Source organism: Argopecten irradians, chromosome 8 (genome assembly GCF_041381155.1).
Source record: "Argopecten irradians isolate NY chromosome 8, Ai_NY, whole genome shotgun sequence".
Lineage (NCBI taxonomy): Eukaryota > Metazoa > Mollusca > Bivalvia > Pectinida > Pectinidae > Argopecten > Argopecten irradians.
Window position 1 is genome coordinate 22,459,155 of NC_091141.1, and position 135,388 is coordinate 22,594,542.

Here is a 135,388-nt window from a genome sequence, read left to right on the forward strand (position 1 = left end):
ATTTCGTAGGAAAAGTCTCAAAATAACTTTCTCGAATACGTTTAGTTTGCGATCAAAGTTTCTTACTGTCAACCGTGCATGAACAATTAATCGCGAATTTTTTTTTCTTGCTCGAAAGTATATGTGTTTTTATTATTATTATTATTTTTATTTTTATTTTAAAGTTATTGAACTCATCGGATATTTCAAACACCATCTAGTGAGAACAAGAAAACAAAATTATAGGGAAGGAAATTTTATGCTGGTATGTGTCTTGTAAGTAATAAAAGTTTCTAACAATTTTTTTAAACATTACTTTGACAAGTGTTAACTTACCGGTTTGATACAGGTAAAATAGAAGACTGCGAAAAGCACTACAAAGGATAGACAGGTGAGGTGAGGGGTTGATATTGTTCTCGTATTAAAAATAATGACATCACATGGCTGTATATGTATTCCCTATGCAAGAATAGCTTCATCCTCCATACTCAAGGTATTACTTGCACTGTCCTTAAATTCACCCCTGGGCTATCAGATTGAAAGGCAGTTTAGGAGAAAATTACTGATCAATCACAGGCCTGCAGAGACTTTATTTGAAAATTACAGAGAGAGCGGCGTCCAACTTAACAGCCACACAGTCAACCACAGTGTACTGTTATTTGATTCTTTTTCTATACGCCAAAGAACCAAACCGAACACAGTCAGTTTAGCTATGACATATCCCAGGAGTGGATTTGAAGACAATGATAGTAACCACGGGAATATCGAGGATGATATAACCTTTAAGTAATCAAAATTGTGTCAGCTGTCTTCATCCGTTTTATCGAAATATCGAAAAATATAAGAAACTTTATTTAAAAAACCGGTAAAATCTAAAATCCTTCTCTCCAATATCATTTTTTTCTTTTCTAGCTGGTCACTATCAACATCAAATGACTAAATTACCTATTCTATTCTGTTGCCTCCAGTTTTACTATGATATAGTCCAGGGGTGTCGAGATCGTAAGTGATCGGAACCCCTGGAATATCGAGAATGGGAAAATCTTAAAATCCTTCATTGCAATATCTTTTTTTTTATTTCTTTTTCTTTTCTAGTTGGTCACTATCTTAAAGTGACAAATGACTGTAAAGGGACCTTGGCATAAATCGAATTTATCTCATTAACACTTAACTGTTAATATTTCTATGACAATTAATAATTATCTTTGAAGTCAATGTTGTATAGCAGTGTCATATCGCATATCAATGTCAATTTTTAATAGATAACAGTAATGAATCCATAGGCAATATCGAAATACTCAACAATATCAATGTTTAGAAATACATTCCAAATATCAAAAACTTTATTTCCTCATCAGCGTCTATGTGATACATTTATAAAACTCCCTCAAATTTTCCTATTTTCATTTTACATGCATCTAACACTGGTATTTCCGCTGTATCGTGTCGAGACGTTTCCTTTGAACTTTGAACTGGAATGTGGCTCGCTACACTAGAATTCCTTTATAGCATTTTCGGTTTCAGGAATGGTTCGGTTTTAAGAAGGTTTCTTTTCGAGAAGGTCTATTGTATTTCAATTTATTCACGTACTTTATATATATAATTGCATAACCTACACACGTCGTACAAATAAAGTATCAAATGACTCACAAAACTGTGTTTATATCGATAATAACAGCGTTTACAGGACCAATTACAATATTTTAACCTATTTCAAGTTTTTATAGATTCTGAAATTGCTTTAGACTGAAGCAGACAACCCGAAAGGGCACTGAGTCGTGAGAACTGCTGTAAGCTTGTGAAACTTCCGCATCGGTCCAGTAATGGGAAAATAAACGGGTGGATAGGTTTTTAAAAAGGGAGAAATAAATTTCATATCTTTATATCTTATAGATGAAAGTATATGATATGATGTTTCATTTACATCGATGTATAAATAAGTTATAAGTTTAGAAAGTTATGAAGTATTTATGACTTGACTATTCAATGAACAGACATAGAAGACAATAAATATAGGAATCTTTCTATCTAACCCGGACAACTATATTGATAACCTACTAGTCGGTTTATATTTGTAGTCGAATATGACTTAAAGACACTCTACCTTTTCGAAACAGCTTTTAATTATATTTTTTATTTGTAAAACGAGATTGATTTTTTTGCAGAGTCGCAAAAGCTATTTTCTTACCTTCAATACTATACGTAGTTAATTAATCTAACCATCTAATTTAATTTTCATATTCGTATTCGTATTATGTTTCCCACTGTCGTTTTATAATTACCGCGCTTTAGTTCATTATCATTCCTACGCCAGACGGCAATTCAGCGAAATGAATCTTCTTTGTTCACATAGATTATGCAAGAAATATTGCATTTGTTAGGTGTTGTAACTTCATCTTAGGCCATCGATATATTTTTTTCTTTTGTTATAATTATTTTTAAGAAATTTATATTTTGTTTCGGAAAGATAGAGGAATTCCAACTAATTAATATTTTGCAGTTGGTCTTAATTAATACATGATAATAATTGTATAATACGTGTGCCGTGAAATTTTGAAAAACAAATATCGGCTTTACGGTTTGAAATGATCAATGGGTAGAAACACAGTATATGCTTCCTTTGTTGCTTTGGAACCACAGATATAAACAATATGTTTTCAATATTACTGGAATCATGTATCTACCACAAAACTTCGAGCTACACCACAATGATCCCTCGAGTTTTAAAGGATATGAGGATAACCCCATAAAAAGACATTCAAATCTTCGACCCCTCGAACCCAGGTCAAAAGTCATTTTGGAATCTGGGCAGTTATGCTAGGTTTACACTATATTCCCGGCGGCCACGGCAGCACCGTGGACAAAACGTGGTGACCGCGAGACAACTTGAGACAACGCAGAAGGACGTGATAGACAAACGTGAGCGGTCGTGATTACCGTGGATGCCGTGCCAGATTTTTAAACTGTCAAAAAATTTGCCACGGCAGTCACGGTACAGATGGTAAACGCCACAGGACGTCATAAAACGGGATTGACGTAACAAAACGTAACAATGCGTGCGAGGCCGTAACAAAACTTCCAGACGGTCCGTGGTGGAACGGGCAGCAAGCACGTTTTCAGGAATCTAACGGTGATTTCAAGTTTTGTGACGTTCTGTTGCGTTTTTTCCACGTTTTATCACGGTTGATGCAGATTGGCTGCACGTTTTGTGCCGTTTTGTCAAGGTTTGTCAAGGTTTTGACGGCAAGCCAAGGTGGATGATAACCGTTTCGATACGTTCTGTCAAGGCACATCACGGCTTGTAGCGATTGAAAGCCCGACGTGATACGGCGTGTTACGTCTTACTACGGTCTTACGTTGCAACCAATATCTGATGAAGTATCATTGCCTGGCCTGGTACATATTTGCTACTTCATGGATTATTTGTATTATTAAATAGAAATAGTCATTATCAAACACATTAAAACCATCAAATTATACAAAAGCTATTATTGCAAAAGACAGATTAAGTGATTAACCATTACAGAAAAAATGGCGTAAAAACACTTGGCTATAATAATTATATATTCATACCAAATATAAATTGTAATTAAAATGTGTTTGAAATGACATTTTCGGCAATAAATATTGTTTCATTTGCTTCAAAAAAAATCCCGGTATCAGACTTTCATCCCTAGTAAGCCTTGGCGGACCGTGAAAAACGTATCGTAGCTTGATCAAAACGTGTAAAACGTGGCAGACCTCATCAGATCGTAACAGGCCTAGTGAGAACGTAGTGGTATTCTTGATAGACCGTGCTAAAGCCGTAGTGTACCTTTAACCTCCCGGAACAGCACTTTCCCGTATATCCACGGTCCATGACGTAATCCGTAAAAGACCGTGGCAAAACTTCACAAGACCTAGCTCAACTTGAATACAGAGACAAAAATAGCCAAAACTCCATGGCGCACCACGTTTCGGGCAAACGGGGCTACCGTGATTGCCGGGAACATAGTGTAAACCTAGCATAACCGATTATCAAGAAAATTAGTCAAAGCTGGTTGGCATAGGGACAGACAAATTAGTGTTGTTATTAACCTTAATTGAAAATCATCAGGATAAGAATAGTTTAATCTATCAAATTACCTCAGAACATTTTTCATTTATATGATAATTTCTTTTTCTTGTATTTCGAGGTACATATATATTTTTGTCAACCTCTAAAGAGTTTTACATTACAACAGAAATCTAAAAGGAAGAAACTACGTGAATCTTTGTGAAATTTAATTATAAAACAGCAATTGTTGAGATCAGTATCGATAGTGGCATGATTTACATATCTTTCATCGCTGTTGTTTGTTAATTCTCTACCTAAAACATCTACTTTAAAGTCAATTATTATATCAATCTCAATTTATGATTTTAGATAAAATAGCACTCTTGATAAAGTGGAAACACTTTTCAACTAATGTTCTATAATTTAGTACACGTATTTAACTACATATTTTGTATAAAGTTTGCCTTTGTGGGGATACGGACCATATAGGTAAGTAGCCAGCCATGTTAATTCGGAAAAGTTTGCCTTTATACGGACCATATAGGTAAGTAGCCAGCCATGTTAATTCGGAAAATTTGCAGTACATTTCCAGGACCTTGATGCCAGGTGTTTGTTCGAAATTGTTATCGAACGATTTAAAGGATCGTAAACCTTAGACTGTATCATCATTTTGTAATTCGGATGAATTACGTCGTGATACACATGACTGAGTAAGTCAGGTGGTGTATTAGGATTTCCCCTGGCTCACTCTATCAGGTGATACAAAGTATCGACTTGTGTTTCAGTATGGGTGAGATATATTACAAACTATGTGAAGATGACGGTAAGAACTGTTTTAAAATATATGTATCAATATAATGTAGTCTTGAAGCATTACAGAAATAGACATTTATTTAAAAAAAAGTATTATCATCTTTCAAGAAGGTATGAAATCGGTATTATTGTGGTTGTATTGTCATTTTTACGAGTGTAGCTAGACAGCTAGGTAAGTAAGATACATTGTACATCCAATGTAAATGTACTGTATATTCTATGAAAATCAATAATAAGATTTGAAATGTTAAAAAATACCTTACCTGTGATATTTTAGACTCCCAGATAGAGGTAAAGGCATACATTGTAATTGTAATATGTACAGTTATATCTACATCTACAGATATCAAGCGAACTATCAAACCTTTTCTCGCCATTTATCTTATTCTTATGATAGATGCTTAAATTTATACCGAGTGTTTGAATCCAGATTTTTCTATTAATATTCCACAAATAAATGTCTTCAGTTTTATTTTCATGATTGTTGACTTGTCAGTAGTGCATATATTTATAAATAGCGAGCTTTGAAGCATGCTCCGTCCAACCCTGTGTTTCAGCAGGTTTGAGTAACCAAAATGGAACATCTCCTAACTAAGGTTAGATTAATAAATATCCAGACGTAATAAGAAATGCTTTGATTCATTTAAGGAAAGTTCAAACATTTATTTTTCATTTATATAAGTCACATATGGTCCATATATGCCTTGTCAATATACACTAAAGCAAAATAGTTTTGACAGTAGTTTCTCACAAAAACGTTGTCAGCAAACACAAAAGCTGTCGATTTTCAAGTGTTGTAAAATTCTTTTTTGTCAAATTTTTCTTTGCTTTTAGTTTATTTTGTCAACGCTGTGTTGGCCCGTATACGCCCGTCACTTTTGCTAACGTTGCTTTGGGATACTTAACATTCCTTTTTATGGGTTTAGAAAGATTACAAAGAAGAAGCATTTTTTAAGAAAAAAATGAAATGGCACTCAAAGCACGGAAACAATATTTAATCTAATGTGAGAGAGTGACCGTGTATAAAATTGAAATTAATAAGTTTTAAGTGTATTGTTTTATCTGATTATATTCCCGGCTAATTCTAGTAGGCTAGGTAAGCAAGATTAATGCGATCTATTGTCTTGATAATTAGAGAGACGTTTGGTTACACAGTTCAGGTCGTTTTTATGGAGAACACAATGTTTGAGCTGATATGTTTTGTCGATCTCATTGTAAGTGACTTTGTATATAATATGTAAATAAACTGTAAATTATTTTACTGATTTGAGTCTGACTTGAACCACACTAATCAATTATGGGGCAAGGGGATATTGGGGGTAAGGGAAAGGAGGTTACCTGCTTATCGTTTAATACCACCTGTGTACCATCAGACTGCCGAGTGTTATCAAGAAGGAATGTTAATTACACCAAAGCAACGTTAGAAAAGTGACAGGCGTATAGGGCCGCAACAGCGTTGACGAAATGCAACACTTGACAAAAAACGACTGCTTTTGTGGTTGCTGCCAACGTTTTTGTGTGAAACTACTGTCAACACTATGTTGCTTAAGTGTATATTGACAAGACGTATATGGGCCACCGTATAAAAATCCCATTCAGCAATGGTTTTGTTCCAATTAGGGTAACATCACGTTAAATGGGTTTTTTAATGGACAATGTCTTACCACCTTTTACATTCTGTTACAGATTCACTAACATGTGACGAAGTTGAATGCCATAGCTTATTTGATCGTGTTGTATTCCAAGATCAGTCATGTCCAGTCGAAGAATACATTCGGCCAATCAAGTGTTTAAGCATTAAAAATGATACAGTGGCATCGTCAGTAAGCTGTACTCCTGGACATGATTATGGTCATAATGACAGTTTTATTTACGTACGTGAAGGATGTGCTGCTACATTCAAGGCATGTACAGATGAAGGTAAATAGAGAGAAGTAACATTCCCAAATAGAGGTCAAAATATTAAGTTATTGACCTCACATTTTGAAACTAATTATTACATTGCCCATCTAATTTAATATTTTACAGATTATATTTGAATAAGCAATATGGTGTTAAAGCGAGATTCAATGAGAAAGTGTCAATCGAAACTAAATATTCAGAATTGATGGGTAATAAGTATTTGTAGCATGAATTCTTTTAAAAGATGTTAATTAATGCACTTTGATAACAATATTAATCAAAATTTTTAAAAAAATCAAGCTTGTATTTACTGGTGATCTGGAATTCTTTTCTACTTATTTTTTAGAAGAGTTTTGCTATGGCTTGGTTATACGTTACATTTCGATATTAAGCTTATAAAGAGAAGGGTGTCTGTATTTTGGCTTAAAAAGTAGGATATCGGTATAACGTTATTCAAAGTACTGGATACTGGTATTGGGATTCATATTATATATCTCTTGATTGCATCGTTTGTTTTTTCCTCTTTTGTTGGATTCATATTGTATGAAATGGCCAATAATAGTGAGTTCAGACTATTAGGATATTGCTAATTTAGTTATATACTGAAGAATATTGCTGTTTAGACAATATTTAGGCATATTATATCATACATTGTATTATATTGATATTGAGGTTGCATATTGTTGGATAAGTTAATAATCGCCATTTACGTTTACATTCAATTTGTAGATATTGCTATTAAGTTTATATATTACAGGGTTTATCCAGGTAATGCTTATTTTTACAGACAATATGTCTGACGAACTTCTAAGTTCAACACCGGAGAATCCAGTATCTGTCTCAGTCAACAACCCTACCACAACACCTTCAGCCTCTCCTGTCCAGACACCAGGCAATAGCAGTGATGACCAAACTGCCCTAGCAGTGGGACTAGCAGTGGGAATAGGTGCTATAGCCATTGTAATTGTAATTCTGTTGGTGCTGTACATTCATCGCAAAAAGTACGTCTACTTCGCAATATCAGTATACTTATTTATCAGTTTATTTTATTAATATATCGATATAGTATATATAACCATGACCAACCTAATTAAGATACTAGTGCATATCTTTATTCTATACCAATATATACTTGGTTGATGAGGATTTGACGATGGCCAATGGCCATTCAGAGGTCATGCTCAGATGACCTTTACGTAAGCAAGGACGTTCATGACTTATAATCCTTGACGTCAGTAAATTAAATTTCAGCGTTGCAAATTATGAAACTCAAATTTGATTTACTTACGTAGAAGCTATAATGGTCCTGTGTCGGCATTTACTAGTAGTATTGACACGACGACAAAGCCACAATAGTCGGTGTCATGGCAACTGAGCGTACCTAAGAGATGGTTTCTATTTGACTGACAACTACTTTTGTATGGCAATTATTGAGGCATAAACTCTCACCGACTGCCATCAGATCTTCATCAACATGGTATTATGAGAATCTGTCTTTTGATAAAGCTAACTCATAGCGGCATCTGAGTACATGATAAATATGTTGCAATGAAATCATAACCACGACATTGTCCATACATTAATGACTCTTACATCACTGTGACTGTGACATCATTCTGATATTTGCCACCCTGACATCATTATAATTATGACGTGGAGTTGCTAGTATGATAATCACTAAATCACATGACTTACGTCATCAACCTTCGATGTTGGGATCGGTGTGCACAATGGTTATCAAACTGAATTTAACAACAACAACATGTAATGTTGTAGTATTCTAGACGTAGTCACAGTGAACATTACGGTACATCTACAGTTGAAACATTCTATAGAGGAAAGTGTTTTAACAGACTAAAGAATTTACGTTTTAGTAGTTATGTATGACATAAATAAAATAGTGTCTTCATTGTAACGTTACTAACATTTTGATATTATATAGCATATATAATATATATATATTATCAACAGATGGTGGGCTATTCAAATCGCTTTTTGTCCGTGGTCCGTCCTTCCGTCCGTCCTTCCGTCCGTCCGTCCGTCCTTCCGTCCGTTAACAATTCTTATTACCGCTATTTTTATAAGTACTGAAGGGATGTTTCTCAAATTTCATATGTAATTTAGTTGTGCATATTGTATTTTCAGGCCAATCGGTCAACAAAATGGCCGCCAGGCAGCCATCTTGGATTTTGATAGTTAAAGTTTGTTACCGCTATTTCTCAGAATGTACTGAAGGGATCTTTCTCAAATTTTACATGGAAGTTCCCCTAGGGGCGTAGTTGTGCATATTGCATTTTGGGACCAATCGGTTAACGAGATGGCCGACAGGCCGCCATCTTGGATTTTGACAATTGAAGTTTGTTACCGCTATTTCTCAGAAAGTACTGAAGGGATCTGTCTAAAATTGCATGTGCTGGTTTCCCTAGGGGCCTAGTTGTACAAATTGCATTTTGGGACCGATCGATGAACAAGATGGCCGACAGGCCGTCATCTTGGATTTTGATAGTTAAAGCTTGTTACCATTATTTTTCAGAAAGTACTCAAGGGATCTGTATCAAATTGCATGTGCAGGTTCCCCTAGGGGTTAAGTTGTGCATATTGCATTTTCAGACCGATCGGTGAACAAGATGGCCGACAGGACGCCATCTTGGATTTTGATAGTTGAAGCTTGTTACCACTATTTCTTAGAAAGTACTGAAGGGATCTGTCTCAAATTTCATGTGCAGGTTCCCCTAGGTCCCTGGTTGTGCATATTGCATTTTAGTATCGATCGGTGAACAAGATGGCCGACAGGACGCCATCTTGGATTTTGATAGTTGAAGCTTGTTACCACTATTTCTTAGAAAGTACTGAAGGGATCTGTCTCAAATTTCATGTGCAGGTTCCCCTAGGTCCCTGGTTGTGCATATTGCATTTTAGTATCGATCGGTGAACAAGATGGGCGACAGGACGCCATCTTGGATTTTGACAATTGAATTTTTTTTCCGCTATGTCTAAGAATGTACTGAAGGGATCTGTCTCAAATTGTATGTGCAGGTTGCTTCTAGGGGTCTAGTTGTGCATATTGCATTTTAGGACCGATCGGTGAACAAGATGGCCGACAGGTAGCCATCTAGGATTTTGATAATTGAAGTTTGTTACTGTTATATATCTCAGAAAGCAGTCAAAGGATCTTTCTGAAACTCCATGTGTAGTAATATGTAGTAAAAGCTTGAAAAGCAGAGAAAAGATCCCTCTTTCCTTTGTCAGACAAAGATCGTTCTTAGGTGGGCGCCAAGATCCCTCTGGGATCTCTTGTATACTGTTACAGGTCAAAACGCCTTTACAAAGACAATAAAAATGGCAATAATAAGGTAAGCTATGTGGGAGAGTGAGACAATTTAAATTAGGTCATACAAATAAGTTAACGTTTGGTAAAAAAAATACTTAAATCATTAGGCATGTTGATTTTTTTTTAATCTAACTTCTTTAAATGAAATAATGGAGATATAAAAAGTAGCATAAGTAAATAAAAGAAAAACAGTAAAAAGTGAAAATGAATCAAAATTTATTCAAGGATAATGAAAATGTAAGCCACATAAATACGATATGGAGTATTATGTAATTATAGAATCAGTATAAACGATATTTTTAAAGCAATGTCAATATATGTATACTATATATCATGAACGAGGCATAACTGAATCTTTTTTGTTCTTCATATGATTAAATTAAAATCATTACCAAAGCATAATATATGATAGCAAATATGATTGCTATGTCTATACGCATTGTAAATTATGTTTCCTTTGGAAAATTGTGACAAGGTAATCCGTATCTGGATATTACAGAGTTATCTGCCCTGATTGATAGGTATTGATTGTGACGTCATGTATATATGCGAGTATAACGTCACACCGTTTCAGAGAAAATGATGGGAGTTTCGCTCACAAAATAATAACGTCACAATGGATACCTACCCCAAGGGAGTTAACCCTGTAATATGCAAAGACGGAATATCTACAGATAAAGTGCAAAGCGAGTGCTATAACTTGTACTTTATTTCCTGTTTCATAGACAACACGTGTCACTACTGATAACCATGACTACACTGACATCAACGATCTGGAGGAGAACTCTGTCAGGCGGAACGAATCATCGGAAAATTATCAAACAATTCGAAATGACTTTGACAGATACGACCATTGTCGACCACCACCAGGAATTACAGACACACAGACAGACACGCCAGAGACATACGATAGTCTGAATTCTCATACTACAGACAATAGTGTTATTGGCGAACAACCTTACGATACAACCAGAGACAATACGTATGATAGGTTACACTCCAAAGAGAAACCGTCTTTTCCAGGAAATTATGACCTACTTCCAATTTAGATAATATGTAGTTGTCAGTATGGAGATTGCTGTAAACGTTTTATCATTTCTTTGGCAGGATTACAATATTGGTCAAAAGTCTCGACAGTAAGAAATTCTCTGTATTCTCTGAGTGCCCTTTGGTTGTCCCCGACTATTTCGTAACAGATCCCCAACATATTATGGACTACCCAGTACTCATCGCCTCCTTGGTTCTCGTCATACTTGACAGACCGGAGGTCAACCAACGCCGCGTCACGTCTTTTGGTGTCTCCAATTTCATGGTAACAAAGGAAGGTCAGGAACAAAGCGTATGGGAGTGGAGGAATAAGAAGAAAACATCCGCGTAATAATTTTGTGATTTGAAGCAATTTGAGCGGATGGAAGCGTGAATACTTTTGAAGCACATATAATGGCGATGCAAATGCCTCCTGGTATTTCTTGAGTATGGTGTAACCATGACAACAATACATGTGTTCATACTTCTTCTGTTCATTGATAGCTGCATAAGCGTACAGTTTAAATGATGAGGTCATATGACCACACATACATAATGTGTTCCTGTAGTTCCCGGTCTGGTAGTAAAATGATGCTAGTTCTAGTTTTCCTGGACTTGAACAAACCGAAGCATTTGGTGCGAGTAATACCATGCGTTTCCTTAAAGATTTGTATTTCTCCTTGTTTTTTCTGTGAGACATGTACCCATCAAATTCATCTTGTGCTGCATTTGAAAGTCCGTTTATGGTAAGAATGTAATAGATGAATTCATCCAAGTCCGACGTTGACTTACACATGAGTGTCAATGAATCTGGAAGTGTATCCAAGACACTTACGGCTGCACATTGCTTCGTAGCATTCAATATCTCCATATCTTGCTTTCTCTCTAACTTTGAGGGTAGTTTTTGTAGATTTTTCCAATATCCACTAATCGCCCTTCCCACACAATATCCTATAGTTGGTTCTATGAATGTTCCAACAGAAAGACATCCCCATTTCATATCATGGAGATCAATCAGAAAGCATAGGAGTTTTTGTTGATTTTCACCATAGACTTTACCAAGGAACATGTTGTTATTTCGGATGAAGTAATTTGGACAATATCCAGCCTTTACCCAAGTAATCAAAATGTTTAAACACAGCATGAAACAAAGAAATGTGTGTTTCTCCTGCCACAAGGTATCTGGCGTTTTTTCCACAGCATAGAATATAACTGTTTTCATGATATAGGATGACAGTATATCCGTATCTCCCAATAACTGGCTTAAAATATCAGATATCTGTTTGAGGAAGTACTTAAGAAGACAATATACCAAAAACTGTACGTGAGTTAGAGAGTAAACGAGCTTCCTTTCAGCTGTTGCTAACGAAATCCTCCATTGAAGAAATGTGTATGCGGATGTTTTATCTCCAACAGGGACTAGATAACAGCCATCATTTACTATCTCTTCTCTCAATGCTTCATTTGGCCATCCATTGGGGCGTGGTCTGATTACCCACTCTAATGCCTCCTTTGGCCAATAAGGATATCTGAATGCTTGTACACAATCAACTTCGTTTGCAAACTTTCTTTTTTCCCCCGTGAAAGTTGATGCAGGTCCATGCATTTTGAAATCTGCTTTTGACAAACGTTTGATTATGTCAGTATATGCCCGTCTATATTCTTCACTGGATATGAAGAATTGATCGTGTACTGGTACAATAGACTTAATCAACTCTGATGGACAACCACGGCCCAGGTAAACAAGTTTCAGTGCCACGTAACCAGGTCTACTATCAGTATGTTTAGCCCGTAGTACTGACATATCATCTCGGTTGTTTGACATGTATGTATTATCCCTCTGGTCCCGACACAATACTACGACATCTTTTAAAATTGTCATGACGTCGCTGTCCGAACCTTTCATAGAAATTCCTTCACTCGTACTTCCTGTACTAAACATACAAAAAGAGAGTTGTTTTTCTGTGTTTATTCCTAAATCTTTTAAAATGACCCCTTTTCTTCTGATTTCCATTAATTCCTCGCTGCCAATCCAATTATTCATAACATGGTAAAGTATCCAGGATTTCTTGTACTCATCAATCTCATTCTGACCAGCCATCTTTGCTATTAATATTCTGTAAATATAGTCAAACAATATCTTATTACAACGTATCATTAACAATTCGCCCATGGTATAACGGTGTAAATAATTACAATTTAAGATATGTCTAACACAAAACACTTATACATTTATTAAATGTTTATTTTATTTGAAAATGGGAATACATCCCATATAATTGTATTGGAAACATTCATGGAAGTAGAATAATTATATTAAAATGGTTTTCACAAATTCCATTATCAATTTTACATGTCGATCCCATTGCAAATCATGAACAGAACTTATAACATATATGGCTATGCATTACAGGTGTGTGTTCAATTATATATACGGAATACAATTAAACAAATTACAGTTTAAAATGGCTTTTCCGTCACCACTTTAAGTACTAGTGTTTTGCAAAGTAGATGTGTAATTAAATTATCAATTACGTTGACCATGTGAATAATAAAAAGGACTACTACTATTCCGAAACAAAACTTTCTAACTTCTTTATACTTCTTAAAACAATTATAATAACATAAGAAAATATATATTGATGTCCTAAGATGAAGTTACAATACCAAACAAATGCTTGTGTAATCGATGTTAACAGTGCAGATTATTTTGCTGTTTTGCCGTCTGATCTGGCGCAGTGATAATCAACAAATGCGGGGTATTAAGGACGACTGTGGGAAACACAAGACGACCCGTGTTATGAAAACTTAGATTTATTATATTTTAATTAAATCATTTAAAGATTTTAAATGTAGTATTAACGGTAAGCTAATAAATTTGCGATTCTACAAAATCATCAATCTCGTTTTACATTCCCATTTTCAAAAATAAAATGTCGTTTCGGAAAGGTAGTAGGCGTTTAAGTACACATTTGTCAGTTATCAATAGCATAGTGCTTTAAAAACTTTAATTTCCATATCTTTATCTTCATGTAGCTTCATCTATTATTGTGCTGCTAATTTAGATTCAGTAATAAATGATTATGCTATTTGAGGTTTCCAAATATTTATCTTTATGTATCTACACCTATTTAAAGTAAATAAAGTTTATTAACCCTGTGACGTCACGAGGCTGTGTTGCATGGGTAGCCATATGTAATATACGTACAACCTCGGGCGACACAACCAGTATTAGACGTGGATATGAGAAAATACCTATATAAATGTTATTTCTAGATATTTCATTCGTTTCAAACATAGTGTGGTACGATATAACTTCTTTTCTTCCGAGTATAGAGATTTTCCCAACTTCGCTAGCCAAGGGTATTAGTCCGCTTCTCTGTAGTAGGAAGAGAATCGGACTTAATACCCTTGGCTAGCGAAGTTGAGATTTTCCTTACCTTTCATAAATTCCCCTGTCCCTCAACTTCGCTAGCCAAGGGTATTAAGTCCGATTCTCTTCCTACCACCCTTGGCATATCTCACTTCAGAACAGGTGTTTTTGCTTTCAAATTCTGATTGGATGCGGCTAGGTTCAGGCGACCAATGAAAACGCAGCTTTGATTTGTCAACAAAACTGAACTGAAGCGGTAGTATAGTGACCTACATTTGTAAAATGAGGCATCAGGCATGTCTGTCAACATCAACTCCTAGCGAAATTATATTACTATCTATTTAATCAATTAGATGTTTTATACCAGCTAAATGAACGTCTTGGAGACGTTGCTCTCCAAACAGATTGGAAAGTACGTGCGTGGTTTATCTTTCACAAATTAAACAATTAAAAGATATACTACGATCTCGTTACAAAATTGGACACTGCAAAATTTCTGCATGAAACGCAAAAACTGGTGTCCGAACTCACTAATAAACAAATGACTCACAAACATGTTCATCTTTGGTATTTTGAATCTGTCGCAAACAACACGCTTGTTTCATGGGGCGCTGCCATTTTTTCAACCATACAACAATGATACGAGCTTTTTAATTGGTTGCTTATTACGTAAATGGAAGGGGCGCAACTGCGGTGATCCAGCAGGTGGCGCAGTGCGGGACTACCCGTTCTGAAGTCAGATATGCCAAGGGTAAAAGTAGAGTATCGGCTTATACCCTTGGCTAGCGAAGTTGCCTGCCCCTCAACCCACAGATATAGGCTGATCGTGTTCTACATAGCCTGGTAATATTCAGAATTAAATCAGCAGATCAAAATATGTCACCGTCTGATATAACTACACTGTACAAAAAAGAGTAAGTCGTTCTCCATACAATATGAGAACTGGATATTTTTATACGCATTCCATTCTCCCATTGTGAAATGAACCGGTGTCATGAAAGATTTAACCCTCATAAGTTATATACCCGGATACAAAATTAACTTGCATACTATAGAAACCCCAGAACCAAATGATTTTACTTTCAGGTGGTGTGCTATCTTGTATTGAATTCCGCACCAAAAGTTGACATTTTTTTTTATAAATACAAGATGCTTCCTGAATACCAACCATGCAGGCACATATAACTTTATATTTTCTTACCAATACAAAAGTTTTTTTTGCGTTTTGCTTTCTTAGAGATAAAACCCTTTTCCAGCACCTTAGTACAGATGTTGGATGGATACTCACAGTATCATTTGCTATATATCATTCGGGGATATTTATCTTATATGACACCGGGTCCAATATGTGCGTTTACTAACAAAGTATGTTAACACAGGTATATCTATAAATAACACTTTCTTTTGTACGACACTATATATACATACACGTGACGGTTCAATATGGTCTACATCCGGCTACACTAGATTATATCCTATTCAAGCTATTCCACTTTCTTAAGACTGCAGATCATATCCCGTAAATATTTTTCAAAATAAATTGCATACGATATCAAAGCGAAACCACAGGAATTACTATATAATGTCTATAACACTAACATCTGATTGATCTCTACATATATTATCATATACTGAGTTATACTTGTATTTGCTTATATAGGACAAGACATAAACCATATATGGTGATAGAAATTGCCAATGTCTGAGATTTTCTCAAAAAGATAAAATAGAAGATTCACGTTCCCACAAACAACACAAGAATATCAATCATATTATTTACTTATTATCAAACATTCAAAGACGAGATTGACAGATCCGACCATTGTGGACCACCAGTAAATACACACACAGACTGACACACCAGAGACATACGATAGTCTGAATTCTCATACTACAGAAAATAGTGGAATTGGCGAACAACCTTACGATACAACCAGAGACAATACTTATGATAGGTTACACTCCAAAGAGAAATCGTTAAGAAAAAATTAAGATAAAATGATTTTTTCTTTGTAGCAATAACAAATGATTTTCAGTGACAGTTACCAGGTATATGGCTTGTCTATTGTATTCATTACGGTACGTATTCATTGGAAATAGTGTAATAACAACTGGGATCTTGGTGTATGAAAAATATAATTATTTTCAAAAAGGCCTAGGCTCCTATCCGAATAACGTTAACATATTCCATTGTTTCCATATTCTGAATATTTGTTTTTTAATTTACTGTGAACCAACTCTCTTTCGCGTAGATTTACTTTCGCAAATTTCGCGATCCAAGTAATTTTCCGGACGTTTATCTCCACTAATTGATATAAACCAATTTATTTTGAAGGATTACCAATTATTGAACCCGTGAAATTGAATCTTGTTAAACTTGTTGCATTAGAAATCGAGATTTAGTGGTCACGAAAGAACGTTGGTTTACACGTTGGGTAAATCGGGTTTACGGGATCCTTTTTTCAGGTGTACCAACAACGAGTTTCCTTGCTCTTAATAACTAAATATAAAGGTAAAAAAGAATGACGTGATACAAATTACTACTAGACTTCGAGATATTAAAATTCATTTGCCAAATCAATATGTCATATATAAGAAGATAATAATATCACATACCAAGGAAAGACAAAATTTTAAACTGCAGTTGATGCAAAACAGATGTTAGAGTCGGGTTTTAATTATACTGATAAAGAATTATATTTTTGTTCATGTTTTTAAGTCTTTATATAAACTGTTGTGATCAGAACTAAATATATAAATATGTATTCCAAAACATCATAGCCTCTGTGTGTTTGCGTTCGGGCAGATAATCCCTGTCTTACACACAGTGAAACACCCATAACCAAGCAAGGCTTTTTATCATTATTATTTAATTCATGGATATATTTACATCCAGTCAATATGTATTGTACAGATTACGTGTCAAATGATATTTAAAACATTGTTAAAATCAACATATTACACCTTTTAAAGCAATAATACAACAATCTCTATTTGAAAGTTGGTAGTTTTAAAATTGCTTCGAAGTGAATGACACCTCCACAAAGAGCAATGTGTCACGGGAAAGGCTACAGACTTGCAACTTCCGCATCAGTTCATTAACTACATAGATATTTATACATGATGTTTCATTTTGCACCACTTCATAAACTGTTTTAGGTTAAGAAAGCGTTTTTGACTTAAGCCATACTGAGTCATAGGCACTACTTTCAGTAACCTTTCAACTCAGTAATTTAAATGCCGTTGACCTATAACACGCTAATTTAAATGCCGTTGACCAGCTAATTTAAATGCCGTTGACCTATACTGTGTACTACATCTCACCCCTCTCCTCTAATTTAAATGCTGTTTATCTATACTGTGTACTACATCTCAATCCCCCCCCTCCTACTCCCCTGTGCCTGCATGTGTATAGCTAGTACCTTACCTTCCAGCTGACTGCTGTCCACACAATCTATACACACTGTTGACTCCCCCATCTAACGTAAACACATAATCTCTGTTACTGATCTTGCTATCTAAGTCTTATAGACCTAAAAGTTATAATTAAAAAAAGTAAATTAATCAAACTTTCTTTCCGTGTACTTTAAATAATGCTTCTGAAAACAGACCTGAGGTGAAAGACAATATAAGGCTGCCATTATGTGTGCATGGTTTTACTTGCATACATAAGTGAGCAACACAAGAGTGTAGTACAAAAAACTTTTTTAATGAATATAAGACTTTTGCTTTCTTTATTTTAAAATCTTTTCTTTTATTTATAAGAATTTTGATATAAAAAAATGTCAAATAAACATATATATGGTTTTTCTGTGATCAGTTGAATATTGTTGAAATAATCTATATCAAGGTCGGTCACAAGACATTTGACTGCTGATAGATACACAAAGCTTTGAATTAAGCTTAATTTTCATATAACACACAGTATCTGTTTCTGGGGAATAGAAATCTGCCTAACAGCTTAATGTTTTTATTATGAATTAGTCATATATTTATCATTAGAAAATTATTTTTTTTACTATAATGATAATTGTAAAAACAGAATGGTGTATCTTACACCATTTTAATGTCATATAATCGACATAAATTAAAACTAAAAATCATTTTGAATTATATTAGCATTTGTGGCAGTATTGCAAAAAATATTACATTTACATCTATGGTTATAAGTGAAACAAGTACATACATTCAGACCATGAAGTCAAATTATGCTTTACAATTTCATTTCTTCTAACATTTATGTAAACAAATGTTCAAAATGAAATATGTTGTTTGCATATCGCTAGCTTAACAAAGATTCAACTTTGGAGGTGTCACTAAAATCATGAAATCCATATATACTTGTGCGGCATGATCATTTCTATGATTAATGTAATGGCCTTGAAATCATCTTTTTTGCCTTTTCCTCAAATACATATGAAAATCATATATGAATAAAAAAAACACTGAAACTGTATTTTCAGTACATCAAAATGAAATCACTGAATTTAATGAGACACTGTTTCATGGTTGATACCTTATTATTATTCAAATTATGATTGCAGAATTTACTCTTTGTGTTTATTCCCCATAATTATGCATGCTTCTTAGATTAAAACCACGATCTAATTTTCATAAAACAGACTGAATTCCATCATTATGATAAAAACGGACACAAACAGTGTTAAATAAACATACTTATGTTGAAATAAAAATACCTAAAAAAAGCTTCTATTACCTAATGATGGCTTGAAAAGTATACATGCAAATTAAAATGTATTTTGATATTTTCAACATTTACAAAATAATTTGAAATATAGGTGGCTTATGATATTGTGTAAAATACAGATAACCTTGAGTGAGTTCAGGTTGTAAATATTAATATAAGCATTGGCTCTCAGTTGGCATTCATAGTCAATATGAATACCAATTGGAGGGAGGCAAATTTCATAATGCGCTCTAGCTTTATTGACATTGCTAATGATGCAAAAAAAGTCTTTCAATCAATATCGATTAAATATGCAGGAATGAAAAGAAATAATATGCATATGCACGAATAAGTTATATATAGGATACTATCCAATTGATGTTGTCAGAGTAAATTGAAGATTGCCGTAAAGGGATTTAAAGGATATGATAAATACAAGGTACACATAATAACAAAATCTTGGAGTGACAAATGACATTTTTTGCCATTTTCTCAAAAGAAAGAGAGAAGGGAAATATTTATAAATCATTGACTCATGGTCGACCCTATTTTATGATTTGCTATTTGTTTATCTATAATGAAATAAATTGTCATCTTATGATAGAGTGCTTGCATTTATAACACAACACTTTTACCTGGAATTTATAGTTGTCCAACTGGGAATTTACATGATGTGTATGATATGATGTACACACCAATATCAAATTCATTTATCTAAGGAATTGCAATGTTTTTGGATTATTGTATTGCATAACGCATGTTTTTTTGTTTTGAGTAGAAGGAAATAGAAAATTAACTCTAAAAAAGTATATAAACAATTCTTTACCATTGCAATTTGACAACACAATTGATGGCCATGCTGTTGTACATTGAGATTTATCATTTATGTTATCAATGCAAATCAGAATTCTTGATTTTGTAAACGGTATTTTAGGCTTAAGTCTCAGTACTTTCAGTACTTTGATTATTTTGTATAATGCAAGTGTAGCACTGTACTGCCAGAAACATATATACAAGGAGATGCGCAACTCCTTTATTATGTTTGCTGACGGCAAACGGCCTTTGGTATATATTAATATATAATTTTTTTCATCATAGCTACTACTTATAAGAATATTATGATTTTTGCATAAATATAAAGTTTATACAGGATTATGTTCTTTTTTTTTCTGAAAATTACTTTAACAGCATATCAAAGTTATCCTTCCTATATTCACATAGTGATACATTTGCTGGTCGTAAAATGGTGAGGAGTTTCTAATTCCTTATTATATGTGTTTCTGATACTGTAATTTACAGTGATGAGGTGTACGGACATTAGTATTTATGAGAATATATTTTTGACTGCATGCTAAGCTATGTTCACCAGTCTTTTCATTTACCTTCAACTGTGGAATAGTTACCTTTTCCCGTGAATAGTTAACTACAAACTATTCCACGGGAAAAGGTAACTATTTAACACTATTACATAATTTGTTTACACCAATCTATATATGAAAAAATATAATATTTCCACGTATTGTCCTTATCGTCCAATAAAACCTTGTTATATTGCACAGTTCGAAGTTATATTGCATGGGTTATGTGTGGTAGTAGAAAACCTCCGAGGAATCGCGCGTAACGGTGAGTTATTATGACATTCACGCTCAATTTCGCGCTATCGGAAAGCACGTCATAGACATTGCTCTCTGTGCTTGACAGTTTGTTTTATTGGATTTAAAGGCTGCATACAGATCTAAAATTTAAAGGAATGCAATATGACATGAAAAGTGGAGTTACGCCATGAAGTACCGTGACTATACGCCAATCTTCAATATGATTTGTAGCTTTCCCGTCCGGTACGGTTTCGACGATATAATAATATTGATCTGTGCTTTTGGCGTTCATTAAAAATCAACTGAAAAAAACTGGTGATTAATTGATTATGTAATGAAACAAATATTTCATGGTTTACTGTGCTTTAGTTCATAATATTTAACCCGAGGTGATGGTAATCAACAAATGTTATATTGCACGAGGCCAAGCACAGTAACCCATGAAATATTTGTATAGTAGTGGATGATAATGGTATACTTGCTCCGACTATACCTCCAGCTAATTAACAATAGATGATATCACAGCCATGTTTTAACTAACTGTAGTGATTTTGATAAAACATATTGTTTTATCAGAAAGTTAATATGTTTAGGGAAGATAGATGTTTTATTTAGTGTAAATAGGGAACATAGTTATAGTCAAGTCGACCTTGGAGTAAGGTAAAGGCCATGTAGTAGTTTGGTATAGGTTTACGCATCTCGCTTTGGTTCGTAGATAGCACCTTGCCATTTTTAAAAACGCTTTAGTTTACGGAGACACTGAAAGTCAGTTGTTTACAAGAAGTGGTCATCTAGATAGAGATGTGTACACGATTTTGGTCAGTGTCGCATTGCGCGGACATCGCCTTGGTCCATATTAGGCACATGTTGATCACATGCATAAGGTAAAAAGGTTAGGATTGGTCAATAGAACAATTTGGGAGTTAATGAATATTAATTATTATTGAAGCCGTATAAATCGAGGTGCGCGCTTTACATAAAGAGAGTTTTCCAGTAGTTTTAGAAGTTCGTGGAAGTGCCGTTACTTTGTGAGGATGAACTTGTAAATAGACTTGTGTGAACAGTACGATGTGGATTTATACTCCGTTGTCAAGTGAACAGTACGATGTGGATTTATACTCCGTTGTCAACTGTATGTACTTTGGATTCACTGTGGATTAATAATAAAGTTCGGGACTGTATCCATGTTGTCAAGTCATTTATCGCACCACATTTCATCCCAAAAACAACACGAAAACGTTACATAACTTTAAATCCAAGGAGAGATGGATTATCGATTACACATGATACTTGTCAATTAAAGTTGCCGTTATGTATTTGTAACTTATTTTCATAATACCGATACACAATTTGTATCACTCCATTCCAAAATAAATTCCACAGCCACTGTATGCATAACCCCAAAAAGAATTCATTTTAAAAATAAATACAGAAGAGAGAAGATTGGGATTAAATTCCATGAGACGAATACTGAATTTTCTGCCAAAATGAAATTACGTATGCTTAAGACATGATTTCCCTATATTTTACGGCTTTTCACTGCTTATCAATTTACATCATCAGGCGGGTCCATCAATCTACTTGTTTGTCGCGGAACGTCCTCGTGGTGGTGGATCGACAGTGGAGATCATCTCACTGTCTGTCCATAGATGACCTCCCTTCCTTCTCCTGTCTACTCCATAACCATAACTGTGCACATACCGCAGCCTCTCCTATTCTGCGTGTTATCATCCTTACACAGTAATGCTCTTAGCTGGAACATGTGTTGCAGTAGTAACAGTCAGGTCATCCATAAAACCTCTATTTGATGGTAGATAGATCCCTGATTGCGTCATAGACCCTTTGACTTCCATTTCTGCTGTCCTGATAATAAAATCCAATTCCCATAACAAATATAATGACAGGTATGGTATATCCTATCACTATTCACTTTCCAGGTCTTGTCAAGGTATCATTTCTATGATTAATGTAATGGCCTTGCAAAATGTATCTTTTCAGTAAATGCCTTTTCCTCAAATACATATGAAAATCATATATGAATAAAAAAAAACACTGTCAACTGTATTTTCAGTACATCAGAATGAAATCACTGAATTTAATGAGACACTGTTTCATGGTTGATACCTTATTATTATTATACAAATTATGATTGCAGAATTTACTCTTTGTGTTTATTCCCCATAAATTATGCATGCTTCTTAGATTAAAACCACGATCTAATTTTCATAAAACAGACTGAATTCCATCATTATGATAAAAACGGACACAAACAGTGTTTGTTAACATACTTATGTTTTTTAAAAATACCTAAAAAAAAGCTTCTATTACCTAATGATGGCTTGAAAAGTATACATGCAAATTAAAATGTATTTTGATACTCATTTTCAACATATACATTCAAAATAATTTGAAATATAGGTTTGGCTTTTGATTTATTGTGTAAAATACAGATAACCTTGATTTCTAGTTCACCAGTTTTGTAAATATTAATATATCACCAAAAAATTGGCTCTCAGTTGGCATTCATAGTCAATATGAATAAATATAAAGTTTATACAGTATTATGTCTCTTTTTTTTCTGAAAATTACTTTCCTTTTGTTCATATCAAAGTTATCCTTCCTATATTCACATACATGATACATTTTGCTGGTCATCAATTCTAATTCTATTATATATTGTTTTTCTGATACTGAAATTTACAGTGATGAGGTGTATGGACATTTTAGTATTTAATGAAAATCATATATTTTTGACTGCATGCTAAGCTATGTTCACCAGTCTTTACATTTACCTTCAACTGTGGTAATAGTTCCACCTTTTCCCGCCTGGAATAGTTCACAAACTAACTATTCCACGGGAAAAGGTAACATATTGTAAATAGACTTGTGTGAACATTGTGTGAAAGAACCTGGTCAGGATTAGAATGAAAGAATGGTCAACTCTAACGATGTGGATTTATACTCCGTTGTCAACTGTATGTACTTTGGATTCACTGTGGATTAATAATAAAGTTCGGGACTGTATCCATGTTGTCAAGTCATTTATCGCACCACATTTCATCCCAAAAAGAACACGAAAACGTTACATAACTTTAAATCCAAGGAGAGATGGATTATCGATTACACATGATACTTGTCAATTAAAGTTGCCGTTATGTATTTGTAACTTATTTTCATAATACCGATACACAATTTGTATCACTCCATTCCAAAATAAATTCCACAGCCACTGTATGCATAACCCCAAAAAGAATTCATTTTAAAAATAAATACAGAAGAGAGAAGATTGGGATTAAATTCCATGAGACGAATACTGAATTTTTCTGCCAAAATGAAATTACGTATGCTTAAGACATGATTTCCCCATATTTTACGGCTTTTCACTGCTTATCAATTTACATCATCAGGCGGGTCCATCAATCTACTTGTTTGTCGCGGAACGTCCTCATGGTGGTGGATCGACAGTGGAGATCATCTCACTGTCTGTCCATAGATGACCTCCCTTCCTTCTCCTGTCTACTCCATACCTATAACTGTGCACATACCGCAGCCTCTCCTATTCTGCGTGTTATCATCCTTACACAGTAATGCTCTTAGCTGGAACATGTGTTGCAGTAGTAACAGTCAGGTCATCCATAAAACCTCTATTTGATGGTAGATAGATCCCCGATTGCGTCATAGACCCTTTGACTTCCATTTCTGCTGTCCTGATAATAAAATCAATTCCCATAACAAATATAATGACAGGTATGGTATATCCTATCACTATTCACTTTCCAGGTCTTGTCAAGGTTGTCGTTTCTCCAACAGTAAAGTGCATCTGGATTCCGTTAAAGTAGCTTATAAGACTACTTCAATAAGCTCGACCCATAAGCGTTCGCAAGGTCTAGCCACACTACTGTCATGTTCAGATTGTTCTCTTGGTTGGTATGAACTGACTTATCACACCAATATGTTCCATACATTCAGAGAAGACTGGGATCCCCTCTTTCTGAACTGGTGTCTATGTGCCCATCTGTCAGCATGTATGATGTCATTCTCCTCGCTCTAAATTGGCGATAAACTTTGAGTTATTTCTTAAAAAACAGCCATTCATCCATCATGATGGAATCTTCCCTTTCATCCAAACATTCAGCAACTGCTACAGTCTCTTCAGGAGTCGTGGACATTTCATTTTCATAAGCGTGATAAGGAATTCCACTTGGTCCAGCTGACCCACTTCTAGACTCCATTACTGTACAACACCCTGCACTTTGATTTCTTGATCTCCAATGCAAACTCAGGAAGGTATCTGGTTTTCAGCCCTCGAGACTCCCCCTGATAGAATGTTCCTATCACTGTCTACGTGTGTTTCCCGTAAATGTTGCTCAACACCTTCTATTCGGCTCTCCCAGGTCTCTCCCCGCCCAGCAGAGACCTGGTGGAAGGAGTGTGGGTCCTTGTTATAGGATTCCCTCTGTCTTCCTGTTCGTTCCTTGCTCTTGATCTAACTTGCCTTTCTTACCAACTCATCATCAGAAGTTGGCGCAATCCTAATTCTTTCTTTCTCGTTTGCCGATCGAAACTACCATGTCAGTGAACGATTCCAGCGTTACCTATATTTCTTGGTTGTCATCTGGATTTTCCGGGAAGTCAATGGTCACGCAGAAATAAAATGCACCTAAATACAGTCGCAGTTCTTATCCATCAACATCATCAGCCGGGTCCATCAGTCAGTATACGTTTCCATCCTTGTCCGGAACGTTCTCGTGATGGTAGGCTGACAGTGGCGATCAACTCACTACCTGTCAATAGATAAATTCCCGTCCTTCTTCTCTCGTGATCTGCTTCACAGCCAACAGATGCACGTTCCGCATCCTCTGCTACGTACTCTGCATCCTGTCCTCTTTCGTCTGACTACTCCCAGAGCATGTGCTATTGTCCAGGTTGAGCACTACGGAAATCCCATTCAGTCTACCTCCATCGGGCACAGCCAAGTGCGTCACCCTAGCTTGTACTGCTGTACGTTGTCTGTATTACGCCTGGGAATACCATCTTTTGCCCTAGATCTCCTCCCTCAGCTCCCATCAAGAATGCATTTGGTGCCTGTTGGTTTCTTGTTCAGCCTATCGCCTTCCTTCACAAACCTGATGGTTTGTGTTTGCCTTTCCTTGGTTGTAACTCTTTTCTCTGCACCTTGAGCACGTCTGCCAACTCCCAGAGCTACAACGTTATAGCGTCCCTGAGTCAGAGCTGTCTTGCACGCTGAAAGGATAAAACTGTTATAGGGAGGAAAAGCCGGGTGTGGGTTTGGTTCAATATTACGGAAACCCGTTTGAAGTATGCATTCATATATTGAAACATCAATGGAACCAGAAACGTATACATGCATAAATTAGTCTATCTAATACACGCCACCATCATTTATATTTTTTCCAATATATGTTTTTGGTTTAATGTGATTTTTTAAAGCATGAAAACTTCAGCAATTTTATTCCTGATTTTTCGAAAAACTGACATTCATACTCCGTCTGAAAATTATTGAACTACAAATTATTATAATTTCAAAGCTACCCTCGTGCATTTAACTACTTAGAGGGGATAGAGAAACCCCCTTAATTGATATATAGTAAACATACAGAGATACATGTACATTTGACTGTTCATGTGTTCCACAGGGTGCTCCTTTAATCTTTGTTTGTCTAAAAAATTACCCGATTGCTTTAATTTTTAATATAAAAATCTTTCTCTATAGTTATTGAATGTATGTGTATTAGGTTGATATTGGAGCGTATTTTAACATATAATTTGATCAGAAACATATCGGTATTCTACAAAAATAGTGACTTTTAGCGCAAGCTACATCAAGATAGCAAAAATAATGTTAAACTATCGACCAATATCACTTCTTTCAAATATATCTAAATGTCTTGAAAAAATAGTATACAAACGTATTTATGAATTCTTTGTGGCAAACAACATTCTTATCAAAGAAAATTCTGGATTTAAAAGAAATGATTCCACCATTAATCAATTGTTAAAAATAATCCACAACATTTACAAAAGTATTGATAATGGCGATGATGTTTGCACAGTATTTTTAGATGTCTCAAAAGCTTTTGATAAAGTTTGGCACGAAGGTTTAATTCACAAATTAGAAAACATAGGTATTAGAGGAAGTTTGCTTTATTGGCTTAAAAGTTATCTTTGTAATAGAAAACAGTATGTAGTCTTAAATGGTCAATCTTCTGGTCATTAATATATTAACTCTGGTGTCCCCCAGGGCTCGATCCTTGGACCGCTTTTATTCTTAGTTTATGTAAATGATATCAATGTAGACATTTCATCTGACATTAACTTATTCGCTGACGACACATCTCTCTCATCAACCATAAATAGGAACGATTCAGTAGATACACTTAACGACGATTTAACTTCTCTGTCCCAGTGGGCAAAAAACGATGGCTTGTCACATTCAACGCTCAAAAAACTGAATTTGTTATTTTCTCTAAAAAAAGATTTGTTAATAAACCGAACCTTCTACTTAATAACATTCCGATTAAACATGTTATTAACCATAAACATCTGGGCATATTTCTTTCTGGTAATCTTAGCTGGCATTCTCACATCTCAGAAATTGTAGCCAAAGCCAACAGAATATATTATCCCGCGTTCATGCCTAGAAACACTATATAAAACTATGGTAAGATCGGTTATGGAATATGGCAATATTTTATTTGATAATTGTAGTCAGCAAGAGTCTGACCTTATTGAAAGTGTTCAGCGTAGGGCGGCATTAATATGCACAGGCGGTTATAAGGTAACCAAATATACTAAACTGTTGGTTGAATTGGGATGGGAAAAACTAAGTGATAGACGAAAAAATTGCAGACTAAAAATGTTATTTAAAATTAAGCATGATCTGTGTCCACCATATTTGAAAACTATCTGTCCAATTCAGACTCATAGAACACAAAACTACAACTTTAGAAATTCAAATACTATTCTCCCTATCCTGTCAAGAAAATCTTTCTATCATCAATCCTTCTTTCCAAAATCAATACGTGACTGGAACAATCTACCTGACACATTAAGAAATAGCTCTTCACTAAAGTCCTTCTCTCTTGCACTGTCAAATCTATCCACTCCACAAAAAATCTATTTATATACATATGGACACGGGAAAGGCAAAACCAATCACACTAGAATAAGAATGGGTTTAAGTGCTTTAAACAAACATAGACATTCTTACAACTTAACCAATAACAAATTTTGTGACCTTTGCGTGAACTCCCCCGAAGATGAAATTCATTTCTTTTTACATTGTCCAAAATATAACAGAATCCGTTCCAATATACTCCGTACTGTTTGTCATATATTCGCTCCAAATGTCAATTCCAACCTTATTGTAGAGCTCATGCCAAATGTTCTTGTCAAAATAATTTTATGTGGCTTAGAAACTCTAAACGAAATTGAGAACAAAGCATTATTTGACCATGTATTTGAATATATAGTAAATTCAAACAGATTTTGACCCCCCCCCCCCCCCCACCTTCCTCTCTCTCTCTCTGTCTCAGTCCCCCCCCCCCCCCCTTCCTCTCTATCTCTCTCTCTTTCTCTATCTTTCTCAGGGGCGGATTTAGGTTTTGAGGTTAGAGGGGGCGTGGGACAAAGCAAATCAGGCGAGGGGTCTGGGGGCCGCCTAGGCCCCCAGAAGCTCTCGAATAAATGGTGCAAAATCCTGCATTCTGAGGATTTCATGAACACATTTTCCAGAAAATAATTGAAGCCATTTAAGGATGTTTATTTATGGTTTTCGTGTCAAGTGTCATATTTTTTATTTGAAGTTTTGATTTTTTTTTTTTTACTTACAGAATTGCAATATCAAAATCTTAATAAAAAATATTCATATGGACATAAAGCGAAGAAGGGCGGGGGTCTGGGGGCCGCCTAGGCCCCCAGAAGCCCTCGAATAAATGTACACTTTTTCCAAAAAATAATTGAAGCCATGTAAAAATGTTCGTTTATTATTTTTGATGTCTAATGTCATATTTTGAATACAAAGTTACAGAATTGCACTGCCTAAAATCTGAATATCTATTCATAGAGGCACGAAGCAAAGAAAAGGATGGGGGTCTGGGGGCCGCCTAGAACGAATATACGTACCCGGCCTACTATGTCTTTAGGCCGGGTACGAATTGGTCCCTATGTATCGTAGTGGAGCACTGCCTCCGAAAATCACTCGGGCACAGTTTTTCATACTTTTTTGAAGGTTTTGAAGTAATAGGGAACAATTGTAGCTCTAAAGAAGACACCATTTTCAGTATAAAAGTCTTTTGAGCTACAATATTGCAGCTAGGGGTCGCCTATCGAAGGTTTTTATAGGACTAATGAAAGTGTATGTGAACTTTTTTTAACGATATAAGCTTTTACTTTTATACATTATCTCTCAGATTAGATAATTCATTTTCCCTAACTTACACAATCTTCATAATTCGTGTATTGGACAATGAAAGAAAAGAAGGCTAGTGGTCTTGTCTATGGCCATACGGTGCCAGGAACCATTGCTATCATCCTGTTTTCTAATAGGGAGCCTTTTGTCATGTGCATTAATTTTTTAACATCGTTTGCCTAATCTTATAACATTATCATTAAGATATGTTTTTATTGAAACAAAAAAGGAAGGCATCTGGCCATGGGGTGCACCTAGACCCTAGAAGCTCTCATTCTCTGTCGCATTCCACTTTTTTCTTTACAAACATTTTCTTAGGACAAATAAAAGGCTTCTAGAAGCATTCGGCGTCAGTAGTGATCTTGTAACTGGCGTTTTGAAAGTACGCACACATTTGTGAATTGATAGTAGGATTTAATACAGGACTTTAATGCTGATTCAAAAATGTGTAATATATCATTTACAACCTGGAAAACGAAGGGCATGACATATAGTCAACCAACGAAGACTCATGGCCAGCTACAATTCCTTCCACCAACCCCCTCCCCATTTTCTTTTATTGCTAAGGATATCGAGATATAACCTGTCAATATTGAATATTAATGACAATAAATTATCTAATATATTGGGATTTTATCGTTTTTTTTTTTTTTTTTTTTTTTTTTGAAAAAGTAAATACTTGAAGGGATTTACATTGTACCTTTTAAGCGATGGAGATAAAACCTTAACTTACACGAAAAAAAATATATAATTATTCCATTGCGCCTGGATACAAGTATGTTCATGCATGTATGTACCACAAAGTCGAATACATTTAGATTTTAAAATGATAACATCAAACGGTAAAGGTAGGATATGGAGCTTTCTGTCTAATTCCCACTCTATATCTAATTCCTTAATTTTTTCCCTTTCTCCCTCTTTTTTTTTCTTTCTTCCTTCTTTTCCTTCCTTCCCCTCTTTCTTTTCCCTTCTTTTTCCTTTTTCTTTTTTTTCTCTCTCCTATTTTAGGGGGGGCGTACGCCGGGTCCGCCCCCCCCCTTGGATCCGCGCATGTTTCTCTCTCTCTCTCTCTAAAGTATGTATGTGTGAGTGTTAGCGTGTGCGACATTTAATTGTATGTCTTTTGTGCAATTGTACATATTGTTTGTTTGATATATGTTGAGGAGAGCATCTAGTAGCCTTCGGGCTGTTTGTAATCCTCGTAAAATAAATAAAGAATTAAATTAAGCTACATCAAAGGCTGCGCCGGCGGATATCAAAGGAAAATCAGCAGTCGCCCAACGTCACGGTCAGTGCACAAACACAAAAGCTCCTGCCTTGTACTCCCCCAAAACCCAGTGTGACTTATCCTTCTTATATACGTCCCTTTTAGCAAGCATTTATATGTGAGAAGGATTCGTGACTGTCTCTTTATATTAACTAAACACCACGCGAGACGCCTATAATGAACCGGGAATAAAAACCATTTTGCTCAACAAATACTTATCTTATCGAGTCAAACGAAACACCAATGTAAAGTTTATTAAATTTCACAACGTTTATTACTTGCTTTAAGGACGGAATATTTAGGGGATATGTCTAAATTTTCGTTAAAAAAATACGACAGCTCATGAAATGACGGCCCGCTTCAGAAAGTAAGACGGTAACCCTTGCACCCGCAAGCTACATCAAAGGCTGCGCCGGCGGATATCAAAGGATAATCAGTCGTCGCCCAACGTCACAGTCAGTGCACAAAAACAAAACCCAGTGTGACTTATCTTTCTCATGTTAGGCCTACGTCCTTGCTTTTAGGTAGTCTAACAACTAAATCTAATGTGCTTCACTCGATATGATGTCGACTTCTCTATTTTTCTAGTGTTTTGGCGATTAATTGTTTAAGCCAATTACATTTTCATTACAAGACGATTACATACTCCGTTCATGTGATTAAACAAAATCCGTGGTTCTATTTACCCGGGTGCTATGTCACGTGATATTTGTTTATTTTAATTTTTGGAAGCGTTCCAAAATGTACATTTTGTTACATGCTTTTTGATTGGCTGGCTATCTAGCATTCATGTTATAGCGAAAGATTCGTAAATCTATAAACAATTTTTTGAATACATAAAACGTGATTTCCAAGTTAAAATAACTAATTAACATAGATTGGTGGTTTTATTGTCTTATTCATTTGAGTCTCAAATCCCTTAGGAACATTTTTCTTTTCAGCCGATTCTGAACAGCCAATCGCAGTCCGCCTTCTAGAGACTTCGGGAAAAAACCGCGAAAGAGCGGCCAGCGGTTGTTATTGTAAAAATACGGAGAGGAAGAGTGCACGATATTTGAAGACAGTGGGATTTCTTATTGACAAAATCAGAGCAGATATGGTCCAGTCACTGGATTGTGGTTAAGTTTTCATCAAATGTCAAACATTGAAGATGGAGGTTTTCCCTAGTCCGAGACCTACACCTAAATTTTTTCCTGAACCTCAGACATTTTCTACTAAAAAGGTGATTACTCAGCATGTCATTTCAGTGTACACGATGTCTGTTACACTTACAGTGCGTCGCGAGTGTGAAACATGCTGATAGCCACATTAATTTGAGGCTTTTCTTAATTAACTTACATTTTTGTTGACCTTTATTTCTAATTGTTAACACAACCTGTAAAGTCAAATTGAAAACAATTTTAATACATACCATATTGATATTCATCTCTCTTGTACAATATTTACTGTAATACCAATATATTATGCTCAGTATGAAGTAGAAATCGTTCAGTTTCTTGAAATTACCAACTTTATGCAGGACTTGACACTATTGTAACGACTTGTTTTGCTGCGACCGCAGTCATTAGCGTAGAGTAAGAATGATACAATTAATTTGTTTTGCTCTGGGTTCGACTGCTGCGTTAGCTTGCAGATTCCTATGTCTTGCTACAATATTCAATGGTACTAGTGAGTATGGACAATGGACGACATCAAATTCATTTAACAGTTTATTAATATTTAACATGTGTAAAGGCGACAACAAGAAAATACCCGCGTGGCTCAGTGGGAAGTACTGTGCAATGGACAGTTTTGCTGCTAATATTCTCACGTTTTCGCTATCAGAATTAACTCCTACCCATCAATGAAAGACCGAGCACGTGGCGCTACACACCGGGCCGATTATCGATAGTTTAACCTCCAATTTCACAAACACCGTTCTCCAGCAAAGATTCTCAAAATATCTCCTTAACGGTTAACCCCGAAACTCAACACAGGAGGCTCCCACTCTTTTCCAGCCTACCAACGGCTCTCAACACAAGAGTGAAGACTTTTAAATACTATCGAAACCCGTCTAAAAGCGAGACATGCCAAGTCCGACATTGCACAATTTCACAAGTATTTCAAACTCAAAAATATAGCAAAAATATCGACTGACAGCGAAAAATACACACACAGTAATGTTAATGCATTTCCATACTATACGATAACCGCAAGTTAGGGAAAGGATGGGCGACAAATATATAAAAATTACATAGGATTCAAAAACACAACCCTCACCTCTCAAGGCCCGGTAGAAAACTGAAAGCCTCGGCGCAGTCCCGAGATCTCGTGCCCAGCAAATTCCTGCCGAAGTCCCAGTTAATATAAATTCCGGAAAATATAGCAACAAAGTGCACCGCAGCTTCGTTACACTATGATATCTTGTGATGTTATATACAGCAAGGATGTAAACTTATAGATCCTTATATATACAGACATTGTGTAATAAGCCTACATAAATAAAAAAGAAATGAATACTTTTTTGTGTTGTAGTCAAGAGGTACCCCTCGGGACTCGCTGCCTCCCAAACCACCGGTGAAGAGTGCTCCTCCTATCAGTCGGATATTTCCTCACAGACCTATCCAGAGAGCTCAAATAGTATCATTCCGAGACGATCAGGATGTCAATGGATGTATCCTTGTCTAGTACTTATATACTGTACTTACAACATGGGTCAAAAGACTTTGACTCTATTTCTTAAATAGTGACTATGTATTATATATATATATAGTACAGCAACTGCATGAATATATTTTTTGATGTATATGTCCATGGCCAGCTGAAATCTGAATTTTATTAGAAGTTGGTATCATGAAGCATCTATATTAAATTTATAACAAGCAGGGATTTCATTATTTTCCGGGGAAAGCGGTACAATTGCAATTTCAGGGGGTACCATACTTTTCTATACTTTCTGTATGCTATCTAAATCTAATGCAAATCAGACTGTACCACAGCCAGATTTAATAGACAAAAGGTATTGGGTATCGCTTGATATTGAACCCCCTGAACGAGAGAGGTGAAAATGTATATGTAGTAGAGAGAACAATTCAAACCCTGAAATCCCAAATGCTTATACAGAAGCACACCTTTGATTGAGTTCACTGATTGCCAATGATCGGCCAAAATTTGGGAGTCTGCATTTAATCATTAATGTATGGTAAATGAATTATTTAGATATTTCCTTAACCATGGACAGTATTTTTGGGAGCCAATACATCCAACAGTAAAAAGCTGTACTTTGAAACAGGATTCCAGGTCATATCAAAGCTTGGAGCTGGCTCGTTTGGAGAGGTAGGAAATCGGAATAATGTTTGACGAATAATACTTTCAATTATGACTAATGCCATACAACTCTGGAGCAAAGCATGTCTCTCCTGTTTTAAAATGACTAGTTCAGTAGCTTTGTCCAAAGCTAGACAAATTTAGTTGAATTCAATTGATAGGATGAAAAAGACATTCTTACTAACATGTTTCTCCTGTTTCAAAATGACAAGCTATAGCTGTTTCCAAAGCTAGACAAATTTAGTTGAATTCAATTGATAGGATGATAAAGACATTCTTACATTTCAGATATATTTTAAGCTTAAAATCATGAATTTGTTCTTAAATATAGGTATTTAAAGTGCGAAGTAAGGAAGATGGGAAATATTATGCTGTGAAAAAATCACAGGAGAAATTTCGAGGAGAGATGGACAGAAAGAGAAAGCTAGAAGAGGTTGCGAAGCATGAATCTCTACCATCTCACCCCAACTGTGTAACATTCTTTCGTGCGTGGGAGGAACGCCAGCATCTGTATATACAAGAGGAGCTTTGTCAAACAAAGTAGGAATTAACTGTCCTGCTGCAGAGGTTTCTGGGGAGGGGGGAGAATGGGCAATGCTTTTTTCACTATAAATACAATTCTCATGGCATCCAGTTGTCTCGACTTTTAGCAGTAACAGGAGTTGGAGTGTCCAATCACAATTTCTCAAAAATCTGAAGTCAAAACATATGACAAATAGACACATGTTTCAAACTCAAAAGTCAAATCTGATTTTTGGGAGTCAAAAAAATACTCTCGAAAAAAATATTCTGTGAGGATGCCCTGAGTTCTCCCACAATATTTCTGGCCTTGAACTTTAGATAGTGTTGTTGACTAGGGTTATTTCCGCTAATTTTGCTTTGCCTAATTTACCATAAGAACCACCAATAATTTTAGTTGTTTTTTTCCCCCAGTTTTGCTAAAAACCAGATTAGGTATCCGGAAACCTGCTCCCTGTACAAAATACCTTGTGATTAAATGCCATATGATCTTGAATTTATATTAAAGTTAATCCTGATTATTATACACTTTCATGAATAGGATTCTGACACATCTGTTTCGGTGATTTGGTATTAAGTGTTTCGTCCATTTTCTTGTAGTTTGTTACAATATGCTGAGAGTCGTGAGCTACCTGAAAAGATGATCTGGAAATACCTTGTCGATTTATTGATGGTAAGATTAAAATGACAAATTATTGTTTCATACCAAGCAGAAGCTATTTCTTGCAACAATGTCAACTTTTCACTGAACAAGATGTTTCTTTTGTGCAAAGCAAGGCATTGGTGCAAAAATTCATCTGATACATTTTCACTTCCTACTTTTAGTCTGAGTGTATTTAAATTATATTTTAAAAGAGTTTAGTTTGCATCTTTTAGAAATATCTTAATAAAACTGAGAATTGTTTGTACCTTCAGTTGTAATCAATGGTTTCTTTGTTGACAGGCATTAAAACATTTACATGATCACAATCACATCCATATGGACATCAAACCAGACAACATCTTCATCTCGCACGACAAAGTATGCAAGCTGGGAGACTTTGGGCTAGTCATTGATCTATCAAAGGTAAAGACCATTTGTTTAATTTCAAAATAGATTTATATTTGAGTTTTTGCTGTCACCTCAAGTTGTGGCATTCTGACCCTATTTCCTCCTCCATGTTTATTTCAGAGGGCATTGTCAAAGTTGCTACTGTATAGCAATGTTTCATGGTTTCCTCTACAGAACATATTTGCCAAGGTCCACTTATATTCAACCCAATAAGCAGGGGTTTCAATATCAGGCGGTACCTGGTACTTTTTGCCGGTTGAACCTAGCTGTGGTACCGCCTGATTTGAGCTAAATTACATTAGATAGCATACAGATGGTATAGAAAAGTACCCCTGAAATTGCAATTGTACCGCCTCTCCTGAAAGATAATGAAACCCCTGAATAAGCGATTAAAAAATTGAAAAAATGCTTAATGAGACAAAATTATTGCAAACCTATGCAATTTAATAGTAATGGTAATTGAAATTGAGGTCTCAAAAGTGGGAGGGGCGCTTCTTTGGTCGAATACGGTATTGTTAATTTTGAGGTGTGTCATTTAACTTCTGAATTTTTTCCTGGTGTTTTGAATTCACAGATTTCAGTGGAAACATAAAATAGACTATTCGCAAAATTTACCTGCTTTACTTATGTTTAATTATCGAAGTTCTCACTGCAGTACATGATGGGTTTCAAAGTGGCATGACCTGTATGTATTTATAGATACTAATTGTTGTTCTACCGAAGCTGTTATTTATAATAGATATGACTATTTACAGGGAGGAGACTTTTCTGAGTCACAGGAAGGCGATCCCAAGTATCTGGCCCCAGAACTTATGGATGGAAAATTCTCAAAGGCAGCAGATATATTCAGGTATGTGTATACCATTATATATGCGTGTCTGAAATTTAAGTTAGAAACATTTAATGAAGATTGAAAAAACAATTAGAAACATTTTCTGAAGATTGAAAAAAACAATGCTGGTTTATGGAAGGATATTATCTACATTTAGGTGACTGGTACAATGTACCATTATGGACTGTTCCCTGAATCTGACTTAATAAGCAGCAAAGGTGCTTAATGAGACAAATATGTAGACGTTTTACACAAAGGTGTAAAAAGTATACATATTGTCTTCAAAATAAAAGATGTCAATCACTGCACTGCTGAAGTATACGGATTATTTAAGTTGAATGTATGATCTGTAGCCATTTAATCATAGTATTATACAAGTGACAATTTTTTTTTAATTATTCAAAAAATCTTCGAAACCTTCTATTTTTTTCATTTTGTTTTGGTTCATTGTTCATAAAAAATGCATGGAGTAGTTAAACTATATTGGTATGTAATACAGTATAAAAATTTGACTTACTTTTATCAACAGCCTTGGTATGACGGTGCTAGAGTTAGCCAGTGACCTTGACCTTCCTAGAGGAGGTGATGGCTGGCACCTACTAAGGACAGGACATCTTCCAGAAGAATTTCTTAGGGGTAAGGATAACCAAATATCAAAGGCTTTAGAATAGAATTATATGTTATACAAGAAGTCATTTTAAAAAGATATTAAGTTCTCTATTAACCTTGATATTTTAAATTATATGCAAACTCTGTAGGGAAAATCTTATAGTTATTTTATATTTGTTCAATTATGAGGACCAATACATTGGTGATGCATATGTGATCATGAATAGTAAATATCATATGATGGTTTAGTTTATCAAAGTGTGAATTTAGTAGAATGTAAACAGTTTACTTTCACTTTGTACATTTTGCCACCACAGACAAGTCTTTTGACCTGAAGTATGTAATACAACAAATGTTGGACCCTGAGCCTACCAGTCGCCCAACTGTAGACCAAGTTCTTGCCTTTCCTTATGTCAGAAAGGTAAGCAATTTGTGATTGAAACATGTAAATTAATAATCAATCTACAGTTTGATTTTAATTTGTTCTTTTTAATTTAATGATGTTGGTGAAATGAAATAAGTCCCAGTTTCCAGTAGGGCTGAAACGATTAGTAATTTTTGTACTCGATTATTCGGTCACATGTAATCGATTACTAATCGATTAATCGTTTGAATTGAAGGCAACTATATTGTTTCACTACTGACTACTGAAAACGTCCGCCATGTTTTGTTATCAACTAATAATAACACCTACTGTATAATATGACAGAGGACATGCCTTATATAATATAAGCCTACCAACAAATAAGAATATATTTATTGACAAAACAAACGTATTTTATCCCAAATAAGCTCTGAATTCCGTTCCTGTATTGTCTTCCGTAACATCGTTTAAATCAAGTCTGCTAACCCGCTGTTTTGACGTGACCTTCACACGTACGACTAATCAACCAAATCTGGATCGCCACGGAGCGACATGACCAAATTTTCGTCAATGAACTTTTTTTATTTCCGTGATCAAAAAAATAAAATAAATCAACAACTCTTATATTCAATTAGAATATGAACAAAAACATTCTTTTTATATGATAAACACATGCAATAGCAAAATGTAAATGTTCAAGATTACTGCTCCTTCCGCTCTCGAGCGTCCCGGCGGCGATTAGGCCTCCGTGACATAACAACATGGAGTCGATCGCTAGTGAAAATTGGCGAACAGCGTGTTGCAAGCTTTCTCATGACATCCACTTTTTCATTGATTAATGACTTTAACTTCCACAGAGACGTAATTTAACAAGTATTTATCACATCATATATGCTTTGTTGAGTTCAAAACATGTACATAAAGAGATGAAACTCCAGTCGGAATGGCTTACTCAGAAATCCATGATCTGTCAACGTGTTAAGTCAGCTTACAATGCACTGGCTATGCATGTTACGATTAACGATTAATAAAATCTTTAATCGATTATCAGCAATTAGCTTCATTAATCTAATCGCCTCCGATTATTCGACTAATCGTTTCAGCCCTAGTTTCCAGGGAATTTGACTTCCTCCAATAACTGTTCAGGTTCAAGGTTTTCGGGTCCCAGTTTCAAAAACATCCCTTAGGTTTGTGAAACTGTGCCATGGACTGTCAGTGTTGTTTGTGTAGGTTAATCTGTAACTTATAATAGCGACATCATTTGTCTACAAAATCTTGCACATGTATACTATTAAAGTATAAATAATAATGTGGGATTCAGATATCTGGACAAGGTCAATTTGCAGAGTTAAAAGATGACTTCTGAGTCATTTGATAAATCAAGTTAATAGTTTGGGAGAGGCTTGTAGAGTTCGAGTAGGATGCATGTTTATAATAGATTATATTAAATATACTTAAATTTCTGTTTGCAGATTTGGAAAAGACGGCAGCGTGAATACATGATGAACAGTGCAGTAAGTCAAAATAGGAAATTCTTTGTTATCGCCCATATTGCACAAACCACTTTTACTAAAATTAAAAAGTTTATAAAGTTTTGTGAATCATAATGTATGTGCTGCAGTAGTGGATATTTACAGTACAGTAACTGATCTCTGGACATGTAAAACCGAGGCCAAAAGTTTGCCATTCTGATAATCCAAATATATGAAAAGATTTTCTTTTGTATACCAGTGAGTTTAGATATTGTACAGATGAAGTTATCCTTGATTAGAGTTTAAGTACCGTTAGTTCTTGTACAAAATATACATGGGTCAGTTCTCCTTTTAAAACAAGCTCTTGATTATTTCTTCATTTGGAAGAAGCCCCAAATGTGTTTCTTCATGAAATATACCATTATTATTGCTGTACATAAATTAAGTACCCAGTATTTTCCATTGCAGGTGAACACTGTACAGTCGATGTTCCAGAGTTTGTTCCAAGCCTTTCTCTTCCTAACAACTCTGCTTACCTGGCCCTACCACTACTTCAGACCGGCCCTCCTCAGTGAGAACTCAGGACGCAGCAGTGTGCTAAGTAGTAATAGTACTGGTCTGGGACTCGACCACAGTCTCTCAGATGGTTAGTGTACACTATGTTTAATCTCTGCTGGCATGCATAAAGTGTGTTGTCACTTTGTCAGAGTTTTGAGAAGTTTTCAAGTATGTGTCGCTGTTGGTGGCTAGCCATGATAATTTCAGACTGGAAAATGTGAAATTAAGTTGCTGTAGAAGTCAATTTGTTAACAGCATACAATGTCCTTAATGCATATGCCATACTTTCAAGAATCTAAAGGCTTTCTGTTCTGTTTTTGCATATTACAGAATTATCTGTCTTTGTGGGTAGATAATGATTGTGACGTCATGTTTGCGACCATAAAGTCATACTTTTCAGAGAAAACCAAGTTTCAGTCACAAAATAATGACATCACAATGGATAACTACCCACAAGGGGGGTAACTCTGTAACCAAAGACAGTATTAGGACTGCAGCACTTTCCTTTTATCTTTGCAGACGATTGTTTTGAGGATGAGTTCAGTATCCATAACAACTCTATGGGGATTCCATTAGACAGCTCATCATCAAGTGAAAGTTTCCTTTCAGAGTTTGCGGTCCCAAGGTATGTTAATTATATTATGTCCCTCAATATTCAATGTTATATAAACTAACTTTGTTTTACATTGATAGCAAAACAAGTTACATAACTTATGCAAATCACTATCACTGGTCAAAGAAATTCTGTGAGGTTTTTAATGTTGCGAATTTGGATGGATCTGCAAATTTCGCAAAATTTAAACCCCTGTTAATATTAGCAAATCTACATTCTGACATCCTAAAGTTCATTGTTATGGTTGGTATGGCTCTTGGTTAACTTCACAAAATTCAGTATTTTTGGGAGATAGTTTGTCGTTATATTGTTACTATTGGGTTGATTTAATATAAGTTTAAAGGTCATATGAATACAGTAATTTCTTATCATCATAACTTCGGAATCATTAAAGGTATGGGAAACTAGAGAGGATATTTCTTTTGGCTAGCAAGTGTAGATAACTAATTCAACCCAATAAGCACTTCTCTACATTCTAAACCTTTTCTTTAGATGACTAGCTAAAATTGAAATCTATAAAAGCTGTGTTTTTTGTGTTGATAGAGACCTGCCATTGAGAAAAGCCTATACATCCCCTGTGATGCGACATCGACCAAAAGACTTTATCAGCTCGCCCATGAGTTCATCACCTGTCATGTCTAATCGTATTACAAACAGGTTAGCCTTCTAAGTCCTCCTTAAAATGCTGCCGAAGATGCAAGTGCAATTTAAGATTTGTGAAAGAATTCCAAAATAAGAACGATAAAAAAGAGCTATACCGAACGCGCTTTCAACAAATTCATGGTTATAACATGGTAATTATTCTGTGATAAGGTTCATAGAAGATGGTTGTTATATGTGGTAGGTATTGGTTTCAGGTATTTCAAATGTTAATTGGTAGATATTGATATCGGGTATTACAGACATTATATATAAGATTACAGATTTTGGTCTCATGATAACTAATTGATTTACTGTTACAGAAGTCCTAATCTGAGCTTTGAGTCGAGTTTTGAGGAAGAGAGAGCTGTGACACCGACGACCTTCACCACAAATCTCGACCTTGTAGGAGAAGATGTCACCAAACCAGGAATTGAACCCAAGAACCTCATGGATGTAAGTTGATTAAGAAAGATACCACTATAGCTTAGCACAAGCTTTCAACATATTAAATGTTTTTAGGTAATTTTTTATTTTTTTTGCCAAACAAATTATCAATTTTACAAGAATCAAAAAATCATGAAATATGAATATAGTTATCTTCCATGCACATCTTTCACTCTGCCATTCTTTCATTCATCGGTATAATTAAATTGTTTGGGTTTTTTTGATACAGAGGGAGGAGGGAACATATTAAATGTTTACTGAACATACAGGGAGTCCAAATTAAAAAGCTTAAACCAAACTGATTACTTGTGTACTCTGGCTGTACAGATATTAAACCCGATCAAATCTATGTAATTTATTGTTAATGTTGACTAGAACACTAGGTGTGTTTCATTATCCATGTGGCATTTCTGGACAGGAACTTTCAAGATATTCTGTAAATTCTAATAAACCGAGCTTAATGAAACATTGTATGTAGACTAACATTGGAAATATCTCGGGACGAGTTCAAAAATCAGCTTGATTTAATGGTAATTTATGGAGTTATTGCCCTTTGCACTAATAATTATTATTTGACCTTGTGAACACAATAACTTGAGTAAATATAAACCGAGCTTAATGAAACTTTGTATGTAGACTTACATTGAAAATATCTCGGATGAGTTTGATAGTTTGAAAATCAGCTTGATTCGAAGGTAATTTACAGAGTAATTGCCCTTAGCCTAATGATTATTATTGGACCATGTGAATGCGATAACTTAAGTAAATATGAACCAAGCTTAATTAATCTTCGTATGTAGACTAACATTGCAGGGTTCGCACAGGCCTGAAAAGGCCTGGAATTTTGAGTGTCTGCCTTGAAAGGCCTTGAAATAGATATATGGCCTTGAAAGGCCTTGAAAATCGTTGTATAGCCTTGAAAACATGATTATAGGCCTTGAATTGTCTTAATTTATAGTCTGAAAAAAACAATCCAGTTCGGTGATCAATTGGTGAAAAATCCTTTAGAATATCGGTAAAAATGCAGACAATAAAAGATGATTTATTAAATTCCGGATTTTTGTTTTCCGGAAGTAACCGTATATTAGTCACGCCGAGCAATCGGAGCTCCTCGGATGTAACTATCGTAAATTGACTGTTTTCCACTCGAGGAGTTCCGATTGAATGCCGAGAGACCCGGATGTTAGTGAAAAAAATAGCGGATTGTTGAACACGCTTGACAGCATGCTGATTAGTCACCGACACGCTCTGATTATTAGGTCATGGGGAAAACTATATTTAACTCTGCGTGGAAACAACAATATCCATGGGTCATTAAAGGGGAACACAAGTTTACGGCGATGTGTACTTGCTGCAAAAAAAACCATTGATTTAGGGAAGATGGGCGAGTCGGCTCTCAAATCTCATGAAAAAGGGAACAAACACCAAAAAAACTTCAGATCAACAACACACAGTGAGAATAATTTGTTATTTACGATCCCTCCACCGACTACAGCCTCGACCCCACCACCGCCGTCTGCAGACTCGGCAGCCATTTCAGGTCCTAGTTCAAGTAAGACGCCGATTTGTTTCCAACAAAATCTACAGAGTCAAGTTAAACATGCTGAAATTTTGTGGACATTAATAACAATTGTTAATCACAACTCCTACAAATCTAATGAGGCGATTGGTGAAATATTTAAAACAATATTTCCAGATAGTGCAATAGCAGCCAATTTCAAATGTGGAGAACGTAAAACTGCCTATCTAACGGTGTATGGGATAGCTGAATACCTGCGAGAACTTCTAGCTAAATATGTATGTGGAAACGGGTGTTTTGTTGTACTGTTTGACGAGAGTTTAAACAAAAAATCGCAAAAGAAACAGATGGATTTTCATGTCAGATTTTGGAAGGATGACAAAGTAATAACGCGCTACATTGGGTCTGTGTTCCTAGGCCATGGAAGTGCAGATGATTTAATGCACCATTTCAATGAAGGTATAAAAGATTTGCCTGTTCATAACATTATCCAAATATCGATGGACGGTCCGAATGTGAACCTGAAGTTCTTTGAGATGATGATAAAAAAACAAATATTTAATGATCATGGTGTGACTTTGTTGAACATTGGTTCCTGTGGCTTACATGTTATGCACAATTCTTTCAAATGTGGAGTTCAGGCCTCCACTTGGGACATTTCAAGTTTTATGTCTAGTCTTTACTACTGTATTCAAGGATAGTCCCGCTCGTCATGAGGACTACCAGAAAGTCTGTGGTGAGTTAAGTTCAGATAGTAAAACTTCATTTACTAGCTTCTCATTTTGATGAATGATGGCCTATATTATATATATATACGTGCTTTTCTTTTTTTAATTGATTGAGCAATTTTTAGCAAAGTGATGGACGTCAGACTCAGGAGAAAATAATATCACCTTACACATTAATTTTCAAACTTAGATATAAAATGAATATAATTTCCTTCGCTTTCCATATTTCCATTCAAATAAATACAGGCTTATTATTGGACATTTCTAAATGACATTTAGATATTAATTATAAATAATTTGTTTATAATTATGAATAAAGTTTGAAAATTATCATATCAAATGCAATTATCAATTCTGATTTTCATGATTTTTTATTGCAGGCTCAAGTGTCCTTCCCCTTAAATTTGTAAACCACAGATGGATGGAAAATGTTGGTGTGGTAGAAAGGGCACTCCTCATTTGGAAAAACATAGAAACGTATGTCAAGAAAGTACAAGAAAAGGAAGTGAACAAACCAACTTGTAAATCGTATGAGGTTGTCGCTACCATGGTAAAAGACCCACTTGTGAAAGCCAAGATGGAATTCTTCCGCTACATTGCCACTCATCTCCAGCCCTTTCTCGGACATTATCAAACAGACCGCCCGATGGTGCCATTTTTGATGGCAGATCTTGGTCAGCTTGTAAGAGGCTTAATGTCCAAAGTGATCAAAGACGACGTCATGAAAGAGATTGGTCCAGAATCTACCCAGAAGTTATTCGCGCTAGACATTGATGACAAAAAGAATCAGGTCACTTACTCGAAAGTAGACTTAGGATTTTCAGCAGCAAAAGAGCTCAGACAAGCAAAGGTGTCGGATAAACAATCAATGGAGTTCAAGCTTCAAAGTAAAGACTTTGTGTTGGCAACATTGAGAAAGATTATGATGAAAAGCCCAGCAACATATAGTGTAGTTCGCTATCTGTCCATGCTGAATCCTAAGGAAATGGTTTCAAATCCAAGTTTGTGTAAGTCAAGATTGAAAAAATGCCTTGGTCATTTTGTGAGCTGTGGAAGAGTAAATGAAAGGGATTGTGACTGTATCATACAACAGTACGATGCCCTTCTACTGAACATTCCATCTATTGGCACAAGCATGTTTGCTGATTTCAACCCATATCTAGACCGACTAGATGAGTTTTTAATGACCCATTTGAAGAACCAGGAGTTTGAAAAGCTTCGAAGTTTCGTAAAACTATGTTTAGTGTTATCACATGGACAGGCAGATGTGGAGAGGGGATTTTCTGTCAATAAAAAAGTTGAAGTTGAAAATCTGAAGGAAGAGTCTGTAGTCGCACAGAGACTAATATGTGACTATGTCAAAAATGTTGGTGGTATAAAAAAGTGACAGTATCTACAGATATGGTTCGTAGTTGTGCACAAGCCAGATCAAAATACGAAGCTCATTTAACAAGTCAAAAAGCAGCAGCTAAAACAGAAACGGAAAAACGAAAGAGAAAGATGGTTGAGGACTCCATTACAGAACTCCAAAAACAAGCAAAGCAAGCTAAACTTGACAATGATGAGTTGACTAAAAATGCAGACAAGTATTCTATTATGGCTGAGAAGGAAAGGAACCTTTCCTACATAGCAACTGCCAACTCTCTTCGAGAAAAAGCCAAAGAAAAAGCAAAATGTGTTAAAACTGTTGAAGAAAAAATCCAATTCAAGTTAGAGGAATTGAAGCATCTGTAAATCTTATTTAGCATATTAAAGTTAACAACAGAAGAGTATGGCTTTTTAGTTTTTATTTGTAATGACGTGTATTATTCAAAAGGTTTGTTGAAATATGTTTATTTTCTTGTCAATTCTTATGCTTGGAATAGCCTTGAATTTTATCATCAAAAGCCTTGAAAAGCCTTGAATTTCATATCTTGATTTCTGTATGAACCCTGCATTGGAAAGATCTCGAACAAGTTTAAAAATCAGCGCTATTTGACGTTAATTTATGGAGTTATTGCCCTTTGCACTAATAATTATTTTTGGAGTTTGTGAACGCGATAACTTGAGTAAATATAAACTGCGCTTAATGAAACTTTGTTTGTAAACCTATTCGATCTATGTTCCTGATTCGTGAACAAAAGACATCTGTTGTCTAGTAAATGACGTAACTAATTTGTATCAAATATCAGATGACCATTAAGGCCCATGGGCCTCTTGTTTACAGATGTTTGAAGCTGTATAATGTATCAATAATGATTTTTTTCAGATGTTTGAAGCTGCTAGTGATGAAGACTAAGTGTTTGGTGTCACCAATAAGACAAAATATCTACATCGAAATCACAACAGGCAGCAACATGGCAGTTTTCTACGTATCTTCTGTTTATAGAAAGTATCGGTGAGCAACAAAAAGTGACATTTCTGTGTAGTCCAAGATGTTTGTTTATGATCTCTTCCAGACATTCAAAGTGCTATAGATAGAGAGCATGACAGTTTCACTCTATACAGAGTTATCGGATTTACACCAAAAGTGTTCTAACCAGATGACTAAGTATTATATTTCTATCTGACAAAGTTGGGTCAAGACAAGCTATAGGATGTACCAGCATTCAGAACTGGATTCTGAGTGTAATACTAACATTATGTGGTTTCTTGAAACTTGCAAGAAATTGGCTGACAAGTTATGAAACTATTGTTCTCCCACGAATGTGGTTAACGAACTGTATGTAATGGACAAGGTACAGTCAAACCTTTTTAAGTTGATGGAACCGTTGTTAAAATTTTGATTTATATGCATATTCAAGTTAGATAAGGTGTGCTTAAATATACAGTTAAACGTTGTTAACTTGAACTCAATATCCTGTGTAATTTAAAAAAAATTTGTTTATCCTGACTAAACTATTCATTTTAAGTAAACTGATCTCAAACTTTGTGGAACATAAAGAGTGTAAAGTTTAGTCAGAACAAGCAGAAGACTTGAATTAAACAGGGTTTTGGCTATATATTCTAGTTAACAGTTCACAAGTTAACAGGTTTAAATGTACAGTATATATATTACACATTGTCTTTAATATATAAGGTGAAAGTCCCAAATTTTGACTGTTTAAAAGCATGTTCAAACCTTTTCACTTCTTAATAGCAAAAAGATTGTTTATTTTTATATGTATATGTTGACCAATATTGTGTTCAAATACTATTGTGCTGTGTTCATATGCTAAACCCTCATTGGATACTGTCTGCATGTGTCCAGTTCATTGTCATCGATTTCAAAGAGTATGGCATACCGTCTTTTATACTGATTTATTGAGATAATTTGTTATTGACGTTTTCATTATCTTTAGAGCTTGTATGTTGCTCTATCTCAAACCCATTCATTTTGTTTGATGAATTTTCGCTTGTCTATGGAAGATTCAGAGTAAATCTGTGAGTAATATCAAAATTCAACTCATTAGATCTTAACCATCGAGTATTGTAATAATAAGTGTTCTGGTTGTGTTCATATCCACCAGCGAAAGTGTTCACAATTCTCTTGGCAAAATGGCATGACTGTGATGGTCAGCAATGTATTCAATATATATACAGAATGTCATAAATGTGTAGCTATAACTATGTTCACATAATTTCATTCATTTTTTTTTCTATTAAGGGATATTGTATGCTTCTGAAATATCAAGTATGAAAAATATAATATTAAATGTAATATCATTTTCCATTTTGCTGGTTCTATGAATTCATAGTGTAGTGTCATAATCATCATTATCATTGTTGTCATCTTCTTGTTATTTTGTGTAACTGCACAAACTTTTTGTTACCAAGTTGAATATTTTCTTCGCCGATTTTGGTGTTGAGAGTGCTGTCGTTATTCTATTATTTTTTATGTAATTATCTGATTTATCAAGAGACAAGTGTCTCTAACAATGTTTGTCTTGTTTACATGTCTTGTGTTCAGCTATTTCATATGTTCAACACATTTGTTTTCTGTCTGTTTGATATGTCGAGTTATTTGCCCTTGTGAGCTGGTGCAGATCGTTTATCAGTAGGAGAATACATATTATTTTTCTCTCGCAAATAAACAAACAATATCTTGTGGGACAGATAACTGCATTCCAATTACACAGAATACTTACCATGTGTGTTTTTATAGTGCTAATTATGAATGTGCCTTAAGCTTTCATTCGTGTTCCAAAATTCAATATGAACAGTACTATGTAGACAGACCATTTTTATCTCAAAACTGAAATCTCAATATATTTGACAAAATACTGTACTGGTATGTAACAGCTTTATTTCGCATGCAATTTACTTCCACAAATTTTGCAATCAAAGTACCTGTAAATTTATGTCTACAGCATCTATATTGATAGGAATTAGCATTCAGTTTCTAAATCTGTGAATGTTAATATTCGCGTACAGTAGCTAGTGTTGAAATGCAAAGTGAAATTGAAGTTCAGTTTCACAGGACCTGGAGTAATTCAAAAATTGAGTTAAAGTTTGATATGCACAAATGAAATATTAAAATGGAAGAATTCAGAGGAAAGAGATAAAAAGGTTTTCTTAATGGTACTGTTGAGGCTAGGTCAAGTTGCTCAAATTGTGATCACGGTCTCAGCATGAACAATTCCTGTATTTTTCTGCAAAACATTTTTTCAAATCTGTAAAAGACTACAGTTTTTCTTCTGACTCATTTAATTAAGTAGAAGAAGATAGCAGGATTTGCAGCTTACAAGAAAATATTTTGCTGTTGATTCAGCTAATGATCACACTTTGAGCAACAGGGTCATGGTCGGATTGCAATGTGTGGATGGCCTACTCCATCATAGCTATTGACAATTACAGCCAGTATTGATATATTTTACAGATTTCCACTTGTTGACAAGCTTCAGTAAATGTCATTTAGTACTCTGCCTCCATTACAGCGACAGTGGTTTCATTTCATGATCACATCCTAGCTTATTCTAGCAGTTTTTAATAGAAGGATAATAACTGCCTATTTCTGGTTCAATATGAGGTATACTTCAAGTTGTAGAATGTGGTAAACCATTCTGGGTATCAAATAATTCCTTAATTATCAAATAGATGAATTATAGAATTCACTTATCAATATAAAAATAACAACCAAACCACATTCAAGTAAAGATTCCCACTTGGTACTAGTGATGACAAATATATTTGTGATCTTGCAATTTGTCCTTACTGATATGGTATGGATATCTTTTAAGATTTGTGCCAAAGTGGTTTGATAGTTCTGAAGTATAGAGTTATCTCTCATGCGCAACTGTTGAAAAATTAAAGGTCAGCCATTTTCTTGAATTCAGAGCCTACCTCGATTTTCTCTTCTACTTAAAGAATATAAATTCCGTTAACTCGATTGTAGCTCTTCTACATCTGGAAGCTCTTCTGTCTATTGACTTGAAGATCTTAGAAGAGAGCACATCGAGTTGAGCTCAGAGTGGCTGTATTGAAGACAAGAGACTTGATTACTGTTATCTATAGACATTTAATACTGAAGCTTTCATGCATTGCTTATTTGTTTACATTTCACTGCCAAGTTCTGTTTACAGGGCTACACCCACCAAGCTGTGTTCTAAGTGAAATCAGGTACACCAATCCTCTGGATGTTGTTATTGTTGTTTGGAAATATAGGGTTATCTGCTCTTTGTTAGCTGATGGTAATATCGTTAATGAATATTCTGACTAAATGTCCCAAACTTGCAAGAAAAGAGATGCTCACAAACTTACATAATGTTTCATTGCCAAACAAATTATATGCATTTTTACGGACATTTCTGATATGCAACTGTTTTAGATAGAGGATTAATAAAAGATTTCAATAGTCAGTTTATGTTTTTGGGACATATCCTCTATTAAGATTTTTTCCCCTTTTAGTTGTATTTGTAGACATTGGTCAATCTTACAACAATTTCATATGTAATTTTGTTTACTTAGAAGAATATATTAATGTAAACAAGCTATGCAATGATACCAGAAACATTTGAAATAAATCTTTGAATACCACATTGACTTGTTTTGTGCTGTTGTCCAGACAAGTCCTAAACTACTGGGTCACTTTTAATGAAACTTCACAGCAATGTTGAGGACCATTTATAGATGTGCATGCAGGGGGTTATTATCAATAGTCTTTCCCTACCTAGAGGATGACAACGATATTACAACAATTTCGTAGGTAGGGAATTATTCTTTTTTCCCCCATTTACGAAAGAAAAAGATAATATGGTAGCCTTCAATGAAGCTTGTCCCTGTGCCATGAATATTGTTCCATCACCTGGACGTACTTGACAAAGCACGCCACAATTACATTTACACCACATGTAGTCATGACGTCGTGTGATTATTTTACTGGAATTTGGGGTTTAGAAGGTTGGTATGTACAATCTCACCCTTGGGGTTGACCGAGAAATCTCTTTGTAACTACATGAACATTACAACAAGCTTATTGCTGTCAGTATATTCAATGGTAAAGTGCAAAGGTCAAGCAAACATAACCCCAAATCGAATGTTGTTAGATCTTGCATGGGACAGATAATGTTCAAAAGTGCATGTGACTTGTACAATCTTGATAAAGCACACTATACATGTATATAGAAATCAAAATAAACAACTTTTTGTAAACAAGTCCCAATGTCATAGTGGTACAGAGAACACAACTCCGTCCATCTGGCTTAAAACTTTAATTTAAGCTACATAAACATCATACCTCGTTTACATCTCAAAATGATGCTGATCAGGAACATAATTATTACTGAAGTTTCAAAGTGATTGAATGAAATGGTACAAATAATATTGTAACAATGATCATGTTGTATATATTGTCGTGCCAGAATTGACTTTCATCGACTAGACCACCAGTCAGGGGGCTAAAGGCCCAATAAAACACAAGAATAATATAGCTAACAGAGTTGTCTCGCAGATCTTCTACAATGTGATTCAAAATATCAAGAACTTCAAGCGGTGAACATACAAACAAATTTTAGAGTTTAAAGTAAAACATAAAACATTGAAACATCAGAGATTCCAATGATCTGAGTACAATGGAATCTCGGCACGAACTGTCAAACAGAATTTGTTTCTTCTTAAGAGAATTAAATGACAAAATCAATCTGAGATATGATTACAAATGGTAAAACTAAAAGGCAAACTATATAAAGCACAAAGTTTCCTTGGGAGTTTTACAAAACATTTCACTGTTTGAGTTTCCTTGGGAGTTTTACAAAAAATTTTACTGTTTGAGTTTCCTTGGGAGTTTTACAAAAAATTTTACTGTTTGAGTTTCCTTGGGAGTTTTACAAAACATTTTACTGTTTGAGTTTCCTTGGGAGTTTTACAAAACATTTTACTGTTTGAGTTTCCTTGGGAGTTTTACAAAACATTTTAAACTGTATAGAGAACAGGGCTAGATCATAGATAATCATGACTTGATAGAGGTGGTTGCACTGATTTATTAGAGCTACGCCCCTAAGGTAAATGTCTGTTATTTTCTGTCCCTTTTCCACAAACCACAAACACTACTTATATCCTGTTAAAAGCTCTCTTCAGTCGAAAGTTTCCCTATAACAATGACAAATTCCTTTCAACATGTTTCACAATGCGTCTTTGAATTATTTTTCCTCGTGCATTTGTTACTGTGTCATCCTATATACAGTTCTCCATACTTCCTTGCTCAGTGTAAAAATAAGTTATCCCTTTTGGAAATTAATCCTGGTCTCCTGTGAAAATTCTTCCAAACTTCTACTAGAGCACTTTAATTATCAATTCACACTTGTCTGTATTGTTACAGTGTCGCAAAGTCTTCTCTAAAGTTCCACTAAAACGTAGTGCTATGCCATCACTAGCTTTATAAGCTGTTGTAATTTGGAAAAGCATTCATATATTTTCAGCGACAGCAGAACTCGTTGTCTGCTTGTGTGTTTTAATTCGGTGTTGAACCATAGCAGTGTGGAGAAATTGCCTCTCTATGTCATTCCCAATCTCCTCGTATTCATTCTGGTAAGCGCCACGCTGAGTGGTGAAATCATCTCTAGGTCATTTTACAGAGGAAGCGTATCGGTAACATCTTAATCTCTCCGTGATCTGTCTTTATTACTCCCTCTCCACCGTCTATACTCAGTAGTATACCAGTCAGCTCTCTCTCCTCGCTCAAAATTACCTTCGCCTGCAAGCAAAAAACACAAAATTTCAGAAAAACAATGCCTGCGACAATGTCTATTATAATCATAAAACCAGGTAAGAACATGCTTTCGAACACTTTAAAGAACATTTCAAATCTGACGAGTTGAAGATCCAAAATATTTTTCATAGAATTTATTTCTAAAATCAGGATAGACATTGGTAACACTTTATGCCCCTCCACTCATAGGGGCATAAAAGCCCTAATCAAAAGAACTCGCCTGAACAACCTTCCTAGGCAATAGACACTAACAGTTTCACGAACATTCCTTGTCTTTAATATTCTCCATTGAAAAGCATTACAGAAATCAATGAAAGCTCCTTAAGATTTTTTCTAAAACTTCTGTTATGCTTTTCTATGAAGAATTTTGTGTTAAGGAAAGGTAAGGACTGTTGTTGAAACTAGGCCCGGAACAATAGCTAGGTGTACTATGCTGGATAACAAAAATGAATACAAGCAAACTAACTTCTGTGATACTTCGACTAAAGTATACAATGTATGTACACATATAGAGAAGTCAGAATGTGTCTGTCTATTTGACAAATGGCTCAAGAGCTGACACAAATCAGATTGAATAGCCTTTCTTAGTTAATAGTTCCTGTCTTAGTGACAAGTACTGGCAAATGACCAAGAGAGATCACCCACAACTCACCTTGTCGCCCTTCTCGGGTGGTACTGGCTCGAGATGATCACATGCCACGTTGACTGTCTTGTCTTCCTCTGCGATATACACTGAACACATTCCACCCTATAACATATGGTAAAGTTTTCTTACTTCATGTGTACAATTATAAACCCACATGTTTCCTACACATTAGAACCTCAATAACTCAGAAGAACCATGGTAAAATTGGGAATATTCCAGTTAGGTTCTCTTGGATCAACATTATACATTGTAGCAGTACTATGATTTTAAACAGGATTACTAGAACATATCATTCACTCATTTTATCATTTCTCAAAGCTTGAGTTTCTGCACTTAAGGATTGTAAAAATTGAAACTTCTAATACCCGGTACTTATTCAATAAAATCTTACACTGAACAATTATTATCCTATATTTACAGTTTGCACTGACATGGACTCAATAACCATGCTTTCTGGTATTATCATTATCAGTGTAGCACGGCGTGGCGATTCTATTGTTACGTGAATAGTTGATGGCGTAGCAACGCGGGATCATGACCCAACTATTGGCGGGACCCCACTTTTTGACTCGATTCCAATCAGCTGTTCAATCGAATTTGTTGACGTTGACAAAAAAAAAATGTGTATTTCAATAAAAGATATGCAATTGCCGCGGGAATTAATAATATTCATTTACTTGAAAAACTGTAAATATGAGGAATAGATTTTTATTTTGTTGAGGTTATGAGGGTATAATGATAATGGAGCCCGTGTAAATTTTATGTAACCCGGCTTTGCCGGGGTTACATAATTTACACGTGCTCCATTATCATTATACCCTCATAACCTCAACAAAATAAACATCTATTCCTTAATATTGATATACTCACAGTAACACTTCTGATGGTTCCCGTCTGATATATAAGATTGGGATCGTCATGTGTTTCCCTGATTTTAACCTCAATCTCTGTCGTGTGCCAATCTGCCATACTGTGGTCCATCGCCATGCCGGGTGTCTGTGGGGTGTACGGTGCCCCTGGGGTCATAGGACTGTATCCCATGGGTGACGGACTGCTAGAGAATGCCCCAGGGGAGGGGGACGGCTGGTAACCACCTGGACTCGGTGTACTGCCAAAACCAGCTGGACTAGGTGCTGATGATGTAAAATGTTTCATTTCAAATTATTTTATTAAATCAGTAGATTTAACATGGATCGGGCAGCAGGCAAAAGCTATATATGCATGCTCCAAAATATATAATACATGTACACATTATTAGTGGATTTGATTCTCAACAACGCTGGTCTATTTTTCTGCATTATGAATTTGACTTTTTTTTTCAATTGAGCTTAATTAACTTACTCTTCTTTTGTACTGAAGTAGGTCATGTACAGTTTTATTATGTTAGAGTTGGAAATTGCTATGAAAACACATATTCAACAAAATCCTCTCACTTCAGTGAATATTCTGTTCCAATTTACAGTCAAACCTCATTTGAAGATCAATTGTAAAACCAGAATTTTGAAAATTGATTAAACCGAAAACCACTTTATTTCAGGTTTTATACAATTATTTGCGAAACATTTGCATTTGTGTTCGAGCTATCTTGCACAATTAGTTGAAAATTATCTAGCATTTACAAAATAACAGAAAAGTAAATAAATTGAATAGAATTTACCTTGATAACTAGCAGGAGAGGGGGAAGCTTGTCCATAGGGTGAGTAACTTGTCCCTGGGGTTTGGGGTGTGAAGGGCCCCTGAGGGCTGGGCGTGCTCTCTGGGTACCCTGGTGTTGCAGGGTTAGGGGTGTTGTAGTTGGCTGGGGATGACTCGTCAAAACTGTAGTCTTCAAATTCTGAATTCCTGTATTAAATACATAGATCATACATGCTTCAATCTTCAAATTCTAATATGTGTCTTCAGTTGATAATATTCCAAACTTCAAAATCTGAATTCTAATACTTCAAAAGTTCCACTAATAGATAAATGCTTCAAAATATGAATTCGGAGAATTGCATGATAAACCAAGTTCAGCCTAAAAACTTTTTTTGCGGCTATTCAATTTCGCTTTTTCCATTTAAAAACAAGTTTACGAAGATTAACATTTGTGAATTCTAAAATTGAATGGAATGGTTTTTAACATAAATGATGTAGATGCTAAATCTCAGAGATAAACTTTCCGAACTTACCTGGATAACAAAATTCACAAAAGTAAATCACACGTAAAAGAAAGTTGTTTTACAGTAGCCTGGACTTACCTGCTCGGTGTGTTTGGATTGGCTGGGTCCCAGGCACTAGCTCCGGGCGTCATACTGCCAGGCTCGTGAAGCGGCGTACGACTGCCAGGGGTACCATAGTGAGGTGTACGACTGCCATCGTGGAGAGGCGTTTGTGAACCATACATGGGTGTACGTGACCCATACATAGGTGTCTGACCTCCCATGTATGTTGGGGTCTTTCCGTATGATGAGGACAACCCACTTGGTTTGCCCCCTCTGTACAATAAAAACAAAAAAACAATCTGTACAATAAAAAACAATTAAATTGAAAACCAGAATGCACTGATATATATCTTATGCAGACATTTTCTCATAAATTTCTAAGTGATTTCATTTATAACAGCGATACCATTGTATAAATTATCATCATATTCGATTTATGCATTGTTCATAATATACAATGTACTAGAGTTCTGTTCTACCTAAAGAACCACTTGTATTGACAGGTATGTTATGCATGTAGATATTTAATTAATCTATTAACTCATTCACACCTATAGACTTATTTGACCTCTTCTAATTCCAAGACTGGAACAGTCCATTTACTATTTTCAGGGGTAAATGTTGAATATTAAACAGCAAGGCATGATTTGTTTATGTTTAACAGCCTATCTACAACCAGGATCATTTAGGGCCAAACTTTTATGATTAAACGAAAAAGTGGCAAAGTTAGTACAGAGGTATAGGTATACATACGTGAGAGTGGAAAGTCGGGTTTTATCCACGGAGATTGTCTTACAACTGGAATGTAGCTCAACACGAGCTGTTGAATCTGTGGCATCCTTTACAATACCAATATACCCTGGAACAAACAATCCAGTAGTCCGCTAAACATGCCTATATTATTAGGTTTTTCTTAATTTTTTATTTGCTTTTGCCTAATTCAGCTTGCAGAACCTCTTAAAAATATGAAATCGTAGGACAGATTTAGCGACTGATCTTATGTCATCTCATCTCTACAATCAGCAAAGTGCATGGCTCAGAAATAATTTCAAAGAGGTGTAATATTTTACTTAGCATAGAGATCTCACCTTTGAAAGGACCTTGAACAATCCTGACTGTCTGACCGATAAGTTCGCGATCACGTCGACTGAATCCCCCGCCCCCTCTACCTCGTCCAGGTGTGCCACTACCCGGAGTTCCCCCGCCCCCACTCGCTGGGTGGGCGGGGCTTGATAAGCGTGGAGACATAAAACCTGCCACTCCTATACTTGTTGTTGATTGCTGCAAAGTACAACAGGTAAATAAACACACATACAGAAGGTAAACAATTCTAATCAGACAAGAAAATCTCTTCAAAAAAATTACATATTCCACAGCTAGCAATGATTGGAAATATTAGAAATAACGTATGTTGTTCAATCAGCTGGTTGAAAACTCTAATCGGGAAGAAATAAATGCAAAAGAAGTCTTCTTTCTGTCGTAAATTTTGCTTCATAGTATACAAATGATACTCAGAATTTTTCTATTTTTGCTCACAAAAAAATAACAGATTGCAAACTGATATTATAAATATAATATGAAGACTTAGTGAAATTCATGACAGATACTCTATATATACGCAATAAGCATGCCCTCTCTCCGATGGACATAACTTGTACATTTGTGATATTTACCTTGGCCCCTCCAGCTAATACCAAATGTCTTGTCCGACACACAAAGTAACCACCATTTTCTGTCATCATCCTTGACATAAGGAAAGCGTAACTACGATATAAGTGCATGATTTCTCCTTGGCGACCCTGTAAATACAAATGATTTCTCCATAAGACAAAAAGATCTTAAATCTATTTCCCTTTTTCATCATTTGTAAAAGTGCTTAATAAATTTTCAAATACTTACTTCATTTGATCAGTTTGTTTAACACTTTGACCTTAAACATTTAATGAGTTTTAACTAATAATTAACTAATAATGTTTTGCCTTTTAACAAGAATGGTCCATTAATGACCTTGACAATTTGACCTGTTTGACCTGAAATTCTCAGCAGGTCATATCAACCTCATCATATGGTTCCTCTAATACTCTATCACCTTGACCTTGAAAACTTCATCTACCTTAACTACCAAGGTACTTACCGAATGTGGACCATCAATGACCTTGACAATGTCCTTGACCTGTATATTGTTACTTTCTGAATCGAGAGCTACAGCATTCTTGGTGTCTTTTTTTCGTGTGACAGATTGTGGCTTCACATTCAGTACCTAGTCGGGCAAGGAAATATTATTAATCATAGTTCAACATAAAATAACCTGTCTTCTGTATAAACTTAATAACGACCTCCATAAAAGTTTTATGCAACAGAATTTTGGATGGCCTCTCAAAGTCAAAGCTATCATCATCAAACTTTTATTTACTGATAAAAGGTATTTTTATTAGAGAAAACAGTTATTATGATTAAACAGTGCTACAATTTTCAGAAGGGCTAAATCACTGATTTTCACATTTTACAGAAATCTGGTCTAGATGATTCCGTACCTTGTTGTGCATACTGAGCACCTGGAAGTTCTCTTTCTCAAGTCTTACTATTGCCCCCATGGTCTGTGGACTACAAACAACAAACAAATCCTGGTGATAAATAACTCAATGGCTACATCCAGAATATTCTCATAGAATATAACATATAGTTCAATAGTGTAATATAATATCCTTATTTTTCAACTAGAATTGCATGAATGCACAAGATACAACAGATGATATTTTGTAAAAACCAGTCTCCTCTTTCTGTGATAGATCTGTCATCTGTCTGATTGTTCTGATATTTCAATTGGATTAACCCATTCACCCCTGAAGACACATAAAGATTCTTGTAGTTCTAAGCCTGGAACAGTCCATTTTTGAATTTAAGGGGTGAATGAGTTAATAATTGAATGAAACAAATGGAAAACAATGAAACAGTGATATATAATGCTAAAATCTGAAGACTGAACTAACAACAATGTAATTCAGTTGACCCTACCACCTAATATAAGAAGTCATTAAGTAAAACTTTTATTTTAAATGAATATTCGTAATACTATTACCATACATCAAAATTATGAGGAAGTACTCACTCAAGCTGGACAAGGTCTCCAAACTGAAACTGGCCCATAGAGTCCACACCAGTCGCCATGTCAGCACATAGCTGTAAGTCTCGAGGCAAAACTTTGAGCTGTAAAATGAACAAAATTATAAGTAGAATTTTTATTATCAAAATATATCTATCAAATCAGTATTGTTGATAGTTACTAGTATAACATTTTACAGAGTTTAGATTCACTGTTATCAAATTAACTTTCTCCTACTTAAAATCAGTCATGTTGACAACTTTCACCCATTTGCAGTACTGATAGCCTAACATTCAAACTGTTCCTCACAAGCATTAAAGGGACAATTCAGTCTAAGAGAACATTAAAATGTACATATATCGGAAAAAACCAGTTATGATGGAAATTAGATCAGTCGGCTTTACTGTGATATGCCTGAAAAGCCCATAGTTGTGACATATGTGTAGATGTTCAAACTCGCTTGCTGTCCGCCATTACACATTGTGGTCGAACTTCTTGTATGCCGAACCCTGTCCCTTGCTCGTAGAGTAATGCAACTTTTGTCTAGAACTGCTCAAATCGCTCTGACAGTAGTGTGTTTACCTTATTAGGTGAATTGTCTTGCCTAAAAACCATTTTATCACCTTCTCAGTGGTTATGTACCGGTATTGCATTTGTTTAACGTGCGTGACTTTGGCTCGGGTTGGGTACAGCGTCCATTTGTACCTGCTTAATCGTATTGATCAACGATTTGATATTTCAACGATATTAATCAAAATACTTACAATGATGTGGAATTTGTCAATATTTTATGTTATATGTTTCATAAGAAATGTAGAACAATACATTTATGCCATATTTTGCTTCTTGGTTATGTAAAAGAATTAGCCTGAGTGAATTGTCCCTTCAAAAGATTTTTTTCAATAATTCTCACATTTTAGCATGATATAGATGAAATAAAGGGTTCTCAATGTCTTAATTCGTATATCTTGTGGATTGCTCATTGATGTGTTTCAATAATTATTATTAAACACATGCTAAATATCTCTAGGGAATACTCCAAGGAATCCGTTCAGGAACTACAATATTAAACTAAAGACTGTTGATTCTTCTACATTATTTTTTGTTCACATTTTAGCAGATTTTCACAATCTAGTAGATCAAATAAGGGAAGAGAAAAATTCCAAATGAACATTCGGAATAAATTTGATAACCTTTCAGAGAAACAAATGTCTAAATTCATTCAACAATTTACCTCGTGCATGGTGAGATCAGAGAACAGAACCACCATGTTATCCTCAACTCGGACGATCAACCCTGTGTCTCCCTCATATCGACCTGCTATCACTTTCACATGGTCTCCCATCTTGAAGTGTTTCTTGAGCTCGTGACAGGGAAACTCTAGGGGATCTTTGAGATCTTCGTGTTTGGGCATCATGGTTATTTTGTTACCATCGACGCTGATGACTTTACCCTGAAGATGTATCAACTCGCCCTCGCACACCTCCACCACGTCTCCCGGGATCAGGGTGTGATTTACGTCCCCGGCTGATTTCTCAGGGATCACTGACAGGGTCAAGGTCAACACAGATGTTTTAATTCGCGGGGGCAATATTTCACAGGTTCCTTTATGGAGCATATTCGCGGAAAAATTCAATTTCGCGTTATTTCCTATAATTTTTTGAACTGTTGTTCCAAGGTATGTCAACGACTTTTTTTTTTTAATTTCACATAATTTGGAATTTGCAGATTTCAGTGAAATGTAAATACAGCGAAATTTCTAGTATTATCCCCAATTAGTAATAAGCTTTGTTGTGATTGTACTATAAAATTTGAAGAAGTAGAAACCAAACAGATGTACATAACATAAAGGGAAGGGGCAACCATATATAATACATGTATAACATTTTCTATTTTTGGGATTTAACTTCATATGGTATCTCCCTTCATCTCTGAAACTTACAATCATCTCCTCTTTCCACTCTCGGTTTAAAATTTCCAATATATTACAGAATTTAGTAATAACTCTCCATTAATCATTACAGAACCCTGTATAGTTTACTCAACCCCTCTTTGTGTCAGGGTTCTATGTACCAAGTATTATCAAAATCTGTCAAGTAGCTCAGGAGGAGTTCGCCGGATAAAGTTGTGTCTACAGACATTGGCCGGATAAAGTTGTGTCTACAGACAGACGGACAACCTGATTCCGGTATGCCCCGCTAACTTCGTTGCAGGGGGTATAACTACTTTAACTCAAGGATACAATCTACTTCTGCTCCTTCCGGTTGGTCTTCAAATTTCTCCAGCTCAGCTAGTGTTGGTTTGATTCCTTCTGCAATGATTGCAGACATGGCAAAACTCTTGAATAAGAAGCCTTTTCGGCTATATCTGTTGTTCTCAAACAAAAGGAAGTCACCATCTGTTGTTACTTCACCACCGATCGCCCTGAAATTAGTGGATTATTACATATATGAATTTTGTCTTCTCTTGAGTTGCAAGTTATTGACAGAACCTGATTAAACTGGGTAATGTCATGATTTCTGAATTTCATTTCGTAATCATATAAATATCAAATTGGTCCTTCCCATCATATTTTGTTATAGAGGTGGATCAACATATATCATTGTCATCGAAAATAAACAAAATGCTGGACTTGCAACATTGAGCATCAGCAATATATGTACCAGTAAAAAAAAAAAAAAAAAATTGGGCTTCAGCAATTACTTCTCTGTATGTTTCATAATTCTGACCTCACACTGACTTATATCGTACATAAACTAGAATAAAACCATCTTACCTAACCTGGTCCAGATCAAATAGTTTTTGTCCTGGCCGTCTTTTCTTTTTCCGTTTCTCTGCATCCTGAAATATCATAAAGCTAGCATCATTTTCTGTACAATGCTGATTTTGTTTCACATGAAACTTCTTCATTTCAGTATATTAAGGTTGTACATTATCCAACAATTCTTACATAAATCAGCAAAGAAAACAGACAGAACTGCGCTGCACATCATCTCTAGGTGATGCAAGTATTCAGCTCATCAAGTTATATTATCAGTTTGGCAGTAACTTACCACACAATATAAATTCTCAGAAAATATCAATACATTTAATCTCTCGTTACCTGTGCATTTCGTAGCACTCCTCTTTGTCTGGTGTAGTCAATTCTCGGTATCAGTTTCAAATGCACAATATTTTGGGCTGGCTCCACAAAATCAACCTGTTTAGAGAAAAAAAGAAAACAAACTTTGGTTTAAATAACAAATCAATGACATCTATTTACACCCATATGCTATTGTCAGAAAAGTTGATAATATTGGTAACTTTACATTGATTAACATATTAATCTTTCTTACTGTATTGCGATATTCAAGTGAATTGAATTAACATGAACCTGTTATTCCGTCTTTGCATATTACAGAGTTAGCTCCCTTGCGGGTAGGTATTGATTGTCAAGTCATTATTTTGTGAGCGCAATTCACACAGTTTTCTAAGAAAAGTATCACGTTACGCTCGCAAACACATATCGTCACAATCAATACCTACCTATAAGGGCAGATAACTCTGTAATATGCAAATACAGAATAGTGAATAATTATCAAGTTTTTATCCTACAAACTAGGAATAAATATATAGCTATGGTCATTTAAAGACATGGTCATTTAAAGACCTGGTGGTCAGAGTTCACAGAGAAAACCACCGGCCAGTGCTTGATAACTGCCTCATTTTGAGTGCTATCACACCATCCAGAAATTGATGGCAGAATGTTGGACATCTGGACAAGACAGCCTTAACCCTTATCACTCACATTCTTCTCCTCTCCAATTTTGATTCCCTGTCACCTACCTGAGCGAGATCTTCCTTGTACAAGCCACGCTTTAGTCGTACCCACGCCTTTGCTTTGAGCATTGTAGATTCACGTACAATCTTCATGACGTCTGTCATTTCCTTGATCGGGACCATCTACAGGGACACAATTTCAAAATCATAAATTTTCATATATATGATTTATCTAGACTCTGTTACATTCAGTTTCCATGTATTCATATTATTTTACATAAATAAATAAAATTTATTTTCTATACTACTGTATATTGTTTATATAGCCATTATGGTGATTTCACAAATTCCTCATTGCACTTTTTCAACTTTTAGGCAACTTTTTCAAGATCATATTTGCACTCAAATTTTATTGCATCAAAATAAATACATTTAAAGTAAAATGACAAGAGATTTTTTTCTCCAGTAACTCCCTCAAAACTTTTGAGTGATCGTGTGACTATACCTGCTGGGACCACAGCCCCATGCGTAGATTTCCAATGCCTTCTATAGCCTGTTTGACATGAGTCTGTTTGAAAGCCTCAATATAAATATAACCTTTTAAGCTTTCCTTGGATATCACAGCCTTGATCTGGAGAGGCTAAAATACAAAATGTTTGGGTAAAATATCATCGCAAACAAAAATCCAGATACCTCATATTCAAGTAAATCTTTTAAATCCAAGATTTTTATATTAAAGTCTATCCAAATAGAAATGGAAAGCTTGGAATTATCTTATCATATTAACATCAACATGAACATATCAAGATTTTTAAGAGACATTTTACAAAAGACTTCCAATACTTTACAACTTGATCAATATTTTCACTCAAAACAATAATGTTTTAAAGAAAATGAAAAATCTTATAAACCCACCAGTTTTCACTGACTTTGACAATGCATGGATGTTTAAATTTTTTCTAGAAGCAACAATGAAAAGGATTAAATTCAAGTTATTTCTGCTTCGGAGTGAATTTTATTTTTTTTTCTGCTAGATTATCTCCCTTAGATTAATCTTGAAGACATGAACAAAATGTACTTACTTCATCGGTAAACTGGTAAGCAATAAATTTTCGCATAAGCTGGATGGCAGTCTCACGTTCAAATCCAATCCGGCACTTGACAAGCCACAGATTGGGGTCCCTGCAATGACATTTTTGTTACTATAGTTTCATTAAAGATTACAAAATTGTTTTAATACTTTGGCAAAACATTTCAAAATAATTGAACAAATATTGCATAAAGTATGTCTCAAACAAAAATGAAAATGATATAATATAGAGAAACCATAAAATAGTGTTCACATTTTTTTAGTCGGCATTTTAAAGAGATTCAAATTCAAGTTAAGAAAACTTGAGGCCTTAAAAATGTGAAGGGCACTTAGAGGGACAGGGTGTTTATTAGGTCAAATACAGTATTGGCATTAAAGTCTAAGATCAACCCAATGTTTAGATAAAATCATCAAGTCTATCATTAATTCATTTTATTATGATCTAACCTGCCATCAGACTACATTCTTCATTGATAAACAAATCCTCCAAGGATCTTAGTCAATTCATACAATTAAATATCTTTAATGAAATTTAAAATCAGATGTTTTTGAATTATTTTTTTTTCATATGATGAAAATGTCACTACAGATTGTTGTATAGATGATGAAGCACTTACTTTACACCTGGGAGTAAACCTTGTTGTGTGATTTCGTCGGACATTTCTGCTCCCTCTCCAAACCTCTCTGTGAGCGAGGAGTCCTCGTATTTCTGTCTGTAGTAAGCCTCAATTTCATCTTCTTTCTGTGACCTGCGAAATAAGAATGTATATCTTACACATTTTTAGCAGTAAAATAAAGTTTTTGTCGTTTTAAACCACACAATACAATATCCATTACTCATTTGGGGAAAAAGCAAAACAATATTCTATTTTAGGCAACATTCATAATGATAGGGTGGACGTGAACATCATTTTTTTTTTTAAATTACTTGTATGGGAATCAAAAACTTATAGCATGAACAAGTTCTCTCTTAAAATTTTGAAGTCTTTTTCATTGAATTACTGAATTATTCTTGTAACGTCTTGTGCTTTAATCTGGTTATTTGAAGTTGACAAAGCTTAAAAGATTTGACACGTACTTGAATAAATGTTCAAGTCGGCGGTTTCCTTCTATTTCTCTGGCTGTCGGACCCTCGTAATTTGATTTGGCTTCAATCAGATCTTCAGCTCCCGACTCCCAGTCATCTTCATCATCCTCACCCTCGTCATCGACGTCTGAAATCAGACTCGCAAGTTAAAATAGAAACAAAAGTCCTGACAGCTTTCCTCATTGCAATCTTCAATCAAATTCTGAAATAAGTTTAAATAGCAACATTGATCTTCAAAATCTGAAGTCCTACTCCCAAATATGCACAAATTACCCCTTTTATCATAAACATCTGATTTGTGAAACCAACAAGAGCTGTTGGAGAACAGCAAAGCTCGCCTATTCAGAAGAAGTTGATGTTCAAGTATTTACTATTTAAAAATATCAAGCAGTGCCCTCAGTCTATATTATTTTTCCTCCAACAGAAGTTGAAATGTCTATTTTGCAGTATAAATTTTTTATGGTAAACACAGACAATGTTATGAGTCTATGTGAAAAAACTTAAACATGGAAATATGACAAATTAACAGACTCAAAAACCCCTAAAGGGCCCCAAATTGGTTGTATTATCACGTTCAGCATCCATACACATTAGGAAAATAAAATCATAAACATTTATGATGACTTAAGCTTAAACAATAGACAAAATAGAAACTTGCTCAAAAACTTTAACATGGAAATATGACAAATTAACAGACTCAAAAACCCCTAAAGGGCCCCAAATTGGTTGTATTATCACGTTCAGCATCCATACACATTAGGAAAATAAAATCATAAACATTTATGATGACTTAAGCTTAAACAATTGACGAAACAGAAACTTGCTCAAAAACTTTAACGTGAAAAGGGACGCCAACGCTGACGCCGACGCCAGGGTGACAACATTAGCTCCCCCTATTCTTCGAATAGGCGCGTTAAAAAAATATTCATTTCTGGGGCTATTAATGGAAACATGGAATAGAAAATGTAATATAACACTGCTAATTCTAGCTGGAAATGCATCAAGGTAAAACTGAAATACATCATAAACGGCAAAACTGCAGTGGAAAAAATCCTTTATTTTGCTCTGCATTTGCATTTTTGGTTAAAAAATCATCAAAAATTTCAGTTTGCGATATTTGGACATCAAACATTTGGTGACTTCAACATGTCTGTAATTTAAAAGCTTCATCAATCAATGGTGTTGTTTGATTTTAGAGTGTAGCAGTCTTACCGGCTTCATCAATGATGAAATTTGAGAGTCTCGGCTTCTTCTTCTTTCTCCTTCCATCTTCATCCTCTTCTTCCTCAGAATCATATTCCTGAAAAAAAAATACAATCAACATTTTAAACACAACAGATAAAATACGGTTTGCAATTTACATATAGATTTCAAATAAATTTTACATAGCACAGATACAGGAAATTTATAGTAGGCTTATGAGTTATTTCTCATTTAATATTTTTTTATCTGTGATTTTCTGACTGATTCCAACACTAGTATTAAAACATTGATTCCTTTAATCTGAAGGGGACAAATAATTAATAACTTTAAATTACCTCTTCATCTTCTGACAGCACATTCTTCCGTCGATGTCGGACATCCACGTCACTACCTTCTCCCTAAGGGAATAATTGAGGAGAGTTAGAACTTTGCTGATGAAATTAGGCAGCTTCATCATGATAAAATTACAATTATACATTGTACAAAATAATCACTATATATTGTGCTTCATCAGCGAATAAAAGACCAGACAATCATCAAACTTGTTACGAGCATTTCCATTGGCTTAAAAATTTACTTTATCAGCCCATAAAGGAAAAAATGGCGTCGCCGTTTGTAACGTTGCTTCTGATTGGCTGAGATGACGGCGTAATGATTTCATAGACAAAAGAGTCCCAAAATGAATTTTAAATATTGAAGAGATTATCTTTAGTAAATTGAATTATAAGGATTAATTTGAATAGATTTTTTATGTTATGGAGATATAACACAAAAATCTGAGTGTACTCTCATCATAAACCGCTTCGCGGTTTATTTAGAGTACACTCAGATTTTTGTGTTATATCTCCATAACATAAAAAATCTATTCAATATTGTGCTTCATCAGCGAATAAAAGACCAGACAATCATCAAACAAAATTTTCATTGGGGTACTTCATGTAATATCTGCCAATTTTGGCAATGTAAATCTGTATGTTGTGATAGAACGGTTAAAAAGAGAATCTTGTCTGCATATTCCTATGCTCTAAAGAAGCTAATTTAAATCTATTGAATACATACAATCACATGGTACATGCATGTCCAAAAGGAATGTTTCATTTGCTGGAAACCAACCCCTCTACTGCGGCTGTTCTTACTGATCAATTGCTGTTATATCTACAGAGTATACGTATCCACCTCTGTATAAGGACTGTTATTGGCTGTTATGTCTACCAAGTACCCACCTTTGTACAATGACTGTTATTGGCTGTTATGTTTACCGAGTACCTACCCCACTATCAGATCCACTCCCCCTGCTTCCGGCTGGACTCCTGCCACCTCCACTCCCCGAGACACTGCCGGCGGGACTGCCAGGACCACTGGTACTGTGTACACTCTCAGGGTCGGAGAAATCACTGTCCGCACTATCGTCAGACATGATGTCTAGTTTTACTGCAATGGTTCAAAAAGTTTTATTATTATTGTAGTATATTCAATTTGACAATCATAATGCATTTTGAAAAATCTTCTCTACTCGTAAACAATTTCTGCTTTCACCTTCACCAAGTCCATGTCAGACTTTTATGAAAATGTGGTAACAAACGAATTGTTACCAATTCATGTGCATTTAAAAAATCCTGCAATACATCTATGACTACCGTTACATGGTGAATGTAACTTAAGATAGTGCATAAAGTATCAACTATTATCAGCAGGAAATTCAATATTAGACCATACCCGGTACTTTTTGCCTGTTAAATCTAGCTATGGTACTGCCTGATTTAAGCTAAATTACATTAGATAGAGTAGAAAAGTACCTCCTGAAATTGCCACAATAGTGCACGCACTCCTCCCCTGAAGACAATGAAACCCCTGTAGGTGTATCTATATTGTACTAAATATCGGCTGTCTCTTTAAATGAACCAATTTCTTTTTAGTCATACAGTAAAAGTACTCCCATAACATGAGAGTCGACTGGTCAGCCGTTTTTTTATCGGACCTTATTATGCTGACTGTCGACTCTCATTTCCGAAGGCCTATTTCTTTGATGCAGCTTCCGACGTCAGATGAAGGCGGAAGGAAAAGTGCAATAATATCAATATTTCTTGCTCTAACAGTGATAACATTGATGTGTACTTACAGTTTAGGTATTAATTATCCCATTAATCTAGGAAACCCATAATTTGAGGCCTCATAAAATAGTATTTTAGCGGATTAGATATGACGAATCCCTTCTGTAACATTTTGACCTAGTTTCAAATATGGCGGCTGGTTACTACAAAAAACGGAACGTGAATTCAAGCGGGCAGAATGCAAGTAAAAGTTAAGGCAGATCAAGCGTTTTGGGGACTTTGCAATTCGTTTTTTCTATTTACCGGGCGGATCGCTTTCATCATGAAGTTTTGTCTGGGTCATGAAAGTTTACGTTAGGAGATGTAAATATTTGTTTTAAATGGATTTTACGGCTGATTTTGTCAAAAAAATTGTTGATTTATGAAAAAGAGGTAGGTTTTTGACATTGATGACGATTTAAATATGATTTAAACGTTTTATATTGTCACAATCCAAACTTTGAAAATGTTACCCTCAGCATCGGGTAAATGGCCTATCGGAAGTTAGAGGTTAGACACGACGTAATGTTCCAAAAGTGTCTCGTCGTGCTATACCTCTAACATTGTTGGAGTAACAGTAAAAGGTGCTATTATTGAGGAACCTTGGGACAAATAATCACTTTGTTATAAACAAAAATAATACCCCCTGAAATTGGGATTGTAGCTCCTCCCTTGAAAGATTATGTTTAGGAACCTTGGGACCAAATATCACTATGTTATAAGCACTGTTCGTCATACAGATCAGATATATTTCATAGGCAAATTATAGGAACATTGACAAGGAATGAAAATTACTGTTTTACCATGAATTTATTGTGGGCGTGTTCGTTAGTACTTATAAATATAAATGTTTTAATGGAAAAGTTTTAGCTATAAAATGAAAGGCTAACTTAGAGAAAACCGGCAAGATCTGTTGGTTTACTAGGATGCTTTTGTTTGTGGAATGGTATACAAGTTTTTTGAAATACAGACAAAAAATGCTCGCATCCTGGTAACATTTACCACTACTGTAGAGTGAGGGTTCATCATTCTATACACACCTGAAGATTTTGATAATCTTTTGTAAATAATTAGGTATTAACTGTTTATTCTTTATTCATTATATAGTCAGTTGTAAATGCCTTTTAAGGCTTGCAACTTTGTTTATGTGTTGTAATATGTTGTAACAAATGTATCGACTCTAAATAAAGATAACTTTGTAGCTTGAAAATGTTTTATCACCAAAAATAAGAAACTTAGATGAATGTGAGAAATTATCTCAAAAAGTGAGCATATGTCTCATAGTGTTAATACGGTCAGAGAATCAGGCATAAAATTAATAGTAAATAAACTTATCAAAATCTGTAATATGGTACATTGGATTTATTCATTCTGACAAAATTAGAGGTGTAGCATGACAAGATACTTTTGAATTTTCATGTCATGTCTAACAGACATTGTCAATCGGAAGTTTCTTAATTCTATGCACCTGTTAATGTTATTGGATTAGGATATTCAAATCATTTTTCCATAGTCTACTTTGACAAGTTGTGCACAGGTTGACATAGCAATAATTGTAACAGTAACAAATCAAAGGTGCTTGAAATATACAGTGATAAGTACATTTTTATAATATAGATAAAAAGACAGAACTTCAAGAACATGTGTTCTGTTGGACGAATATGAAATATTGAAACACAATTGTGCATAATGTGATCAAGTAGCCGGTTCTTCCAGTAAGTTTATCGATGAGATTATTAGATCTAATGGTTAAAATGTATGCCGTTCAATGACGGTATAGTGACTTCCATAAACACTGTGAGTGCAGCACCCTAAACATAAAATAGCACCCTGAATAGGCCTAAACTATAAAGGCTCATAAGGAACTGACGAAATCAGAGTGAGCTGCAGTGAACAGTCGTGAAACGTGTGATAAACAATTCCAGAATATTGATGTATCACTACATTCCAGAGACAAATAAGACTGTCAAACATTACATTAGATATGTAATTTCACCGGCGTCTTTTGTTATTTTGGCTGTTAAAGGATTCGTCAAAGATTTTGGGCCTCTGAAAATAACAAACCTTTCTCTCTATTTTCAATATCCTCGTTTCAGTAGATGGCGCTTCCTTGCAGATGGCGAGAGCTAGTATCTTTAGTTTCGTAGCTTTTGCTGTACTGGTTGGACCTAAGTGTTCGTTTATTAATTAAATACGGACCTTAGGCTTTTACATTGTTTTCAGACGAGCCTAAGCAAAGCCCTCGCAGGCCTGTATCAAAAACTGCAGGTCCGTCAAAATTTATACTTGAAATAATGACTTTAACCAATGGTCGAACCGGTTGTTCCGAATAAACGAAAACGGCGAGAGCTAGTATCTTTAGTTTCGTAGCTTTTGCTGTACTGGATTATCTCCCTTTACTCAATTATTTGTTCATCCATTTGTTGAAATACTTATTAGCTTATTATATGCTAGCTTTAAATTAATAAACAGAAAAAAATGTATGTTTTCTTAGTATAAACAGCAAACAGATTAAGAACTGCACAGTACAGCACGGTGTTCAATAAGAACTGCACAGTACAGCACGGTGTTCAATACCTTTACATAAAGAAATCTTTGAGGCACTCTATTCTAAAAAAACCAACAGCCAGTAGTATTTGTGGTACGATTCTGTAACATCCATCAGAAATTTAGATTAATATTCATATTTATGCTTTTTTTACAAGTCACTTTTTTTGTTAATATTAGTTCAAGCAACTGCCAAAATACAAATTCAATTGGTGCATTGTTTCTTTTATATTTTTCAGTTCAGCAATTTATACACATGTGGTACTTACCTTAAAGTCAGTGAATTTCTGACCACTTTGATGCATTGCGTTGTGTTTTTATAGTGTCGGAAGTGTTTATTTACTATAGGGTGAAGCATGAGAAGGACGAGTTCATGTTTCCGTATACTCTCGGGAAGTTAATGTCATCACCTTTTAAAATTATATATATACACTGTATAACAAAACTGTTTTGACTAAGCATACATAATACACATTTAAAATGCAAATACAGGGGTTATTGATACTGATGATACCCACTTGTTAACTTCGTAATCCTTAATAATCGTAATATTTCCCTGGAGTATCAAGGATACATGTAGGTTGTCAGACAGTACATTGTATGTGCTCATCGGTAGTAAAATTGCGTTTAATATAGGTATTTAAGTGGTTAACTTAACGAATAAAATAAGAATGAATAATTGATGATCATATCACTCATTATACCAGAAACATGTTTCTGATTATATTGACTCGATTCCGACTACAGGTCTCTATTGAATGGAATATTGTGATACAGTATTTCATATAGAGAAAAAATGTCGATAGAGCCAAACGCCTGTGCTCCGACATATACCATAGGAACCTGAGACAGATCCTGTGACATGTTCAATAGATTTATTCCCGCCGAAAGTGGTCATGGAGTCGACGTCTTTAAATCGAGAAATCGGAAAGTTAATCCGGTATATCGACGATAATATTGGTTCGATAAAGTATATTTATCTAACCTGCCGCCATCAATTAATAAATTAACGATGGAAAGTATTGATCAACGGATATATCTGATAATTTATGCCATGTCCATCCTCGATACTCCATGGGTTCCGATCACTTACGATTTTTTCACCCCTGGACTATCTCGTGGTAAAACTGGAGGCAACAGAACAGGTAATATAGCCGTTTGATGTACATCAAAAGCGCCGCTCTGTGCACTGTGGTTGACTATGTGGCTTTGGTGTAAGGCGTCGCCCTTTCTGTAGTCTTCAAAGGAAATCTTTGCTGGCCTATGATTGGTCAAATATTTTCCGCTGAGCTGCTTTCAATTTTACTATGAGATAGTCCAGGGGTGTAGAGATCGTAAGTGATCGGAACCCCTGGAGTATCGAGGATGTGCCCATGTCCAGCGGATAAATCTAGTGGTATACATCTTAAGTCTCTGCAGGCTGTGATTGGTCATTTAATTTCTCCTGAACTGCCTCCAGTCTTATTATGAGATATTCCAGATGGATATATAACGTCAGTGATAGTAACCCATGAAGTATCGAGGATGATGTTTATTACGAGAAGAACGATGGTCATATGACGTCACCCTGAAGAACACAACGTTAAGGTAATGACGCCACAGAAGGAATGCTAACTGGATGTTTATGCTAAGATGATCAGAGACTTAGATATAATATTATATCTAAGTATCTGATATTAGCCAATGAGAATAGAAGAAAATCAGCACTAATACATTATACTGACATATGTATGATATCATTCAATTCAGTGAGCTATGATTCATTCATTCATTCATTCATTCATTCATTCATTCTTTATTTCCTCTAAAAGAGATACTATTTATGTTCAATATATTCAAAAAGAGAGTGAAAAAGAAAAGTTCAACACATTACGTTATCGCGGGAAAAAAATAATAATAACAATTTACACAGTCATTTCAGTGAGAACGTTTCCTCGGCCGCCAGGAATGCGTGGGACGCTGCTCTGATGAAGCGTGTGGCCATCAATTCAAAGTCTTTGTTAGGATCTGTGTTTGGGCTGTGTCTTCCGAAGATAATTTGGACAAATTCTTCGTCTGAGGCATTATCTACAGTTAAAAATGTATCAATACCACAAATATCAAGTACTTGTGTGGTGAATCTGTCTCTGATACATACGGTGACGTCACAATGTGTGACGTAATGGCGGATGAGATCTGTGAAAATCCTTTACCACATTTTTTACATGTTTTTTTCTTGAGATTGTGGTGGATATGTCAATGATTTAGATACAAATCTCGCACAAATGAGAATAGAAGAAAATCGGCACTAATACATTATACTGACATATGTATGATATCATTCAATTCAGTGAGCTATAAATATGAAATAGCCAAACAATAGCCTACTTTACTATGAAGATAGTAAAGATATGTAACTGTTAGACCTATATATATATATATATAATATCAATCAGTGTTAGACCTATATATATATATATAATATCAATCAGTTATTCAGTTTGAAAAAATCTCTTTGGTCTTATTTCTTTAAAACACATTGAGGTAGAACTAATAGATAAGTTGTATTCTATTTCATTGTAAACGAGGGTAAATCATTACTATCTGTATATCTTACATTGTTATCTTTCTTTTCAGACATGTTGAAAAGCCTGTTTGAACTTTGACCCAATCCACTGCGATTGCTAGTCTAGACAACTCGTGAGCCATCGGCAATCACGTGACCGAATGTAAATTACGTCGCCATTTTGTTCGCTGTAGGAATGGCTAGTGAGCAATGTACTTGGGAAATTCTTGCAAAAAATGGACGATAGTTGGACCTGTATATTTCACACAAACCGATCAGATCAAAGCTCAAGTTGAAAAGGCTTCAGTGACATGCTCTTTTACGGTATCTTTCCCATAAACTACAACTAAACCTTCCAAGTCTCTCCTCTTGTGGCCCAACCCCTTGCAAAAATGTAGGGTGGTTTTCACAAGCAACACAATGCGAATCCATGGATCGAGGAAAGAAGGAACGATTTTGCCGTCACAACCGCAACGAATAATGTAGTATCGTTATGTACAAACTTTGTGCAGCTGAATTTAAAATATTGCACAAGGAAATGACTGCATAAGTTGCAGGGCAAAGGTAGTGTAACAAAATATGCATAAATTATGCAAATGAGTATAGCCATGTTGGTTTCTCTAAAACGAAATACGTACGATTCAGAAGTTTTCCATATACAATATTATGACCAGTTTAACGTTACGGACGCTAAAAATATAAATCAGAGTAATTAAATGATTGCTATTTTGTGAGAGGATTAAAATTAATCGAACCAAGGTAAGCTATCCGGAACCTAAACAAAACAAAGAACAAAGTGATTTGGGAGCTATCACAATATTTATGACCCCAGAGTTTTAGATCAATCCTTTTTAGTCGGAGCACTTATTTTTCATTTATTTTTTTGAAAATTATGATTTTCTTGGATACATCATATGAATAAGTGTTGGTTTTGGACATTTTGGTAAAGTAACAACGTCGATGATTCGAGATTTATTTCTGACATAGCGCTGTCTTGATAAACCCCATTTTCCCATGTCCATCGCGGCTTAGGTGAAAAGCCCGTATGTTGACGTTGCATAGTTTCCTCGATTTATTTATAGATCTTACGAAAGCACTACGTAGTTTCCCAAATACAGAACCAAAATATATAATGAAGGAAAATATATATTGTGTCCAAATGTTACAAAATTATTGTGAATAATTTGATGATTTAAAAATGGTGTCAAGGCCAGTAACTCGCAAATATTGATAAAATGTGGAGAACTACTTTTTCTGCGGAAGGATACATGAAACAACCTGTGATCTGGAACACGTGGTATCTTACCTGGCCGTTCGTGTGTTGACATGCGTCGCTGGACGGGATGGGTCCACGTTCATTCTTGCTATCGTTCATGGATTCGCAATGTGCAAATTACACGATAACAAGCGTGTACAATGTGAACAAAGAAAAGAGAGGCCCAAAATGTATCATACATATCCTACTAAAACAAAGAAAGGTGAAAATGGATACCCCTGAAATTTTTAAGATATTTTATAGACATGGAAATATTTGTAATGAGCTTTCAAGATGAAATGCCAATATTCAATATATATATATATACATGTACCAAAGTTATTATCTCATGACCTTGCCCTTGTACCTGGTATTATTTTATATTGACCTTTCAACTTTAAATGTGTTATCCCTTAACATAAATATTACCCTATCCCTAAGCAATGATGTAAAATTAATTTATAGATTAATAACCTCTATTTAATAGCTGGAGTATGGTTGCCAAATAATGATGGTTTTTATTATCAGGATAGTGATTAATTGTAAAATTTTTACCTTGTTTATAAAAAAAAAAGTATAAATTGACAAAATGAAAAATATATATATTACTGCTTTGCCAATACAACTTTTCAATCCAATTATAATTCTCACAACAGCTGTTGCCTAGTACTTAAAACATATCCGACTCCATAGCTCATATAAATGAATCCTACAAAAAGACTCTCAACAGCATTGATTTAACTGATTACAGATACAAGTCCAAAAAATCCCTGAAATAAGAAACATGTTAATAAGTCTTGATATTTTTTGTTATCGAAATCTCCCACCAGCAATTATGCAGAAAATGTGTTACAGTATTGAACCCAATAAGCATCCAGGGCATTATAAAAAAAATATTAAAAAAATGAAAAGGTGCATATTAAGACAAAATCATTGCAAACCAATACAGTTTTGGTCTTTATTTATGCCAGGGCAATTGAAATTGAGGCCTCAAAAGGGGGAGAAGCGTTAATTAAAACTTAATTTGGTCGAATACTCCATGTATTTAATGTTTAAAATCTGTCTTTAATCAGTAAGTTTGCGTTATAATTTGTAAAAGAAGTTAACCTAAAAAATGAGCACATGTTTGGTAAGAAGTTACCTAAAAAATGAGCACATGTTTGGTAAGAAGTTACCTAAAAAATGAGCACATATTTGGTAATAAAAAAAGAATTTTAAACCATTTGCTGGTATATTTCTGTATTGGACCTTAAAAATCCAATAGCTATAGTCTAAAAAAAGAAACTACCTATATATATAAATTAATTTCAATATATTCATACTGAAAGGTGTTTATAAGAATTCAATTAAGCTCTTCCTTAAAAGCAGAAAGTTCCAAAAATGGCTGATCCAACTCCTCTTGTGAAATTACAATTATTCTTGTTTCTTAGTGGTTGAAGTCCAAATGAATTCTACAAAAGTTGGGAATGGATAACACTGAAAAAAATATTAAATTGTAGTCAATTCTGTATCTGTTCGTTTAGATTACTGAAAAATACAACTATACATTGGCCTATTTCTGTCCTGCTTTATATTGAAAATATATCGAAGATGACCTCTTCCTGCAAAGTTTATATATTAATTTAGAGCTCATTTGATATATGAATTATCCTTTCACAGGATAATTCATATATCAAATGAGTATCATTATTTATGAGTCATCAAAAATTTCCACATTTCCTGTGCAAGTACTTTGTAAGATTTCCTTAAGTCATGAAACCGGAAACAAAAATTGAGTAATCAATTTTGTTTTTGTTTTTATTTTATTTATCAATTGTTTGAGTTTTCAAAACAGCTGTTCAAAATATATTAAACTACGCATATGAAAACTGTAAAAAAAAAAAAAAAAATTAAAAAAAAATATCAAGAAAGAAAGACGGAGACTTTTGTTTGTAATAGAACCTGGACACTGCAATTTAATTGATTTATAAAAAATATCAGTTTCAAGTTTCTACATATTTTATATTGCTAACATTTTCAAACTCACTTGAATTAAAGAGACAATTCAGTCTAAGAGAACATTACAATTTGTACATATATCAGAAAAAATCCAGTTCTAATGGAAATTAGATCAGCCGGTTTTACTGTGATATGCCAGAAAAGCCCATGGTGGTGAAATGCGTGTGAAATGTGCAAACTCGCTCGCTGTCCGCCATTCTAATTGTGGTCAAACATCTTGTATGCCGAACCCTGTCCCTTGCTCGTATAGTAATGCTACTTTTGTCTAGAACTGCTCGAATCGCTCTGACAGTAGTGTGTTTACCTTATTAGGTGAATTATCTTGCCTAAAAATCATTTTATCACCTCAAACGTGGCTATGTAGTTCATTTGCTTAACGTGCGTGACTTTGGCTTGGATATGGGTACAGCGTATATTTTGTACCTGCTTAATCGTGTTGATCAACGATTTGTAATTACAATGGTATCAATTAAAATACTAAACATTGACGTGGAATTTGTCAATAATTTATGTCATATGTTTCATAAGAAATGTAGAACAATACATTTATGCTATATTTTGCTTCTTGGTTATGTAAAAGAATTAGCCAGTATTAGCCTGAGTGAATTGTCCCTTTAAATTAAACTTTAAAAAAAAAACATTTTGTGCAATTCCATGGATTTTGATTAAACCATTATTATGATAATCCGTAAACTTAATTACATTCAAACAAAATTAAGATTAAATGGACCAATGGATACAAAACTTATTTAATTATTATTTTGATAATTTGTTTCAGGTTCAATGTAAAGACTTTGTGATGAATGTGATAAAGTAAAAATAGTGACAATGGAAATCGCTGAAGAAGTTGCTGAAAATGACCATTATGGAGAAAACGATACAAAGCAATTAAATTCCGAGGGAGAAGAGGAAGAATATTATGGAGAAGATTACGGATCTGAACAGAGACGTAAAAAGAGTTTTAGTGACCCAGATGAAAAATATAACATAGACAATACTCAGGAAGGAGAGGGAAATACAGATTATGATAATAGACATGTTAAAAGGAGACGTTCAGGGGGAGATCACTCCGATGGAGACAGCGATCACAGACATCATTCTCGACACCGTTCCACTGATCAGGAAAGGGATCGAGGAAGTCATCGCAGAAGACATCATCGGTATAGTATACAGGATAAATCCTGATGATTTTCATTGGTATCCAGGGGTTATCTTCCATGTCAATTCAAATTTTCTTTGAAAAAATCTAAATACTTGACACTTCTAAAACATTTCATTTTATGATGAAATATCTTCAGGTTAAAAGTTTTTGTAATTGAAATATTTACCTAGTTATTAGAAGTAAAGTCAGTTGAACATATAATTACATTATAAAATCTTAAATTTGGCTGTTCCATTCATGCAAGAGTGCAACATGTGTAAAAATTATTTTAGATTAATAGATACTTTATAATCCTATATATAAAATGAGCGCTAAATAAACTAGAAAAATAGTACATTAAAATAGTAACATGAACAGAATTAAAAAAAATTGCACGACCCAATTGCCTATGAGATTCTATGAGACAATTTTAGAGATGTTAACCGATTTGTTTTGACTATTGTGAGTTCGCAAATACAGGCTATATCTTCCCCGAAAACGTTTACTAGGTGAATTAATGATTTTATCATGTTTCTGTTTCACCCAAACACAAACATATAAATGTTATTTTCACTGTCATGTAATAGTCTAATATCATGTTTATTCCATAATAATTTTATGTTGTTTTGCTAGGTCACGAAGGAAAGATCGAGAGAGGTCACGCCACTCTCATCGTAATAATAACTCGCGCAGCAGCCAGGAAGGTGAATTAGAGGATGGTGAATTGGAGGATGGCGAGCTAGATGATGATGACAATGATTATCAAGAGAATATTACCCCAACCAAATCATCTCCCCCAAAACTTGACAGGAAGGAGAGTAGTGAAAAGTCTTCCCCAAAGAAACATTCATCAGGTTGGTAACTTTTCTTATGCTGGATAAGTTAACAGCTCAATAGTCAATGGCTATGATTTTATGTTTCAATGTTATATCGGTATATTTGAACAATTCAGAATTTATTTAGTTAATGTTGAGTTAATGTTCACTTCTGATGTTAAAATCCTACAAAAGTAATCTTTGTTATATCCAAATAATTTTTTTTTTTATCTCCCCTGACCCCATGATTTCCATTATTTCTCTTAATTTCAAAATCAGAATTTGTGTGTCAGTACAAGGTATTAATAGAAGTAGGAAGTGATGATAGAAAATAAATAAATGTATGAAAGTGTGTATGCAAGAAGGGCCCCGGTGGCCGAGAGATTAAGATGTCTCGACACATCTGGGTCGCAAGTTTGAATTCCATGTGGGGCAGTTGTCGGGTACTGACTGCTGGTGTAAACCATGTATGCAAAGTACGGATGAAAGTTTATACATTATATATGTATATGTCTATGTCAGTATTATGTGTTATAAAATATTTGCAAAAATAAAAGAAATTACAGAAAAATAATCGGAATTTGAACTGTATCGTTAAACTAAATGTTTCTACTTGGTTACAATTCATCCAGGTCATTCCGAAGGTCATGACCAAGAAGAGGCTGAATATCCTGAAAATGTACTGGACAATGAAGGGGAAGAGGAGGCGAACATTGAGGATATGGAAAGGTCACGTCCTCAAAAAGATGACCATGACAGTAAAAGACGACGGAAAGATAAACGAGACAAAGACAAACGTAGAAAGCAGCAGAAAGAAGAAAAGGTGAACAATACTTATTTGTAAGATAAGAAAATGATTTCTTCATTTTGAAGTACAAGGAAGATAGAATACATTGATGTTGTTTTAACTAGCATGTGAAACTTTGCTTAGAAGTATTATGGTGAATGCGTTATTTCTTTTATTGAAATTGTGTATTTCAATAACAATGTTGTGATATTTTTTTAATTGCATAAAAAGCGAGTCAGGAAAAACTGTAAATGACATTCTAGTGCTTCCTTAGTGGTTTATGTAGATCAACACTATTCTTATTTAGATAAGAAATATCAAATATGTAAATATTATATAGTTTTGGTGGTTCAACTATCTTTAGGTACCCCTATTTTTCAACCATGTTGTTAGTTCTAGTATGGTTTTACCTGAAAAAGGGAGATAATATATGTTAAATTCATAAAGGGAGGTAACTATATGTATCACTTAATTCTATTTTAGTTACAAATCAGGTTACACTTCAAGAATAGAAATTGCATAGACGGTATTGAATGCACAATTGTAAATAGATAATCCAACGTATCTTTGTATTAGTGAATCAACTTTTTTTTACCATTTATGATTTTATTATTGACTTCATCAAAACAAAAGTGAAAAGTCTGATGAGATATAATTTGATTGGAATTTCTTACAGAAAAAGAAGAAGCGTCGAGAGTATCATGACTTTGACAAAGTGGAGGAAGATTATGACCAAGCCTGGGGTACTGGGGTAGATAAACATGCCAACAAATCCCAGAACTCTCGGGGGTCTCGAAGTAGCTACGATCGCAGCCCTCCAGGGCCATATGAGGACCATTTTGATGACCAGGGACAATATGAGCGGAGCTATAAGAGCCCATCTGGAGGGCACTATGACAGCCCCTATGATAGTCCTCCTGGTCCGTATGATAGCCCTTCATATGATGAGGACTCAGAAGGGGAAATGTATGTATACTTGTTAATCTTTTATAGTACTGAATTCTATTCCATACTCAATATTTCAGGGGTTAAAATTACTGCTGTAATATCAAACCCTGAAATATGTCATTGCAAAACTGAAGTTCTGTGGGTGCGATAGCAGATGAGGCAGTTATAATAGATGAGGCTGGTAATTTGGCCCTTAGATGTACATAAAAAAAATTGAATAACGGTACACACCAGTTAACTGTTGATGTTACTCGCTACATAATCTTCAAAGGAAGGCTCTATAGACCTGTGATTGGTCAGGGGGTTTTCCTGAAATGTATTGGGTTTAGCTATGACATTCCAGGGGCGTATATTACGACAGTAATGATAACCCCTGGATATCAAGGATGAGTTTATTCCAGAAGAAGGTGATATTCAAGATACATTATATAAAAAACTGATATTTCATTTCATCAATTTTTAATTGACAAAGATTGTACATGTCAACTGAATTAAACAACAGGCAAAGTCTATACAAGTTCTCTCCAATAGTGGCAAAAGTGAGAAGAAAATATGAAATGAAAAATCATAACATGGGTAAGGGGACATAACTCATATGGGAAATACCTCACACACCTTATACACACTACATTCACACCTAAATTTGTACATGTACAACAAAAGTCAGATTATAATAGTACCTAAATATTAAAGATATACAGTCACTAGCTGGCTTCGACCAAAAGTAAAAAACATATAAATCTTAGAGAGACAAAAAAAGGTTTTAAAAGCAATATAGCTGCAAAATTTGCTTTAATATTTCATGAAAGGAAGATTAAAAAATAAACTGTTTGAGTATTTGGTTTAAGAATTGTTTAAAATTATGCTAAGAAATTGTGACTGATTATATAACAGAATAACTGTTTTGTGTTTTAGATATGACAACCACCTGAAGCCCAGACGAACTATGATGAGCATGGTGGAGGGAGAGTATATCGATGCCAACGTTGTTCTTGATGAAGGGGAGGTAATTCATGTTTCACCTTGTGTCATTTTATTATTCTGACTTCAATAATCTGGTATAAGACTGCTTGTATCATAGCACCTTTACAATTTATTTAAGTGTTTGTATGAGGTTATGAATATCATGAAGTCCCAGTCACTTTGAAAATGGCCCTGGTGTCTGTCTTTCTGTCTGTCTATCTTATATACAGTTACACTTAAATACAATAATTTACATTAAAACTTGGCTCTAATTGACATAAATTTCTTGATTGATCATAAAAAATTAATTTATTTTAAACCATCTTACACCACTATACACATTGACACTGAAATTTGTTAATTTTAGAACATTTACAAGCATACGGGCATATCCAATAAGAAAATGAAGCAGATGAAACAAATGAAAAGGAAGATGGACCGCCAACAACAAGGAGATCAGCCGCCAAAGAAGAAACCTTTACTACTCACACCGATGAATGAGCGCCCCATATGTAAATTCTTTAAGGAAGGAAAATGCTCTAAGGTATAGAATTTCTTTTCAGCAGCATCAGATTTTATTTCATACTGATAGTGTAAAGTCTGTAGTGTAATTACTATAAAGTATTTGTCTTTTTTAAGCTCTTTTTGTCGTTCAAGCTGAGCTTGATTTTGTTGATAAATTTTCTTTTTCGATTGTTTTGACCATTAGGAATGACAAAAGTTAGTAAATGGCTGTAACATGTATTGGTGTTTGTCTACTTCATTATAGTTACTTTTTCCTGTCAGATTCCTTTAGAAAATCAAAGGTCAATTTTTTTTCAAATATCAATAAGAGTATTTGATTGTATGTACCGATACTTTTTGAAACAAGTAACAACACTCGATTGGTACTGAGTACTGGTATCCAACCGTAATTTTTAGAGGTATGCACTGTTATGATAACAATTGGTTACAAAAGTTTGCTTTATTCTTTACAGGGAAATGATTGTCCGTTCAACCATGACTACCGACCACCAAAAAAGATGGACCTCTGCAAATTTTACTTGAATTCTCAATGTTCTAAGGGAGATAACTGTATTTTCATGCATGATATCCTTTTGAGACGACACAGTTGAAACAGATCAATAATAGTTTTTAGTGGGGATAGTTTTTGGTCAGTGGTAATGCAATTGGATAGAAGATTTTGACCAAAGGATAAAATTGTATGTTTTGTCTCTTTATCACATCGTTTGTCTTTTAATATGGAATTGGATCTTGTATTGTACACAGAAATCTACTGAGGATTATTTGAGTCCTTTAAATATTCAGACTCGAAAAAAATGAAACACTCTTGTACAAATTTGGAAATATTCAGGCTCAAAAAATGAAACACTCTTGTACAAATTTGGAAATATTCAGGCTCAAAAAATGAAACAGTCTGGTACAAATTTGGAAATATTCTGGCTCAAAAAATGAAACAGTCTGGTACAAATTTGGTAGAAAGTTTTGTCCCAACCCTTTGGTAGGTTAATGAAAATGTTTGGAAACCAGAATTGGTAGATGAATATATATGTACAGAAGTTTGTACTAAGAAAATTTCCTTAACATGTCTCCACGTGAATTTCCATGCAAATTTTTCCATACCGGAGCTAACTGCTACAGTGGTGATAATTGCAAGTTTTCGCACGACCCTCTCACCGATGAAACAGCACCTCTTGTTGATAAGGTAAGAGTTACCTCCCCTGATCTCTTTGGTTCTGACATGAGACAGTGCCACACATGCCAGCACATTGTTAGCACATTAGACATGTTTTGATAAAAAAAATCTTCTTATTATAAACTTCTTTTTTTTCTTTCTGACGTTATTTCTTAGTATCTTGATTTGTGAACTCTGCATTTTGAAATGTCAAAAAGAAAAGACAAGACAAGATCATAAATCAAACAAGTAGCAGATGTGTTAAAAATTAAACTTGTCTATAAAGAGCACCCATGGTTAAAAAACAAATTGTATTTAAGTGGTGTTTATACACAGGTCAAATTGTAGTTGAAATTGACCTGTGGGATCAATAGAAAGTATTTAAACAGGTGTTGATATTATTTACAGGTTTTACTATGTAGCTTGATCATAATGTATCTCATATATCTAAAAACAGTCCAATTGTTATGTTAAAGTCAAAACTTTCAAATAAAGTTTGAGGTCAACAGGATCCTGGTGTATAATTGGAATAATTCAAGATTCTGTTATCAATACATATTCCAGGCATATTCGTCATATAGAACTTATAGAATTTTAAAAGTAATTGAAGCTTTGCTGTTTATCAGTTTTACCAGGACTTTTCTCAACGGGACGAGGAAGGATTTGGTGATGGACAAAGAATGGGTCCCCCTCGGCCAAGTCTACTAGGTAATGGAAACATTTTGTGGTCTCTCAAACACTTGAAAACTTTCCTACTAATCTTGTCTGTTTCTGTAGAATTGATTGCCGATACAATTATTAAACATTGTGTTCTGATCACTGATTTTTAAGCTGAAACATAAAGTAAAAATTAACTGTTTATGTGACCCAAGTTTCCAAATGATATTTTCAGGATCACCACCTCGACACATAGCAGAACAGTCTGAGCGAGTGAAAAAGATTCCTTCAATATTTGACATCAAAGTCTACCCACCAGGCCAAAGTCCAAAGAAACCACTCAATGATGGTCCCCATCAAATGTGCGGACCTCCCTCTAGGTACGTAGCTAAGCATAACTAAAGCTAACTTATACATACAATGGCTGAGGTGAGCCATGTACTTATAACTTATAAATTGGATATATTGTACAGGCAAACCTGACAAAGTTACTTGATTGTGCTAAAGTAAATATGTTTACAGTACCTAAAGCACAAAACCTACCAGAATTATTCAAATGATGTTGCTTGCTTCTCCTGTTTAATTCACAGTATTAATGAATGGCAACTGTCTGCTGATCGGTCAACAAGATGGCCGACCAGCCGCCATCTTGGATTTTGATAGTTAAAGTTTGTTACCGCTATTTCTCAGAAAGTATTGAAGGGATTGTTCTCAAATTTCATATGTAGGTTCCTCTTGGACCCTAGTTCTGCATATTACATTTTGGGACTGATCGGTCAACAAGATGGCCGACAAGCAGCCATCTTGGATTTTGATAGTTAAAGTTTGTTACGGCTATTTCTCAGAAAGTATTGAAGGGATTGTTCTCAAATTTTATATGTAGGTTCCCCTAGGACCCTAGTAGTGCATATTGCATTTTGGGACTGATCAGTCAACAAGATGGCCGCCAGGTAGCCATCTTGGATTTTGATAGTTAAAGTTTGTTACCGCTATTTCTCAAAAAGCACTAAAGGGATCTTTCTCAAATTTCATATGTAGGGGTTCCCCTAGGACCCCAGTTGTGCATATTGCATTTTGGGACTGATCGGTCAACAAGATGGCCGCCAGGTAGCCATCTTGGATTTTGATAGTTAAAGTTTGTTACCGCTATTTCTCAGAAAGCACTGAAGGGATCTTTCTCAAATTTCATATGTAGGTTCCCCTAGGACCCCAGTTGTGCATATTGCATTTTGGGACTGATCGGTCAACAAGATGGCCGACCGGTGGCCATCTTGGATTTTGATAGTTAAAGTTTGTTACCGCTATTTCTCAGAAAGTATTGAAGGGATTGTTCTCAAATATCATATGTATGTTCCTCTAGGACCCTAGTTCTGCCTATTGCATTTTGCGACCACCATCTTGGATTTTGATAGTTTAAAGTTTGAAAAGCAGAAAAAAGAATTGTAAGTTTGAAAAGCAGAGAAAAGATCCCTCTTTCATTTGTCAGACATAGATCAATCTTTGGTGGGCGCCAAGATCCCTCTGGGATCTCTTGTTTTCTTTCTGACGTTATTTCTTAGTATCTTGATTTGTGAACTCTGCATTTTGAAATGTCAAAAAGAAAAGACAAGACAAGATCATAAATCAAACAAGTAGCAGATGTGTTAAAAATTAAACTTGTCTATAAAGAGCACCCATGGTTAAAAAACAAATTGTATTTAAGTGGTGTTTATACACAGGTCAAATTGTAGTTGAAATTGACCTGTGGGATCAATAGAAAGTATTTAAACAGGTGTTGATATTATTTACAGGTTTTACTATGTAGCTTGATCATAATGTATCTCATATATCTAAAAACAGTCCAATTGTTATGTTAAAGTCAAAACTTTCAAATAAAGTTTGAGGTCAACAGGATCCTGGTGTATAATTGGAATAATTCAAGATTCTGTTATCAATACATATTCCAGGCATATTCGTCATATAGAACTTATAGAATTTTAAAAGTAATTGAAGCTTTGCTGTTTATCAGTTTTACCAGGACTTTTCTCAACGGGAAGAGGAAGGATTTGGTGATGGACAAAGAATGGGTCCCCCTCGGCCAAGTCTACTAGGTAATGGAAACATTTTGTGGTCTCTCAAACACTTGAAAACTTTCCTACTAATCTTGTCTGTTTCTGTAGAATTGATTGCCGATACAATTATTAAACATTGTGTTCTGATCACTGATTTTTAAGCTGAAACATAAAGTAAAAATTAACTGTTTATGTGACCCAAGTTTCCAAATGATATTTTCAGGATCACCACCTCGACACATAGCAGAACAGTCTGAGCGAGTGAAAAAGATTCCTTCAATATTTGACATCAAAGTCTACCCACCAGGCCAAAGTCCAAAGAAACCACTCAATGATGGTCCCCATCAAATGTGCGGACCTCCCTCTAGGTACGTAGCTAAGCATAACTAAAGCTAACTTATACATACAATGGCTGAGGTGAGCCATGTACTTATAACTTATAAATTGGATATATTGTACAGGCAAACCTGACAAAGTTACTTGATTGTGCTAAAGTAAATATGTTTACAGTACCTAAAGCACAAAACCTACCAGAATTATTCAAATGATGTTGCTTGCTTCTCCTGTTTAATTCACAGTATTAATGAATGGCAACTGTCTGTTGTCAGTGTAGTGTAACTTAGACATGTCTTACTGTAGGCCTTTTACAGAATGTTTCTAAAACCAATTCACACAACAGATTTGAAACAGACAAGACTGCCATTTAATAAGCTTGGTTATGCTTTAGTGACATAGCACTAGAAAATGGGGCCACATCACTAACATACCACAGTGTCCCCTGAGACACACTCATTTAACTAAGACACACATACACAGGGGTTTTAATATCGGATCGTACTCAGTACTTTTTGCTGGTTAAACCTGACTGTGTTTCCGCCTGATTTGGGCTAAATTACGTTAGATAGCATATAGAATAAAGATAGTTTAGAAAAGTGCCCCCTGAAATTGTAATTGAACCGCCTCTCCTGAAAAATAACGACACCCTGCATACATTGCATACACATTGACACCGTCAGTAGGTCATTAAGTGTTATCAATCAACTAACCAAATTATTCTGATGTATATTCATTGTAATTATTTCTGTTGTATTGCAGACCCAGTGGTTTCTATACAGATATGAATCAGCCACCCCCGATGGGACCCCCTATGCCTCACCAGCAAGGTCCACAAATGCCAGGACCCAACCAGCAGGGTCCACACATGCCTGGTCCCCACCAACAGGGTCCGCCCATGTCTGGCCCGCATCAACAAGGCCCCCCCATGTCTGGACCCCACCAGCAGGGTCCCCCCATGCCCGGACCCCATCAGCAGGGTCCTCCCATGCCTGGTCTCCGCCAGCAGGGTCCACCAATGCCAAGGCCTCCAGGCCCACCTATGCCAGGACCACATGGACCACCAATGCCTGGCCCACACATGCAGGGCCCTGGGATGCAAGGGCCCCCTATGCCAGGACCTCGCATACATGGTCCTCCCATGCAGAACCCACCACCTGTGTCTTCTGCTACTATGAACCCTGCAGTGGCATTGGTTGGGGCACTTTTACGACAAGCTGCTCCTCAAGTCCTTCGACAAAACGCCCCAGGACAGCAGAGACCCCCAGGACCTCAAAATATGGGACCTCCAGGCTCCCAGAACATGCCTCCACAATTCCAGGGGCCTAACCAGACCGGACAATTCAACTCACCTCAAGGGATGTATAGCTCTTCCAATGACCAGATCACAAGTCCTCCACATGATGAAAACTCAACTGACCAACCAGTTGAAAACAATGAGGTCGATGAGCCTTCCAATGTAGTTGTTAAAAGTGAAGAGACTATTCCCAGTGGTGGGTAGCTTTTCTGATCATATGAACACGTAATTAAACCAGACCCTCTCTCTACACTGGTCTGAACCAATCTAGAATGTGATTTTCATCTTCAGGTCATGATGCTATCATTCTATGTAATTCTGTATCTAGGGGAAGTATTTGAAAACCAAGAACAGTAAAACAAAATTTATCATAAAATTTCAGAAGAAAATTACACCTCACGCTTGTTGTGTTAATCATTAGTAGTCTTGAAAAAAGCATTTTGTTTAGATTGAATATGCCACAGTATTATAGTTAATATTATTTAACAAGTCACATTCAATAACAATGTTAGATAGAGTTGCCGTGGAACTCCGACTTTGAATGTTTTTTGTTCAAAAGTAATTAACTTGCTTTATTGGATGTTACAGAGTCAATAAAAACAGAACCACCAGAGCCAAAGCCGGAGCCTGACAAATCTGGAACAGAAGATACAGCTGCTGAAGATGAGTCCAACGAAAAGAAGTTGTCTACACTTGGGCTAAATATTGATACACTGACTCACCTTCCAGCTAAACAGCGTGAACTCTTCCTCCGCATCCAAAACCAGCAGGGAGATGGATTGAAGGACACACAGACAGACGAAGAAGATAAAGTGGAAAATGTTAAAGATGAGAAATGTAAGCATTTAGTCCTACACTTATCACTTTGTCAGTATTGGTTTCCATGTGCTAATCCAACTCCAACTTATTCTTCATTTTCCCAAATAAAAGTGTTTTAAAGGTGTTTAGGTTATTGATGGTTACTTAAGTTACTGAAATTAGTTCCCTTTTGCTGATTAAGAACAAACTTTTTACATATCCTTCTTAATAGCAAAAGTGATACCCGGTATGTTTGTAATACAGGCCAAAATCATTAGTCCTCCTCTAATAATGTATTTATTTTATTTGGGGAAAAAAGTTCTTTTTATGGTTTTTTGTCCCATTTGACTTTATGATGGTTTCTCGGTTGGTTGATTGGACATAACATCCTATAAACCAAGGTCATTTAAGTACGACCGCCCATGTATACATACAATGTGTTGTGTGGTATAATTGCGTTGTGTCTCTGTTGGGAGTTAAGCCCTTTTTGTAGTGCTATTTGAATGATGCATGCTGCAAAGATACCTGGATAAAATTGATATGATTCACAGAAAATCAGAGATATAAGGATGTTTCTGGTCAGTATTGTTACTGATTTGCTTTGTGTAATAAAATAACTGTTTCAATTTTCTCTGTGGAAACAGGCAGGGTCCTACCTTGAGAGAGTATAAGAACTATTACCGGAAAAAAACATTGTAACAATAGTTTTGATTCATAATTTACAAATTTAATTTTAGTGGATGATGACAACTGGTATTCCAGTGATGAAGAGGATACTCCAGATTCAAAACCAAAGCTAACAGACATTCTGAAAAACCTCTCACAAAAGGTAAACACTAACATTGAATACCGCAAAATGTGTGTATCTACTTAAAAATTCATGTAAAATTCTTCAAGGGAGATCAGTCCCAAAAGATTTTTCTCACAGTTATTTTCAGGTCGACTGAATTACCATATATGGAACAGACAAAATTCCTGTGCGAGTTATTCCCCTTGTAGTCATGCACGTGATTTGTACGCAAATTGATCAATGGAAAGTGTGATTTATGAATGGGATTCATTTACTACGCATAGCAACGCGTAGTATTTTCAGGGGGCACTGTCTTTAATTTCCCCTGCGAACCACAATTTTGATGATATAATTTGTAAATGAAATCCATCATGTGTATTAATAAATTATAAACCTTTTCACCGCACGCCGATTTCGGGGAATGCAGTAGTGATTTTAAATCAACATATATCTATAATACAGCTAACAAAACAATCAATACGTGTTTAATTATTCAGTCATTTATCTATTGTACTTCACGTATCTGTTCGTATGATATATGCATTATATCGAAATGCCCAAATATTTAGTTATAAACATAATGCATAACAAAATCTCTCAAATCATTTAAAATTTCCTTCTAAGTTGTTTTTTCTTGTCATCCATCATGTGTATTAATAAATTATAAACCTTTTCACCGCACGCCGATTTCGGGGAATGCAGTAGTGATTTTAAATCAACATATATCTATAATACAGCTAAGAAAACAATCAATACGTGTTTAATTATTCAATCATTTATCTATTGTACTTCACGTATCTGTTCGTATGATATATGCATTATATCGAAATGCCCAAATATTTAGTTATACACATAATGCATAACAAAATCTCTCAAATCATTTAAAATTTCCTTCTAAGTTGTTTTTTCTTGTCATTTTTAAGTTTCAAATCACATATTTTATGTCGCATGAGAAAGTTATTCAAACTCTTTCTATTAAACCACATTCTACCATGTGACGTTCTGAATACACAAAGAATTGCAGTAATTTATATGCTTATGTGTTACATGAAAATATGTCGTCAAAAGATGGATATATAGAGCGCATCTTAGATCAATCTGTTCGATTAATATCGTCTTATGCACAAGTTGTACACGACGTATACGGATATTCCCGGTAGTCGATACATCTTCATAAGCCTCTTCCTCTATGAAGAGGGTATCTTAGAGAGTAATAAATTCTGCTCATTTGAACCTTATTTCGTATAGTCTTATATACACCTATATACACAGAACCCTGAAGTAGACCCTACTACAACTACATGTAATAGTCGACCGGATCCGTAAAGTCTCGTAGAAAAATTTTAATGTATTTTTAATGAACATTTTTTTTACAATTTAATATCTTGTAGGTATATAGGTTATGTACATGTAGAGATAATGATAACCAGAAGTGCATTTTGTTTTATTAGTAATACAGTTAAAATATTATTATTTTCTTTCCAAAATCGTACTGAAACCATCTGAAAATTAGTGTAACTTTTGTAACGTATGATCAAAGGTTTTCTCCTATATTATTTAATAGTGAATCTAAAAAACCCTTAAGCACATACAAAGGTACATCTGCCTTTCTAATATATGTTTCTGATTATCATAAACTCTTAGTTCAAATAACTTTTCTAAAACGTCATATTTCTGGAAAACAATATGCGGTGAATGTATCGTAAACAAAATACCATAAAAGTAAACTAACAGCAAATCCAAAATAATGTGTGACAAATAAATTTTGTTATGTATTTTGTATAATACTTCAACATTTGTTTATGGAGTTTGTTTGTAATTAAAATGAAAGGTCTGATAACGTACTGATTGTTTGCATTAGCTGTATAATATAAAACAGTAGATTTAAATCATTATTGTTAAAAAACGCCGAATTTCCTGGAATCGGCGTGCGGTGAAAATATTTATATTTTATTAATACACACGATGAATTTCATTTAAAAATTAAATTATGAAAATTGTGGTTCGCAGGGGAAATTAAAGACAGTGCCCCCTGAAAATACTACGCGTTGCTATGCGTAGTAAACGAATCCCATTCACAAATCACACTTTCCATTGATCAATATCCGTACAAATCACGTGCATGACTACAAGGGGAATAACTTGCACAGGAATTTTGTCTGTTCCATATATGGTAATTCAGTCAACCTGATTTTTCAAAATGATAAAATTAATAATACAGTTAAAGTTCTTTAATTCAAAGTTACAGGAATAATCCCAGTATTGGAATTTTGTTTGCTTTATATAATTATATTGAAAAATTTGATCAGAAAGAACAAAACATTTCAAATCAAACAAGGTCTCTGTGCTTTACAAGTTCAAGTTGATGTGTTTAAATGTAATCTTTGGTAAAAATCTCAGTAAAACTTTGGTTCTATGACTAATTAAAGTGATTTTTGATTTATAAAAATTTCATTACTCGGGTTATTAAAGCAGAATGTGATAATTTAAACTAAAAACAAACTAGTAAAAACTATATATGCTTTTTGAAAATATTGAGCTTTACATATTGAAAAAATGTTTGTGGAAAAATGTCTTCTAGTGAAATCATGCCTTTCTGAGTGAAATAAATCTGTATTCTTTGTAGCCGACACCAGAAAGTCCACAGACACCTGGTCCCACCAATTTTTCACAGTCGTCTGCTCTAGACATCATGCAAATGATAAACAGTATTCGAAAGGGCAACAACACTTCCGTCGGCACGCCAGAGTAAGTTCTCAAAAAGCAATGAAGGGAGATAACTCCAATGAATTACTGGAATTTTATCAGTTTCCTCAAGAAAGTGAAATATTTCTCACTTTCAGGTAAAAGTTACGACCATCTACAGTAAGCAATGCATTTGGTTTTGTTAGAGAATTTATCAGATTAACTACATATAGAAGAAACATGTAGGAAGTGTGACCATGTTTTAAGAGTGGTTTATTGTTGTAAATCATCAAGGAGATAAAACCCATATAAATCAAAGCAGATTCACTATGAGAGTTTCTAAAAAATACAAGAACAAGAATTCAAAATTATCAAGAAAAAAAATAGGCAAGTAAATTGGTTAGAAAAAAATTTTATTTCAAGAATTTTACTCCAATTTGCAAGACAATTAGTTAGAGATTACTTGTTTCAAGAATTTTACTCAAATTAGCAAGCTACTGGTAAGAAAAAATTTTTTTTCAAGAATTTTACTCAAATTAGCAAGATAATTGGTTAGGAAAAAAACTTGTTCCAAGAATTTGACTCAAATTACAAGTTTTGACTCAAATTACAAGTTATTGGTTTGTAAATTAGTGGATTTGTCTGTATGTAGAATTTCATTTATTTCATGTAAATCTAGAGATGTATGATTTAATTGTTTTGTTATAGCTATATTTCATTTGTTTTGCAGTATTCCAGCTAACAGCAACCCTCCGATCTTCCCCAAGACTACAGATGTTGAGATGCCTAACAAAGCTCCTGTTACCATGCCTGAACCTGTGATCATTAACTCGTCGGAGGGAGACATTCCATATAGACTACGACCTATAACAGTTGATAAGTCACAATATGCCAAACCACCTCAAGGACTTGACGTTCATAGTGAGCTATCAAAGAATGATCCACGTATCAAAAAGTTTATTGCTTATTTGGAGTCACAGGCTCAGAAATTGGAAAAAGCTGTGAAGCCTGTAGGCTCCAAAGGGACTGAGGAGGGCAAACTTGACCCTCGCACAGGGCAACCTGTCGACCGCCGTGTTGATCCGAGGGTAAAGACTTCAACAGATGGGCTTCGACCTGGTGACCCACGTTTTCAAGGATCTGACAATCAAGCGACACACTCCAATGTTCCACCCCAGTTACAACGCCCACCATCTAACCCATTAATGCCTAATCTTAACATAGGCATAAATCCCCGGGCAGATGGCCAGAAACCAATGGACCCCAGAATGTCTCGGCAAATGAGCCGTGATGGCACAGCAGCAAGTGGCCTGTCACCAAGGCAAGTTGACCCAAGAATGGGCCCACAAGATCCAAGAATGGGCCAACAGGATCCTAGAATGGGCCCACAAGATCCAAGAACGGGTCAACAGGATCCTAGAATGGGTCCACAGGATCCTAGAATGGGTCCACAGGATCCTAGAATGGGTCCACAGGATCCAAGAATGGGCCAACAGGATCCTAGAATGGGTCCTCAAGATCAGCGTATGGGTCCACAAGATCCCAGAATGGGACCTCAAGATCCTAGGGTGGGTCATCAGGATCTTAGAATTGGCCAACAAGATCCCAGAATGGGACCTAATGATCCAAGGATGGGTCCACAAGATCCCAGGATGGGTCTCCAGGATCCCAGAATAGGTGCCCAGGATCCAAGAATGGGCCAACAGGATCTCAGATTAGGTCCTCAAGATCAGCGCATGGGTCCGCAGGATCCCAGAATGGGACTACAGGACCCAAGAATGGGCCCACAAGTTCCCAGAACAGGGCCACAAAATCCTAAAATGAGTCTACAAGATCCAAGAATGGGTCCACAGGATCCACGTATGGGACAGCAAGACCCACGAATGGGTCAATTGGATCCACGGGGACTAAAAGATCCCAGAGCAAATTCTGATCCAAGGCGAGTTCCACAAGACTCTCGCTCCACATCAGACATGGATTCTCAACGCTCTGTTGATCCCCGCTCTTTCCAGAGGCAGGGTTCAATAGGAGCTGACCCCAGGAAGCCTCCTGCTTTAGATCCACGGCGTCCACCACAGGGGGATATGCAAAACGTGCAATCTAGTAGTGACTCTGAAAGCAAAAAGACAGATGATTCAGACACGGCAAAGCCAAAGCTGGATTATAGAAATGATCCACGATTTAAACGTAAACCTGCCAGTGAGTCTGTGGGTCACAAGCGATACACAGGGCAGCGTAAGAGTAGCATGGACTACAGCTCACCTCTAGGTGTTGACAGTGAGGACAAAGGTACCTACAATAGTTACCAACGATCCGACAGTGCTAAACACAAAACTGACCCCAGGCCGGCAGTGAAACTTGACCCTAGGACTAGCAAGCCTGAAGGCTCTTCACCTAATATTGATTCCAGCCCCTTGCCCCCTCTCCCTCCAGGTGATGTTGGCATGCCTGTTGCCCTGGAGCTTCCCCCCTTTGTGCCCCCTAATGCATTAGAACCTCAAATGAAGGATTTCTTTAAGACAATGGATCCCACAGCATCTCCATTTTGCTGACATAGGGATCACAGTGATCAAATGTGTTCTCACTAAATCTACAGTGTATGTCTCCTCAAATTCTCTTAGTGTTTTCTCAACTTGCAATCATGAAATCAAATCATTTACTCAAATAAGTTGTTTATAGACTGACAATGGAATAATGCGGTGTTGATATTCAACATGTTGGTGAAGAACATGGACACGAGATTTATTCACATATGAACGTGTGATTAGTTCTGGGAGTTTTGCTGGCAGCTTTATGATGTTACCAAATCATTGTCAAACATTAAAACGGACAGAGGAAGCATATTGTCTGTAGAATTGCTGATGGTGACACAATTTATTATCGTTGTAGTAGAAAATTAAATTTGTCACATTTAAGTTGTTGTTTAATACTGTTGTGAAGTCTTAACTTGTTAATGAATTTGTGAACAATGTCCCGTGTCGAACTTTCTTGTTCTGTGATTTGCCAAAGTATTTAGATAATGAAATCATGAATGGCTGAATTCGGGTTCAGGAGTTGAGACTCTCGGAGAGTATATAATAGAATCTACAAAATCTGTATATCATTGTATATGGTATAGATACATCTTCATATAGACAAGAAAACACTGAGGGCCTGTGGGAATTATCACAGGTGTTGCCTTCCTCTGTCAATTCACTACTATATACTCTCAAACCTAGCCGGTTATTTTAGCAAGGATGATATTTTCACGATTTCACAGAACATTGGTCACATTGCTATTATCGCAAAAATTTGATCAGGGAAATGGTTGAATCATTTTACCCTTAAAGCCATATCTCAAAAATTTTACACTGCTCGTTTTTGATAATCACGAAAATTTTGACCCATGAAAAAAAAAAAAACTGCGATATGGTAACTCAAATTTTTATAGGACCATTTTGCTTTGTAATTTGAATGGTCTATGTGGACAGGTTCAACTAATTATTATATCCCAAAATGTCTCCATTGTACCTAATCCTTTGAATTAACCGTTACAAATGTTTTATTGTAATTTATTGTATATTGACAGATGAAGCCTACACTTAGAGATATACTAATTCAGACATAATTTTCATGCATTTTTTTGTTGTCATCTTTTATAAAATTACATATAGTATAAACTCGTGTTCAATGTCCATAGAGAATGGTTCACTTTCAAAGCAAGACAGTTTCTCTTTTTTTTCCTGACGTTAAAGGAAATCCTGCTGCCATGATTTTCTATGAATATCCTTATTATACATCTTAGCTAGTAGTATACTTTACTAATTTAGGATGTGCTGGTATTTTAGATTTGTAAATGTAAACATTATTTTTAGCACAGATCCTATTTTGGCACAGAAAACACTACTAATTTCTTCTTTAAAAATGCTCTACCACCGACAGAGCATAAATGATACTCACCATATGAACAATAATTGGTGTTAAATCGTGTATATGTCTAATTAATACAAAAATGATATGAAATAATTTATTCTGCTTTTGGTGCATGCAGAGTCAGTACTTCATTCCTTATAGGACATAGTGCCGTGGAATTTTTTCAGGATGCAATTACTTTAAATGTTTTTATCTAGGAACTAAAATTAGAAGCTAAAACTTTTCAGTGGTGGTAATGGTGTAAATGAAGTAACTTTTATAATGAAGAAAAATACTAATTTGTCTGCTGCTGTTTTTTTGAAAGAGAAAAAATACTATTTGTCAGCAGTGGAGCATTTTTAAATACATTTAATTACATAATATAAATATGAATTTTCAAATAAAAAACAAAAATAGTGGCATACACATTTATGATTGTAATGCTTGAAAGTTAAAAGGTACAGGTTCCTCACAGTATTTCACTTGTTTGCTATATGAATATGTATCTGTTACATATACGTTAAACTTTTTTTTTTATTCCAATAATTAATTATCTCTACACGTGTGTCTTGTGTGTATGTGTACTGATGTACATGTGTGTACCACTGTCACCACTACCAATGGTGGTTATCAACACTTTACCTGCCCATTCCCTATTCAATAGACAAAATTTTATACCTACAAATTAAACGACATATAATGTCTACCAATTTTAAAACATACCATTATAGCCCTTTATTGAGGTTAATAAATTGTTTTCTCAACCTAAGAAATAATATTTACCGATTATAGAAAAGTAATGGCACCTTATCAAAACATAAAACAACAAATGATTTTGACATATTTGGTATAAATATGTCATAACCAAAAATTATAGTACATCTACTGCTAATTTTTTGCATGTAATGTTTTTATGTCGGTCATATTTACTCATGAATATTGGATGGAATAAATGATATTCCATATTCACATTAAAAATAATAGCTTCTAAACCAGATCTGGGAAACAATGTTCATCCAGATTATCAGACTGTGATGTTACAACTATGAGTTCTATGAGTTCTGAATTAAAAAGATTCTGTATTTACTAAATTTTGAATTTAAGTGCTAGTTAGTGGCATGGGACAATGACCTTCAGGTAATCTTGAATGGCATGTGACCTTAACCTTTAGGTAATCTCAAGTGGCATGTGACCTAGATCTTCAGGTTATCTTGAGTAATCTCAGTAGTATTTGTTTGAAGGTATTACTCTTTAGATTCTGCTTTAAAGAAAATTTCTTAAAATTTCATATCATTGAGAAAAATATTTTGATAACAGATAATTGATATTCAGTTCTTGGTTGTTGTAAACATCACACTAGTTATAAATTGTGTTCTAATATGGGATTTTGATCCAACAACTTGTTAGATATTTGAAATGATAAAACCACTGAACAATGTTGTTCAGAGCATGGTTGACTTCAACTTCAATTTCAAATATTTATCATTAAGGTAGTACCATTAATTTGCATTACTACATTTCATAAACATGTTTATATAAACAGTTACAGATGAAATATCCCAGATCATCACAATTGAATTAGAATCTCATGCAGGTGTGTCGAGACAGAGCTGAAAATAATGTTATGAAATAGCAATGGAAATGAATTATTTATCAAATTAATTGCACAGAGAACAATGGATGTACGGACATTAGAAACATCAAACTAAGGTTGTGTTTGTCATTCTGAGAGAAAAGTGTGTATGCGTGTCTAATAGAAGGAAGGTGTGTATGTGTGTCTAGTAGGAGAGGGAGAGTGTGTATATGTGTCTAATTGGAGAATGTTTAGTATGCTACTAGATGTACGAGAACAGCAGTCCTGAATGATTGGGAACATGTAGACTAGACAGATGTAAGGCTGAAAGTGCTGTTTAAATAAAAGTAGCCCACCAAAATGTGTTGTGTTGTATATAAATCCTCATCACTTTTATATTTACGTTTTCATTGCAGTTCCACTATACATACCAAGAGCAATTGGCATTCATCAGTCGATGAACTCCCATCCGCTTATTATGACGTCATTATCATTCTGACGTCACCATTGCCGTGTCCGCGATCACGGAAAATGGTTGTTGAAATGGCTGTTCCATCTGACGATAATGAATATTCCATTCATTATAGCTGTAACACCTCTTGGGATTTCATCATAAAATTGTTATGAAACGTTTTTTCAGCCAATATGAATGCCAACTGGACAGTATAAATTTTGGCTATGAATGCCTTATGAAAGACGTTCAGTACTTAAACATGCAATGTCAAAGTATAAGTCATTGTCATTGACGTTCACAGGTGTCAAACTAGCTAAACAAATTCATTGACTAAGACGTCTAGATACCTGATATTCGGTCTGTAGAATGTTGGAATGAAGGACTTCTGTACTTCTTTCAAGCTCACAAGTCAACTAGGCTAGACGAAACTCATCAATCAACCTCAAACACATAACTAATACAGATACCGGTTTTGGATGAAACACTTTTGTTGAAGTATATCAGAAACTATCATTTTTTTACTGTATACAATGTCTTGAACGAAGAAAAGTTCGAAATCAGGTAAGTCTTACAGAATCGCTTCTATTCTACCGTAATTGTTTTTCACGCTCACTGATTGTAGGTACACGGAAATACTAAATGCAGCAGGGATATAAGAATCAGTTATAGCATAAACCCATAGACGATTTTTAGACGTTTTTGGGGTCTAAATAGATAAAAAAAAAATCGGTAAAATCATATTCTTCATAATACCGTATAAACAGATAATTGACTAGACTCCTAAAACGTCTAAAAGTGTTTCAAAACCTAGTGGGTCTTCAGAGCTGAAATATTGCTGCTACAAATATCCGAGTGGGTCTGGCTCCAACAAAATCTTTTCAATGCTTACTTATTATCGATTTCATTATTTATCGCTGCTCTGTGCCTTTGGTAAGATGTCAGATTTAGATATAAAGTAAAAAAAAATATAATAAAATACGCTATTCCAAGAAAACACAATATCATTGTGCCCGCGGTACTCAATTTTTTTGTGTCATGTGGTAGATTTACTTATGTTTGGCTCGCATACTTAGATAAGAATGAGATTAGGTGTAACGATGCCATATAGTTATGGTGGGTCGTAATTCAGTCCTGGAAATCACGAAGTGTGTATGGTAATAACGAACGCAATTTATTTATATCTAATCAAATGGACAAACATGACTGATGAAGAGATGTAGAACAATCTCCAAGGCAACATTCCAAATGGTTGTAGATGGCTGATGAATACTAGTAGATTCTTTATCAAGATCGGTACAACATCCTCTGTTGTTTTTTTATTAGTTTAACGTCCTATTAACAGCCAGGGTCATTTAAGGACGTGCCAGGTTTGATGGTGGAGGAAAGCCGGAGTACCCGGAGAAAAACCACCGACCAGTGGCCAGTACCTGGCAACTGCCCCACATGGGATTCGAACTCGCGACCCAGAGGTGGAGGGCATGTGGTAATGTGTCGGTACATCTTAACCACTCGGCCACCGCGGCCCCTCTGTTGTAATGAGGGGGCGATATCAGAGGGTTTTCGTGACATTTAATGAAGATTTATTTTAGGTGTTTAGTTCATTGTCAACAATCCTAAACTGTTTCTCTCCCGGGAAACGTTCAGGTTTGAGATCTCGCGGTTAATGATAGAAATAATAGAAACTTTTTGGTTTTAACATGCATTAAGCATCTGAATAATAAATCGATGACGTGTTATATTTATGTCTTTCATCCAGCCCACAGGGACCTGGCACGAATTTCAAATCAACAGTATATTTATCGTATACTGAATATATTTATCGTATACTGAAAAGCTGGAATTGGTGTCAGGTCCTTGTGATCCCGTAAGCATGGTAATTAAGAGTTGGGCACCATTAAACTTCTTATCTTCGTAAAACACGGTTGTTGTCGATTCACACATGGTTTCTTATTTTTCTGATCAATTTTGATAATGTACGTTGCAAAACATTGAGAAATTCATAATTATTTTATCGCAACTGTTAATTGATTTAATTCATATATTTATAGAATCTTCTATGGATCCAACAATGAGAAATGATACAACAGAAATGAAGTTTACAGGGATACGTCTCAGCCCAAAATATGTTGCGGTCCTTGTAGGTAAGTTTTTACATATAACACGAGTGGAAAATTTTAGCTTGTCAACACGAGGCTTGTCGATTGTTTACCAGCCACACAAGGCTTGATTTGTTCCTGCCACCAGATGTTTATACATGTTCTTCATTTTATAACCACCATACAATACTATAATAATAACAGTAAATTATATTCTAATTCTAGAACCAATTTCATTGCGCTATCGAAATATTTTAAATGGATTTGCTACGTATTTTATGATCTTGTGATATATGGATTTTTTTTTAATTTGAAAACATGAGACATTTAACAATCATCGACATTGCACGTTTTACAAAATCTAGTATAATCTTATGAGATATTTAGTCGATTTACGATAATAATGCTATGATATACCGTGTACATGAATGTATATTTTATATAAATAAAACTCTTGCCAAGGTAGTATTGTATACTACATACATGTGTATGAGCATGGGTACGATAAAAAAGTCAAATCCCTGTGTATATGTACTATACCCGTGCCAAGCCCTTGTGGCTGTCCCGAAAGAGTTTATCAATAGTTACTGTATTAGATGTGTATTGATTTGTGAAGGGAGACATGATGAAACACAGATATCCACCATCCCTAGCAAATTGTTGTTCCCATGAATCTAATACGGATAGTTACAATGTGTTTACGGCTATCAGATTAGCTTTGTCGTGGAGTATGGTTATAAGTAGCTATCAATTACCTTTATTGCATTGTTTTCCTCTGTCTTGTGGCAGTCAACGTTGCCGAAGCTTTTCTCTCCGGCCATTCCTACTTAGTCAGTTTTTTTATATTAGTTATTAATAAGTGTATAGCGCCAAGACGGATCGATACATTACGAGACAGTAAAGATGTTATGTTTTCTTATAAACTACACAGGGACCTGGAAAATAGATAAGACCCTAGACGCACAGGGACCTGAGAATAAGTAAAGGTCTATTTACAGAGGGACCTGGAAATAAGTATAGACATTGATCCTATAGGAATTTAGTGTATGCCCTGGTCCTACACAGGGACCTGGGTATTAAATCATACCATAGCCTCACAGGGACCTAGAGATTAGATTAGACCCTTGCCCCACAGGGACCTAGGCATCTAGTATAGGCCCTGGTCAACACAGGGACCTGGAGATTAGATTAGACCCTAGCCACACAGGCGCCTAGGAATTATTATAAGCCCTGGTCCACACAGAGACCTGGAGATTAGTTTATACCTTAGCCCGAAAGGGACCTAGGGATGAGTATAGGCCCTGGTCCACACAGGTACCTGGATATTAGATTATACCCTAGCCCCACAGGGACCTAGGAATTAGCATAGGCCCTGGTCCACACAGGGAGCTGGATATTAAATTAGACCCTAGCCCCACAGGGACCTAGGAATTAGTATAGGCAGTTATCCACACAGGGACCCAGAGAATAGATTAGACCATAGTCCCACAGGGACCTGGGAATTAGTATAGGCCCTGGTCCACACAGGGACCTTGAGATTAGATTAGACCCTAGCCCACAGGAACCTGGGAATTAGTATAGGCAGTTATCCACACAGGGACCTTGAGATTAGATTAGACCCTAGCCCCACAGGGACCTGGGAATTAGTATAGGCCCTGGTCCACACAGGGACCTGGAGATTAGATTAGACCCTAGCCCACAGGGACCTAGGAATTAGTACAGGCCCTGGTCCACACAGGGACCTGGAGATTAGATTAGACCCTAGCCCACAGGGACCTGGGAATTAGTATAGGCCCTGGTCCACACAGGGACCTGGAGATTAGATTATACCCTAGCCCCACAGGAACCTAGGAATTAGTATAGGCCCTGGTCCACAGAGGGACCTGGGGATTAGATTAGACCCTAGCCCCACAGGGACCTGGGAATTAGTATAGGCCCTGGTCCACAGAGGGACCTGGAGATTATATTAGACCCTAGCCCCACAGGTTCCTAGGAGTAAGTATAGGCCCTGGTCCACAGAGGGACCTGGAGATTATATTAGACCCTAACCCCACAGGGACCTAGGAAATATTATAGCTCCTTGATAATTTATTGATATTACACTTGACATTGTGGTTGTATTTTAATCAGCATTGCTCCATGAAGATATGACAATTTGGCTTGCTATAGAAGCGAGGTGTGCCAGATCAAAATATCAACTTGCTTCGGGCAATGCACAGACAATATGTTTTTATTGCTATATAGGCTACAGATAAACACGTTAAAACAACTGAAATATCTTATGGATTACTGGAGCCGATGTGGCCAAAGTGGTGGAGCACAAGCACCCGACCTCTGGGTCGCGAGTTCGAATCCTATGTGGGACAGTTGCCATGAACTGACCGCAGGTCGGTGCTTTTTCTCTGGGTACTCCGGTTTTCCTCCACCGTCAAACTTCAAATGACACGTCCTTTCATTTTTGTATTTTTGTATTTTTCAGAAGTTTTCAAAATGTAAAAGTTACATTAGATATCAGCACACAAATCATTCATAATCTTCATTTCCTCATTCATCATCATCATCATCATACATATATTCTCTCAATATACAACGTCATTCATTAAACATCATATCCCACAATAGTAAATTATATTTGATTACCATTATCACACTCAGTAAACAGCATCACTATAGTTACATGTTACAGCTTTGCACACTAACATCATCACTCAATTCACATCATCATTACCATGATCATCATCATTGTCAAAATATCCTTTCTACATGTATTTTAATATCATGATCAATAAATTTAAATTTTATATTTTGATATCATAATTAAAGTTATCACCTGTCCTCTTATCCTCAAACATAACATTATATATGATATCACCCACAACATCATTAATAGGAAACGATAATTGTATGAGGTAATCACTGTGCATTTTACATGTCAGCATCCGAATTGATCTGAATGAGTTTTATTTTTTTTAAATATTTTTAATTGATTTGTGTACAAACAAACAGAACAAACATACCAAACCTAAGGAGAGAGACAGATAGACAGAAACAGGCAGACAGAGACAGACATACAGACACACAGACAGACATACAGACAGACAGACATACAGACACACAGACAGACAGACAGATAGACAGACAGAGAAGGAAAAGGTGGGGTGTAACTATGAGACATCAAATATTCAACATTGCAAGAAAAGCAAAAGCAAAATTTGATTAATTGTGGCAACAGTATTCAAGGTCAGGAAGATAAATAAACAAGAGAAGTAAAAAAAATAAAAAATCTGGGCAAATAAAGTATACCTTTTACAATGCTACCAGTTTTTCCCATTTCTTCCAATTCTTATCAAACCTTTCTTTAGCAGAGTCACCTTTACTAGTAGCTATATATTTTTGTACCCTATAGTGGTCCTTGATAGTGTTGATTAAAGCATTTACACTTAAGGAGTTATGCAGACATCTCATCTTGTAAATATAATGTTTGATTATAATGAGAATTTCATTATCTATCCCATTATTTTTCAGATTCTGTGAAAGAAGACCAAATAGATACTGTATGATTCTTTATTAAAACTGAAGGGAATTATGAGTGCATCTAAAAGATTTTCAAAAGTATAAAGAAGGTTCTGAACCTCTTGGCATTCCCACAGCACATGTATAATAGTCTCAGTTTCAGAATTACAGAGAACACATAATGGAGAAATGACAACATGAGATTTTAAAAAGTAGAGAGTTTGTAGTAAGAATATGATGATTCACTCTATACTGAAACCATTGAAGCTTTGTGTTTTTAGTGATAGTGAAAGGAAGTTTGAAAATTTTATTCCAAGTAGGATTGTCAAAGTCAAAAGTCTTATTCCATTTTTTTCTGTCCAGTTGGAATTACATTATTTTTAATAAGAAAGTTGTAAAAGTGTTAAGATCCTTTGGACTTCATTAGAAATAATTCCAGGTTGATTGGAATGTAAGGATATACATGTACAACATTAGGGTATGGGAGAGCTGCATTGGCCAAAATATCTTGACTGCCGATAACACACTTAGATAACGTAGAAAATTACAGTGAATTTGATATTTTTGAGTAAATTCATTAAAGGTAACAAAAAAGTACCAGCGATTTTATCCTTCACTAGATCTTGTATCACTATAACTCCTTTCTGATACCAGTCCTTCATAAAAATATATTTTTTTCCTATAGTAATTTCATCATTGTACCAGATAGGGGTTTTCATGTAAGATTGATGTTTGTTAACATTCTTCTTGTAACTAAAATGCAGATGCTGAAGCTTTAAATACATCAAACCAAAAACTATTATTACATTTATTTTGACACATTCTTACATATTCAAGCCCACAGTTAGCTAACAAATCTATGTTTATATATGTTTTAAGAATCACTTGCCATTTAAATGTACTAAGAATAGCTCTTCTTATCCAACTGACTTTGAGTCAATGAAGGCCTTAATATTTACCATTTTAAGTCCACCTTCAGTATAATTTTGTATCAAAATATCCCTAATAACCTTATCTAATTTACTATCCCATAGAAATTCATAGAGAACAGAGTTAATTTTGGAAAGAATTTTTTCATCTGGGTTTGGCAGAGATATAAATAAATGATTAAATTGGGAAATAAGTAGTGATTTAATTATATGTATTTTGCCAATTGGATTTAAAATTATCCTATTCCATGATTTTATGAGAGCTTTAAGTTTTATCAGTTTTTTGTCAAAATTTAACTTGGGTATCATATGCAGATTAACATGGAAGTCAATTCCTAGAAGAGTGAACCTCTCTTGCCCCCACTGACACGTCCTTTCATGACCCTGACTGTAAAATGTAAAACTAAACAAACCAATTATTGATAACGTGATATTGCCACAGGTGTCTGGGGTTAGGAATTAATTATTATGCAATAGTATTATATAATGGGCCGAATTACACACATATATACCTGTGTGTAATTCGGCCCATTATATAATACTATTGCATAATAATTAATTCCTAACCCCAGACACCTGTGGATATTGTAACTTACTTTCAATGTGACGTAGAATTCACGCGGAAACAGATGAAATTACCTAATATTAATGATGATAGAAGAGTTCCCGTATCTACTTTGACAGATGATACATAATAATATGTTGGCCTGATATCTGCCCGCTGAAGCGCCAATGCAACAATGCGATAAAAGTAAATTAACCCGCCAATGCGACAACGTGACAAATATTCTGTCGCGTTGTCGTACTATAGCATTGGAGCGCCAATGCGACAACGCGACAAAATCACGGCGATGTAAATACGACAATGTGATTGCAGAAATCAGTTACAAAAGAGTTTCCATATCTACAAAGATGACGTCGTGTCTATGAGGATAACATTACCCCATAACGGTACATCCAGACAATTAAAGTAATCCATATAGTGGTGATCGATTTTATACGGCAAAAACCACAAAATGGTTGACAGTTGAGTCAGAGACAAGAAAAATAATGGGTGATACGCCTCCGACGAGATTAAGATCTCAAAAACCTCAACGCCATGGAAACAAAGATGTACAAAGGTGATGCGAGTCTGTCATATCGGGAAACAACCATATGTCAGCGAATCACGTTCTTGTGTACTATTGCATACAATGAACTAGTCTTTTACAAGTACATTTCTCCTATGGATGTCAAGGGGCCAATGGATTCTAAGTGAGCGTGGATTGTCTAATTTGCGTTTAACTGTCACGAGGAAAAAATGTTAAGTCTCACTACCTTTCCGAAACGGCTTTTAATTTTAAGGGAATTTAAAAGAAACGAGATCGATAATGTTGTAGAGTCCCAAAAGTTATTAACTTACCGTTAATACTACACGTATCATCACCTTCTGAACAATATGATTAAAATAAATAAAATGTTAATTTTCATAACGCGGGTCGTCTTACCTAGTGTTAACCCTAACCCCATCCTCGATACTCCATGGGTTCCGATCAATTACGATCTCTACACCCCTTGACTATCTCATAGTAAAACTGGAGGCAACAGAACAGTTCAGGTAATTCAGTCCTTTGATGTACATCAAAAGAGCCGTATAACGGTACACTGTGGTTGACTGTGTGGCTTTGAAGTTAGGCGTCGCTCTCTCTGTAGTCTTCAAAGGAAATCTTTGCTGGCCTGTGATTGGTCAAATGTTTATCACTGAGCTGCCTCCAATTTTACTATGAGTCCAGGGGTGTAGAGATCGTAAGTGGTTGGAACCCCTGTAGTATCGAGGATGCCCTTACCCAAACCCTAACCCTAACCCTAGTTGGCTATCATTGCGTCAAACGGCAAAACAGTGAAATGACTCTCCACGGTTATCATATATTATGCAGGAAATCTTGCATGTTTGGTGTTTTTCATTTCAACATATTTTATTAATAACAAAGGGATCAGACAACAGGCAAGCCTATATATGTTTGGTGTTGTAACCTCATCTTTGGCCATCGGTATATATTTAATGTTATTAATTTAGTGTTGTTTAAAGATGCTCCACCGCCGACAGAGCATAAAGGATATTCATCATTTGAACAATAATTGGCGTTTAATCGTATATATAAATGCATAATTAACACAAAAAATAACATAAACTAATTTATTTCGCCTTTGGTGCATGCACAAACATTACTTCATTCTATATTAGATATAGTGCCAAGGTATTTTTTCGGGATGCAATTAATTATTTTTCATATTTTTAACTTGAAGTAAAATTAGAAGCTCAAACTTTTCAACGGTGGTAATGGTGTAAAGTAACTTTTATAACTGAAGAAAAATACTAAATCTGCTCCTGTTTTTGATAGTGAAAAAAATACTATTTGTCAGCGGTGGAGCATCTTTAAGAAACCTTTATGGTTTGCTCCGGAAAGGTAGTGGACCTGTCAAAATTACTCTTGAATACAAATACAATCGCGAAGAGAAGTGTTGTTAGGAAGAATGTGCTATGGTTTACATCTGGGAATTCTTCTAGACATCATGATATGCTAACAACAAAAATATACATATAAAAATGAAATGGCCATGGTATATCTATGGATGAGAATGTTGTACAGAAAAAAACATGCGTGTATTGAAATTGAACATCATGCACAGTAATTCATTAGTGTACACACGTGTGTATATTATCACAGAAGTGATACACGTGTGTTATCACGCGCATTAATACATTGAATACTGAATACTTCCCGCGAAGTATTTTGTGTGTGAATACTGTGCCCCGCCTGAAGTAATTTGTTTACAATCAAACCAGTGGAGCAACACGCACTAACATTATTATACATCAGAAATCAGGCACTACACTACTCCAGTCCACATATGCCACATGAAATACGTATACACTATGGAATCATTCAACAAGCAACTTGGAAGATGGACGATATTGGTACTACGCTAATACAAATGTGGATATATCTGTTCCAAGCATTGTATGTTTATAATCACCTAACAACAAACCAGCAGCACAAAGTGGTCTAGCACGCTCGTAGCTATCATCTCGCTAAAGGATCAACAAAGTTACAACAGAGATGTGCTGCGTGACGAAATCTATCGGATCTGTGTATGTTGTTTTGACTTTAACCTTTGATTAGTTCAAGATGGATTCCTAAACAACTGAAATGGATGACGTAGTAACTGTCAAAGTGGTTGCTGTATGTACAGTGCTTGCAATGGCATTGTGTGGGACTGTCTATATCCTAGTTAGGGTCGTACTTTACAAGTCTGACCCCACACTTCGATGTATCTACAGGAGCATCCTCATCTCTAACCTTCTAGCCATGTTTACCAGCTTCACCAACCTACTCGTGGGCACCATTTCAGGTAAATATGTTAACAGCTCATATATGTGATTAAATAACATAACGTACATGCAGGTAAAAGGTAAATGCAAGGGAAAACAGAGTTAAAAATAACAAGTCATGAAAATAATTGGTTTATAGCCATTGAAACTACATACTAGCCTGATAACTAGCTGTTGAGCAATGTAGACGTAAAAACCGTTATAGGTCAGTTTCCATAGCAACTGATTTAGGTCAATATCAACATAGCAACCTTGTACAGGTCATTTCCATAGCAACTGATATAGGTCAATATCAACATAGCAACCTTGTGAAGGTCATTTCCATAGCAACTGATATAGGTCAAAATCAACATAGCGAACTTGTGAAGGTCATTTCCATAGCAACTGATATAGGTCAAAAATCAACATAGCGAACTTGTGAAGGTCATATCCATAGCAACTGATATGGGTCAATATCAACATTACAACATTGTGCAGGTCATTTCCATAGCAACTGATATAAGTCAATATCAACATAGCAACCTTGTGAAAGTCATTTCCATAGCAACTGATATGGGTCAATATCAACATTACAACATTGTGCAGGTCAATTTCTATAGCAAATGATAAAGGTTGATATCAGCATAGCAACAGTTGTAAAGGCGAGTATGTACATATCATCCGACTTAAGTCCATCCCGAGCAAATGGTATTGGACATGAATAATCACCCAGTCACTGAAAGGGAAATATAATCAGAGTTCAGAACGAGTCTAATGTACTGGTCATGACATTTTTCTTTTCCTGTAAAGATGTTTTACAAGCAATATGACCAATTATCATTGACTTTTTCGGTAAATACTAAAGCCGATATCATTATAATGGCATCACGACTATCGTTAACAGTGTGGTCTGAGCTTTTTTCAACCAACGATATATGTGTACCATTAGTAGAAAATTCGTGCCAGGTCTCTGTGGGTTTCATTCTCGATATTCCAGGGGTTCCGATCACTTACGATCTCTACACCCCTGGACTATCTCATAGTAAAACTGGAGGCAACAGAACAGTACCGGTAATTCAGTACTTTGATGTACATGAAAAGAGACGTATAACGGTACACTGTGGTTGACTGTGTGACTTTGATGTTAGGCGTCGCTCTCTCTGTAGTCTTCAAAGAAAATCTTTGCAAGCCTGTGATTGGTCAAATGTTTTCCGCTGAGATGCCTTTAATTTCACTATGAGATAGTCCAGGGGTGTAGAGATCGTAAGTGATCGGAACCCCTGGAGTATCGAGGATGTGTGGGCTTTAGTTCAATAGAATCTCCGACATATTTTACTGAACTTCACAATTGTGCATATTTCTATTAATACGTCTTTGTATGATTTGGACTCATTTGATGTAATATAAAAAAGGCGGCCGACATCAGAACCTTTATCATTTCGCTTACTTCTGTCTAAATTCAATAAAGCCTTCCATTTGATATTATCAATCGCAAAATCTGGAGTAATTTCCGTTAATCTTCGGTCATTTTCGAGAAATTTCCAGTAATCTTTGGAAATAATTACGATAATTTCCAAGGATTGTCGGAATTTTCTCCGAAAGGTTGTGATGGAAATGGTATCCCCTCACTTATAACCCTCAATTTTACAAGTTTTTGTAGGGATAAATTGATCAGTATTGTTCTTTATCTTACCTTTGTTTTGGGGAGTTTTAACGTTTTATTATCATGCCCTGGTGGTAAGTTGTAAGAAATGTATCTGCTGCCCCTATTGCATGATCGTAAAAGGCGACTAAATTTGGGATATTATCTTTTCTTTCTTCTTACCTTACTTTCTTCTTCCTAACTTCTTTTTAGTTTAAGGCCGTATTTTGTCGGTTGCTTGTATGATATATACATGAAACAATTTTGGTGTCACTTTTGTGAGATAGCACTATAATTTATAAAGTATGTAAGAGATGCATCTTCGCTAGCCAAGGCTTCTGATTATGCTGCACTCCACGAACGTTAACGGAATCAGAAGCCTTGGCTAGCGAGGATGCATTGGTAAGAAATGTAGCTATCACAAGGAGACTATCGTAATGTACGTCAATCGCAACATCTCGGAGAAATTTCCGGTAATCTTCGGCAATCACCGATAACTTCCGAAGATTGCCGAGAATTTCTCCGAGATGCACAACAATCTACCGACCCACACATGTTCCCATCTGCCCACGTATTCAGGAAAACTGCCTTGTATTAAATGAAGTTCGATATAAATGTTGTTCTGACGTTTTACAAAATCATTTTATCTCCAGCTAAAGTAGCTTGCCCCTCAATGGCACAAATTCAGCGTCAAATAACTCGCTATAAATATATGTTGCACTCACTTTCACGGTCAAAGCCATTATAATCCTTTTCCTGGTGTACCGAGGCTTTGCCACATCTGATTGTGCTGTAAAAATAGGATCAAATAAATTAGATCTGGGAGAAACTCTGCTGTAGTATAGAATATCTACTTAATCTTGTACAGTTCCCGGACATTTACCCTAATGCATTAATAACACACCCTGGTTGTCGTCTTTTGTAATTTCCATCATATTCTTGTGTAGCACTCCCTAGCAGTTCCTTGTCTTGAAAACTTTCATTATCAGAATTAACGACAAAGTGTATAAAAAAATATGCCCACGGTCATGTAGTGAGGTTGCTCGAGATCGCATATATAGAAGTTGGCCGCACAGGGGGCCAATTTATTGAAAATGGATTTTGTCATACATATTTATAATGGTGATCTGGATGGACTGGTGAATATATGCGATTTTATTTTTAGAAAATATATTTGGAAAACAAATAAAAATCGAGGTAATCGAATGAGTAATAAAACATAACCGATATCATTTTTTTTCAAAATTCATCAATCAACAAGCGCCATACTCCGGAAGATCAGCATCCCGAACTTCAACAATCGATACGCGCCATAGATTTCTTTGTAATCCTGGTCAGGTCGCAAACATGAACCATGGACTCCGGAAGAATTGGTAACCCTTACTTCAAGTTAACTGTGACCCGTCATACCGATAGAAACATCTCTGAGATATTTTCGGCAATCTTCGGGAATAATGACTAAATATAGAGTAGGTAGTCTTGTTCACCTGGCATGTCCTGAGCATCTGTTGTATTTATTTGAAATAAATAATATTACAAGATGGGGTTCTTCAATGTGATAGTACTATAGTACTATGGACGAACATGCCACAGCCTCCCAAAATACATATGGCGGTGCACTTACCACACACAATACACGTACATGGGGGATAATTATACATTACCTTAGCTGTTAGTATAAATAGGGCGTAACTTAAGCATACAGTATTAAACTAAGCAAACAACCAATACAAAACCAGCTTATTTTACAGTTTTCCATTGCTTTAGCGGTCAAAGCATTAATACAAAAATGCGAGTTAGCTTGATGAATTAGATCTTGGGCGTGGATATTAAACGAGTATGAACAAATAAGTAATTTACTTTGTGTAATCTCCTGTCCGCACAAACACATTGAATGGACAATCTGGACAAAGGATTGATAGCTTCCCTTGTAATCTCATTGTAATCATACTTATGTCGGTAGTAGCCATCTTCGGAAGCACCTATAGGCTACGATACGGATGCGTTGTAAGGTATGAAGCTAGCCAACCAGAGACTGGTGTGTTTTAAGCCGTGTTCTTATCTTTTTGGTCACAGATTTATTTAGCAGTAGTGGCTGTATTCGTCTAACGAATTAAATGTAAATGAAACACAGTGATATGAAAAGTCCCCATGCAATATGTAACGGGATTGGATTGGGTCGATCATCGGTGACAATTACCCGGCACCATAAAACGATTCTCGGATAGATTTTTTACTCAAGTATATGGTTTTACATAGATTTGAGTAAAAAATCTGTGGTTGACAGCTCGTTGCTGAGGATGCCGTTTTCATTGTCCGTTGTCTGGACTGGCTAGCATACTAATTATACCAGTGTAATGTGTGACTTTCCGCTACCAGTAGTCAGGCAATCCCCAAATGGTCATTTTGTCTATTTATAAATTGTCGATGTTCAGCATCAAGGACAAGACGGGGAGGACTAAACAGCTGCATGGCGTCCATAACATCACTGACAAGATGGGCAAAACGATAGTGACCCTAACATCACTGATGAATCCTAGAAAGACAAAACAATTTTAGTGACCCTAAAATCACTCATGCGTACTAGAAAGACAAAACGTTGTGTGATGACCATAACATCACCGAAGAGTCCTAGAAGGACGAACAAACGACGTATAATGTCCCTAACATCACTAACAAGTCCAAGAAAGACAAAAGGATGTGTGATGACCATAACATCACTAACAAGTCCAAGAAAGACAAAACGATGTGTGATGACCATAACATCACTGACGAGTCCAAGAAAGACAAAACGATGTGTGATGACCATAAAATCACTAACAAGTCCAACCAAGAAACAAAACGATTGTGAGACATAACATCACGAAGTCCTAGAAAGACAAAACGATGTGTGATGACCATAACATCACTGACGAGTCCAAGAAAGACAAAACGATGTGTGATGACTGACCATCGAAAGACAAAACATCACTAACAAGTCCAAGAAAGACAAAACGATGTGTGATGACCATAACATCACTGACGAGTCCAAGAAAGACAAAACGATGTGTGATGACCATAACATCACTGACGAGTCCAAGAAAGACAAAACGATGTGTGTGATGACCATAACATCACTAACGATTTGTGAAGTCAGTGACCATAACATCACTGACGAGTCCAAGAAAGACAAAACGATGTGTGATGACCATAACATCACTGACGAGTCCTGGAAAGACAAAACGATTTGTGATGACCATAACATCACTAACAAGTCCAAGAAAGACAAAACGATGTGTGATGACCATAACATCACTGACGAGTCCAAGAAAGACAAAACGATGTGTGATGACCATAACATCACTGACGAGTCCAAGAAAGACAAAACGATGTGTGATGACCATAACATCACTGACGAGTCCTAGAAAGACAAAACGATGTGTCAAAACGAGTCCTAGAAAGACAAAACGATGTGTGATGACCATAACATCACTGACAACTCCTAGAAAGACAAAACGATTGTGATGACCATAACATCACTAACAACGTTGTTACAAGTCCAAGAAGGACAAAACGATTTGTATGACCAAAACATGACATCACTGACGAGTCCTAGAAGGACGAACAAACGACGTATAATGTCCCTAACATCACCGAAGAGTCCTAGAAAGACAAAACGATGTGTGATGACCATAGCATCACCGAAGAGTCCTAGAAGGACGAACAAACGACGTATAATGTCCCTAACATCACTAACAAGTCCAAGAAAGACAAAACGATGTGTGATGACCATAACATCACTCACTGACGAGTCCTGGAAAGACAAAACGATGTGTGATGACCATAACATCACTGACGAGTCCTAGAAAGACAAAACGATGTGTGATGACTATAACATCACTGACGAGTCCTAGAAAGACAAAAACGGTTTGTGATGACCATAACATCACTGACGAGTCCTAGAAAGATAAAACGATGTGTGATGACCATAACATCACTGACAACTCCTAGAAAGACAAAACGATTTGTGATGACCATAACATCACTAACAAGTCCAAGAAAGACAAAACGATGTGTGATGACCATAACATCACTAACAAGTCCAAGAAAGACAAAACGATGTGTGATGACCATAACATCACTGACAAGTCCTAGAAAGACGAAACGATGTTTGATGACCATAACATCACTGACGAGTCCTAGAAAGACAAATCGATGTTTTGTGACCCGAACATCACTGTAGAGTCCTGGAAGAGCAAAACGATACAAGGCGCCTCTCACATCACTGACGAGTCCTGAGGGACAAAACGATGTCGGATGACCCTAGAACAACTGACGAGTCCTAGAAGGACAATTTAACTTAATGGTCTCCCTAATGGTCTCCCTTATAACAGTGACAAGTCCAAGAAGGACAATTCAACTTAATGGTCTCCCTTATAACACTGACAAATCCTAGAAGGACAATTTAACTTAATGGTCTCCCTTATAACAGTGATATGTCCTAGAAGGACAATTTAACTTAATGGTCTCCCTTATAACAGTGACAAGTCCAAGAAGGACAATTCAACTTAATGGTCTCCCTTATAACACTGACAAATCCTAGAAGGACAATTTAACTTAATGGTCTCCCTTATAACAGTGATATGTCCTAGAAGGACAATTCAACTAAATGGTCTCCCTTATAACAGTGACAAATCCTAGAAGGACAATTCAACTTAATGGTCTCCCTTATAACACTGACAAGTCCTAGAAGGACAATTCAACTTAATGGTCTTCTCCCTTATGTAGAAACACTGACAAATCCTAGAAGGACAATTCAACTTAATGGTCTCCCTTATAACACTGACAAGTCCTAGAAGGACAATTCAACTTAATGGTCTCCCTTATAACACTGACAAATCCTAGAAGGACAATTCAACTTAATGGTCTCCCTTATAACACTGACAAGTCCTAGAAGGACAATTCAACTTAATGGTCTCCCTTATAACACTGACAAGTCCTAGAAGGACAATTCAACTTAATGGTCTCCCTTATAACACTGACGAGTCCTAGAAGGACAATTCAACTTAATGGTCTCCCTTATAACACTGACAAGTCCTAGAAGGACAATTCAACTTAATGGTCTACCTTATAACACTGGCGAGTCCTAAAAGGACAATTCAAATTAATGGTCTCCTTTTTAACACTGACGAGTCCCAGAAGGACAATTCAACTTAATGGTCTCCCTTATAACACTGATAAGTCCTAGAAGGACAATTCAACTTAATGGTCTCCTTTTTAACACGGACGAGTCCCAGAAGGACAATTCAACTCAATGGTCTCCTTTTTAACACGGACGAGTCCCAGAAGGACAATTCAACTTAAGGATGTATTCTTCTGTGGTTTCAGTCCCGTTAAAGTCTCGTTTCGACATAGATCATAAACGTTATGAGATTTTCAAATACGATTTATCAATATCTGTAGCATGTGGTCTGTAGCAAATTTTGTCAAAATATTACATTTCTATTTTTAGTAGATTTTTTTACACAGCGATTTTTAGAAATGGCCCATTTGGCGGCCATTTTGAAATTGTGTCTTTTTTGGCTTTGAGAAGAGCCATCGTTTTCCCATTTTTTACTTAATTTTTTTTTTACTTAAATCATCACCGCGTCAGCATTTTCAGTTGTATCGAGTTAATTTTTGCTGTAAATCTTCACTGGGTTCATGTTAATTAAAATATTGAACATTAATGTGTGAAATGATACACTTTTGTCACTTTATTTTTACATTTAATGGTAATTTGAGCACTTTTATTTTTTAGTCAAAAATATTGAAAAATAACATATATTTAAATGGGGCAAAAAAGTAAGCACACGGACCCCCCATTTTTCTGCCTGATTTAGAAAGAACAACCCTTTCCCTATTGATATGCAAACTATTGACAAAAGTTTAATACCAGAACTTTTTCTATAAAGTATTAAATTTGACAAAAATGGCTGAAAATGGTGCATTTTGGAGCTCAAAATTAAGGGGTAGGGGTAGCATATGTTGTTATTTTGAGAAAAAAATATGACTCTTATTAATCATAACTGATATATTTTTAATGAAGACTACTGGAAAATAAATTCTACAAACATCCATACATATCAAACACCTCATTAGGAAATTATGGCTTTAAATTCTAGTGTATGTGGTCAAAACGGCGAAATTCCAATAAAATCCACTATTTTGTCATTTTGGTATCTTTGAGTGACAATAACTCAAAAACGAGCACACGGACATATGTTTTTTCTTCCATTTTCTTTCATGGTATGAACTCCTCTTTCCAAAAATTTATATGAGAAAAAAAGTTTAATACAAGAAAATTTTGACTTCTCAGAGGAGTACATACTTAATGGTCTCCCTTATAACACTGACAAGTCCCAGAAAGAGAAAACACCAGTATTGTGCCCCATATGCTGTTAATGGTGTCCCTACACTGGCCAGAAAGACACAACAGTCGTATGGCGCACAGGCGCTTGCAGACCATATTATTTATTACTTATATAGTCAGTTTCTGACCCCTATAAAGGCACAGAGGTTCGGTAAGTTTTATAGGGTGCGATAAAGGCCTATGTTGCTGTAAAAATTATGATGGAATATGGCTACTGGTTAACTCTATAAACTAATAGGGTATATAGAATTATAACCAGTATAGCCTATACCGTTATACTGTTTACAGTAGCTTTATATATATGTTATGGTCTACAAGCGCCTGTGGTATGGCGTGCTTAACATTACCGACTTGTTCTACGTTTATTGTAAAAGGACTGCAATGCTGTATAATGTGCCTATCATCCATATCTTACAGTTTAGGTCAAGAGAGGTGCTTTTTTGTACATTCCTTACCCGTCTCGTTATAAATCAACTTGGATTACTCGTTGTTCAAAGACCGAAAAAATGGGATGGTAATAATTGATGAAAATCAATTCCCAAAAGAATTGTCTACACGCAGAATACAAATACATAAATATTCTGTATTTTGTCGTATAGAATTATCGATTTGAAGCTTGTGTCACTTTCGTTTTACTACCGATACTCTCTGTTGCATTCTTATGCCGTCTTTTATTTTTATTTTCCGAAGCCTTAAGCTAGCCAATTTGAAACAAACCACGGTTTCGAAACAGCGATATCAAACTGCACAAGTGCGCCTTGACAACCGTTAATGTAATCCGTCAAAACCGTTGCAATGTATTGAAGGACAAAATTGATGTGAATAGAAAAAAATAGTAAAACTAATTGGAAATATTGACAGCTCTTCCTTCCTGTGGTGGCGTTACTTCAGGGCAATAACTCCAGATTCCTCTAGTCAGCCAAACTCAAACGTCAGGGTACAAGCGTTGGCTTGGGGCTGTATTACGGATTCGAAGATCAAACGTCACCTTCACCGTTTCTGGTCAGGTCAACAAGGTTAATATTGGGCTTATTTTAAACAATAGCTTTGACAGGGAGTAGCTACATTTCTTTAGCATATTTAAATGTGCAGCACAGGAGACATACATAGACTTCCACGGAACATATGTCATATGGCGAGTTTACTGGTATGACGAACATAGGTATTTAGCACGCTGATAAGTCAAAGACCCACTATAGACTAATATTTAGCACGCTGATAAGTCAAAGACCCACTATTTATCTATTATGGCCTGGTTGAGAGGGCACTATTGCCTCATAGTATTGTCGAGGGATGGAATAGTGCCCGAGCCGAAGGCGAGGGCACTATCCCATCATGAGACAATACTATGAGGCAATAATGCCCTCTCAACCAGGTCATAATGGGTTTAGTACATCACCCTGACATGAAACCGTTTTCCATGTCATCGCAAACTTTGAGAAGCACGTCAAGCAATAGGCCTACCTCGCAACGCTATCTTCATTTCCACACCACGTTGTTACATTAAAAGTACAACATATAAATTGTGGCAGAGATATGGGATTCTATAAAAACGGGATTCAGCTTCATGAAAATTAAAAGTAGATCAATATAGAACATTAGTGAACAGTCTTCTGTAGAAAAGCAAGATTTGCTTCCATCCCCGCACAAAACAGCCTGTCCGCCATCTTGGCGTCATGGTCGAAGCGCAACGTTATAATGACGTCATGATACATTCACGTTCAATTTCGCGCCACTTCAATAGTGCCCGCTTGCCCGGGCACTATTGCAAATAGTTTCCATGTGTGTAGCCAATCAGAATCCAGTATTCTGTCACGTGATGTACTAAGGACTAATATATATTAGTCTATAGTGGGTCTTTGACTTATCAGCGTGCTAAATACCTATGATGACGAATGAGTATTTCCTCAGATTGTGTTGGGAATATTGCTGCAACGTAGTATACTCGTAGGTGTTAGGGAGTTTAGAAAGTAACAAAACCATGCATATATCCAGTCGGGTCGGGATTTCTCAGATGGAAATGAGAAAATAAGGGAAAGGGTACTGAGAGGACGAGATCAAGGATCCAATATTTCTCGTCCTTTCTGAAGTAATCCCTAAAACCATTGGTATCTTAGTAATTTAAAAAAAAGCTGTACACCATCTTGATATACTGTTCATCAGGCCTTCAACGATAGCATGTAATAACAACTGATGTGATTATTTACCTAGCCTAGTGTTCAGCGATATTGTCCGTAGTTTGTCCATGTCTTTATTTGTGCTCTTTGTTTGTGTTTATTTGTACATTTATGACCTTTCGTAAGATGTATATTATGTAGCTGTGCGTGTTCGTTCAGTGTCTTGATAAAGGGTGCAGATGGCATCGAACCTTTGAAAATAATTTTGCCCACACTGTTAGAATTACTTCTTTGCCCCATATACTTGTATACCAATGACTGTAATTTGTATTGTAGCTATCTTCAAGATTAAAAAAATACCTATTACATCTTTATTTTATTTGTGCGGTGTTGCGTTCGAATTGAACAAATGAAATCAAACAAACGATAATTCGGAAACATACATGATAGCTAGAAATAAAGCAAAGGCATCTTTGACAGATGCATCAATACAGTACAAATAGAAAAGGAGTTGAAACGAACAAAAAATAGTTAAATCAAGGGCCCATTCCAAAGGTATATAGAGTAGGAAAATGGTGTCAGAGAAACTTAGATAATTATGAGATTTCAAGTGTGTTAACTTTAAAGAACGACATATGTGACATACCGGAATCTACTACAATTTACCTCATGTGAGCACTTTTAGACATTCAAATTACCCAAGAAGAAGTGTTCAAGAACCTGTTAAAATTAGATGTACGTTTAAAAGTTTTGTCCAGGACCAGACGATTATATCCAAAAGTTCGAGAGGAATCTGCTGAAGTATTAGTCTCCCTCTGCCAATGATTTAATTTATCAGTGCAAGAAGAAGTTCTCATTAGAATGGAAAGAGGCAAATGCTACTTCACACTTTGAAAACATGGAGGAAAGTCGAAAATTACAGACTTGCAAGTTTAATTAGTGTTATAATAAAATGGAGTGAATGCTCAGATCAGAATCGTTGATGAATAATTCGGCTTCGTAAAAAGGAGATCTTTGAGGTCCTTCATGGAATTTTAGAACGGTGTTTATCAAAGTTACACATCTTCGTCTTATAAAAAGCTAATACATATTTAGTTTAGGTGGATATCATAATTCCAAGAAGAAAAACAAAGTGTGAATGGGTAGAAATGCATAGTGGGGTTCCTCAAGGGTGAACTCTGGGTTCCATCCTCTTCATCGTATACATTCCAAAACCAATACTTGGGAAATCACAGATGTTTGTAAATGATAAAAACTTATTGGAACATGAAACCATCTAGAAAATCAAATTCAGTGAATGATAAAAACTATGGCATCTAAACATTATATTTCTTTGTAAGGAAACCACATTTCGAGTTCATGCGCGAAGATTAGAATAAATCCGTCGCACGTGGTCAGATTTATTTTATAATAGTGAGAAAGTCCTCGGAGTTTCATTCGATATGGAAGTCTGCACGAAGCTTACTGTACAGTGACGCTAGACAGTGATATATTTATTTCTCTCTACAAATCGCTAATTCAACCGTAATTGTATATTCTGGTATATTCTGTGACAGTTTGGAATCCAATGAAGAAGATAAATGAGCTAGAAGATGCGTAAAGGCGTACCACAAAACAAATACAATGTCTCCGGGAAATACCATATTTAGACCAGTGTTTAGAATCCTGTTTAACAATTTACATGTAAATGAGTTTTAACAAAACGAGTAACGCACCAAACGGATTCCTCTGAACGAAGAGGATACGGATTCTCTGGTCAGTATTTGTGCATTATATATGTAAAAGGAGCGGGTCGATGTGGTTTGTATATAGTGTTATACGGTCTCTGTCACTTAGCTGACGGACAATGCTACTTTCCACGCCGGAGACCCTGGTTCGATTCCTGGTCGAGGCACTCGACAGGAATCATATGTGCATTTTCCCTGTTCTTCAACATATATTTGTATAAACGGCATTTTCATATTGTCTGGATAACATATGGTTAGTCGACAATCGATATAATAAAATCAGTAATACGACTTCAGGGAAATTATGTCGATTCAAGATCCAAATACAAAATGTAGAAGACGCACGGGTAAAAAACATCATCGAATAAAGGTCTTAAGAAAAGTTTCACGCGCCAAGCGTTCTTAATTTGGCATCATGCTGGTTCGATACAACAACAAAAAAGGTTTTAAAGTTACTACCCGCATGCGTAAGTAAACTGCTAGACTATTGATCGGCACTGTCACATTCATTAGCTTTTAACGGAACAGTCTGCACGGAAGCTCCCCCAATACTATCAATACTTGGCGTAAAAAACACAACATCTCTATTTATAAGAGCTTTAAGAAGACGATTTCAAGCTTATTTTAACATGTCCTTTAAATGTTATATTGACACTATGACAACATGAAAAGAAAGGCATTTGAGTAATTTTCTCTCTCACAATGTATGGTAATGAAACGGCATGAATGCGCAATCAATCCGGTCCAATTCTGTACTACTTGATTGTTTGATTTCAAGGTAGGTAGATGGCCTATGGTTAAATGGTTGTTTTGACGAATACAAATGTGTATTGGATATATACTATAGAATATTTGAAAACATCTTAAAGGGTATACCGCTGACAAATGGTATTTTTTTCACTATTAAAAACAGGAACAGACGATTAAGTATTTTTCTTCAGTTGTAAAAGTTACTTATTTTACACCATTACCACCATTGAAAAGTTTGAGCTTCTAATTTTACTTCAAGTAAAAAATATGAAAAATAATTAATTGCATCCCGAAAAAACTCCGTGTCATTATATCCTATATGGAAGGAAGTACTGATTGCGCATGCACCCAAGGCGAAATAAATTATTTTATATTATTTTTTTGTGTTAATTAGACATATATATACGTGATCAAACACCAATTATTGTTCAACTAATGAATATCATTTATGCTTTGTCGGCGGTGGAATATTTGAAAACATCTTAAAGGGTATAGATATGAAGATTTCTTCGGAGAGAATGAAAGATTTACCGGATACTGAAAAGCCGGCCCTCAGCATTACACTATATATTGAATTAGATATTCCCTTCTGGGAGACATAACACTGATCATAAAGGCGATTGATAGTGCTGCGTTTGATTCAACCGTCACATAACCAAATTAAGCGTTTTAATAAATTGGATGTATTCATTAGTTAGACGACATGGGGCGATGAAGACATACATTTCTGACTAGCCCTCCGGCGCCAAGGTTATCAAGTTTTGTCCCCATCAAATTGCTGTCATCAATCCCAAGGACCAATCAGATTCAGTATATCGATTGTGTTTATGTACGTTTTGCCAAACAAGACCGACATCATGTATTCGTCTCACTATAAGTAACTAAGTCAGTAAAGCTGGCAACTCGGTGATTAGATTCGGAATGGAAATGGTATGTGGTAGGTATGGAGAAACAGCGAAATGTCGGAGTAAATAACAATACGATTCACTGTGAACAGCCATTTGTGCTGTTGGTACTCACATTCAAATAAAAACGAAATGTGGTTTGTTGATATGTGCTGTTGAAATAAAAATGGACCAATGTGAAGGTAAGCCTATTCGAAGCGAGTCGTCAAAGAGAGCTTATCAAAGTGAGGTCAAAGTTGAGGCAATTTCAAAGAGATCCGATATCAAAGTGAGGCACTTTCAAAGAGAGCCAAGATCAAAGTGAGGCAGTTTCAAAGAGAGCCAAGATCAAAGTTGAGGCAATTCCAAAGAGATCCGCGATATCAAAGTAAGGCACTTTCAAAGAGAGCCAAGATCAAAGTGAGGCAATTTCAAAGAGAGCCAAGATCAAAGTTGAGGCAATTCCAAAGAGATCCGCGATATCAAAGTAAGGCACTTTCAAAGAGAGCCAAGATCAAAGTAAGGCACTTTCAAAGAGAGCCAAGATCAAAGTTGAGGCAATTCCAAAGAGATCTGCGATATCAAAGTAAGGCACTTTCAAAGAGAGCCAAGATCGAAGTAAGGCACTGTCAAAGAGAGCCAAGATCAAAGTGAGGCAGTTTCAAAGAGAGCCAAGATCAAAGTTGAGGCAATTCCAAAGAGATCAGCGATTTCAAAGTAAGGCACTTTCAAAGAGAGCCAAGATCAAAGTAAGGCACTTTCAAAGAGAGCCAAGATCAAAGTGAGGCACTTTCAAAGAGATCCGATATCAAAGTGAGGCACTTTCAAAGAGAGCCAAGATCAAAGTGAGGCAGTTTCAAAGAGAGCCAAGATCAAAGTTGAGGCAATTCCAAAGAGATCCGCGATATCAAAGTAAGGCACTTTCAAAGAGAGCCAAGATCAAAGTGAGGCAATTTCAAAGAGAGCCAAGATCAAAGTTGAGGCAATTCCAAAGAGATCCGCGATATCAAAGTAAGGCACTTTCAAAGAGAGCCAAGATCAAAGTGAGGCACTTTCAAAGAGATCTGCGATATCAAAGTAAGGCACTTTCAAAGAGAGCCAAGATCAAAGTGAGGCAGTTTCAAAGAGAGCCACGATCAAAGTTGAGGCAATTCCAAAGAGATCTGCGATATCAAAGTAAGGCACTTTTAAAGAGTCAATTTCAAAGTTGAGGCTATTGTAAAGAGATCCGATATCAATCCAAAGTGAGGCAAATTCAAAGAGTCATTTTCAAAGTGAGGCACTTAACAGGGAGTCAAGATCAAAGTGACGCAATTTTAAAAAGAGCAAATATCAAAATGAGGGAATTTTAAGAGACTCAATATCAAAGTTCGGGCAATTGTATATGTAAAGTGATCCGATATCAAAGCGAGACTGTTTCAAAGTAAGGCAGTTTTAAAGAGGCCCGATATCAAAGTGAGGCAATTTTAATGTGATTTAATGTCAAACTGAAATAGTGACAAATTGTATAGTTTAAAGCTGAGAGGACCTAAAGTGAAATGAGGAAAACGTACCAATAAAGACATATTAAGTCTGTCAGCTATACGTAGTACATTGTTGTAGGAATGCTTCTTTCTTCGAACGTTCACGGAATTCAGCCGAACGACAAACTTTTGAAAATCCAAAATGGATGTTGGTGTGACAGTCAAGGTGACAGTTATCAGTATAGGGCTTCAGGTGTTTGTTATCCTGGGATTAGTCACTGCAGCAAGACTCTGTGTATTCCGGAACAAAACCATCACGGGATCACTCCTTCGATTGAGTTTAGTGATGAACCTGTTGTCAGGGACAACCAACCTGGTTTGGCTGTTAGTCGGCACCATACAAGGTTAGTAAAGTAACGTGGACAATCAAACCGGTGGGCTTGGTAGTCGGCACCATACAAGCTTTAGTTTGAACAATCAATCTGGTGGGACTGGCAGTCGGCGTTTTGTTAATATATGTCAGTGTCAAAGTTTCAGAATGGTTTTTTTACTATACGGCAATGTTTATGCACCTTTGGATACACTGCAAGAAATTGATGAAAAACTAGTTTGTTATAAAAATGTAACATTAAGTAGATCTATATATATTTGTTATGATAATGTAATATTTACTGTATTTGTTTTCAAAATGGTTTACTAGGAGGTGATCTAATCCGTTTGACATTTAACAGTATCAAGGGACTATATATTTGTGTATACTGTTAGAATTTTTAGAAAAAAACCAGTGGATTTTCCCGTCTATCGATTTTCTTGTCTAACATAACAAAGCATGTCCTCAAATCCATTGTGATTTCTCGTTAATGTGGACAGCTCCATAGTCTAAGAGCAAGCTTCGGTAGTTGTTCAGCTGGGCGTGTTGTCTTATGTCTAACCACAGGTTTTCGTTTCGTTTAATATATGTAAAGTAATATGAGCGATGACTTAGTCGCCTTTCGCCGGGCAGCATATGTAAAGGATCCAACACGCGGAGAACAGTACGGGAAAATGCTCGAAGTAGGGATAATCAATTGAAAAGCGAGTGATCAATTGATGTCAATTAGTATATTTAACGTTCGTTAATGCCTTTGGGATAGTGGGTCTGTAGATAGGTATCCAGAATATCTCTCGATCGACGCTTGGTTTGTGTCCAGTAGGAACAGTGCTCAATTGCAATCACCTTCATGTCTTTCCAACTATGGCTGGGTAAGTTGAATTGTCTGGCATCCTTTACATATGCTGCCCGGCAAAAGGCGACTAAATTTTGCTTCTTTGCCAACACACCGAGGAGATAGGCGACTAAATTTGCATCCTATACCAATGAGCACTATATATAAGTTCGCCACACATTTGACGTCACATGTGGCACGCTTTTCAGTCATCGCTCATATTTTAGCATTCTGCCGAACAGCATGGATACATTTTGGTAGATCCGGCCTTCGGATGCCATTTGCCGAAGGGTAAATTGCGCTCCATTGTGCTGTATAGTTAAATATTTGTCTACTTTGTCCCGCATTACTGTTCGTATCCTATCATGTAATCTTGTTCGTTTTGTAAGCCTTGAAAATTTGACAATTTTCTTTGTCCACACGGTTGGAATGACTTCCTTGTCCCATATAATAATGGGTAATATTTACCAACTGTTATATGATTATCTTAGAAAACGAAAAGCTGTGCTGCAATAGTAACCTCGTGTGTACTCTTGGTAATTGCTCCGTGACACCATGTGTGTTTCACCTTCCCACTTGAACCATAACCATGCATTATATCTTTGGTCACGTAGGAGCTGATTATTCAGAATGACCCCTTGGGTACCATCGAGCGTATTCAAATACAAACCGTATTTCTTTTGTCCAGAGAACGTTTGCAAGATGGTGACTTCTCCATAATTAAAGCCACATTATACGTAACAAATTCAAGTTAAATTCGACTCCGATATCGTTAGTATTTGTAGATGTTGTTGAAATTAAGATATATCAAAATAATATTTATCATGTTTTTTATAACTTTGGTACAGCAGTTGTTGAAAGTCGATACATGTAAATACGCCTTCATTTTAAACTGGTCGCCATAGAAATTACGGTTATTGCCGAACGGAAGTCGGAAAGTTCATGACCCGTTTTCGGAAGAGTTCAGACAGATGTTACGTAGTTACCGTAGTCACTTGACGTCCTCGGCAACGACGTTACAATGTCGGCTAACTTCGGTTTGTTTTACTCAGTGGGACCCACCTAGCGATGTTCAATATTTATTTGATTTTTATCAAAATATTCTGAATCATAATCGCTCATCCTGACTTCGATTTAGTCCTATCTCTGCATGATTTACAACAGGACTTGTTTTTCAACATTCTTCTATATAATGAAAAAAATAAGAAAGATACGGATATTGGGCCTTTAAGAGAGACTTATTACAACCATAGCAATGGTGAAAAGGTTTTGCTTGTTTTTTCCCCCATATGCCTCGGACGCGCAAACCGCCAAAGCAAAGGAAACAGAACAAGAAAAAAGTCGGTCTGGTAACAGTACACGGTAGCAAATTACCAATACTATTTAAGCATAAGTAACACTTTTTTTCTGAATCACAGGAACTTGGACCCTTGGGAACACAGCATGTCAGCTGGTAGGGCTCACTAACCTCGTTCTGACCTCCGGGGCTACATGGATCATGGCTATAGCTGCCGTAGAAAGGTAGAGTAAGACATTGTTTTGTATTTTGTGGTGTGAAATTTTCGGAAGTCATCTTGTTCTATCTTAAAATTTTACGGCCATCTTGTCATGTTGTCCTGACGCAACAATCGCACCAGTGCCAGAGTTACCATGTACAAATAATTTATATTTGCGTCCTTTATCTACTTTTGGGACGATCTTGATGGTGACGTCATGTTTACGAGTTAACGCAAAATTCTTAGCCAAATAGTCGTTGTGTGGCGGTGTAACCAGATGGTCGTTATAAGCACAAGGATCTGAGAATTAGTTACAGATTATATAATTATGGACCCACCAGAGTGCTCTAAGACCATTTTAATCGTTTTAGGGGCCTAGATAAAAAATCGGTAAAAATCACACTTTACTTACATGTAGTACTGTATAATACGTAAAGGGTGGAAAGCTCCTATATTCAAAAGTTATATCCCACCTAGTTTAGTGGCTAAAAAACACATTTCTAGCATATCTTCATAAAATGGTTACTACCGTTGAAAAGAGCGATAATTTTCCTTTCAAAATCATCCTACACATCTATGCAAAGTCTTACTCAAAATTCTTCACAGTCGCCGAGTTAAAATTCTAATCTATCGTAGTAAAACATACATTGCGAATTACTTAAGCACTGTTTTGAAAAGTCGTGCCAAAGTTTTGTTGAATTGATAATGGACATGTTTGTTGAACGTGATCTGATTGGACTGGTGGCTTCGTGACTGTGTTGGTAGTCGTACAACAGATGGTTCCACGAGGACAGAGAGCTGTGATTATTTCGAAACATTCATTTTGATTTCCTTTTGTATGATGTATAAGACGTTTTATAACCTCTTTCTGTGTGAGAGATTAAATGTTAATCCTTATTTTCGGTTGTATGATTTTTCATTTCTGTTTCATTGATTTCCTTCGTAGATAATTCTTTTTGATGCACTGGTTTCTTTTCCGAAGCTTGCTTTGATGGGCAATCCATTGTGTTTGCATCTGTTTTTGTATTAAATAAGTAAATCAGATGATATATAGTTACTATAATCGAACATATTTACAATGTAGCGTGGTTTTTACCCCTTTTCGCGTCAAAATGAGTGTGTTTGCTTATGTATGATAATGCACTAATTTTGTTTTCTGTGACGCACTTTATTGTATTGTTGATATAGCAATCGCATTAATGCTCTAATTCATAATTATAAATGCTTATCTGTTCATTTTTGCGTTAAAATGTGTTTGCGCCAAAATTAGTACAATTGTTAGCATAAGCGTACACTACATCCATCTGATCGTCGCGAGCCTGCCAATAGTATTCATTCCAAATACAACGAATGAAAATAAACTTATATGTGTTTCAATTTAGGTTTCCTGTGATTTCTTCACATTTCGTTTTTCTTCCGGGTATATCCAGTTCCCAGATTTTGTATTTCTATCATTACAGATATTTCCGGTTTCTATTGGCCTCCGATCATCCGTCCACATTTTCCCAGAAGAATGTAAACATTTTAGTGGCGGGTATCTATGTGCTGATAGTACTCGTGGCCACCGGTCCTCTCTATGGCCTAGGAGAATACTCCAACTTCCGAGGTAAGTCATGTCATATAAACGAACATAATAAGATTTTTCGAGGCTGACATTGACATTTTCCAAAAGAAAAAAAAATCATGGCTCTGGAAAATCACGAAAAATGCTAAATAGTCGTCCTGTGGACATACGTTGAAACGTAAACATATTAGATTGTCAAAATCCAAACCTATTGTTCTCGGCTCAAACTTGATTAATAATTTGACTTATGATTTACAGGTCACGTGACACTCACAGTGATGGCTAATTCGACCATACAAAATATATCGTATGCCGACAAGATGGCGGATGAAAGATTCCACATGTCTCTACTTCATCAGGCAACAGTGATTGGTAAAATTCCTGACTCCATCCCATGGTTTGTGAAACATCTAGAACAGGACTACGGAATGACTACGTCACGTTACATGTGGATAGACCGGGGTCTCCAATTCCTATTACGAGCCTGGACAGAGCGACACGCCTGTGCATTTTTGAAAGCGTATCAAACTGACGAACTTCGATCATTTCTGTCGCGTCGCCTATGGCAAAAAGAATTGTTATGGAGTGCCCGGATGGAACATCTAGAATTCGTTGCACATATGGACCAAGATCAGTACAGGAAATATGTGGATATATACGTGCCCTCTCAGAGTGAGTATACATTTTGCAAGACTGGACCAGATAGCTCCTTGATAGCTATATTTAGTTTTATTATTAGCATGGAACTGCTAGCATTTGGTAAGTATGGGATGATTCAATAGAGCGCATCGTAATGAACTTGTTGCTGTCATGTTGATGTTCATCGTCCCATAACTACAAACTAAAAACTAAAAGCTGAAATATTCTTAAGAACGTCTCAAGATATTTCCCTGCTAAAATGAATAAGCCTGTCATTATCTTTAAGAATGGAACAGCCAGTTCAACAGCCATCGCATGTGGTTGTCGGATAATTCTGAGGTCAATATTATATTGATATTGAAGTCTTGATACATGATAAAACGCTGGCAATGATGTTCTGATAACAGTCATATTGGTTTGTTTAAGTTAGATAGTGGGACTGCAGTCAATATAGGTATTATTGGTGTTTCTCAGTTCCACAATACTCTGCACCACCAAGTTTCTCTTTACGACCTAGACTGGATTGCCTGCCGTAGTTTTTCTACTCCCCGCTAGGCTTCGCTCCGAAAATACAATAAATAAATTAGTATTTATGAGCGCAGCCTAGCGGAGAGAATGGGTACTAAGGCAGATAATCCAGTCTATTTACGATGTCATCCTTTTCTCGCGTATTTCGATCCCTGGCTCAAATCCCTCTCTGTATTTGGTCAACAGTGGTAATCAGTCACCGTGCTATTTTACTTTCCGATACTGTTTTCTCTCTTCGTCTTCGCCAAACAAGATGGCTGTTCAGCTGCGCTCACTTCGTTCGAGGCAAACGAATTTCAACATGCTTGAAAAGCTTCTCACTGTTTGTGTATGTAGGAAGCCCCTACACCCAACATCAAGGGACGTTGCAGGTTTACCATAACTACTCTTACTTTCACATTTCCTTGACAGGGGCGTAGGAAGGGGGGGGGGGCAATTGTCCCCCCGTTCCCCAGAATGGAGGGGCAAATATTTCTTTCTGCTCCCCCCATTTTCGCTGAGTGAAATTATCTAAAAAATCATCAAAATACACATTCAACAAAATGCAACGTAAAACTCATCTCACCCGTTCTAAATTGACAAAAAATTTCCCGGGGGAGATCCCCGGACTCCCAAAACACCAATATATATTTATTGGACCTTTGCCCCCCCCCCCCCATTACGTTTCATCTTCTTACGCCACTGCTTGAGGTTTACTGGCTTACATCTCTCTTTCCGTGGCACAGTAAGCACTCCAATTCACAACCTATTTCTCACTCTAAGATCACGATACAATACTAATACTAAGAAAGATCTGGACTATGCCTTACAGGTTACATTTCAGTCGTCCAGACGTCTGTTCTTGCAGCTATGCATATTTTTCTTCTTTGGTCCCTGTACCTGTGCACCTTTTCTTTTATGAAGCCGACGGTCACAACTTTCTTCTTTCTACTTCTTCGTAGTCGTCATCTTTGTAGTGTATATGCAACAGTTCCACTGTTTGGGATCCCAATAAAAAGGTCAAATCCGTCAGCTTGAAAAAGAAAATTAGATATGCATATAGTTCACAAGTGGATATATAAGCTTTCGTGTTGGTGTTATATTTGCGATATATATATACCTTCAGACTTTATCTACATAGTTCATATACATTATTCATTCACAAATTTTACGCGGGAAAAATTATCGCGATTTATCGCATAATAAGCGAAAATTCCCTCTCGCTCAAATGTTCACATTTATAGTAGCAGGAACCATAGCACGAGCTCGAGCTCGCTATCAGACGTAATCTTAATAGTCTCCCGTCATTTGTCAAAATACACATTTTTCGATGATTACTCGGTCAAGACAAAACACATGCATACGGGTTCAATTAAAAACAAAAGACTATTACAAACACACTTTCTTTACACGAACAACCATACAATGGAATGTTATACTCATACCAACTCATACTATCTTCCTATTCCTTTTGATGAATTCAGATGTACCGTTCTAATGCCCAGAAAAAAACCTATAATCATTTATATACATAGTTTTACATACAAATATTGGAAAAAAACATGTTTGATACTTAAGCTTAAATTTTAGCGAGTTGGTTTGTCAAAAACCAAACGAAATTCTCCTAGCACTTATTTGTGTTTCCCTGTGTTAAATGCCGTCTGACAGTATGTTACCAATAGCTCACCACCCCTCTCTTGTCGGATCAGGCACTATTCTTCATCTGTGGAGGTTGGCTGGTTTGTGTAGAACGGCATGCATATATCCTTACCACAACAAGGATTGCAATTGGGCTGGTGGATATCTGAAAATGTTCTTTCTCGTCAAATATCGTTACTCTGTATCCCTTTTAAGCCGCGCGTCTTAACGGACCGTCTCCACATCTTTCATCTTTCTTCGCTCAAGCCTTTACTTCATTCTGTAGCAGAACTTTCCTGGTGTCTGCTTGCTTTCCATTGCTGTCTGTGCATGATTCCAAGACTGCTACCTTGACATACCGCATTGACTAAGGTTATCTCGGCCTGCTTTCTGCTTCACCCATAGTCCTGCTTCCGACGATTTCCTCCCGTCACCACACGGACGTCTGATTATCTTCACTTCTCTATTGACGTCTTCAGTGTCACGATCAGTCGGGTCTTTCCCATCCTGCAATTATATACTTCAATGTAGTAAGATGGTCGCTAAATGTAATTGCAACATTGACATTCTTATATACAAACTGACACTAGCGTAAGAAGGCGATACTACAAGCCAACGCTCCAAGTTCCTGTTGATGGTTCTTTCAAAGCCTTCCATCCTGATACACTATCTTGTACAGCTTACAGCCTTGTTGGCCTCATCATTCAGATATTAGGGGTTTCCGGACTATACCATGGATGGTTGATATCCATCATTACCTCTACTGTTTTGCGTGTTTGCTGCTCCAATCATGTGATGTTGCGGCGGCAGACATACCATTTACCAAGATATTTGAGTCGGTTGCCGCCTATTGATGGGATAGTTTCCGCTTGAATTTCTCAACTTGAACATCTCGACTTCTGTAGCTTGAAGCGTTGACGTTGTCATTTCATCAAATGCAGTCAATACCCACCTAGCCTGGACATATGTTCCTGCCATAACGGTAAGATCGCCCGTAAATCTCTGCTAGTATCAGGCCTCTGTTCATCTTTCCTTCCCTGCTTTTACTAGTCATGAAGAAAAAGGATGACCATTTTCTGTTCATCTTTCCTTCCCTGCTTCACTAGTCATGACGAAAAAAGATAACAATTCTATGTTCATCTTTCCTTCCCTGCTTTTACTAGCAGTGACGACCAACGTGACCATTTCCTGTTCATTTTTCCTTCCCTGCTTTTTCTAGCTATGACGAAAAGGGATGACCATTCTCTGTACCGTGAGATGGAAGGTGCAGTGGATTAAAACATCTTCTATGGGGAAGTGGAAGTGGCTTGAAACATCTTCTATAATTAAGGCATCTCCTATAGGGAGCTGTTTCGTACACATTAATGAGATCATTCCAGACGAAGATGTTTCCACTATCCCACTTGTTTTTCAACATACTATATTTGATCGCAATATACATGCACATTGTTAGGTGTCTCGCAAGTTTTGGGAAGTAAATCTTACCTTCCTCTAGCTGTTCCATCTCAATTAAGTTGGTCTTTTCGTCAAGATCTGTTGAAATATTCAGTCGCTAGCTTCTCTGGTCTATCGCAACTAGTCTTCGAGTACAAAGTTCAATGTGTGTTTGGGGTCGTAAGGAAAGTTATAAAATTCAATCATTAATTATAATAATTATAACATACGTTTTCTGTGTTTCAGGCCTTGGACAATGTACAGTGGATTTTACGTCACCCCATGTGCATGCCACGGTCTGGTCCGGCTATCAACTGGTCATCAACACCCTTCTGCCCCTGGCCCTATCACTCATCGTGTACGTGATATTGTACATGAGAAATCCATACACCATGTCCGCGTTTGATAAAAACCTATCGCAAGAAGACTATTCTAGTCTTCGCGTCTTCTGTACGTCATCTATGACGTCATGTTTTTTCACCGTTATTTACTTTGGTGTGACATTAGCCAATGCTGAAGGGTCGTACATTTCACCGGAAGCGAATTTCGCAGTGACATTTGCATATTATAGTAGTAATCTCGCGATTTGTGTTTGTGTGTGTTGTTATGATAATTTGTGTTTAGCTGGTCTAAAGGCCTCATGTCAACAATGCTGGTTATATTCTCGTGACTCCATTTCTAACGAGATATCCGACATCAAGCTCCGCCAGAGGGCGCTTCCGAGCATGAGTCACCCCAGCAAGGTTCATTTTGGCCAGATCCATCTGTGACGTCACTGGAATGTTTCAAAGGAAATTGTGATCGATTCGTTATCTAATAAGTTAAAAAAATAAGTTAAGAAAATGTGGACAGTACGGAACACCGTAGATGTAAAAGGTGGTGTCCCAAAAATGAAGGGAAAACTCTTTTTTTCTTTTTTCTTTTTTTTTTTACATCATGATGAATTGATGATTTTAGGGTTATTTTACAGCGTTGTCACGTAATTCATGTGGCGGTGTTGGTCGGTTTGATCAGGTATCGTGTAGTCGTGTTGATTACCAAAAGTCAATAACACAAAGCGATCGTATAAGGAATGATTCTCTTTCCCTCAAAAAATTAATCTTACTTTCTTAACTCGATATTAAGGGTAAATGAGTTTCATGTACACAGCAACGTCCTTAAATATTCAACTTGCGAGTTTCACAGTGGAGCTAAAGGTACACAGCTAGCTATGTCAATTTTTATTTTCTCTTGTCATTAAAGCTGACAATACAAGTTAAAAACTATTTATTTGAGATTTGAAAAAAATAAGTTCAATCCCCCTCTCGAGGTCAGCCATTTTTATTCTTATGGCACGGCCTCAGACCACACGTAAATACGTCTTGGGTATATTGTACAGTAGATCTAGAGCCGGTCACGTGTTAGTTGTTACATATTGAACAGCGAGCGTTCGAATGATTGATCGTGTGTGTGTTGTTGTTTTTTTAGGTCAAGATTTAGGTTAATATCTCGAGACCTTCCCTCCTCCTTTCTCAACACGGGCTTGGGACCGGCTACGGCGGAGTTCGATTGCTCGTGTGTGGTTCGTGCGCTTTTTATAATCCAAGCAGAGTAAAACAATCGTGCGCTTTTTAAAGGGGGTTGGCAGGCGTGTCGTAAAACAAAAATGGCGAATGCACTTCCTTAGAAACGCAAGGGGTTGTCTCAAAAACGAATTTTGAAAAAAACAACTTTTTTTGTTTTTATTTTTCTTATCTCAAATGCATATTTTTTTAGTTTCATTGTCGTCAGCTGTAATGTTATGATTAATTTAAAGTGACAATTCGAGGAAATATGTTGCGCATGCTTTAATATTTACGACGCAAATTTTACATGTACCTGTTACAGACTGTTTATCAACGAATAGTAATTACCTCTATATAATTATTAATTAATATTTCTACATAACCCTTTCGGCTTTAACAAATTGGTTTTGTTCATAAGGTTATTAGTTTGAAATATATAATATGCAATAACATGAAAAAAAAATCAATGAAAAATATTGGTTTTACGTCGTCCTAAATACCGGGCGGTAGTTGACTATCACTGCGCCAGACGGCAAAACAGCGAATTGACTCTCCACTGTTTTCATATATTATGCAGGAAATCTTGCATATGCTTGGTGTCGTAACCTTATTTTAGGTCATCGGTACGCATTTTCTGATGTTATTAATGTTTTCTTAAGAAACCTTTATATTTTGCTCCGGAAAGGTAATGGGCCTTTAAGAAAATTCTTAATATTTGATGTTAAAACATTCTAAAATCAGTCAACTCGATGGGCATGAAAGGAAAGTTGGGATGTTACTAAAGAAATGAAAACGTTATGTACTTGTGTCCTGTTTGTTATTTTGACGCCGTCTGCTTTGCAATTTTTGTCGGAATCTTACAGTATATGATTGAATAACTGAATTTTCTTTATATGCTACTTTTGTAATAAATAAGATATGGAAACACCTCTTAAATCGTTTTAGTTTTTTTTTGAAATTTTTCATGAAAAAGTGTCATGTTAAACAGAAGTAGCTAACTCTGTTTGGGAATCGACACGACTGCTTCTTAGGGACTCGTCATGTGACACCCCATCCTCGATAGTCCTGGGGTTACTTTCACTGTCGTTATATCCATCCCTGGACTATCGGATAGTAAAACTGAAGGAAGTTCAGGACTTATCACAGGCCTGACTACCGAGATTTCCTTTGATGTACATAAAGGGAATCGAATCACGGTACACTATGTTGCGGAATGTGTTAATTGAAGTTGGATTTCTCCAAAGGAATCTCTGAAGGCCTGTAATAGGAGATTTCAGAAAAGATGGCGATGACGTCACACAAAGGTACATCCGGGCATATATATTATAGTATCAAGGGTATGAACTCGGCGGTCGAGAAAAACGGACCTATTTTTTTAAAAACATGATTATTTTAATAAATGGGTTCTATACAACATTGACGGATATCTTACCTTAAAGAGAAATAATTTATCTTTCCATTGAGTGCTTGATGAACAAAATTGGCCAAGTATTGACGAAGTTATGGCTTGATGAATCGGGAAATTTACGAAAAATATGCTAGGTAGACATTTCCCTGTCCGGTCGAAATGTCGTCTCGGCTCTAATGGGCATCTCAAAAATCAAGCCAAAACCACAAAATCTACGCTTGTGGTGGTAAACAGTACCCATAACTGTGTTCATCCATAATCTCCTTTGGAGGTGTCATGACCCGTACTTTGTAGAAACTCCATTTAAACATCGTGTAGCTCACATACTTTAACCGTCACCGCCATGTTCATTTTTTCTCGGAACGCTTCTCGACTTTACATATCGTGACTACATTATGCAAATTAGGTAATATTGTGCTTGTAGGTAAACTCGAGAAGCGTTCCGAAAAACAAATGAACATGGCGGTGACGGTTAAGGTAAGATATCCGTCAATACTGTATATAACCCATTTATTAAAATAATCATGGTTTTAAAAAAATAGGTCCGTTTTTCTCGACCGCCGAGTTCATACCCTTGATACTATAATATATACATGTATATATATGTATACTGTTAGTTTAAAAAAAACGTGCCAGGTCCCTGTGTATCTACACATAAACATAGCGGGAAAACAGCCGCTTGCGATGTTTGTTTACATTTTATTGTAATACATAGTACGACAATCCGAGAACTATTGCGTTATTTTAATTATAAAAAGGGTAAATAAATATATTTAACAATAATATTTAGAAATAAACATCAGGTATTTATATTTTACTCCGTTTATACTCAATTTTCTACCGCCACGAGAAAAAAACACGGTCGCCATTAGACCTACGTATAAACATTGACAGAAGTTACAAAATTGACAGAAACTACAAATTAAATTCCAAGTTTCCCCAAATATTATACTGATATTTTAATAAGCAATTACTGTTTTCTAAGTCTTACTTGGTAAAACACCTTACGATGTGTGATTATGACCAAATTAAAATTTGCCTTCGTAGATACCCCAAGCGCACTGCAGCCATTACGTACAGTACTGCCGAGATCCCGATTCATTTCGTCATTTTTCATAGTCACAAAATTATGTATTCTGGTTAACTTTTTCGTCAGAAATATTGGAATTTAGTTTATAACATTCAAATGAGTCATTTTATAGTTACTTTTTATCATGTTTTCAAACAAAACTTCGAGTATTTTAGGATTCTCGAAGCCGTGCGCAATGTGTCCTGGTCGGCATTTATAGTAATTACGATCTACATTGTAGCTATATTCATCAATCTAAATGTAGTCTATCTAACATGTATTCAAATTATTTAAAAGTAATATCACCTCAATTTGGGACTTCACATAACGGCACATGGAATACAAGTGATTAAAAAATAAAAAATAAACTCATGAAATTGAACGATTTCACTATTTTATTTTTCGAGATATCAGCAGCCATAGGCCTACTGTACGTCTACGTACACATACATGTATATCTTCATTTATGTGTAACGGTGGTTTATACCATTCATTTGAAATAATATATACATGGGAAATAACGAAATATATATATTTTACAAGTACTTATTGAGATATGTGTTGGTAATTACGTATAAATATTATTAATTTCCCAACTATCGGCTGTTGCCCGAGGTGATCTACCAGCGAAGCCATGCACGAGCGGCCGTGGTCTGGCCAGGTGGTTCACATTTCGTTATATTTATATTAAATAGTGTTATGAACAGATTTTTCGTGTATAACAGAAATATGATACATTGAAATCAATTATCTATTCATAACTTTTTCACAACATGGATTTCTACGTGTGAACAAAAAGCGGGTACGTGTGACGGCCCGGCACCGCTTCGCAAGCTGGCTTCAACACCAAATCTAAACAAATATATTTAGCAATAAACAATTGTAAATAGAAATGTCTGTAACCTCTGAAACAATAAGAAACTATTTTGAAATCAGAATTTGCAAGTATGAAAGTGTATACTTTTGTCAACGTATCGATTGTGTAGCAGGGATGTACGTATCTGTTATTGTTTTTATTAGTCGCCATACCGTGTTTGTACCTTTGCGGACCCGGATGTAAACTTTCTGTGACGTCACGCCATCTTTTGTGAAATCTCCTATTGGTTAGTCTTTTTCTCCTGAAGGCGGGTCTAGACCGCTGTCATAAAAAACTTCTGCTAATAATCGAATTATTTTACTAATAAACTCCTTCATAACGGAATAATTAATTTTCTCTTTTTTTTTTCTGGCTTTCTGATTGGCCTATTCATTTTTTTCATTACACGATGAAAAAAAATCAAAAAAATCCGAGAATGGCGCGGAAACCCGACGTTATCATGCAATCACAATAAGTAACAACACTATCACGGTTGCATTCATCTTTTTAGGGTGGAACGGATACTTGTTTAGTACCACAAGGTCGATAGAAACATTGACGTTGCGTATTGATTTGAAGAAAAAAAAATAATCCCTTGGAAAACATCAATGTTTTATAAAGTAGCCTGGAAAATTAATTATAAGCATTGAAGTCACTATTATTTAATTTCATCGGGTTATGAAATAAATTTTGTTTGCAAACTTTTGTGAGAATCCGCTTCACAGTTTGCAAGCAAGATTTCTTTCATACCCCGATGAAATTTAAAAATAGTGACTCTAATGCTTAAATAAAGGCATTTCGATGAAATTTATTGAATGACAATATACTTTTCTTCCTTGCTTTAGGAGCCGCGAAGGCAGAGTGGTTAGCTGTCTCGACATATTATCACAAAGCCCTCCACCTCTGTGTCGCGAATTCGAATCCAATGTGGGCAGTTACCAGGTACTGAGTGTTGGACGGTGGTTTTTCTCGAGGGTACTCTGACTTTCATTCAATATCAAAACTGCCACGTCCTTAAATGACCCCGATTGTTAATAGGACATTAAAATAATACATCCCAAATCCTTTGACAGAGTTAATATATCGGTACTGGAATTAGACAGGTTTCGTGTTATGCTGTAGATACCAAGCTTTTGTTGAGCGTGATAACATAGAGATTTGTCAAAAAAAGCCGTTACCACTGGGAAAGTGTTGGAAGGAAAAAACGACCACAAGGCAAAGTACTAATTAGGAGATTGGCTGTATGGCTTCAACCTTCTTGGCATATTGCTGTTGATAGGAACACCTGTTCTATATATTTATCATTGGTTTTGTTACCGTCATCACTGGGTCCAAGGTCGAGGTACAGTACAGGCGTCTGCATCTGTTTTGGAAAAATATAATAGTCTATTCCTACTATATATAGCAGGGGTAAACATATTTTTTTTCAAAAACAGAGGCAGACGCATGCAGTCGAGGCCGTACCTTGAGGTTTGACGGTTTTGTCAAGTACCATTCGCCAGAGGGAAAGCCAGCGGAATG

The 135,388-nt window shown here is 35.8% G+C and overlaps 6 protein-coding genes across 13 annotated transcripts; 4 read left to right on the forward strand and 2 right to left on the reverse strand.

The window, feature by feature from the left end:
• Positions 1-10,492: 10,492 nt before the first annotated feature.
• Positions 10,493-13,230, reverse strand: LOC138329693 (uncharacterized). Its single transcript, XM_069276944.1, has one exon. The coding sequence runs from the start codon at positions 13,186-13,188 to the stop codon at positions 11,125-11,127; it is 2,064 nt and encodes a 687-aa protein (XP_069133045.1). The 5' UTR covers positions 13,189-13,230; the 3' UTR covers positions 10,493-11,124.
• Positions 13,231-31,375: 18,145 nt separating this feature from the next.
• LOC138329700 (membrane-associated tyrosine- and threonine-specific cdc2-inhibitory kinase-like) lies at positions 31,376-49,091 on the forward strand. Its single transcript, XM_069276963.1, has 15 exons — positions 31,376-31,662; positions 32,955-33,093; positions 33,661-33,755; positions 34,078-34,286; positions 34,866-34,938; positions 35,209-35,331; positions 36,072-36,166; positions 36,678-36,784; positions 37,075-37,178; positions 38,594-38,635; positions 39,062-39,239; positions 39,671-39,776; positions 40,308-40,421; positions 40,727-40,859; positions 45,346-49,091. The coding sequence occupies exons 1-15, from the start codon at positions 31,591-31,593 to the stop codon at positions 45,373-45,375; spliced, it is 1,620 nt and encodes a 539-aa protein (XP_069133064.1). The 5' UTR covers positions 31,376-31,590; the 3' UTR covers positions 45,376-49,091.
• On the forward strand, positions 40,875-45,292 carry LOC138329701 (uncharacterized). Its single transcript, XM_069276965.1, has 2 exons — positions 40,875-43,105; positions 43,478-45,292. The coding sequence occupies exons 1-2, from the start codon at positions 42,976-42,978 to the stop codon at positions 44,482-44,484; spliced, it is 1,137 nt and encodes a 378-aa protein (XP_069133066.1). The 5' UTR covers positions 40,875-42,975; the 3' UTR covers positions 44,485-45,292.
• A 659-nt stretch (positions 49,092-49,750) lies between the features above and the next one.
• On the reverse strand, positions 49,751-69,354 carry LOC138329698 (transcription elongation factor SPT5-like). 3 transcript variants are annotated; one of them, XM_069276959.1, is made up of 24 exons: positions 69,257-69,354; positions 65,621-65,781; positions 64,686-64,748; positions 64,360-64,447; positions 63,139-63,274; positions 62,678-62,809; positions 62,053-62,152; positions 61,476-61,610; positions 61,037-61,153; positions 60,315-60,410; positions 59,988-60,052; positions 59,454-59,635; positions 58,446-58,756; positions 57,218-57,315; positions 56,643-56,712; positions 56,243-56,368; positions 55,782-55,907; positions 55,197-55,389; positions 54,862-54,967; positions 54,145-54,381; positions 53,565-53,749; positions 52,778-53,040; positions 51,914-52,009; positions 49,751-51,246 (listed from the first exon to the last, which is right to left on the reverse strand). In XM_069276959.1, the coding sequence occupies exons 2-24, from the start codon at positions 65,765-65,767 to the stop codon at positions 51,112-51,114; spliced, it is 3,207 nt and encodes a 1,068-aa protein (XP_069133060.1). In that variant the 5' UTR covers positions 65,768-65,781; positions 69,257-69,354; the 3' UTR covers positions 49,751-51,111. The 3 variants fall into 3 exon arrangements, with proteins under 3 accessions (XP_069133060.1, XP_069133058.1, XP_069133059.1); XM_069276957.1 differs by lacking the exon at positions 69,257-69,354 and adding an exon at positions 68,505-68,602; XM_069276958.1 differs by lacking the exon at positions 69,257-69,354 and adding an exon at positions 68,418-68,438.
• Positions 69,355-71,675: 2,321 nt separating this feature from the next.
• LOC138329694 (zinc finger CCCH domain-containing protein 4-like) lies at positions 71,676-95,550 on the forward strand. 4 transcript variants are annotated; one of them, XM_069276946.1, is made up of 16 exons: positions 71,676-71,856; positions 75,564-75,945; positions 76,560-76,780; positions 77,374-77,564; positions 78,205-78,494; positions 79,392-79,482; positions 79,807-79,983; positions 80,417-80,528; positions 81,035-81,144; positions 83,780-83,861; positions 84,046-84,190; positions 84,918-85,648; positions 86,041-86,289; positions 86,988-87,079; positions 89,667-89,788; positions 90,456-95,550. In XM_069276946.1, exons 2-16 carry the CDS (start codon positions 75,614-75,616, stop codon positions 92,275-92,277), a joined length of 4,767 nt encoding a protein of 1,588 aa, XP_069133047.1. In that variant the 5' UTR covers positions 71,676-71,856; positions 75,564-75,613; the 3' UTR covers positions 92,278-95,550. The 4 variants fall into 4 exon arrangements, with proteins under 4 accessions (XP_069133047.1, XP_069133050.1, XP_069133049.1 ...); XM_069276949.1 differs by lacking the exon at positions 71,676-71,856 and adding an exon at positions 71,887-72,096; XM_069276948.1 differs by lacking the exon at positions 71,676-71,856 and adding an exon at positions 72,144-72,291.
• A 9,277-nt stretch (positions 95,551-104,827) lies between these two features.
• LOC138329695 (uncharacterized) lies at positions 104,828-131,463 on the forward strand. 3 transcript variants are annotated; one of them, XM_069276950.1, is made up of 5 exons: positions 104,828-105,574; positions 123,131-123,233; positions 124,669-124,814; positions 125,031-125,444; positions 129,237-131,463. In XM_069276950.1, exons 1-5 carry the CDS (start codon positions 105,373-105,375, stop codon positions 129,758-129,760), a joined length of 1,389 nt encoding a protein of 462 aa, XP_069133051.1. In that variant the 5' UTR covers positions 104,828-105,372; the 3' UTR covers positions 129,761-131,463. The 3 variants fall into 3 exon arrangements, with proteins under 3 accessions (XP_069133051.1, XP_069133053.1, XP_069133052.1); XM_069276952.1 differs by lacking the exon at positions 104,828-105,574 and adding an exon at positions 118,656-120,911 and having other exon boundaries at positions 125,031-125,448; positions 129,237-129,530; XM_069276951.1 differs by lacking the exon at positions 104,828-105,574 and adding an exon at positions 119,637-120,911.
• Positions 131,464-135,388: the final 3,925 nt, after the last annotated feature.

Coding starts and splice junctions, on each gene's coding strand:
- LOC138329698 (XM_069276959.1), bottom strand. CDS start 65,767: ATGTCTGACGATAGTGCGGACAGTGATTTCTCCGACCCTGAGAGTGTA. Junction 55,390..55,781: donor TATTAGCTGGAGGGGCCAAG/GTAAATATCACA, acceptor TGTACTTTGCAG/CAATCAACAACAAGTATAGG. Junction 54,382..54,861: donor ACCCGACTTTCCACTCTCAC/GTATGTATACCT, acceptor TTTATTGTACAG/AGGGGGCAAACCAAGTGGGT.
- LOC138329701 (XM_069276965.1), top strand. CDS start 42,976: ATGTTATGCACAATTCTTTCAAATGTGGAGTTCAGGCCTCCACTTGGG. Junction 43,106..43,477: donor GGACTACCAGAAAGTCTGTG/GTGAGTTAAGTT, acceptor TTTTTATTGCAG/GCTCAAGTGTCCTTCCCCTT.
- LOC138329700 (XM_069276963.1), top strand. CDS start 31,591: ATGGAGGTTTTCCCTAGTCCGAGACCTACACCTAAATTTTTTCCTGAA. Junction 34,939..35,208: donor ACCTTGTCGATTTATTGATG/GTAAGATTAAAA, acceptor CTTTGTTGACAG/GCATTAAAACATTTACATGA. Junction 37,179..38,593: donor CCTTTCCTTATGTCAGAAAG/GTAAGCAATTTG, acceptor TTCTGTTTGCAG/ATTTGGAAAAGACGGCAGCG.
- LOC138329693 (XM_069276944.1), bottom strand. CDS start 13,188: ATGGCTGGTCAGAATGAGATTGATGAGTACAAGAAATCCTGGATACTT.
- LOC138329694 (XM_069276946.1), top strand. CDS start 75,614: ATGGAAATCGCTGAAGAAGTTGCTGAAAATGACCATTATGGAGAAAAC. Junction 80,529..81,034: donor TAACTGTATTTTCATGCATG/ATATCCTTTTGA, acceptor ACATGTCTCCAC/GTGAATTTCCATGCAAATTT. Junction 83,862..84,045: donor CCCTCGGCCAAGTCTACTAG/GTAATGGAAACA, acceptor TGATATTTTCAG/GATCACCACCTCGACACATA.
- LOC138329695 (XM_069276950.1), top strand. CDS start 105,373: ATGGATGACGTAGTAACTGTCAAAGTGGTTGCTGTATGTACAGTGCTT. Junction 105,575..123,130: donor ACTCGTGGGCACCATTTCAG/GTAAATATGTTA, acceptor TCTGAATCACAG/GAACTTGGACCCTTGGGAAC. Junction 123,234..124,668: donor GCTATAGCTGCCGTAGAAAG/GTAGAGTAAGAC, acceptor CTATCATTACAG/ATATTTCCGGTTTCTATTGG.